The 110,173-nt window shown below is 39.2% G+C and overlaps 1 long non-coding RNA gene across 1 annotated transcript; it reads right to left on the bottom strand.

Moving 5' to 3' along the window:
* Nucleotides 1–25,145: 25,145 nt before the first annotated feature.
* LOC114012715 (uncharacterized) lies at nucleotides 25,146–107,471 on the bottom strand. Its single transcript, XR_003555367.2, has 6 exons — nucleotides 107,339–107,471; nucleotides 107,141–107,240; nucleotides 86,730–86,912; nucleotides 62,995–63,100; nucleotides 48,245–48,356; nucleotides 25,146–25,224 (listed from the first exon to the last, which is right to left on the bottom strand). It is a non-coding gene; the product is annotated as an uncharacterized LOC114012715 (long non-coding RNA).
* Nucleotides 107,472–110,173: the final 2,702 nt, after the last annotated feature.

Here is a 110,173-nt window from a genome sequence, read left to right as displayed (position 1 = left end):
CTTAAATAAAAATAGGACCTATGGGATTCCCCACCTGATTTTCAAATAGTCACTGCTGCAACACTATTTGTCAAGCTTGCAGGGTAGCTTTTTAACAGATGTAAGAGAGGCAGTACCAAATTCAGGTTAACTCCAGAAAGGAGAGTGTGTATGTGCCCACATGGGAATAATCTGCTCAGGAAGGACTGTAAAGACCAAGATTAGGTTGGAACCTCCCAGACCTTTGAGTGCTGCAAACTATGTTTTACTCTTAACATTCCACAGACAGTGAGATGTTTTCTTCACCGAAAGCGAGATGTTTGAAAGACCTGTCTTGTCATGTAAGGGAAGAATTAAGCTGCAATTTTCCACAAAAGTTAAATGCCAATTTACCTTATCAGGAATTACTTTATTTTCAGTTTAGATGTTCACATTGAGAAACATGTAAGAAAGGTATTTTTATTTGTGTTCTAAGTGTATCAAGTGTTTCTTGCTCTCTTCCAAGTGTTAATTAAAAACATATACTAATATGTAAACTGCTGCACACTTCCAGCTGATTGAGAGAACTTTTTAACACACATGCCTTTGTTTGCATTATAAAGTCTCACTTGGGCTCCTCAAGGATGGAAATATCATTGTTTACATTTGCATATGCAAGTTGGAGAGGGAAAATTTCAAGTAAGAGCCCCGGGCCCTGGCTGGAATACAAACATAAGCCACATCAGGGAACTTGGTTACAACTTGGTTGTCTCTTAACCTGGTTACTCATATGGTTTTGATTTGTGCTGGAGTCTAGGCATGAACTGTATTCCACAACCAGACAAAAGCCTTTATACCATCAAATGCTTAGCACGACTGGTAATCATTACTGTTAATTGTGAAACAATTAAAAGTGCCAAAGTGACTTAGGAACACAGAACTATTTGAAAATCAGTGAATATTTTGGCCTAGGTTTTTTGATTTCATTGTATTCCTCTGTTAAGCAGTGCTGGCACTGATTTCTTTTTTGGTGAGATCTCGGCATCCAAGTCACTGCATCCCAGATCCTCCTAGACATCTTCAAAGGCTCCCATCTCCCATAGCTTTTGTAATGGAAGCTTTAATACCTGGATACCTTCATGGATGGTTTTGAGCCACATGGATCAGAGCCATCCCAATACATCTTTCACATGTTTAACATGTCGTTCAAGTTTGGTGTGCTGCTTTTACAACTGGTTTAAGTTTTACCTTTTTCCCACTGATTCCACTTCTGCCATCTGCACTGCAGCAACAAAGATGTCTGCAGCTCAGCTGCTCACAGCTCTCCCAGTTCTGCAAAGCCCACGGTGCTGGAGGCTTTTCAGCAGGAACCCAGATTTGCTTCTCTGATGTTGCCTTGGTGAGATGCACAAGAACAACCCAGGCAGACATGACCGTGCACATCAGCATCACTGCAGGCAGGTATATCTATAAGCCTAGAATAAAGGAGCCCGGTTGTATTACAGCCCAAACCTGAACACAGCTTTGGGTTCAAGCACTCTGGGATACAGCCGAAGTTGTATTTAATCAGGGCTGGGCTACAGGCTGTGCTCGAAGGCTCTGGAGCACATCCTGGGTGGTCCTGGGGGAAATCCCTCTCTGCCAAGAAGAGGCATGTCCATCTTGATGTCAGTGCAACTGTACCAAAGGTCTGGCTGGGCTGGGGGCTCCAAGATAAGGGATATGAACAGACATAAGCTGATCTTTCATGTACTTAAATGGCCTTTATCACTGTGAGCTACATCCTTCCCTCCAAGTTGCACCTGTGTAAAATCAACAGCACCAGCAAGATTTCCTGGGTTCAGACAGATAGGCTGTTGCCTTCCTAGAGCTAACATCCTTGTGAAGTCTCTGAAACTCAAGAGCAAATTGTTTAGATTTTTTCCTGGTCAATTTTTGTAAAGTTGGCACCCTTCTTTTTGCTTCAAAAACCTTCCAAGCTTTAACAGCAAGTGGGGCACAGTTTGGTGCATCCTGTTACTGACTGGCCCCCATATGCGTCTAGGTGGGCTTCAGCTCTCGCCCTTCCATTAAGTGTATTAATTAGCGTAGCAACTCAGACCAACACAGAGCTACATGGGAGAAGCTCAGCAGAGCAAACACATCTCACACAGAGGGAGAGTTGAAGATGCAAACACTTTGTGGTGTCCAACTCTTGTAGCACTTTGACGTCACTCTGCTCCGCCTGCAGTGATGCAGCATCCGTGGGGAGCTGCTTCCCGCACTCCCACCATGCCAAAGCACTTGGTGGACTCCCAGCTGGACTGCTGCTGCCCACCTGCCTGCGTCTGGTGGAAAAGTCCGTTCAGTGCAAGAGGCAGCTTCTTCCTGCTTGGATGATTATTTGTTGGTATTCCTGGGGATTTTTTGCTAAGCGTATGTAGTTTTAACTGTGGAGTCCTGCTCAAATTCCAGTTTGTATAACCTCTGCTTTTACCAGTCCCTTTCTATACCCTCCCTTGCCACCTTCAATTTGCTGTTGCACTTCACGACAGAAATGACTATTTCATCAGTAATCCAGACAACCATTATTCCCCTAACCAGTGCACATTCATATTGTGAGAACCGCATGGCATTAGAAAAAAAAATCCTTGCAAGCCCCAGCAGGTTTTAGCTACACCATCTCTAGGTAACTGCTGTGCGCAGTCACATTCAGGGTAATTAGCAAAAGACTCAGACCTCCGATTCTCTGAATGGTCCATGTTGTTTTACCACAGATGACTTCTGCTAACATTTTGCTTTGTACTCATTTGTGTCCCAGTATGAGCACAGTCCTGGGACCAGGCCCTGCGTGGGGAGCCTTTCCAGGCACAAGGGAAGGCAGGCATTTTTTGCCTCCCCATGAGCACCAGGCTCTCTCTCTGCAACTGCAAGTGCCCCTCCTGTCGAGCAATACGCAGTGTGTCATGTTGAATCTGTACCAGCATGGACTGGCATGCCAGCTACAATCTTACTGCATTTTCGGATTCTCTCCCAGTAAAAAATCCCCCTTTATATTTTCCCTCTCAGCAGAGTGCCCAGGAACTACTTCTGCATTCAAGGTCTTTGCCCTCTAAAAGCAGCCATGGAGGAAGAGCCCCAGCAGCTGGCACTTTATGATACCTACACACATGCAATGCTGGATTGTCACAGGTGGGGCCAGTAGCACAGCCTGTTATTAGGATTGTCTAAAACCACTGACCTTTGCTTTAGTGTTTTGCCAAATTAAGTAAAAATTTTCATGCTGGGAATCTGGTTTTAGAGAATGTGGAGGTTTGCTGGCATTAAAAAAACCAACAAAAACATAACAGCTTTGAACAGGGGCATGGAAGAAGAGGTATAAAGAGGTATAGTGCTTCATGCATCCATGCAGCAGAGATCCAAAATTCAGCAACAGTGGCTTTCATGTCAGGGATCTGCCTGATGTCTTTTTTGTACCTTGTTTCAAAGCACCACGTACTTTCTCCAGAGCACAGAAGGGAAATTAGCGACTGAAACCCTGGCCTCACAAAATCCCACACCCACCAATTTTCATCTGGTCTGTTACAAGCAAACATACAGGCTTTGCTCCAGCAAGATGTATTAAGCTTCTGCTCATCGATTAATACTGCTGTCACACTAAAAGAAAAAGGTGTGTGCTTAAGCAGACACAGATTATGAAAGTGTATGTGATGGTATATACTTATCGTGTTATGCATACTCACAATTATGCTTTTTCCCCCCAACACCTAATGTGTGCAACACAACAGCACGTGACCCCACGAAGAAGCAATGCTGACCTGGGTTTTAAAAACAGCTTGTTTTTCATCATGATTCCAGCAGCCCAAGCTACTGCTTACATTCTAATACAAACATCTTCAGGATACAGTTCTGGAAAATACTTGGTACCACCGAGTCGTGCTTTAAAGTTTCTACTGGAGTTCCCATTAGCTGTAATGACACCTACTGCTAAGGACAGACCTGATTAAGTGCAGGTTTGCACACTGCTGAATATAGGCACATGTTTTTACATTTACTGTAAATCCTAGCGAAGAGAATGCTATGGGTTTTTTGGCCCTTTTGTTTTAATGGGATTGCCAGAATGACTAGAATCTGAAAACGCACAGCTCATTACCAAGACAAAATGCTGACCCAGGCAGAGCCAAAAGATTCTAAAATGACTTCAGAGACGAGATCTAACAGGCTGTTGTAGAATGCAGAGAGTGCTTTCCCTCTGTTCACCCTTCCCTCCCATCCAGAACATTTGCTATGTATATACTGAATGTAAGACCAAGCTAGAAATTTCCAGCCAATTTTGTATCCTGGAGAGGAGCAGGATGTTTTAAGCTACACACAATGCAATCACTACTCACACTCATGTAAGATGTTTACACTGCAGCTGTGAGTCTGCATTTTCAGCAGAAGAAAGAGAGTTCAGAATCTGCAATGCATGTCCCGCAGCCCTCGAACATGGCCAGCATGGTAAGTATCCTTGCAGCAGTTTTAAATTAAGTGATCCTCTTTAAACAGCAAGAAGAAAAGAGAAGATTAAAACCAGCCACAGTGTTGCCTATTCTCCTGTTTTTCAGACACACAGCAATTTTTCCTCTTGTACCAACTGCCTTTATGCCTCTCTATGAGCACAAGTCAAGTAACATTGCTAACCTTTCATCAAAGGTATTAATAAAAGGCCCTGTTTTGAGGTGTTGAATGACCTCAAATACCATCTGCGTCCAGATACTTGTGGTATTTTTGGACCACAGAAGCAATAAAATACCCAGTTCTGCTGTCAAATGTAACATCAGTTTTTTCATTTGCTCTCACCGTGGATGTCACAGCTTGCCTAACTACAGATCTGAAGGTAGTGCTTTTTAGGTGAGCAAGGCTTTCTTTTGTGTAGCATGTGAGACAGGGATAGAGGATTACAACTAACAAATTTTCACTCCAGTCTACAGTAACAAGATGCTGTATAATCAAAATATATACAGATGGTTATACATAACATCTGATGCCTCTGGTCTTAAGGTAACCTTAAGGTTTACAGGATTCCTATTTCTGGTGCATTTTGCATGTGGGAGAATGATTTCTAGGGCTACAACCAAAACCAACACCTTGTTGCTGTGTTGTTCCCTTTCTTCCACAGGTTTTTGGTGTAAGAGTCTATAGTTTGTATTCTCAAAATGTCTTTAATTGACCTAATATTTCTGTCCATGGTCTTCCAGATGCAGTTTGTGCCTTTTAAATTGCAAAGAATTCTCTTTTGGGGGCATTTAAATGTCATGAAATGAGACTGAGGGACCAAATCAATGTCTGGTTTTGTTTTTAAAAATCTGGTCCTTGATTTTCATTGTTACAGCTTTTTATTTGTAACACAAAGCTGACCTGCTGAAGAACCTTGTGTGACTTAATCTGGTATTATTTGTAAAACACTGGAAGATTCCTGAGGGCGAGGTAAGGTTGAACTAAACCTGTGCATTGCTAGTAAAATTTGTTGCACTCAGACTTAGATGTCAAGGAAATAAGGACATCTTGACTGCAAGTTCACAGCATTTTTTGAATCATTTCCCATGATAACTTCATTCCACTCTAAAGAACCAGAAATGAAACAGATCCAAGAGCAGACAAACTTTGAAATAAGCAAAACTTCTTTAATTCAAATTTTCATGATAAAGACTTAAAAAAAGATAATTATTTTTGAGGCAATTATTAAAAAAAATGTGACACTAAATGAGAGCTATTGGGGACAGGGTAACAATTACATCTAGACTTACTTTGCTGGTCTCAGAAGTATATTTTAGCTCTTGTTTTTCTGTGAATTAAGACACTGATGTCGTTATGCTGCTTATCAGGGAAGGCAGTAGGTTGTATAGTTATCTCCTGATTGGGGCAAAATCACTACCCTGAAACCACACAACCTACTACCTCATCCTGTTAAAGCATCAAGCGCATCTTCTGAAGGAAACTAACACTTCACCATTTGCAAGTAAGATTCCCTTAGCACTTTCTGGCCCACACATTCCTTAGCCTTAAAAAGACCATAATTATGTCCTGTTGACCCTTCCTCACAGTTCTACCTGAGAGTCAGTCGGAATTGGTGGGGTGACTCCAGACACCCAAGAACCACAGTGGCAAGCACTGTCCCTCCCAAATTAGCATTATGTAATAAAAAAGCAAGTTGAACCAGTGTATAAAAACTGATTAAAGAAACCTCTTTACTCAGGGCTCAAGCATTTACCAGTTCCAGGGCAGAACACGAGCAACTGGAAGACACCCTCTTTGTTTTTTGTCCAACTCATCACTTCCTGGCTTCTCAAACAGCATCTATGTAAAGTGGATGTAAATAGCTGCTGAATCAAAAGTGGCATTTTCCATTGAATATGAACACAAATGCCACAAAGTAATGGAGAAATGGGTCAGCTGTTTCCAAACGGCCACTGTCATGGCAGTCCAAGAACACTGAGCGAGAGCAAGTCCATTGTGGACCAGGTTGTACCTCTGTGCCCTGTCACTTAGACCCCACCTTCTCTGAGAAAACAACAAACAGGAAATTGCTTTTGAACATGAACGGGAAATAGAGGAATCTAGACACTGTACGGACATTTGTGTACTTTCATAACCCTACTACAAGAACCAAATCCAACACGTAGACAGAGCCAGAGAATGTTCCAGTTGAAAAATATTTGCTTTGTCTTCTGAAGACGCATCCAGCGATGATGTCACAGCCACTTCAGGAAAGACAGTAGATTGTATAGTTATCTGACAGGCAGGGCATAACCCTAAAACTATACAACCTACTACCTCACCCCAAAGGACAGTCAGACTGATCAGATGAAACACAAGCTGTATTCCCAGACAGCTGGATTGCTTGGTAACAACCTAGAAGACAAAAAACTCTGGAGACAAATATTAACAATTTTGAGTCTGAAACAGTTTGCTATATACCAGATGACATTTTGCTTAATGAGCTCTAGTTTCACGTTTGAAATGTTTAATAGATTTGCAACTTGTGAAGTCATGTCAGTGACAAGATACACGAGGGGAAAGAGGATACTGCATTCATTTTTAATAAATGCACTTTTGTACTTCCAGCGCTGACATGACTGCATCTTATCAAACCAGTTTTGTCACTTCAAGAAAGGCATCACTACAGCTTAAGAGAGTGGATGCTGACTTAGAGGGATTGTTTAACATTCTTCTAGATATTCCTCTATTATCCTAATGGGGAAGAGCTGAGTTTCTCTAACTGAATTTCCCAAGTTCTGCATGGGTAAATCCCTGACACTGAACAAAGAATTTATTAAGACTGTGAGGAAATGTTATGGCCTACTTAAACAATATGCTACTCCTCAATGAACAGTAACCCACCTCTGAATCAACGGCCAAACTAAACATATGCTACCGTACTGCACAGATCTTGGTTAATATGACTAGTAAAATTGCCACTATAGTATAACCTACTCTAACCGCACACTTCTGCTAGAGTTTGAGGGGGCTGTTATTGGCCACCACTTGGTTTGATGGACTGCAGCACATCTCATTCAGGGCAGAGCTAAAGAAGTGGAAATAACTGAAATACCAGTCCATGCTGTAATATAAATACTGCTTTAATAAATAAAAAAACTTTTAAAGCAAATAATCTACTTTGATCAGCTAACTTACTTTCTGTTAACAGTTAACTAAAGAAAATAATAAATGATACATACATCAGCCACACACAGATAAACTAGTGCAATGTTTCTCTGTAAAGCAGGTCTTACCCCAAAGGTGGCAGGTCACATTTCAGGGTAACTGAATTGATCTGCCACTGCTTTCAGCAGAATTGATATGGGGACCTAAAAAGAGAGGAGCAAGAGAAAACACATACATATCAATTTCATTTCACTGCACACTGAAACAATTACAAGGTGAGCAAGAGCATGTGCAAAAGCAGAGAGCAGCTTCTCCAGACATTTTCTGAAGGAGAACCATGCCCAGCACCACCTCTCTCACTCAGTTGTTACTACTGCAATTATACCATGGCCTGCGGGGACCCCCAATTTGAAAGAGACAGGCAAGATACAAAGTACAGTGAAAAAAAGAAAGGTATTTTTTCAGATTGACTCGAATGTTAAGACCATTGCAGAGACAGGCAGAGGAAGGTACCAGCTACTTCACCGTCAAGGAACAAACACACTTTCAAATGAAGCAGAGAAGGAAGGAGAATGCAGATGTCTGACCAAATCAAATAACAATGTACTAGTCTGTAAATGCCAATGTTATACCATCAACTTCAAAGATTATTTCACTGTAGTGGACTGAGACCACAGTCAGAAAGAGGTGACTGGTTGGTGTGAGCTGTACATGGCGCATATTTGTTGCACAAAACAGGAATGGTGCAACTCTGTCCATCCTGAGACCACTGTACTGGAGAAAATACGTACAACTGCAGATTTCACATCTTGTCATATCAATGCCCTTGTAGGCCAAAAAGGATATACATTAAAATGCTCTTCTCTTTGTATACTATACAGAAGGAGTAGCATGAAAGATTTCAACATCTCATCAATGTACACTGGTAAAAACTGGTAGCAGAAGTTGCTCTTTAACCACTATCGAAATCCATTTGGAAAGCGCTGCAGCAGAAAGCACAGTAGTTTTCTCTAGGTACTTCAGGGGTTTAGATAAATGCATTTTCTGAGTGCCAGCTTTTTTGCAAGGTCAACTCCTCTCCGAAAAAAACCCTACCCCATACCTCTGTTTTTTAGATAAAATACTTTAAAACAAACATCTTTTTCATGTCTGCAGTCAGAGATCTCAGTATTTTTCCTATGAGCCAAGAATTTGTATTGAGCTTTGACTAAATCCGGTGCAGACATCAGTGAATTTTAGCAATGCTGGGTGGGTACCTGTGCATTGTGCAGTCACTTCACAGAAAGTGCTTTTGGAGTGAAATAAACCCTGTGCTTATATAAATGTAACAGTGTTACATAACAGAACTGGAGGAAAGCTGTGCATTGTGTGATGTATTTCAAAGTGAGACTCTGGTATAAGCATTTGCTTTATAGTGGAGGAATAAAACCAATGTAACCTTTCACTGTAGCAACTCTTCATGCTCGATGGTCCAGTGAAAACAGTTCAATGGACCAGTCTGGCATTAAAAGGATGCATTCACACTAGTGAAAAGCCTAAACTACCCCACAAACCTGAATGCTTCCAACGACTGGAAATTCTGGATGAAGAACCTACAATTACAGCCGATCCTAGTGACTCTTAAGAGACCAAAGTGAAAATACAGATACAAACAATGGCAACATTGTGGAAAACCTGAATATGCTCTAGTGGTTTACACTGCCTGCCTATCTAATGTATCTTGACTTCACTTTCATTTTTAGGTGCAATGCTAGGTGGGAGATTGGAAAATGTTCACCTTTGTCGAAAAAATGGTGAGCTTTTATTAAACATTTCAAAAGGATTCTCCTATTTTCTACAATGATAACGATGTTAAGGATTCTTCTCTCTATGTGCATTCTGATACAAATGTTGACTTAATGTGTATTTTCCCACAAATAGAGTAGCTTGTTAATTCACAAAGAATTGAGACAATTATTTGTAAAGCATCATAAACTTTGTGCAATACTGTTTCCTATAAGGTCTGCTATTAAGAGTACCAGTAGTACTTATGCGCAGACAAAAATGGAAAAGAATGTGCTTTATCCAACACCTCAAATTAATCAGTCTTCTGTTCTCACAAGCTGCTCATAAACTTATTTTAAATAACTAGATCACCCAACAAGGACGAACTTTAAAATACTTAATGAAAGAAGAATGCATGTTCATTTTCCTTCTATGAAAAAGACATGCATACAAAATAACTATCTGGCAAGAGTTATGTTTCTGGTTTGACAACTGTTTAATACTAGGAAAAATGTGACATTTCCATATTCCAACTTTCACTGCTTACTGAAAAATGTCTTGGAACTGATGCTAATAAATACCTCAGCAGTCACTTTTAAAAAGGCACAGGGCCACATCTGCTATTGCTATGATGTAACAGGAAAGAGGACAGTTTTCACATAGGGTTGTTATGTAATTAAAAGGCTTACCAATTAACAGACTCTGGTGGAACACAAAACAAGTGTTTTGCGATTTCAGAGCACTTCCAACCAAACCCTCAGGATGATTTACAAACCAACACCTCACCGGGCTCCCAGGAGGAAGGCAAATGCCCAGGTGTGTGCCCTGGGTAGTGCAGCATGACTACACCAGGGAGAGATGGCTCGGAGGCTAGTGACAAGGCAGGGATGTTCCCCAGCAAGGCTGAGGGTCTGGATGCAGGCTAGGTTGGCAGTTCCCAGCATCTCTCCATATGATGATAATCTTCTGGCTTCCAAAGCAGTGTACAGTCACTGCTCTGCTCCTACAGACTATTTAATCACAACTGCAAATGTCACATTCGTTGGCAAGAGCGGTTGTGGGGTGATGGCCGAGGATCTGCTGTGGTGGATGCTGCTGCCAAGGGAAGCTTTCGAACTGCATTCAACAGGGCCTGGATCAGGCCCTGGGCAGGAAATTGAACCTCCGCATCGTTCTTCCAGAGCAGGGTTGTGACACGGCACTACCATGGCAGGTAACTTTCCTAGAGATTTCAGAAGTTATTTGGTGAAGGGAAGGATTCAGTTCGCTGGGATCTATGTATGACAAACTTCGCACACAGTATTTTAAGATATGTTTTAAATAAATATTATAAAACTGATGTACTGCCTTCATATAGCTTGTGTCCTTCAAGAAGTAAGAAGTATTCTACAAACACAGATTTTGTGACTTCTGTGAAGTACAGCATAGGCTTCATCTTACCCATTACTTAAATACAGCTGCTTCTAAAATAGCAAATGCCAGCTCTGTCCCCAGTTGTGAAACTTTACTGTAACTTAATAATACAGGACACGTTCTGCTGAACGGCAGGCAGGCATACTGGGAAATACTCACAGGACTGAGCGTCCACAGCTTCCTCCTGCATTCACTGGAGATGCACAGATTTTTCTAAAATTCAGTTCAGTCAGGCTCCTGCTCTAGACAGTTCTCTGTGCAAGTGTTTGTCTCTCTCAGCTGGCTGCAGAAGAACATCAGCCTGCATACACTAACGTTTTAGTAGCTTTAACTAAGCACTAATATAGCCAGGCTGTAACTAGGAAATATCATTCTGTACTTTTGTCATAAAGTCCAGATCGGTGACTGGCTTTGGTCGTGATGTTTGCTCATCAGAGAGGTTACTTGGCGCTATAACGTTGTTCAGGTGTGCTGTTCTAGTTTCTACAAATCCTACTCACAGTTCCGCATGGAAACAATTTTCTCAAAGTCATCAGGATACTTCTTTTAAGAAGGGGAGCAATTCACACACTTTTAAAATCAACAGTACACTTTTGCTCGGCCTCAGTGGCTTTGAAGAAGGTCCCAACGATGCAATACTGCACGAATTATGAGGCACAGAAGTTAAAAGCAACAGTTCTGGATCCTTAGCAAACTTATACATCAAAAAAGAATTTAGGAACCATTGACTACTTGCACTGAGCAGTAATTCTATTTAAATCAGTTATGTAATTTTTGTTCACCTTTGTCTTTCTTTATTACACAGAACATCATAGCTACTGTGACAAAGTTCTATTTGAGAAAATTTTATGTATTCACTGAAACCATTGCCATTACCTAACTGTTTGTAAATATTTAGGAAAAAGGAGCAGCTGTGAAATGAGTCAGAACTCTCTGGGTAAATGCTTCTGAGTTCTGCAATGATTTATGTATATTTCTAAATCTGAACATTCTACATATGGGGGGAAAAAAAGGCAACAGAATGTGAAAACAATCACATAAATTAGCTTAAGTAATTGCATCTCACATACTGTATAGCCTGACTACCAGCTCAGGCCTGCAGAGGAGCTTCCTTACTTGCACGTGGACCCATGCTAAAGTCAAGGAAATTCCTCCATAGAAATGACCGCTCACATAGTGTGGTTCTGAGAAGGTTTACAATGGTATCAAAAAATAGGATGTGCTTAATGACAGCTGCTTTGTCCTACTGAACGGGTGTATAAAGTTCTCACTAGCAGTAAAGGCAAGAAGCCAGGCCTGGGCATCAAAGATATTCTGCACCTTCACAGATATATTCTATACATGTATATATGTTAGGCATTTAATAGCCTTACTGCTGTAAAATGCCTAAGATGTTAAAAGATGCTTCAAAATGGAATGCATTAGGAAAAAAGACAGTTTTCCACCACACCACCTCATTTTTCTTGGATGTGGGATCATGTCTTCTGCTTATGCAAACTGCAGCACCTACATTGACAAATTTTTATTTTTGTATTTCATTTATTTCTGAGTTTTGCTTATGTAACACTCTGAATGCTAAAAAACCATAAAAGCTAGTATTCTACAGAATGATGAAAACACTCAGAATCTCTCCAATCTTCCACAAAACCAGAAATTAAACCAGGGCTAATCACTGTCTGCTCTGTATATTGCACTTTTTAAGTAAATAAATATTTAAGAAGAGACTTTTTTGAAAAATAGACTCCAAAAGGAATGCAGAACTGTTCAGTGTATTATGAGCTATTTGTTTTGTAGGACTTAAATATTTATCTTCTGTGTTTTCCTAGCATAATCTTTCCATCTGCTTACTTGCCAGCTGAGGAGTTCACCCCAATGGGCTTTCTGCCCAGGTCTAAGACGGCCGCCAGGTGTGATGAGGGTGGGCTGCAGGAACCACAGCGGCAGCGAGGGACCCATGCGGGGATGTATTTATGACTCTCCATGGCAGAAATGACAATTATTAACAGATCCTAATGCCCAGAAATCAGGGTGAGGTCAGTACCCAAGGGAGATGAAACCTGTGTGGAAATGGCAAAAGTACTGGGGGCAAGTGAGGTATGTGTTATGAAAAACAAATGTTTCAGGTATTCTTGGCATCTTACACCATATGTACAAGCAGAAACGTAAGGGCTGGATTATCTGGGAGATGAGTATCTACAGTAAGATGAAGTTGTGACAAATTAGAGATTGTTCCTCATTAAGAGCTAAGAAAATGTGTCAGTTTTCCTTTGTCAGAGATAGCAAGAATAAAAGGGGCATGTAACACATTTCTTACCGTAAGCATTTCCTAAACATTCTTAATTTATCTCCCTGATCTCATGCAGATTGTATTCATGCAGATGACACAAAAATGAAGTTTTAATGACACCCCCTGCAAAACAGAATCTGAACACCTCTGAACACAAAACCGACACTTGAGCACCCTTATCTTTGATGTGATAGGTGATGTCCAACTCCTCAAAACTGTATCTTTCCTGCTTCCCCTCAAGCCCCGTTAAAATAAAAACTAGGTGTAGTCACAGGTGCAGAGAACAGTCAGGATCACAGTCTGCCAGCCTCTCCAGCTAAATACTCAGCCATCCCACAAGCAATTATTTGGGTAATGCTTTTAAGCATTTTTGGATAGAAAAACTCTTTACTGCACAGATAATCTTAAATAACATATGACTATTAAGTCTAACAGATTTGGCTTTTCAGTATGTGCAGTTCACACAGTGCCACATCTAACTGATGTGACACCACTGACAGGAAGCATTATTTATTTCAGTTCCTTAAAAAAACTAGGAAAAGAACATTAAACAGAGTCACAAGATTGTGAAAACAGTATTAATGTGACATCATCTTAAAAACCACCATTCCCAATCTCAACCCACAAATTCCTTCTTGGGAAAACTGAATTTTCACTCTGAAATGGATTTAAATCCTTGGAAATTGTTTTCCTTTTTAAAAGACATGCAATAAACCAGTATGTGCAAGTCCTAACTTAATTAAGCACCAAGAGAGAATGTCTGTCGGGGTATGTAAGCCTCAATAAGAAACTAAAATTCATTTTGCAGAAATGTAGCTGTGCCAGTAATTCTATTTGGCAGAAAAGCATCTTCTTCCCCTTGCCCCATAAGGCTTTCATTTTAAATTTTAGCCTTTAGTGAGATGAAGCAGCTGACAAGTAGGAGTGAGGAAATCAGTGGTCTGGGAATCAGGGTCAGACCAAAGGTCTGAATAACCCAGTGTTACATGGATTTAGCTTAAAATTCTGTATTTACATCAGTGGACACTTACATTTGCCACTGCCGCAAACAGGATAAAGTTACTGGAGTGCTAATGAAGAATAAGCTTTGTATTACAGCAGACAAGCAAAATCCATCCTTTACAAATTCCATTTGTCATGATCACTTTAGACCTGTAGCATCCAAAATCGTGGACAGCATTATATGAAAAGCTGGCATAAAAAACCCCACCAATCTATGTAGTATGTTTGTTTTAAAGTATTGTTAAAACCTTAAAAATCATTCCCATTCCAGAACTGTGTTCTGAGGTCTGGACTGCATTTTGGCTCCAGCCACTGGGCTTGGTTCAATCTGAAAGTCAAGAAGCAGAAGCCTGGAAGTTCACATACATTAACACAGAGAAAATATTTGTACAAGCCTTACAAACCAAAACTGCAGCAGGCTATTTATTTGTGGGAGTTGTTGTTGGTATTTTCGGGGGGTGAGGATATAGACTTGATCAAAACCCCCAGTTGCAAGAGCAAATATTTTTGTTGACCCTTGTTTAGCATTTTTGTGTCCCTGTTAGGACATGGCATTGCCAGGCTGTGGCACACCAGCTGGCAATGAGAGGTCTGCAGCAGCCACAGGACACCCCTCAGTGCCTGCCTCTGGGGGTGCAGTGCCCCCCCTGCCCAGCGTCCCCCTCCTCTGCCGCCCTTCTGGAGCCCAAGCTGAGCCCTGCCTCTTGCACACCTCTCACTCCCAGGGACCTCCACGAATTTGCTGCTAACCACACTGCTAATTACTGAGATCCTTTTTCCTTTTATTGTTTTTCTTTGGTTACAGCAGATGATCTCTGTGCAGAGTAACAGCTTTTTTACCACCCTTTGATACTGTCTCAAGTTGTGTTATGATTAAAAAAATATACACATGTGCTTTTGTCACGATTGCTTTGCCTCTGCTTTCATCAGTTATTTTCCATTCGGAATACTCCGCGTGGCAGGCGCAACAAAGACTCCGAAAAGAAAGCTTATACACACTCGCTACACAGCTAATGAGATTACCAGCCTCATTAGCCATCCAACGCAAAGCCTGGTCTGAGACCCAGCCCAGGTTTACACAACCCAAGTCTTAAAAAAACCAAGAGGGAACCACTGAAAACTGCTGTTTTCACCACAGGGGCCCAATCTCACCACCTGCACCTGGACGCCGAGGGGGGCAAAGGCTGGAGTGCAGGGGCAAGCGGGCCAGTGACAGCGACACGGCTCCCTGCGCCAGCTCGTGCGCACCAGCACGGCCAGCGAGGAGCCCAGCGGCCGGGCACACAGCACTGACTCTTTCGGCTCCCTCTGTACAATGTTTTGTTTTCTCGGGTGACCTCTCAGGGGCTCTCTCTGGATTTACTCTAAAGTCTTTTTACCCCAGACTAAAGCTTTCACTGGTTAAACATTAATTAACAAACTTAAAGCGGGGCTTCAGGTGGTAGAGAGTGAGCAGATCTTTGCCAGAGCTCAACGGTGTGTTAGACTCTTTGTGTTCATTATTCATGATGCTGTTGCTACAGGCCCTAATTTTACATAAACAAAACTCACAAGAGAACTGTTAGGATGAGCAGCTAGGAAGAGCACAGGAAAAGAGCGCCTCGTCAGTCGGTATTAAAGACACAGTTTAGTATTACATGTTCTGATTCTGAAGCCTCTTGGGAGTCGGAATATGCAACACATTTTCTCTGAAGAGTGACAAGCTGAAACCTAAAATCTTGAAGACGGTCTTTACAATCAATTTCTTCATGTCCTCTGCACAACTCCATTCCAATTCCCCGCATATGCAAAATACATAACCTCTTATCTCCAAATTCAGGTGCCTTACAGTTCCTTTTAGCTCCTATTTAAAAACTAGTAAAATCTTACCTTAGCTATCATGTAAGCTATTGTTCTGTGCCTGCTCTGGGATGCAGGAAGATGTCACAATTTAAAATCTGTCGAGCAAGGAGTGTATTATACCTTCTCTGAAGATAGAAACGTTCATGCTAATAGTACCAACCCAGCAATTTAGCAAACAGACTTGGCGCAACAGAAATATTTAATTTCCCTCTCCTTATCAATATAAAACATAGAGTCATATAATAATACCTACTTTTCTATCTCACAGCATTTATAGCAAACATACTGGACAGTATTTTCAATATTTTCCTGCAGGAGAAATGACTGAAATAAGCTTCAGGCATAGAATCCATGACATGTAAATTAAGATATACTTCACAAGATATATCTTAGTTGTGAAAGTAGGTCATGCATTTAAGGCATTTCCAGACTCTGTCTCTTGATGTAAATATTCTGAAAATATTCTTGTGTGTACAGAATAATATTTTAATTATTTATCAGATTTCATTCTCTGAGAACAGTAAAGGAACGGGTATTTCTAAGAGTCCTCATAGGGTAATAAGTATAAGTATTTCTTTGTAACCTTCTATAACTTTATGTGGTATATACTCAGTCCCTAAGGGAACTGCATGTCTGAAGCACAGAAAAGTTGATACAGTAGAACCAGCTGATGTGTGATCACTCACCACACAGATAGGGATCCTGACTAAACAATATCATGAAATTTTCAAATGTTTACAACCTTGTATTATTTTGGGACTCTTGGAATTTCCTCAGGACTGGTGTTGGGTATTTGTTCACTTGGCTATGAGCAAATTATTCCATGAGCAAATTTAAAGAGGAAAAAAAAGGTGAGAGAGAGAAAGTAAAAAAGCAAGAAAATCTGTGTGTTTGTGATGTGACCTCAGTTTCCAGGCCAGAATTTCTACGAAGAGTATCTAAGAAACCCGAGCAAATTCAAATTGGTACTACTATCAATTTATCCACTAGGTGTCACAAAATAATCATGCAACCAGATGAAAAGCAATTATACGTAAAATGTGTCAGCGTACTACATCAATGAAGTGCTGCTTTGAAATGAAATCTGTTATAAGAGCAGATGCAGGAAAATGTCATGAATCTCATGAATATACATACTGTCAGGAGTGTATGGAAACCTGAGCCATGATACACAAAAGCTGTTGCTAACCATGATGTATGTCATGTAATGGATTCACATACAAGCATATAAATGTTCCATTAAAAAAAAATATCTTCCTAAATCCTAAAAGTGGTATTACCAGTTCTCAGATCACAGGTCTTATGTTTCTTGCTTTTTAATGCTCCAGCCACTGGACTAATGTATTATGTCAGATTCCCTACAAATATGTAAAAATCCCTCATGACTACAGGGAAAACACTGCAAAGAAAACAAGTTCTAAAGGCAAAAATATATGAAGAAAAGAAATAAAAATGTATTATTTAAATCACAACAAAAGCCAAACACTGGAACTGGCAATAACATGCTGATAGACACTCCTCAGATCCAGACTGTTCTTATGGAAAGGTATATCATGCAGGTTAGGGTAGAAAATTACCAAGTCATTCTGTAGCCATTATTCATAAGAAATTAACCTCTACATTAGAGTATTTTTGTTCTTAAATATTCCTGGACCATTCTAAATTCATAATTACATGTTCTCCTGCACTCATCCAAAACACTGACTGCATTAAACGGTCAAGGCTGGGCTGCTGAAACAGGCACTTTGGTTTCCAAAGAGGTTCTTTAATAACATTAACTTTTTCTGAGTTGCATAAATTTTTTACAGGCCAAGCAGACTCCAGTGTGAATTTATCATTATCTGTACTCACACATAACCCACACAATTAAAAATATTGTAAACAATAGTATATGCAACCTTATAAAGCAGAATAGGCTGGTTAGATAGGAGTAGGAAACATATATTGGATGTTTTTTACCATCTAAGTGCTAACAGTAACAGGGCTATACACGTTCTGCTGACAAGTGCCATTTCATAAAGCCAACCTAAGCAATGTTACAAACCCTTCCCCCTGTTCAGAAACACAGTGAAGGAACATATGCTCTAATACTGCACTGTATTATATGTTTATACTGGATTTTATATGCTTTATCATGGTTGTAAAACCCAAGCATTTTCCGTGTGTAATTAAGCTCATATGATAAGGTTCGGACTTTTTACACAGTCTGTCTTTCTAGGTGTGCTTTCTAAATGTCAGGGCTGGCCAACAGTTTCCAAAGCTTTGAAATACTTTCTAACTTAGGAATCACAGGAAGGAAGCTTTTATCCCCTCCAATTTTCCCCTCCTTTTTTGAGCAACTCAATTAAATACTTATCCTTACAGGAACACAGGTAAAAAGCTGAGAGAGAAATACTGGGGTTTTTGCTTCCAATACTAGCATAAGTTTATCTGTATCTCCTAAAGGAATCTGGTGGTTGTGAGATACACTTTCAGAAAAACTGAAAACTATTCTCTGAAGTTCTCCCCACGTTAAAACAATTATCTGTCTTTAAAGAATACTCCCTATGATCTTCATTCAAGCTGATGGAATACAGAGCCTCGTGAAGTCTATGAGAATTTTGTTATCTGACCTCAATGAAACTGTGATTTCACTTTAGGCAGAACTTACAGAAGAAATGCTGAGGTAACTATTCATTACATAAAATCCTGACTCTTTTGATGCCAGAAGCTGAACTGATCAGATGTGCAATATTATTAACTTTCAACTGATTTTCAACAAGTTGTTCCTTTTACATCTTCCAGTGGGGTCCAAGTCTGCAGTATTGTTCCTATTTTAGTCCTTGTTACGACAGAATCAAAGAATCACAGAATAACGCAGGTTGGAAAGGACCTCTGGAAGCATCTAGGCCAACCTCCTGCTCAAAGCAGGTCTAATTACATCAGGTTACTCAGGCATGTATCCAATTGAATCTTGGACACCTCAAGGATGGAGAACCCACAGCCTCTCTGGGCATCTGTCCCAGCGTGTGGCTGTTCTTTGGTAAAAAAGTTTTCTTTGTACCTGACCAGAATTTCTCATGTTCCAACTTGTGGCTGTTGGCCCTTGTTCTATTGCTGTACACCTCCAACAAAGAGTTGGGCTCCATTTTTTCCTTACTCTGCCTTCAGGTGATTGCAGACAGCAATAAGGTCTCCCCTTTGCCTTTCTGTTTCCAGTCTGCACAGACTCAGCAATCTCAGCTTCTCCTTGCTTACCATGTAGCTCCAGCCCTGACTAGACTTGTGGCCCTCCACTGGGCTCATGCCAGTATGGTGGTATCTTTCTTGTGTTAGGACGCAGTCTCCTAAGTGCTATAAAGAGGAGAGGATCACTTCTCTAGAGTGCTGGCTGTAGTTTTGCTAACGCAGCCCTGGATACAGTTAGTTCTTTGCTGGAAAGGCAGGTGGCTGGCTGACATCAGCTTGTGCACCAGGACCCCCAGATCCTTTTCTACAGAGCTGCTTCTTACACAGTTGGCCCCCAGCCTATATCATTATCATCTCACCAATGGCAGTATATACACCGTTTCTCAAATTATCAATATTAGAACTTTTTTTCTTCTTTTTAATATTTGGAAGCTCATCTATCCTAGGCCTCACTTGGCCTTGAAGTGCCATGAGTAAAACAGCTTAGGAATGTGAATGTACAGCAAATGTGCTTCCCATTAGCTCTTAATGCCATAAACCCCAAATCCTTGATACAACTGTTAAGAGTAGTGCTTCCAATCAAATCTTAAAGAAGCTTTAGACAAGATAGTAAGTCTCAACAGCAGCGTACAAGACACTTACTTTTGCATAGGACAGGCTTGTAAATGCATGTGATTCAAAGGTCCTGCCCTTGTGCATCAGTATTTCTCTTTCAATGGAATAATTTTAAATTACATTAAGAACTATAATCATATTCTACTATGATTTACTTTTTCATAACCACTGCCACTAGAAATAAACTTGAAGAAAGACATCCAGCCCCAAGTGCACTATTCTGGCAAAGTTTAGATTTAAACGAGAACATTTACACTCATAACTACACAATTTTTTTTTAAGCTTAATTCAGTATGAATAACTGGTTCAACTTTGTTTCTGCTCATTTGTGAGCAGTTGGAAATAACTGGTTAATCATTGTTTGCCATCTGCTTTGGAGAATCAACACTGTACAGAACTTTTCTGCAGCCAATGTAAAACCACAATGCACAAAGAGCAATAAAGGAAAATCTCGTTTTCAGATATGGGGTTTTTTTCAGTGCACACTAAAATGGTAAATATTTTGTGGTTAACCCCTTCTCACTCTTTGACAGCACTTCCCTCTGGACAGTGGTCTCTGTGGTACATACCACACCATTTAGCAGTCCCTATAAAGGTACAGCAATAGTGCTGTCGAGAAGCATTAGTGGTCTGCTCAATAACAACTTACTCATGGAGAGCCAACCTATCAAACCATACAAGATGCCACCTGTGGACTTCGCTGTAATTTATGCTGTTAGAACACAAACCTAGAGAAATATGAGCAACATTATTAGTTTTAGCTTTCCCCTCCCTGCCCCCCACCCTTCCCACCCCCACCGCCCCATATTTCTTCACATATGATCAGTAAACTGCTCCTGTGCACTCCCCATCAGATTTCCAGGTCAAAAATGAAGGCAGTCCCTTTAAGGTATTTGCAGTTCTCTCAGGAAGGCTTTGAATTCTCTAACCCTCCCCATACTGTTTTATTAAAACCAACTCTAAGTCCTTCTAAACATACAGGCCAGGACTTAAAATGCTGTATCGAATCAAAAAAAAAAAGTATTTGTCTCCTCACCGGAAAAGTAAAAATAGAAGAATAAAATTGTTGACTGTCTCTGCTACTTTCTGGTTCATTTTTCCCACCTGGTGGGACGCACAAGAACCGTGTCAGAATTAGGGAGAGAAGGAAGCTTCCATTTTTACATTAGTTTTGGAATCTAGGACCTTCCTCAAAAAATGCATTTTCTTCAAAATGAGGAAAAATACATGTGAATGATGTAAAAATGTTCCACTTAAACATAGAAAGATTGCTAGGAAAAGGCACCTCATAAACTGCGGTTTTATTAAAATATACATTGCTAACAAGTGGCAAAAACATCAGAAGAAATGCTGAGTGTGAGAAAATCAATACTGCTAGGCTCACTCTCCTATCAGAGATCTAGCACTGGGGGCCATAATTCAGGTTATTAAAGTCCTTTCAAAAGACTGATTAAAGTTAATTTTAGTAACATCAGCAGGGTACCCTGGCTCCAATGATCTTAATATTGCAAGTGCTAAAGACTGCAGTCTTCCAACAGAAAATAAAACTGTGTTCCTCTATGCCTTCTTGCAAATACCAAACTCACACTGTATTCCATCATTAGAAAGGCCTGTCAGTAAAAAATATTTTTCCTTTAAAAAAACTCATAAAAAGAACACTGAGAAATGCTCCTTCTGACAGCTTCTTGCTCAAGCCATAAACTTTAATCATCCTCCTTTTCTTTGCAGATTTCCTGGGATGTATTAACAACTGGGGAGACCTACTCTTGCAGATTGCCAAGACTGCCAATGGTTTGTAATTTGAGATAACTGGTACCAACAAAGAGGTCTTAAAAGGAGATCATCCAGTAAGCCTTTGGAGACGTCAGGGTTCAGGACCCAATATTGTCTAATGTGCACTACCAGACTTTCTGAGAGTACTGTTGAGAGTCCTCCTCTATTACAGCTTGCAGCAAGAGAAAGAAAAAATTAATGAGAACAGTTCACAGAAGAGCTGCACTGTCTTACAAAACTTCAGAAAAAGACATCTTTGGAACAGGGAAGAGAGTAAGGTAGGAGGGAGTAAGGTCCTTTGGGTTTGCAGAAATTTGAGAGAGCTGGATTCATTTCACAACTGTACCACATCCTTCATGATCTTGCGCAAATACTTGGGTCAGGTTTTAAAAAAAGTTCAGTTCTCCTGGCTTCTTTAGATGCCAAAATAACTAGTCAGACTTTCAAAGGCAAACTGCAACCTGGTTGTTGGTCTCCCTGAAAATGTTACAAGATGAGCTGACCCACGCTGAATGCTTTTAAACATCTGGCTGGCTGCAACTGTTGAAGCTATGCATCTTCATGTATTCACATCTGTGCTTCACTTCCACACCTGTAAAATGTTACGTTCCTACCTCTGTGAGCTGAAGAGAACAAATTTGCAATGTCCATGGACCAGCTTTGAGAAACTCCAGTGATAAGGTCATATAAGCACAGAGATTGATACAGGGAATCTGTTTCCTGGGGATCCATCTCCTTCTTCTGGCTCCGACAAGAAGGAAGCTGTGATTCTACAAACCCCAAACTCACGATCATGAGATGCCACAGATGCCAGGGTAAGTTGCTCTAAATCTGCAGCAAGTCTGGCCTTCAGGCTAATCACAGGAATGAGGAGGGCACTTTTCTCTCCTTTCTTTAACTGAAACAAGTGCCCCCTCTAACATGTGTCTGCACTGAGTTCAACTGTTTGCTGTGCAGGTTACTATTATACTGTATCTCATAATAAAGTAGAGAGATACTTAGATCAAGATCTGACTTCCCTTCCTAAATTTAGCAATGTTCTTTGACAGCAACAGGATACTTAACCAAACAATTCAGATCCTGGGTTTGAGAGACTATGTCAATACAGACATCTTAATGTATCTTCAAACTCCTAAAGGTGTCTTAAAATACACTGCATCTACCACAAAGGTCTCTAGCTTGCTTAAAATTTAACTAAAACTTTTGGACTTGGATGCATTCAGGTTAATGGACCCAACCTCAAACCAAATTCCTGGCATTCCACACCACCCTTGTAGCACCCCCTCAGAGGTAACACAGTGATTCTTGAACTTATTTTTCCAGAACAATTTCGAAGCACTTTAATTTGCTACTCATTAGGGTGAGACTGGCACAGGTAAAGACCTGAAATACCTGCAGAAGTTCTCTCTTCCATCCTGCAGCTGGGTCCAGCAGAAGCTGCAAATCAAAAGCCTTGCCAGCAAGAATTTCACACCAACCGATTCCACATTCTGCTGCCATTTTTTCTAAGAAATTGTTACATTTGATAAGTTTGATTTGAAAGATCCATCAGGAAGACGTATTAATAGTTTTCTGCAGGCATTAAGAGTAGAGGGAAAGCACATTATTAACACTAGAGTATCACTCTTAAGCTGGGCAGGAATCAGGCACAATAAAACATAACGTATGGGCAAATACATATAGTCTTTAGTTATATACATATATATATATATATATATATATAGCCAAGACACAGCTATTATAGGGCTGCACTCTTGTAGACAAAACCCAAGACAGACATAAGAAGTTTATACTCTGATTTTTTCCTGTGGATATATCCACAGGAATGTCTTTGGTTGAGGATCACGTATTTTTTATATACATTTTCCATAAAAATCAACAGCCTTTCTCTAGCATTCAAGTCATTATCCACACTCCCTACATTACCACATCAACATTTTATTTGAAGTATCAGTGATAGCATCCCATCAAAATTTAATAGCCACTTTCTATAATTGAAGCGTATTAACTCTTGGTTTCACCCATGGTAAGGTTTATCCTTCCTCTTTTAAAATTCTAATGATACTAAAAATAAAATACCTTTCTACAGCATGACTCAGAAATGCGTAATACTCCTTTCTTCAACTCATGGTAAAGGAAGCAGATACGAGCAAAGGCAGAAGAATTCTCTATTCCAGTCTACAGCTTTATACTAAATCTTGAGTGTCAAATGAACAGGGCTTTTAAGGAAAATGTCAACAACTGTAACAGTTACATAAGATACAGTTAGAAAAATATTTTGCAAGGAAAAAATGACAGTTTCTGTCATTTGAGAAGATGATTTATACTTCAGTTTTAGAATGCAAGCAGCCAAATGCAAGTGACCTGAGATTTATGAAAGGAAATCAAAGAGATTTCACAGCAAGATTACAAAAGGAAAACCATTAATGGTCCTATATCAGCAGTTCCTCTCTGCACTCCAGAGGCATCTGCATAGTCTTCCTCTCAACATGATGCAAAAAAAGAAAGAGAGGTCACAATAACAGATCTCCCTTTTGGCATTTTGTGCTAACTTGCTCGATTTACAAAGGCCATCTGGTGCTGTTTATGCTGGCCTTTTTGCATTGTGTCTCCTGTTGTTCTTCATGGATGAGCATGATTCGCAGTTCACATTAACTGTGTTTTAAGTTACTTTGCAAGAGTAACTTAACTATGCATAAAGAATGTGTAGCTGTTGATGTACACATTCCACACATGACAGAACACAGTGAAAAGGATACCAAACACAGGGATGTCCAAATAGGAAGAATGGCCGGTCAGGGGAGCTGGCTTTCATTGCTGGCTCTATTATGTACTTCCTGTATGACTTGAAATGATTATACGAGCCCTTTGGGGCTCAGTTTTATCACTTGTTAAATGGAGATCATAATGCCCTATCTCACAGTGATACTGTCAGCTTATTCATTAATGGGTTCAATTCAGTGCTGGGCAGATGGTCAATACAAATTTTATGCATCACTGAAGTAACATTTAACCTCAGAACCTAAGTGGCATATAGCCCTGTGCCAGTCTCTTAGCAGTCACTGTATAAATATTATAAATTGACATTGCTGAACATATTTGAGAGACATGATTTGTTAGTAGTGCTGATTTCACATTCCTCAAATTAGAAACCTACAGGATGACAAATGTGTAAGAACATGTTCTTTAAACATAGTGCAGAACAGGTACTAGCACATCTCCTTGTAATGGTTATAAATGACAAAGAAAAGGGAAAATGGTACAACCCCTCCATTGAGCGTACAGTGATTTAAATGAATCCCTGAAATGATTATTTTTAAGTCTTAAGAATGACCATTCCTCTTAAGAATAACCTCCAGATAGTATCTGGAGGGATTTCGGTTTGGTGTGGGGAGAAGGGTTGTTTTTACTGGCCTCTGCAAAAAAACTAATTTGTCAATGTGACTGCCATTTACCTGTAGAAATACAGCTACAATTCAGCAGAGTAATGAGTTTAAAGATGTATCTTAAAGATATTTATAAAGAAATAAGTACTTACTTTGCTTACTCTGGCAATCAAACAAAAGAAAAAAGTCCTTTTCAAAACATCTTTTTCAAGGTTTCTCAGGACTATTTTTAAACTTCATTGCCAGAAGTAATCTACCACAAAGACCTAAGCAACAGCAAGAAATGTATCTCCAGTGTGATTGCTATGCATACCTTGTCATTTCTCCTCATAGATGACCAATCTTCACTTCTGTCATCTTCTAACTTGGTTCCCCAGTAAATCATTCTTTCTGTTTCAGAAAAGAAGAAAAAGGAAAAAAGAGTAAAATGTATGTTATCATTATGAGGGGAAAAAAAGTGACAGACACACAGACAATAAAGGTAGGCCTTCCAAAGTCTTTTCTGCAGGTGCGGAATGTGCTTCTGTAGAAGACCAGTGTCCCACTTCAAGCTTACTTTGAAAGCCTTAATTCAGGGTAAGTGGGGCATGAATGGAACTTTTAGAGGGATGACTTTACCCTCAGGGAAGCACTATGACAAGGTTTCTGAGACTACTCAATTTAGCTGCCATAAACCTTGAACGCTTCAAGTAAAAAAGTCTCCTCTACTTCCACAACCAGGAAATTTTTAAGAAAAGTTACCAGATACAAGTATTTCAGCCTTTACTCCTGAATATCAATTTTGTTTTCAGTCCTTTAAAATTACTATAGCAATTGGTAGCAGAAAGTTTAACTGTGCTCAGACTAATCAACCAAGCATGGACATCAATACATCAAGTATACATTATTATTAAAATACAGCTTTCAGCAGTTTAGTCTCAGTAGCCAGTGATACTAACATGTTTTGATAATGCATTTGTGTCGGTAATACCTTTGCATATGCTTTGTAATCACAGTGAAATACAGAAACCACTGATTACATATAAAAATATATCCATTATGGTGAAATAACATTTTTTGTTTTCTTATATTGTGATAGTGATAGAACTATGGGGAACATGAAACAACACTCTAGATATATTATTCTGGGTCATCCCAAAGAAGTGATCCTATGACTGTTCTCTGCCTATTCATCAGACCACATGCTAAATCTATTCACTTCTTAACGTTTCTAGTTTTCTTCAGCTAATGCTGCTGCTGTTTTTTGAAGAGAGGTTACTCTTCTCCACAAGATCCTTAAAATTTGTATATAGGCAACAGCCCGTCAAATCTCCTTGAAATGTTGTCTTTCTCCAATGAAAGACGTCTCCCGTTTTGGCATTTCTCCATCTGTGACCACCATAATAAGCAACTGCTTCAAGACTTTGAATACTTTCTCACAACCTCGCAGTAGAAAAATTATTGCCTTCATTAACAGAACAGGAAGATAAAGAGACAGAGAGAGGACACAGCTCACTTTAACTGTCTAAGTTAAGATGACAGAATTATATATAGTGTCAGCAGATACAGGGACCTTCAGAGACAAACCTGTGGGACATATCTAACACAGGTACACTGAACCAACCCCTTAGGAGCCTCTCCCTTCTTCCCTCTGCATAGCAGCAGCTTAGGAATAACAATCACCTACACATGCACTTAAATTAAATCTACATGCAAGTGAATATTCTCTTCACTGCCAAGTCTAAGAGCAAAGCCTTGTAAAGATTTAAGCATCCTAAAGATGAGGTTTGGGTTACCCACTGTGAGAGTGAAATACAGTTAGGCACCAGAGTTCCCCACACAATCTACAAGAAGAGCTAGACTTCAGATTGGTATTCCCATGCTTGGATATCAGACAGGTCTTCATACCAATGCCTATTCACTACTCATTCCAATCTTCTCTTTCTGTGAAGATAGCAATCATGTTAATATTATGGTTTTGTAAGCTTTGTTTTTTCCCTTCCCCTTTTTTGCTTTAGGAACCAAACTGTTTTTCTTTCCCCTCCCCGCCACGTGTTTCAGTATTGCTCTTTTACCCCACAGTATATCTTTATACTTTTCTATCATTTTTCCTTCAGCAAGATTTTTCTCTTATGTTCCTGTTTCCATAGTTCACCTAAGTACTATAATAGTCTGGCTTATTTTTCTCAAAGCCACCTTCTTAGCACTGCTTTATTTTGCTTTAGTGTCAGAGATCAGCTCCTCTTCTTCTGCTCCTTTAGTGACATAATACTTTGCTCTCTATTTAACTTGCTCTGAAATGTGCCAGTACATCTGTGTACCATTCTGAACAGCTGAAAGAATTTATTTTAAATTGTCACTCAGTTTATTAATAAAGAAGAAAAATGCGTGTGTATATTTTCCTTTAAAACAGAATATAGGTACTGTACAAAAATGTACGGGAAAATAATCTTTAGCCTCAGTCAGACATGGGGCCAATGGGAACCCACAGGCAGAAAAAAGTCCAGACACAAGATGGGATAGAAATGCTACAGATAAAGAAACTCTTCAGACTTGACCGCCTTAAAACTGTATAAAGAGTATGTGTTGATACAGTGCCATATTGAGATTTTATAGACATGGTTTTCAGACTATTCCATTATTACAGTAGGCTACAATCCTGCAGATGTTTAGACATTAAGAAATTTACTCAGTCATGTCAGTGTTTCATGACTGGGTCTTAAATTCCTTCTCCAGTGAGTTAATAAGAAAACCCTCACTCCTGGATTTATCACAGAAGAGCAGCAGTTGCCATATAGATTTGTGTTGAAACATGAGAATGTACAAGAAGAAACACCATATTAAACTTGTGTTTTCTGAAATGAACTATGCCTATGCTTCAAGGGCTTCAAGGACTTAAATATGGAATTCAAATTAAAGATGTGTTTATGTGTTTAGCACCAAAAAAGGGTGCTAAAAGATAACCTCAAGGATTAATGGCTGACCGTGGACATCAATGTACCTGTTTTAGCTTAACCTGAATATGTATTTTTGAAGGCCAATGGGATAAGCTACTCTTTTACCACGGCAGGTTTTAATACAACAGGATTGTTATTTGAACTCTTGATTTTTAAATGTAATTCTTACACATAATGACAGTAGTGCAGTGCAAAATACCAAACATTGTATAACTGACACGTAATATCCACTAAAATGGAAACACCACAGTTCACTGCATAGCAATGCAAGTTGCTTACTTTATGGAAAGAAAGGACAAATCATCCTTCTAATTGATTAAAAAAACCCAAAACTTGACTGACTGGAACTCCATTATTGGGGTTTTTTTTTGACCACTTGACAATATCATGCAAGTGTTCTGTTTTGAAGACTCACCACCAAGAGCAGTAGGTTTGAATCTACATTACCTCTTAGCTGACTTTCAGAAAGTGGAACTCCATTGCCCCACTTCTACATGAGTTACTTCCTCCATGCAGTGAAAGATTAGTGAGCTGTAATTTACAGTGGGCCTTAACTAGACTATTTTTCCAATTTTCACAATTTTTACAGGTTCTCTTCCCCTCCTCCTCCTCCCTGTACTGTTCAGACTGCTGACTAATCTTTCTTCAGGGTTTTAACATTTTTTTCCTCTGATATTCAAAGATCCCAGGTGTATGCCACCTGCTTCATGGGCTGAAAGTATTTGCTTTTATTAATTGGAAAATCTGAGATCTGAAACTAGCAGCCAAATTCCTACAAAGAATTAAAAGCACCTGCTCTGAGTGGATCTCTTTAGGGAAATGTTTCCTTTCAGAAACATACAATACTAACATAGCTCATAGAAATTAAATTTCAATAATCTAATATATCATACAAAACTTTCAGAGTCACTTCCTTGCTGACTGTCTTCCCACAGAAAGTCTTGCTCCAGCTAACTGCTATTAAGAATACTAAAAAAAATTCCTTAACTTGCCCAACTAATAACACTCATGTAGAAGAATCAAATGCTCATTTCTGTTTCACATGGACCAAAGCATTTGTTCACTGAAACATACTGTTAAAAAGCAACCTAACCACAACTGAAGTACAGGTCTATGCTGGCCATCACGGAGATATCACCTCTACCATCATGACCAGGCTAGAGTTATTCCTTTAAAATGGTTAATTAATACTTGCTATCTTGAAATAGGAATCCAATTTAATAAAAACTGGTTTGAATTCTAAATGGTCCTGGAACAATCCAGTGCCTCAGTGTTAGCTTGCTGGGCCTGATACTGCTTTTTACTTTATGGAACTTTATTGAACTTTCAAGAAAAGAAGTATCTCCTAAATAAATCTTGGAAAACTGTAACTCATTTCTGCTTAATCTCTTCCAAGATAATCTTGGTGGAAGTAAAAGGACATATGAGAAGCATAAAATAGCATTTGTGTTCAAATGCAGATACATGACTGACATTTCAGAGGTAAACCCTACTAAAACTCAATGGATAAGGCTTAAGTAGGAGCTCCATGAAGTGGCACCACTAATCCCATTTTAGGAAAGTGTTGCTTATGACTATTTTTTTAAATTATTTTGTATTTGCCAAAAGACATCCTAGGTGTGATAACCACAGCTATTTCCTATGCTCATAAGCTCCACAGCCTGACTGTGCAACTTCACTAAAACACTTCTATACAAAATGCAAATTTTTGTGACGTGATGCCACTTCAACCAACAACAGAAAATTGCTTCTCAGAGTCCTCAAAACACCTGCAAAGACTAAAAGAATGGGGTTTATGCTGAAGCAATATGGAAACAATCAAGGCAAATCAAAGCCATTATGTAAAGAAGCAGGTTACTAAAAATTATTAAGAGCAAGCTAGTTACTGATTGTATTTGAACAATCTTGTATTCACTGTCATTGCAGATGAATGCTCATACAATTAGCTCATTTGCAAACGGCTGGAATGTGTGGACTTAACCCCTGTCTTACCTGGTGTTTGCCAAGATGCACTGTGCAGGCCTGTATGCTAAAATATGTTACTGTGAATCCAATCATACAAATTGCAGGGTTTAGCATAAGAATGCTCTGGCCTATGGCAACTATAGCCCAGGGTGATTTTCCACACACAGTGTGACTAACATGAACACCCACAGCACTTCTGCCTATTTATTCCGTATATGTACCACTTGTACTTTTTTTCATAACTACAGTCTACTAATCACTGCTGGAAATAAGACAGTAGGTGGGACAGACCCCTGGCCTGGTCCAGAATGTTAATTCTATAAGTTCTTATGATTTTTAACTGAGGGGACTGTGTTTCTCAAGGTTTTGTTTCATACACGTGCATATTGATATTGCCACATACTTCTCAGGCTGTAATTCACAATCAGTAAATGCTGTGCCACAGTACGAGCAGGAAGAACATCACTGCAGATGGAGAAGTGCTGAAACTGAAGTATATCTAATTTTTAGTTCCCCAGCATTTCTCTGATTCACTGCAGCACATTTCACAGTAGAACTTCTGGCTACTGTTAGCCATCAATATCTAGTGCTTCATACTTTACTGACAATTCCCATGGAAAAAGCTTTGGAAACAAAAAAACCCCACAGACATTATCAACTGTGCATTGTGAAAACAATTATGAAAACTGTGAATGCAATAGCAGATGTGCCTCCTCACAGAAATTTCACTCCACTCATGATATAACAGGAGCCACACAACTACCAGAAGGTTGTGTCCCCTGGGACCGAACTGTGTGCAGCTAAGAGTGTGTTGCGGGCTTCTGGGTGAGAACCTCAGAACATCACCGCTTTACAGCATCTTTGGACCTGCCTGGGGGAACAATATACTTTCCTTGTGAGCTATGTGAAACAAACGTACTGCTATTTTAAGCAAAATATGGCAAGGACCTAGAAGAAGTACTGACATGGAGGATTCCCAATGAATTGGTCAGGCAAACCAAGGTAGGTAGCCTGAAAGTGCACTTTTGCTCCTGTGCTGAATCAGCAGTTGCATCTGATACTGCTTTTGATCCTTTTTATATCTTTAATGAACAAGATATGTAACTTTTGAGGTAAACCCATATTCTGGAATGTGCTGAACAAATATTTCACAAAAGGGGAAAAGTTTATCTTCAAGTAATTCTGCTGTCAAATGATTTATTAGAACTCTGAGCCAAAACAGGTAAAAGCCCTAAGGAAGTGCTGTATCTTTTGAATTATTCAATTCTAAGAGGACTTAAACTCTATATACAAACAGTAGAGCTGGTGTTTGGGAGGAAGGTGAGGAGCAGAGTTTTATAAAAAAGTATAAATGAAGATTTCCAGTCAAATAAAGATTTCCCATACATATGTCAATGCAGTTCTCTGCATCAATACCTGAAAAAGGAGCCAGCATTAAAGAAATGTATACTTAATGACTTTGCTAATGAGGTTACTTCTGTATCACAAAGTCTGGATTAGCCAGTGAATCTTACAAACTATCTAATTTGAAAAATAGTGTTTGGCAAAGTCCGCTGACATCTGCCACAACTTTATTTAGCCTTCTACATTCCCTGGAGGTACTGCATATGAGTTGTTCTGCAGTACCACACTATAGCAACTGCAGACAGAAGGGAATGTAGACAGACATGCAAAGTGTTTAAAATAGGAAACACAGGCTCTGTGCTGGGGGCTAGTATAACAGGTGTATATATATTGGGAGCTTATATTAATGAGGCTTCTGTTACACACGTACAAGGCTGCCGGTAGCCTTTTCAGAAGTAGATGGGTATTTTGGTTAAAGTCAGACAGAGTAACCTCGTAGTAACCTCTAGTCTGGCTCACAGCCACTAGAGAGGACTCTGAAGGACTGTCCCTTGGTGCTGCATTGATTAGATTTCTTCCCATAATACATCCAGTGTTTTTACTCAGTAAACTTTACTAACAATTGAATCAAGAATAAAGAGTGAGAAGGGAAATAAAAGCTGTTCTCCATGTGAAAATGGACCATAAAATTAACAAGGTTCTCAACATCAAGTAATTCTGTCTGCTCTATTGTGGCCAGAAGATCAGAGCCTGTAAAATACATAAGCAACCAAGGAGAAAAAAACAAACAAAAAAAATTTCCAGAATTTATATAACATCAAAGTCAAATATTTAAACACACAACACCTAAGAAATCTAAAAGCTTAACTTTCCCCACTAACATTTAAATATTTCCTTGCCTAGATATTGTACCTGCCTCATTTTTTGGATACTAGTTATGTTGGCAAACACACATTTTTCACAATCTTTTACGACGCTGTGGAAATGTTAATATACAGGTTTCCTAATTTCCATGTCTTACTGTATCAAGAGTGCATAGAAAGCACATTTACAAAATCAAACAAAAAAGCCACACACTCTTAAATAAAATGCAGATGATAAACTGAGACATAACCAGTCTACAGTGGAGTAATTTTTCCTCTAAGAACATGAGCATCAATGTACTCTAATCTAGATCCTGTATAGTGAAAGTGCACTGTTGTCAGTTGGACTATATGGCTTTTCATATTTCAGTGAAGGCAGACTGAGCCTGTCCACTAAGAGACATTTTGAATGTATAATACTTTAATTACAACTGTAAACAAACTTTCACAGAAAATTTTCACGTGAATGAGAACTGAGAAATGCGAAGATTCACCACAAAAGTCTCTCAGACTTGCTGAATTCTTAATGACATTTAGGTCTTCAGTCTTTTGCAGCATGCTAATCTGCCTTATCCAAAATAGCTGGTACTGTTGATACAAAAGGTTGGGCTGGTAGAAAATCAGGAATCTGCAGAGTTTGGTGATGGATTACCAATTGTTTGCTAGAATGATCCTTAGCTGCTAAAAAAAGAGGCCAAATCATAGTCACCGGAAAGACAACTGTATCACTGAACGTTCCAAATAAACAGCCCATTCATTTAAGAAAGGAACGCAACTTTCTATCAATAATGAATCATCTAAGCTCTAAATAACAATTATAAAACTCACCTACTTGGTAATTCATATAAGAAAAACTATGATCTTTCTAATATACACATAACCTATTATGAAGTATTAAAGTAGAAAGGATGAATAAGGCTGTCATGACTTCAACTATCCACACTGCATGATAAATGATAAATTAAGTAAATTATTTTGCAGTATCTAGAATAAGATGGGAATATAATACATGGGATTTTTTTAATAAGGCATATGAGAATACACAAGTAATTAATTTGTATCTTCTCTAACAACACAAGTGCTCAGAATGGTCTGTTATCCAAAAATAATCAATATAGATAGGAAGACTAGATACCAGACTAGACCTTAAGTGTATCTACTCAAGCTACATGTTATCATACTGGGGCCTGATACAGTAGAAGCAAAAAAAGCTTCTTGCTACATGAAAACAGGTGTGTAATATCAAAGGGAAACAATGTTAATGACCTTTAAATACTGGCATTTCTTTGAAGTCTTCTCCCTGAGATCTTTTAAATGAATGACTTCAGTAAAGTAAGGTCAAGAAGCAATAATCAGACAAAAAATAGCCAAGTAAAAAGTCATCACCGCAAGAAGCCTAACACAGCTGATACTGAATGTTAGCAAGCCTTTTTGCTTCTAGAAACATGGCCACTGCAATTTTCACATTTTTGTGCAAAAACCTGATCTGATCATTTTTGACCCTTTGACACTAACTATGGGAGAGGAATGAAAGCTGGCCATTCACCTGGCACTAGCTTACATTCCCAGCCACTGCTGATCTGTGAAGTCCTTTTGAGTGTCCAAGCACTGTGCAAACTTACTTGCTTGCAAAAACTTGGGAGTCTACATTCAGAGGAGAAAGGTCTTATTTAAAAAAGAAAAGAATAGTTTTAAAATAAGCCTTAATATCTTCATGAAAGAAAATGGAAATGTGTTTTGGAGCTTAAACCAATTGTGTGGTAAATACATGATATATTTTGCACCACAAATATTCAAAGGCAACCTCAGTTTTTGAGTGTCATATCCTTCCTATAGCCAACATTTCCTTTTCAGAAAAGACTCAGGAATCAGACGCCTGATACACTCCACCATTATAGTCCGTCCTCTGGATTCAAACAAGCAACGCATGCAACTGTAGGGTGAATTCCAAAATATACACTATCAACATACCCTATGAAGAAGCCTATTAAGTCATTTACGCCATAGGCATTTAAGTATGATGAACTAAAAACATATGTACTTATAAATTTATCTGACGCATACATGTGCAAGAAGTAACAAAAGTATGAGTATCAACATCACTAAAAAGCAAGCTGCTTCTGCAAACCACAGAGAAAGGCCATTTCATACAGAAACAGACTGCAGAATTTTGCAGGGAATCTAGTTTTTTATCCTCTCTACTGCCCTAGCATTTAGGGAAACTCTAGGCCAGGGGTCCTCAAACTACAGCCCGCAGGCTGGATACGAGCCCCCAGGGTCCTCAGTCCAGCCCCCGGTACTTACAGAACCCACCCCCACCCCCCACCCCCCGCCGGGGGTTGGGGGGGAAACCCAGCAGCCGCAGATGACTGCCTGCCACTTCATCCGCGCGCCGGCCCCCTGGTTAAAAAGTTTGAGGACCCCTGGGCTAGGCCTTACCCCATCTTTGAGCAGAACAGTCAACGGCCCTTTTTACAGTTACTGGAAAGTTGAAGACCTCAGCTGAGGGATCCCAGAAGAGAGCTTTTAATCTATTCAGTTGTAGGATGCATTATCAATACGTGTGCTCTGCTGGTGGAGTACTTCATGTCTGCTATTTTAGAACAGGAGTATTTTGGCCAGCATTGTCCTGTAAAGTTCATTATATGCTCCCATGTGCTCTGAGGATAAAAGAAAGGACAGTGCAAGTCCCACTTTCAATTTGTCAGCTCTGAATACAGTTTGTGACATTACACTAATAGGACAGAGGCAGATTACAGAAGGTAGGTGCAGGTAACTCACCACCAAGCACTTTCACTACCACACAGGGAAGTCTTCCTTTCCTCTTGGAGCATCTGTCTACAAGCCACAATCTTGTGGCTCACACACAGTAATCCCATGTACAAGAGTTCAAGTAAAAATAGATGGCAATAAAGTTCTGCCAAAAGAGGTGTCTGCTCTGGATCGTTCCACCAGCAAATGGTGTTTCCAAAAACTATGTGTGGAACACTGTGTGGCTGCTTTCCAGATGTCAGCAATGCAGACACATCTCAAGGAAGCAGCGGAACATGCTTGCTGCCTATTAAAATGAAACATGTAATGGGAAGGGACCTAGCGGACCAGTCAAACACAAAACATAAGCCCTTGTTATTGCTACTTTAAAAAAAAATCTTTGAGGTATTGCCTAAGGTACGGCTTATCAAAGCAGTAAACGTTTTAAAGAAATCTTGGGATATGTTTGTATTCTGCTTGCTGAGGCAGCTGTCCCTAGGAAGGATGTATTTCTAGGTAAAAATCACAAAAATATGCTATTACAGTTATGAATGCATAAGGCTAGGAAGTACTATCATCAGCTGCTTGGTAGTTCCAAGGTGGTTATTTTGAATTAATGGAAAAACAATTATTAATCCCCCAAGAAACCTAGATTTCAGACACTGAGTAAAAACTGCTCTTCTATAAGAGGAAAGCAAACCTTATTAACTCCTAGTTACACCTTTAGAGAATTGACTGGAAATCTCAATGTCTTATCTCGTAACCTACGATCTGAGTCCAGATCACCTGTGCCTTTGTCTCCAGTTTCACCTCAGCTAAGCTTCCTTTGAGTTCAAGTATCTTTTGCTACTTAAGTACCTATTTGTGGAGACTACTGTTCAACTGAAATTGCAAATCTCTTTCAGAACTTCCACCTTTATTTACTGATGGGCCAACAAGAATGTGTGAAATTAATTCATAATTCGCGTGAGATGACTTTGGACATTTTTAGTCTAATGTAATGGTCCTGCCAGTTTGACAACTGAAACATCACTCTTTCTTGCTGATCCTTTAATAAAAGCAAAGTCTTTGATCAATACTGGTTGAGGGTCAGTCTCAGAAAATGAGTGACTCAAGAAAAAGCTTACTCATGAGTAAATCCATGTGGAAGTGAAAATACAGGTAATATACTTATAGAGGTATGCTTTCACTGCAGTTGGTTATTCACTGGGATATGATGCTGATACTTTTATATTCACACTGTGTGACAAACCCTCCCAGTTAATATACTGTTAACATGACTTAGTCACATAGTTGTCATTTTTATCACTAAAAACAGTGATAGGTATATTTGCAGCACATTGGATGAACTTCAAAGTAATTTATAAGCACTAATAAGGAAGCATTAACACTTATTTTCGTAGGTGAAGAACACACGTACAAGACACTTATGTGCTTTTGTATGAATCACTGAGGCACAGGCAGAAACTGAACTCGAATTACCTACAACCTCTATTACTCCTATATGAACAACTACCTGAAAGAGCATGGTGGATGTAGGAAGCTGTCCTGAGAAGAACACAGAAAGAAGCAATTTTCAGTGTAATCCTCTTAAAAGAAAGTCTAGCATCTGTATACAATTCCCACCTCAAAAGCCAAACCCAAACCCCAACAAAACCCAAGAACAAAAAAGCACACGCTGTATTTCTAGTGAGAACTGTAGGCAGGTGGGGTAATTTCTCTGTCCCTCCTTGCTCAGTCCATGACAGCAATCCCTACCTGTCAATCAGTCTTGTTTGGAGGATTTACTCCCTGTTACGCGATTCCCCATTTTTCTTGCAGCTTTGAGATTTTACTGTACGTGTATGGGTGAGAAAGAAAGGAAGAATGACTCTACAGAAGGAGTTTCAGATGCTTTATTTTTACTGCCATACACACCGTTTTCTGAGGTGTTTGGCACTAAGGGTGCAATGTATTAAAATGATTGATTGATTGCATTTTAAAAATAGAAATACTGTTCTGATACTGGGATTAACTATTATCATTAAGATATGGCAGAATTTTAAACAGCTTTGAAGCTGTACCCTACTGTGAATGTAAAGCGCCCTTCCCCATCCCCCCCTTGCCCACAATACACACACACAACAGTTTTTCGTACAGGAACCAAGTAAATGCCACTAACTTCACTCCTCACACAGTAAGTACTCTATCCATAGGACTACAGTAACAACTCCATTGTGTCCTTTTAATTCCCGTCGTGCATTTTCAGTTTGCTTTCAGCAAACTTGTAGCCTCCCCCTCTTTTTTTTCTGAACAACATAATGTGCTGCTCTATGGGAGAAGCTTAATCACTGCTAGTTTGAAGGTTCTTCTTTTTAAATATCCTATATATTCTAGATCAAATCTTGGTTTATCAAAGGGGCTGCAAAATAATATTCGGAATAACTGGTGTAATTTGGTGGCCCAGTACAGTATAAGCAGGTTCTGATTCAGAGCTGGATGAGTGACTGCAGCTACAGGGAGACCCTGCCAGCAGCACGTTCGTGCCAATAGAAAAGAACAGTTGATGGCATCTACCCAAGGTCAGCTCCTCAAATTCGGGAGCTGGTTTTCTTCCAGACACTGTAAAGTCGCTTGTTTAAATGCAGCCAGTCGGCAACAATTAAGCGTCTAAATAAAACATGCAGATTTTGTACTCCTTTTGAAATCTCCTCCATGCCACGCTGTTTATTTTCTATTTCTCACAGTCTTCATTATCCAACAATCAGGCTACAAAATGGCGGTCAGAGCGAGGCAGACATTTTGTAACTGTCTCATTAAAAGCCTAACAGAACAATGAAAATGCACTGAATGAAAAGAAGCAATCTGAGGAGCCAAAAGGAGCATGTAGCACTACGACGACCAAGCTTTTAAGCAAACGCTTTATCTTATTTTGTAGCAAAGTTAAAACAAAGCCGCACTGAGAAGCAACCTGACAGTATTTTAACCTTGTGCAGGCAAAATACAGTCTAGGGCAGCCCTTTTCAAAGACTTTCACTTCAGCAAGTACAGCTCGTCACCTATCTGAGCAAAGAGTCTTCTGTGCCCCTGTCTACTGTGTGCCATATGGACTCAAGACCACCCATTGACAGTGACTCAGTCACTATAATCTTAACCACATTCTTCCCTTGAAAGTCCAGACACTAATGTTTTCTATTACAGCTCCAGGAACTTTACAGTCTTCAGCACAGCTTTTAAAGCACTTGCAAGAAAATCACCAGACGAACATTTAAAGAATGGAGCCTACATCCATCTCTGCAGATAACTTTTCATTCAAATTTAACTCTCTAATGTGTAATAAGCTAGGGACAGCAAAAGCAGAACAAAGTAATACCATAGCTGATAAAAGCAAAAAGCCCCAAGAATGAATAAGCATGTTCCTTTTTTTCTAATTGTGTGCCCACCCAGGCTGCTCGTAGAAGTATTAGCAACTGACATATCCTAAGAAGCAAATATGCAAATCTTTAGGAAAAACTGCAAAACACATGCAGGTCATTAAAGATTTAGATACCTGCCAAATTTCAGGTTTTGGAGATTCAGACATTTTTATACTGTTCCCTGAGGAAACAACAACAACAAAACAAACAACAAAAACCCCACAAAAAAACCCCAAAACCAAAACAAAACCTACAATTACTTTTACACAAAAACCCTATGGTTTTGTCACACTCCTATAAATAAGAAATGGCTGAACAGATTTTGCTTACATTTTTAAATGATACTAAATGAGCAAAGCAGACAGGCTAATGTTATATTTTAAAAGAGAGGGATATAGGTTTGAAAAAAACCACCCTGTAATTTTATAATGAAAAAAGTAATCATTGTTGATTTTAACCCAGCTATCATTTTGAGGGACTTGCAATACAGAACTTAAACCAACAAAACAGGTAAGGAATATTACATAGGCATGCTGAAAACACAGGTATTTTACAACTGCACTGACATTAGAAGAGACTAAAGCAATGCATCTCTCTTCCCTCTTTTCTTAGGAAGGCTTGCACTCTGTGATGCTGCTACTTGATATTCAATGAACCATGTCATGAAAAAGGCAACTCAATGGGAAGAAATAGCTGGCCCCCAACAGCCAAAGTCAGGTAACCCTTCCCAGAGTACAGGTGGTACAGTGAACCAGCTACACGCAAAAACAGCTTGCAGAAGCTTATTTTGAAACTTTTGTCTCTTGGTAGTAAATGGAAGAAAGCTGGCGTGCGTGACTGCCTTGAAAGAAAACTACTTGGAGGCCCCAAAGAGAGCAGGGTAAAATGTTCTCAGAAAAGGGAAGAATTTACCCTGCCGTTTATATACAACTGACACATTTGCCAGTAACACTGTATCTCTCTGTGATTTTACATGTGAGAAATGTCTAAGCTACACACTGACCCTTCCCTTACAAGCCCCTAAGAGAGACTGCAAGCAAAAGAAAGGTGGTTTGTTTGGGCCACCTAGACCTGTAGTATATATAAAAGGACAGGAGGAGAATTATTACCACAGCTTGTACCCTCAGCAGAGACAGAGCTGCCCGGGGCAGGCACATGTGCAATGCTGTTAACATATGGTGGAGGTTCGAGTCCAGACTGTACTACAGCAAGCCCTGAAAGAGCCACGTCTGAAGAGTCCAGCTGCTAACCAACTCCCTCCAGCACTCACATGAAGGGCTGTCTCCTACAATACAATATAGCCTTGTGTTTTATGGGAGATGTTATTTCTCCGAGACACATTTTGCAGCGTCCCGTATCTTTGCAGTGGGGCTAGCAATCTGCCACACTGCTGTGACAACAGGTGGGGCAGCTCTTTCAAAACTTGAACAAACCTGCCAAAATCCAGATGACTGCCAAGCTTACTACACAGATGCTATGTTCAAAGGTTACAACACATCTCTAAAGCCACTGATTTAAAAGCATCGTTCATTACAGTTGCCCTTTGCTTTTGTTACAAACCCCCCAAATCATGGAAAGAATTCTGACTTTTGTTAGAAACATGAAGAGAGGCCAAAGTTGATGAAGAGGTTCCCTAAGGGTTGTGATCCTTGAGTTAAGCTAACTCCAATCTGAGCTGGGAGAAAAAAGCTCTGAGCTGACACAGGGTTTCACACTGAAAGTGTGGAAAACTGGTGGTTTGACAAGATTGCCTTGCAAAGCCAGGTGAAGTTCGGTGGTTTCTGTGATATTTCACAAAGAGTCACTGGGTGTCTTTGAACTTCAAACTTACAGCAGAATCCAGCAGCTGCAAACTTAAACATAGCAAAACAAAGATTAAGAAAAAAATGTCTGTGTGAGCTCCTGGGAGGAATATACTGAGTTTCACCTGATGACATTTGAAAAAGCAAAAGTCTACACACTCTGTTAACTTCAATTTCAATAAAACACCACGGAGGTACAGTAGAGGCACAGTTGCATTACACTTTTGACTTACCTAAGTGAGGTACTGCTGGGTGGACTGCAGATTCCCTCTTAACCTGGCTGCCCACTGCTGTTCTTACAACTACTCACACTGATTTCTACCAGTTACATGGTGCCATCCCCACAGGCTGCATCACAGCCCCTTTTCTAAAATCACCAAAGATACCAAGGCTTACTTTCAATGATCAGGAGGGAATGAAAGAGAAGTTGGTTCTAGCCCTTAATTTGGAGAACTGGAATTAAGAAGACCAAACAACCACATGGGTTTAAGGTTTGAAGCAGTATTTTTCTTCAAATAGCACTTTTCATGTCATCTCCTCTGCAACTGCAAGCTTTAAAGGCTGATGAAACAAATGGCTTGGATTCAATTCCTTGAGGGGTATTATATTAGTTCACAACAGTGTGAATCCCTGTGCTATTTGGTGTCTGTTAGCTAGCTGATGCAGAATATTTTAAGCATCCTCAGTCTTCTGGTCACAATGAAGAGCAGCTTGTAAGCAAGAGAGGGAAACCAATGTGGAATAATACCATTTGCATGGGCAGCAGTGGTCTACAGGCATATAACTGATCAGCTTTGGTTTGCTGTATGTTAGAATAGGAATAATTGTATCATGTAGGGAATACATAGTATTTTATATATTGGAAGGGCTTTTCTTAATAGCACTGAAAACAGAATCTAGCAGCGCATACAGTTGTAATGCAAAAAGTAAAAATTAATGCAGGCATGCAGGTAACAAAAGAAGAGTAAAGGACTGCAAGCAGAAAAAAGAGAAAGATAAAATAGGAAAGGAAAAGCAAGATGATGACAGACAAGAGTAATGATTAAAAAACAACTGACAAAAATTTAGTTTAGAAATCATACTGGAAATCAGGTAACAGATAAAAAGACTAAGCATGTTAATTATGGCACATTTCTTTGATGTGCATTTTTCTTAAGTGTAGTAAACTTTCTGAGCAGTAAAAAATATTACTGTTGTTTAATTTTGATTCTAATGTTAAATCACTAGAGAAAGAGGAAAAAAATCTTAAATTTTGCAAGCACAGTTTTGTTCTTTGTGGTTCCATGTCTTTGGTGAGCTATTCCTTAACCACTTGTAAATGCTGGAAATTACATATGCTGATCCTAGAATAATAACCCGTGCCCTCCCCAAGTCTCCTTTAACACAGGAAATTATCCTTTAACACAGTAAAGCTGTAAGAAAATTAACCATTTGTATTAAATGGTTAATCAGATCACCTCAGGGTCACTGCAGCATTCTCCCTAATGTTGTAGTTTCAGTCTATCTGGGTGAAGTATTGGAAAAGAAAAGCAGGAAAATATTTTGCAGAGAATCACAAAGTATCACATCTGGCTTTTTATCGTATAGTTCTGTGTCTGTTTTTACAAACCTATTTCCTAATGGAGGAGTGAATAGTTACACAGACAAGAGAGTGTCAAATTGATACAGCTGTGAGCATGCAAGTGCTGTGGTTTTGGATTGTGAACCTCAATAATACTTAAGTTGTAAAAATCATCTGGAATAAAATGAGCTAGAGCAACAACAAACCCCAGAGTGCTTTCTTGTTAGGTTAAAAAGTACTGGATTTACCATTATGACCTAATGTATCTCTTTATATACATTCCGCTTCTCTTCATCATTTATGTAAGACCAGTTGCCATGACAACTAAAAGAATTGTTTTAATAAAGCAATGTCCCCCTATATTTTAAGTACCGCAGGTTCCTGAGACAAAGAAATCCACCCCACAACTCCAAAGACACAAATCAATACAACACAAAAAGAAGCCAATGAAAGGAAAGGAGAACCCTGCACACAGAATGAATTTTGCATGGAAGCGGTATTTCTGGTCCACAACTCCAAGTACACGTTTACTGCTTATTATAAGCTTTATTACTGATACCTCCTACATCTGTTACTTCCACCTGTGTCCCCACGGCAAACTGATCAAAACCTCTGCCTCTTAATTGGATTCCAGTAAAGTAAGCATAACACAACGAACAATGCAAGTATTGCAAGGATACAGTCTTAAATGCTAAGAGCGCTGTACCTACTGAGACCAAGGCATCAGTTAAAATCTGATGTGAGGTAGTGATGAAAGGCTGACGAATTGCCAAGGGAGAGCAGATCCTGTACATCCAAGCAAACAATCTTCAAACAAGACTACACAGATGGCTCAAAGGAGGTATGTCTTTGCAGGATCAGGTCCTTGTAGCGTAAGTAGCAATCCTAAGGTTTACTCTTAATTACAGAGATATGGAAGTGTATTGGTCAGTACAAATAAGCGGGGCCTGGTGGGAAATGCTGGGAAGAAGAATGTGAACATCTTGGTTCACTGGAGTGAAATGCTAGCTCTAGCTCTCTAAATTCCCCCTGCATGTTGGCATTCTTCAGATAGGCACTTCTGTGTGCTTTGTGCTGGCTTGGATTGATTTCTACCTATTCCACAAAGTTATCCAGACCACTAACAGTTAACAGAAAATGTACAAAAGAGAACAATCACACATTGTCAAGGGAGATGAAATTAAATATCCCAACAGACATTCCTGTTCATATGACATTCTGGCCAACAGGCTTCCTCAGATACTACAGTGATAACAATAAAATTAGTCTCATTATTAATGCTAATTCAGTGGGAATTTAATGGAATAAATAGTTCAAATTAGCAATTTCTTTTAGGAATTCTGGGCTGGCAACAGTAGCATCTGTCTCTCTGTAAAAGCAACAACAGACAGCTTAAACTTTAGGTTTGACACCTCTGCAACATTAAGCATTACATTACTAACCCAGACCTAGGTAATCACTCTCCTGCCAACCTTAATGAGTTTTCAGCCAGCTAAGTGAGCTTCAAACTAATGAGCACAGGTAGTATTAGCAGCATCATGGTGTTCGCAAGGGACTGGTATATCTGCCTTAGAAGCTTATCTCTTGTACTGACACATCCAGACAGTGCCTGGGACCCAGACTAGCCAGCCAGAAGCTGGTTTGGGTACATTCTGCTAAAATGCGGTTCTGGCAAGGGCTTCAACCTAGTTCTTACTTGTGTGACAGTGAATACACTGAAAAACAGCGCTTGGACTACCAGGATGATTTGATTAGTGGCACAGCATGACTGGATTTGCAGCTGATGCACTGTGTTAACTCAAGTTTGAAGTCTCTTGCCACTTCTCTATTGCATTACCAATTTAAACATCAGTAGCACTTGTTCTTCAAAACAGGCTCCCGAAGGATCAGCTGACTCAAGTGAAAAGCACCACTCCACAAAACTAGAGGATTTTGTGAGTGAATGAAGTTAACGTCCCAGTAACACTTGAATTGGGTCTGTAGTTAACACACTCAGAGTTATATACAGCTTTTATGCTCTTCCCCCCACCCACCCCCCCCAAATTACTTATTTACTGAAATACTTTTAGAACTGTGTAATTAATGCCATGTTTCTGATTTTACACAGGAGGCTCCTTTTTAAAGGTATTTTGAAGAATAAATACTTCACGAACTATTCCATGTAAATTTTTTACTTTTAAAAGCTTCCATCTACCACATTACATATTTCTGGGTGGGAATCACAGATTATCTAGTTTAGAATTGTTGTTTACACGAGTTTTACATTCAAAGTTTCCATCTTCTATTTCTTCGCAACTGTGAGAGAGTTAATCTCACATCTTAATGGTAGTTTGCCCTTAATAAGAAAGCATTAAAGCAAGCCAACAATAATAAGCTAAATGAAGGCCATTCTTTTGCCTTTTGTCAATATTTTCATAGTGACAAACAGATCAAACACAGATATTTTTAAGGCTTTTATTTTTTCCCTCTTTTTAAATCATAAACCCTTTGGTATATTTAATTTCAAAATGAGTTCCCTGTGGATTAGGCTAACACGACCAATTAATGAAACCTTCCCAAATTCTGCTGCATCTTAGGTGGAAAAGTACACAGAATGTTCTTCTGCTGTCTCTCCCTGCTCATTTTCTAGCTGTTCCTCTTTCTCCTACACCTAAACGCCAAACCATCCATGTTAATCAAAAAAGTTTCATAGTCCTATTCCGAGACTTCAAAACACTAACACATTTTTCTAAATGAATGAAGGATTTTAGACTATATTCAGAGGAAAATACTCAAGTACCCAAATATTTGCTACACCACACAGATATAGTTGGCATATTCATGTGGGAAGTCCCCCCTGCAACATGAACTCAGCCCTTGAAAAGCAGAGGGAATACCTGCATTTTGTGACAGTCTGTGCAGGTACTACTTGGTGTCTGGTTGTAGAAGAAGGGTTTAAAATTTTTGAAGACTCAATGGACTGTTATTCTCAAATCTGTACCAGTTTTACAACTTCCTAAGCAAGGTCACAAGACACTTCTGCCTGTTGAGAAGTTTTTGTAGGACCTAACTAACTTTTGCGTACAAGGGCATTGGCCAGACTCTGAAAATACTCCTCCTTCTGCAATATTTGCTTGTCAGAGGGGATTTAATTTGCAGACTTGAATGTCCTTTCTCCTGTCCTTCGGTCCCTATGGTTATATATGACCAAGGTCTCCTCAATGAAATGTAAGTACAGCTGTGAACAACTGCTTTAACATATGGACACAAGCCTTCCATTAATGTAGTAAGTTGGGGCTTGGTTCCCCACCCCCATTAAATCTGTTTGATGGTTCCTTTTCCTGGAAAAACTTTCATACAAACTGCAGACTCTGGTCCACCTGCAGATGGACATGAAAGCAGCAGTGGCAGTCACGGCAATGAGACAGCCTATGGATGGGGACATACCATGGCTTCAATGCAGAGGGGAGGTCCAGGCTGGACCGCCCTCCTCCTTCACGCAGCTGAATCAGAGAACAGAGCCTTAATACTAGAAGCAAAAGTGAGAGAAAAAGCTTTCTCTTCCATAAATCACTAACTCTTCCAGCTGGCCACAGGCAGCTGTCATGTCTACCAGCACAAAAAGAGCCCATCAGGAAAATGCCATGAAAACAGCCTGGGATCACCATTTCCTTAGGTGTTCAGTGCCCTGCCTGGCCCTTGTCCACAGTGAAAGTGTCCCCTCTAAAAATTTTGCAAGACTGTAAAAGCATTGACAAATTACTTACAAATGGCATCCTAAGTTTTAACAAATTTCCTTTGAGAAAGAGGCAGGCATGCAGCGTGAACACAAAATAATGAATGCTAACTCTCAGAGAAACAAAAGTCCCAGTTGCAGCTCCAAAAGATTATGAATTTCAGCTTTAGCACGGACGCAGTTTGGGTTACTGACCATGTATTTGAAACAACTGAAATGTTGTTTTTTTCTGTGTTTATTTTGCAGCTGGCTATTTTTAAGGTCACAGTCCCTGCTAAGGGAGGAAACCATGTCTCTAGGGTATTGGGAGTTAAACAGAGGAAAGAAAAAGGCACAGAGAAAGTAGCAGCCTTACAGAGAGAACTCAAATGTTTTGTTCCCTTCCTTGTTCAGTCTGTAGTCAAAAAAGAACTTTACAGTAAACATTAGCTCTTTTTTTTTAAAAAAAGCAACAAATATAATTCTGAATTTCACAGGAATTCTTTTTTAACTTTTTCCCTCCTGGAATCCCTTCTGATAAACCGCAATACAAAAGGACCTTACCACTTGTCAATCAGCTTTTACAGCTTGAGAGGTTAGGCTTACCACCCTCCTGTCTGCAGTGACTTATGGCACCTACATCAAACCAAGTATTTTGTGCAGGCAGCGTTCTGACTTGGAGATATGAATAAGGAGGTGCGGGGAAGGCAGCAAATGTTTCGAGAGGCTCGGAAAAGCAATCAGGACAGGAATCAGCTACTGCAGAGGGCACACACCGTGCTGAGGCCACGGACTTCTGTGCCAGGAACCAGAGGAAAGTAGCACTGAAGGAATCGTGTGGGAAAGGACAGAAGGAAGTGAGCAGAGAGGCTGCGAAGGCAGCCAAGGCAATTCCACCACAGGGAAGTGCAGAACCTACTGCTATCAGCCAGCAGTCTGCTCTGTCCCTTCTTGAGGAGGTCACACAAGATGTCACCACAGCAAAGCTATACTCTGTGTCTGACAAAATTAATTCACTCTGGAGTCTTAGGTGTAACATAATGCAAAGAAGGATCCAAGTCAGCAGCTATTGAAAAAGAGGCTTCTTTCATAACTTAATTGCTCATTTGCAAAATACCAATGTTATTTATTTAAGCAACTATGACCTTTTTTGATGCACTGCTAATGTAAATGCCTATGTGGGTGTCAGAAGAACATCATGATAATAAAATACTAATAACTTAGATCAGGAGCTGCCCAATTTACTTTGCTGGGATAGCATTCCTATAGAAATAGAGCTGTACTGTACCTCACTGAGGCAGGGGTTACAGCTGTTTCCAATTCTGTCCCAGGCTCTGCATTTGCAGAAGAGAAATGCATTTGGATGCATTTTTCACATATCTTTTTCTCATGTACGTACCATAAGAAATACATCAAGATTTCTGGAATCCCTCCTTCAGCTAGCCTCTGCTCTTCTTGTCATATCCCAGATTATAGTAGATGTCAGGTATGTTCCTCCAACTCTACTGCCAAGAAGCATTATTTTTAGGTGCAGAAGATGCCTTCCATGGCTTTAATTAAACAGATAAAGCATGTACAGGCAGGGAACAGCATATGCGCACCAGCCCAGAGGACACGTAATGTCAACTAGAACTGGTTAGGGAACAGTGTGATTAGAACATCAAGAAGGCTAGGAAGTGAAGGAAGACACTCCCATGCCTTAAGAGTGGTACAACACTAGGCATCATCTGTTCCTTTACTTGCAAAGATGTCAGCAATAAGATAAAATTATTAAGGGAAAGTCTCTAGCCTCTACATATTACTTAGGCCCAACTGGGATAACGAACACCAAGGAAGTGCAGTAGTTACTGAAACAGCTGATTATAAGAAACTCTGGGGAAAAAAGGCAGGGGATGGGGGCAAGCAGATAAGAGAGTTCTAAAGAGTGGAAAAATAAGGAAGCATTTATCCAAATTATTCTATTCTTTTGCCTCAAAAAGGGCACACTGTCTCAGGCCCAGGCATTACAGTAAGCAACTATCATTTTTTTCAGCTAGGATTCTCAAATTTGGGACATTAATAAAAATAGGACAGGAGCCCATGACAATACAAAATAATTTTCTCTTCAGAAATTTTCTTGTAGCTGTATATGCAATTTACCTTTAGGTGATACCAATGTGTTCATACACATCCTGACCTGAATACGGGTACATACCTGTACCCTACTTTGCAGTGACAGAAAAGAACTACACAGCTTTTTCTTTTAATCACCTGCATAGATATTCTATAATATACATTAATGTAGGTATGTGAAAATACAGACCAGAACTGACTGCTGCTGGTGTGAGGGGAAACTGTGACCTCTCAATCCCATTTAAACACATTAGAAGGCTTTAATAAAGTCAAGCAATATTGTTAGCTATATTAGCACGACTAAACAGTCCTTGAGGTATAAAAGAACTGTGCATGCTAGAATGAGTACCAGTAAATTGAAGAACTAATAGTATTATAGCCATATGGTTACCACATTAAAAACCTAGCTTTTAAGAGTTCAAGAGGGAGATTAAAAGCCTGCAAAGCATATTTAGATAGTGAATACACAAGAATGTGTTTCGGGACTTGTTTTATTTAAATTCTGCTGTAATCAATACACATTTTAGAAGGCAGTGATAAACTCCTCAAGCAGATTATGTTATTCCATGGAGTTTGAGTATGAGAATATTCCTTCTGACATGCTGAGGGAACGTAGCCTTACCAAGAAAGATGTTCTAACAGAAACATGTGAATAATTAACATTCTGAAAGAATGTGGAAGCTGCACAAATAGGAAGAGCACTGTGTTACACTTGACCAAAAACAGAACGCAATGCTGAGGGACTGCAAAGTTTTCCAGAAGTTTAGACTGTGGCAGGATGTTCTAACTAAGCATACTTTGCAGGAAGGTATTTGTTTTGATTTGCTAGCCTTCTGAAAGAATAAACATTTTTCAAAATTTGAACAGCCTACTGTGTTTTTAGCAATATTTCTTGAAAGCATACTTTTAACTACAAAGGAGCAGGAAAAAAATATGTTCAAGTGAAAGATCATCTTCTCAACTTCTTAATGCACATTAATGACTTACCAAAATACTTCTTTTTTGAGTCACACTACTTCTAAGTCTCCCTTCTTGCTCTGACATCGTATCTGGAACAGACAACGGTAAGCAGACTCTGGTTTGCATGTTATCAGTGAACCTGAAATAAAGAAAATAATTTTTTTCAGAATTACTTTCGTTCTCCATGCCTCAAGGAATACAAGCACTGTCAGACTTGAGTACTGACATCTGAAAATCCCACTGAGCTGTCAAAGACAATATCCCCAACTCATCAGAAGCCAGTACCAAATGATTCCGCACAAGATGGATCTAAGTGAAGGCAATTTTAAAATGAGGTCTCATCTACAAAAGCTTCTTACCCCTAACACTTATCATTCAACTGATGTCCAAGAGTAAGTCTGAAGCTCACTTAATTTCTTGTTAGGTCTGTTTTCAGTGGCATGCTGTTGAAAATATGAGCATTGCTTAAACAAACTGGAAAATTTTCTGAGCCTCAGATTTTCACTGCAACCATTTCAAAAACTCTCCCTCATGAAAGAAGGCCACATTTGTATTTATGAACAGCATGGCTCATGCACTTGCATACTGACTGGAATACTTTAATAAAAGCTAAAAGCTTTAGTTTTTTGTAGCTAAATCTCATGAGCATGCAATGTCAACAACCCAAAGTATCAATCTAATTAAGCTCCACAGCCTTGATTTTATGCATTAATAATCTGATCACTATTTTTATAAAAATCAATAAAGAGTCTATAGGAGTTGACAATGGAATACTGGATCTCCATCACTGCATGGCAACGCCTGACTGTATAAAAAGAATACAGTATTTTGATGATCTCTGCAACAGTTATGTAACTTATACCTTCTGGTTTTCATCACTAACTGTTTTCTCAGTTGCCATAAGATCCAGCAAAAGTATGTGAAGCAAAGAAATCCTGTTGCATTGAATGTGAGAAACTAACTGGTAGAAAAAAAACCTTCTACCATTTACACTGTGCTTTGTTACCCAGGAACAATCCCAAATTGCCCCTCAGGACTGTTCTGGTTGTACCAAAGCTATTCAGTGCATTTGACATTACCTCACCAAGCTGCAAAACCAATCATGGAGATAATAATGTCTGCTATGTTTGTAATTACTGCAAGCATCCTGGAACCAAAAGCAAAAATACATCATGTTCCTCTGTTAGAAACTTGTTGAGAAGGTAGTTTTAGCCTCAAGAAACTAGGATCCCTCTTGTTATTCAGGAGTCAGTACAATTATGGACTTTTCTGTCATCCTCAGGTCTGTAAACCTGCTAAGAAAAAAACATCCAGAAACCTTGCTTTAAGGAAGACCTGGTGCCAAAATTCTAACCATCTTCTGTACAGATTAAGTTACATTCAGGACACAATACCTTCCCTTTTCAGTGGCTGAACTCTCACTTCAGAGTCATTATGCAGAAATGGTTTCCTCATTCTTCCTGTGTGAGAACTATGCAAAAATCTGCTGCTGACACAAGCAGCAGCATATCCAACAGTGAAAAAGCTGGTAAATGTCATTGGCAAAATATCTTTTCACCAAGAAGGAAAGTGCACCCATGATGGAATATGATTTGTGTTTTACTGCTTTTAAAATTTCACAACTTACTAATTCCAAGTAGTGATGTGCCTGCCATTTTGGTAAGGAAGTACCAGCTTTTTAACGTATCATCAGCCAGTGGTAGCTGCTGATTCTTTCACCTTTCCCAAGGTATAGCTCAATAAAAAGAAGTTTTGATAGGGTTTGCTATCTTGGAGAAAAACATTTAAATAAACTACAGCAACAAAATATAACTTCTTTCATATTTCTGCTTTCCTAAAGACATGAAGTAATATCAACAAAATACTCTGCCATAATCATTCACCAAAACACCACAAAAAAAAAAGTTCTGATACAGCTTAAAATGTATTAAAAGCATTCACCATTAGCCTGGTTGTGTCCTTCAAGTCAAAGGGAGCAAACTGGGAAGCTGAGTTCTAAGGCATAATTCACGATACCGTTTTCATTATGCACCTGCTGCTGCAGGTACTGAATAGGCACAACATTCGTTATTCCTCAAAGCGCTGCACTGAAAATGCACATATGCATTAAAGAATCATACAAAGTTGTGTGTGTGCCTAACTAGGCTTGCCCTCATGCAGAGAGAGATTAGTATATTCCTCGCCTGGACTCTGACAGTTGCCTATAAACAGTTACAGTTCGGCTAGAAAGAGCAAAACTCTCTGTAGGGTGCTTTACTGTGATTTTATTTTTAAGGGAGGAGCAGTAATTTGTCTTGCTAATGACATTTTCCAGAAACTGCTTCAGATACATTCTTTCCCTCCCCAAAATTATTTTTATGATCATCAGTACCAATTAGGCTCCCAAGAACAGACTGTCTTCTTACACATACAATGTCAAAGTGATCAAAATCTAATCTATTTTCTTCATATTTTTTTTCTACAATGAGTATATACATATTTGTGTAAATCTGTGTTCCAAACATCATTTTAAATAATAAATACTATTTTTTAAAGATAATGTAGAATAAAGTAAAAACTTCTTAAATTATAAATAATAAATTAAAGAGAAAACCAATACTCAGCTTCCACCATCAAACCTATAACTTCAAACTGCTCTGCTTCTATAAGGAAATGAAAGTTTTATGCACTAGTATTGAGAATCCAATATGAGCCTGATCCTTTGCACATAAACCACCTTGCTTTTGGTTCAAACTCTCAAAGCCAGCTACGTTCTAGTTATCTCCTTCACATGACATATGTGTCCCACAGCACATTAAGTACCACAACTTCTTGCCTCCCTGAGAAAAGGCGGTGCCAGCCGTATTTTGCATGCCTACCCACAGCAAGTGCTAATTTCACAGATTAAACAAGGTTTTCTCTAACTGTAACCACAATCTATGTATTGCAATGCCACTAGAGATTTCTTTCTGCTTTACTCAGTCCAGAGCTTTACTATATTGCTATCCATTATAACTGTTGTACATTTAACTATGCACATATATATCCATAGAAAAGATCATATGTTCTACATTTTTATCCTCTGAAACATGAATTAAGGAACTGTCTTTGGTGACAGTCTGCTCTTTTTGTCTGTGCATTACCAGCAAAAAACCAACAGTGCTCAATGGATTTCAATCAAGAATTAACAAGAGCAATGAAAAATAGTTTATGCAGTTCCCTTTCTTCATATGCACAACTAAATCAGGCATGTCTTCTCAGTATTTGTGCAGATAGACACTGTTTTCATACAGTTATAAATATCACTGAGATTACAATCACAGAAAGAAGTTAGTGGGGAACAAACACATAAAAAGCTTTTCTGTTTTTGTTTATTTATACACTGTATTTCACAGCACTTTTTCCTATCGTAAGTCATCCAGTTAGATGTTGCTGTAAGAAACCCTGTCCTACAACAGCAGGAAAAGAATCGAAGCTTTGGAACTATTTCCTCAAAGAAACTAAAAGCAAACCAAAACAGAGCACAATATTCAAACGACATTATGTTAGAAACGATGTACCAGATTTTACCAGCTGGAGGAAAAATGGCAAGCTAAGCATATCCCTTCAGCTCTCCCATTTTGTTAATTCTTCACTAGTGCATGTGCCTACAAAAGACTTCAGCTGAATTCCAGTTTAATCTCTCCCTAGACTATCCTGGAGACATTCTATTTAAATATGTTCTCATTTTCTTCATGTCATGTTATGTGTTTCTTCCCTGGAAGTGCAGTGTGTTTTCCTGAGAGGGTAATACAGGTAACATTCAATATATAATTGTAAAAGAATAGTAGCATTTATCAACTCTGAATTCCACCGGCACTATTAATTCTCACAGAATATACCCACATAACTGAGACTACAAGCTCTGGGACTTCAAAATGCTGCAAACCATTTTTAGCTCCAGCAGCAGGGAAGGAGGAAAGTCAAGAGAAGTCACAAAGACCAAGTCTCTGTCCTGGTTCTGACAGTTGCCCTTTAGAACTTTCTCTCGTTCTCCCCAAAATAACAGTGTTTGTGTAATCACAAGGAAGCAAGAAAAAAGAACTCCATAAAACATACCTGAGTTTTCCTTTCAATAGCATCTAACTTTGCAGTTGCAGTTTTGCACCAAGCATTCATTAATTCAATAGCAAAACAGTGGATGAACCACAAAGTTTGAGGAAATCTTTAATTTCAATTTTTTCTAATTGCTGATAAAAACATCTTCAGAACAGACATTTACTTGACACTAACAGACGCATATCTCCAATGATGCAGATGAAATATGTGAACTAAATGATGCACTGACTAGCATGTACCACTAATGCAGGTATAACCTTCAAAAACAGAAATTCTATCTAAAACCCAGGAAAAGTCAGTTTACAAAAAGATCACCATCTCTGCTTTTTATAATCTAGTGGTATACGCTACTTTCACCTGAAATATTGCTGTATTTTCCAGAATCCTGCATTGAATTAAGTGGCTGCTTTACCACATGCACTTGAACCAGTATCATTTTAGCAAGTGTCACTGCAGTAGCACAATGCAGATAAAACTTGTATTCTCATCTCTACTTCTAAATTGTACTCCTGCCCTGAAGAAGCGTAATGTGTGTGACAAATGCAATGCACTTTGTACTTTTCACCAGTAACACAATTTGGGAAAGACCTGAAAAGGTCTGGCATATGACTAAAATTATGCGTGTGAGCAGTTCTCCACATCTCGGAGAAGCCTATGCTGACCAGTTACCAAAAAAACACGAAAGCCTAGTTAAGGGAACAACAAATGTCCTTGCAATAACTGTATTTGTTGCCCAAATCCAGTTTCCACTTCTACCACCAAGAAAAGCTAGCTGTGGTGGCCTACGTGCTGGTCTGTATGTATGAGCCTAGAAAACCACATTCCTCCTCGCCTCTGTTTCTCTCAAAGGCTGCAGATGCTCAGCACTCCACTTCAAAAGCTGGGTGGCTTGAGATCAGCAGCTCACAACCTGCGCTGGGTGGCCCAAGGAGGGCACAGAAATGAACTCTATGGCAGGGGGCTCAGAGAGCAAGTCCATACATGCTGGACAGAAGCCCAATCTTTCTAAAGCCCTAAGCAGATCTAAATATCCACTCTTCTTTTGGAATTTGTTTCGCAATCACAAACGTATAAAATCTGAAAACTGCTCCTTTACACAAAAGCCAACCCACTGGCAAGTGCGATAGGACACTCAGGATTGTTGACTTCGTATTCCCAGGTTAAGCAACTTACTTCTGCCTTGATGCCCAACAAAAAGACTTAAGGAAGCCTTCCTACAGTTGGATGCATATTTTCTTCCAATATTAACATGTTACTCCAGAACAGTGCAACATGTATGAACATCTGAAAACGGTATGGCTATGTGAAAACAGTATGCCTGCATTTTGAACATTGATTTTTTTTTTCCCAAGGCAGAAAGAAGTTTAAGCAATGAAGGTACTAGAACTTGGAAGCTTGCTTATCTAACTAAAGAAAAATCAGCAAACTGAAAAATAACTGAAAAATATTTCCAGTAATCGAAATGAAGTAACTGACACTAAGTAGGGAAGGGAAATCTGTGTTTTGTTTTAATATGCAATTTTAATATAACACCTACTTAGGATATCATTTGAGATTTCACATAAATATTTTAACATTTTAAATTGCATCTTTACTGAACTGTACATAATCACATCTATTATTGTATTTTTCACTGAAACAGAAACCTATTAAACATACATTTAATTTCAGTACCTTAAAGCAGTAACAGAGCTGTCTGTACCTTTGCCTGTACTCTATGTCCATCTTCACTGTGCCCAGGACTATTTTCAACTGCAAATGATTCCTTAAGCTATAAACGCACAGTAAGATACATAACTGGCTGCGTGATTGAAAAGGCTTCCGGAAGGAGGATGCAAAATCTGAACTGTCACCTCCAACTTTGTTTCTCAGTGACACAGAGGCAGAGTTCCACAAATAGCTGGGAAGTTATATTAAGAGGTTGTGTGATGTCCTGCCAGGGTCTTTACTAGCCTTCTAGAGTACAAAGGTCATAAATTATGTATTTATAGAGAAGAAGGATACTGTACAAACCATATGAGGTTTTAGGAAGCTTGTACTTCCAACCTAAATGATCCTGTGATTCTGTGAAATAATGCGATGTACATCACATTTTGAGAAATGGCATTAAAGTACACCTATAATTGAAAGGTGTCCTCTTTAACTAATACATGGTCTTGATTCAAGAAGAAAATGAAGACGCATGCTTAAATCTTGCTCAGCTGAGACACAGCTTACCTTGTTTTACTGTTTAAAAGAAATGTACAGGAGACTTCTGCCTCTTTTAGATAGACTGAGTAGCACCGAGATGAGGATTCCCCTTATTGTGTGCTTGTAGAGCATTTAGCACAGTTGTATCTTTTTTCTCTACACATAAAATGCCACTCTATTCTGCATTTGCGTAGCACACTGCATGAGATGTTGTTAGGTATAACCACTACGAGTCCATCCTCCCCAGCCACAACATACATCACTTTATCATAAAAGGGTTGGTTAAGACTTGATTCTCACCCCAGTTCTGCCATCTAGTAACTGCAACCGCTTGGCCAAAGTAAGCCTGCCTTGCCTCTGCTCTGCTGGGACCAGGTAGTAGAGCACTGTTTGCCAGACAGCTGTTCTGTGGCTTAATTACCTCCACAAAGGAAAACAGAATTACTGCAAATTGTTGTTCAAGGACTTGAAATGCATGCCATGTCTGTCAATAATATCAGCAAATCAATCAGTATTTTGAGTACATACAAACACATGCTGTTCTCTAAAAAAATAAAAGCCTTTTTCCACTTTTTAGTTAAAGAAGGAACCTAAAGTAGCCTTCAGTCTTGTAGCAAACACTGCCTTCCCTCCTACTCTTCACTTATTAACAGGCTGGAAAACCTAAGCATATTGTGCCTTTCTCTCTAGCCACTGTTTTTATTCTAACGTTACTGATTTTCAAACTTGACAGACCCTTTAATAAGACATAATAGAGAAGCTGAGTGTTAGTCCCAAGAGTCAGAAAAACACTCCATTTTAACCTGTCTGAAATGCAGCAAACAGCTTCAAAAGAAAATGAACAGACAGAATTCTAAGTTAAGATACTTCTATTGTATCAGTACAAACCTTGAGTATACATGAGACATATTACCCCCTCTGGAAGGTGTATAAAGTCACTGATTGTAAAAGTTTACACTTGAGATTTTTTGCTTAGGCTGCATTTATTTTGATTATAAATAGTATTCTGCCAATTTGATTTAGAAATAAACTTATTTCCTACCTTACCTGAAAAATACAGCTATTAGCAGTCTTCCTAACATAACAAAGCCAGTCACTGCTGACCCACACCGATCCCATAATGGTGGGTTTCACAGTGTCCTTTTGTGATGTCTTGATGGGCAGTACCCATCAATATCCAACGCATTACATTTCTGATTGTACTGGGCCTCACAGTTTCTTCTGATTTCTGCTCAACTGGAACACACTGTGGGAAAAATAATTCCTGTTTTTTACCCCTTCTGGCATCTCAGATCTGACATTTCTTTTGAAGGGTTCCATCTTTCACTGCCAGCAATGTACTGTCCATGGCATTTTCTTACCTACACCTTCTCTCCTGTTGTCTTTATTCCTCTCCAGTGTAATGACGGCTTTTTATTCCTTCTGTTTTTTTCCCCTTTACTGTCTGTCTCTTAAAAAAACCTACCAAACCCCAGAAACTTGTTTTGTTTAAAACACTGGATTAAACATGAGCAGCCAGATTTATTTCCTGCACCAAAATGGATTTTCAAAACAGCTTCTCTATTTTCCAGCTCTAAAAGCCCACCACTGATGTCACATTCTCAAGTCAGTTCAGCATCAGCTAGTTCCTGCTTCAATTCTTACGATCAGATATTTGCAATAGCCCAGGGTCAATAGAGCTGAGACTTCTGTTTTGCTACCTAAACAGGACTTCACAATTTTTGACATTCTGGCTTTAATCTTTCAGTGTCCCAGGATGTCACATGAAAAGAAAGAAAGAAAGAAACAAAAAAAAAAAAAAGGTACTTTTCCCAAACTTTATCTTTGCATAAAAGGGATTTAGGATGTATATGATCAAATATTGTACTATACACAGCTTTTCTTTAGTTTTAACCTGGAACTCCACTGTAAGATTAATTTAAGAATACCACTGTTACATAATATAATGTCATATATTATATTTACCATAGTATTTTGCCAAAAAGATCTTACATTTAAGACAGCTCAGTTTCAGTGGATTAAAACGTGCAAAGTCTGTTTGCGTTAAGAAACCTTCTCAAAGTGGAATCTAGTAAGGAAAAACTCCCACAGGCAGCAAGATGGTACAGTGATTCAGTTAAAGTCATTCTCTCAATATCATGATTTTGTATGTTCGGCTGGTCATTTGCTTTTGCAGGGGTAACCTTAGCAGTCTGCAAAACTTGGTGAGTTAATAGTAATTTTAATATTTTGCTCTTTCTATTGCTTTCCATTTGAAGCTCTTAATGTGTTTTACAAAGACAGCAGAAGGCTCTTCTTTTTGTTTAACATAAGATGCTACAAAGGGGTGACCGTGTCTGAGGACAAAGAGCAGCTCAGGCAGTTGCAACTTGCTCATTTCTAACTCTGCACTACGCCCATCCTGAAGGATCAATAAATCTGCTCACTCTTTTCATTCCATAACCTGAGAGTTCGGTGATGGGCAGAGGCTACATGGGACCTGTAATACATCCTTTGTGTTCTATTGTTATGCCCAGAAAAGTTCAAGAATTCTAATCTTAAGCACACCTTGTGACTTCTGGCAAATGTCCTAACTCATCAACCACAGGTGTGTTTATAAAACACTGGTTCTACCACGAAAGAAAAGGTACCATCAAACTCTCCAAAGGCGGAAAGTTTGACAATTTAACTCTTAAAGTCTTTCTGATCTCCTTTGTCTATTTAAGTGGTGTTTAAGCATTTATTAGCCCATTCTAAGGAGATCTTGTGTCTCACTGTATAACTGATGAATTCTGTACTTCCTACATTCTTTAAACAGCAGGGCTCCTCGTGCACCTTTGCTCTCCTCTTCCCACTCCTCTCTACCATTCGCCTCAGTAAGATTCCAGTTAGGAGAAGTGCTCTACATAAAATGAAGGACATCTAACACGTCACATGATAGTGAAGTCAAAAGCATATGGTGTTTATCAAGCAATTATTTTTTTTTTTTAATAAATATACATGTTCCAGCAGCATTAAATTTTGGAACTAGAGAGGTACCTCAAGAATAACACCCCAATTTGGTATCGCATATACTTAGTCTGAAGCACAGAAGTGGAGTTAAACATATGCTTAAATGCTTCCTTTAATTGGAGCCTATGATGAGGTTTTCTGCTGTTACCAAATACCACACGGCTGCGAAGACAGTATTTCTCCTGAAGCGCAGACCTTTTAGGTTAGTAGTTTTTTCATTTACAATGATACCCTGTCCTGGATTACCTGAGTGGGTTCTACTCACCACACTAACTTGTAAAAATGAATCATATTTCAAAAGTATAATCTCAATAATCCTTTACCAGCTTTGCTGTCAGATTCCATAAAGCATCCTTCCATCTCGAACTAGCAGGAGGCAGTTTCAAAACAAACAAAAAGGAAGTCACTCTTCATAACACGTGTGTTAAGCTATGGGACTCTGCTACTGAGTAACGCGGTTTGCAGGAGTCGGAGGGAGATCACACAAGTATACAGAACAGAAATCTGCTCCAGTTACTAAACAGAAAGAAACTATGCCTGGCTGCATATATCTCTGGGATGGCTGAACACCAAGAGATTACTTAGTTGGAATATGATATACAATTTCCTTGTTCTTACACACTTCCTTAGGCATTTGGTTTTGGCCAGTGCTGAGGACAGGTGACAGTCCGAGCGGCTGGACAATCCACCCGCTGCTGGACGAGTCCCGGCACTAAGCTCACGTGCTCATTCTTATGCTCATATGTTCCAGCCCTTCCTAAACAGAACTCCTTTTCCTTTTGCACACTGTTATTGAGTGAATGATCAGCAATACTTAAACAAAATGTAAAATATTACAGACTGAGGCTTCACCAAATCCTGTTTCAGCCTACTGGCTGGAATTATGCAAAAATGTTTCAGTATTTTTTAATGTTCTTGTTTTAAGGAAAAAAACCTACCCATTTTTTTCAGTTCCACCCAAAATTAATAGCTCCAGATACAGTTTTAGAATAATAGAACTTTCATGAATTTTTAATGTAGTTCACTTTCATAGTCAAAATTAAATTTCAAACAAAAAGTTAATGACACGCAACAAAATCAAACCTGCTTTACTGATTACCTCAAGTTCTACCCATCAGTTACCAAATTTAATGACTTAATTCAATCTCACCAGCAGCACAGATGTCCCCTACTATTCTTAGCTAAGACAAGGAGCAAAAATGATTTAATCTGTGAGAAACACTCTTTTGCCTCTTCCCAATTCATATCTATTCCTATCAGAATCAGATGTAAGAAGAAATTCCACCAGAAAAGTTTTTCTCATGAGACTGCCAACTGATTCTGCAGATTCAGCTAAATAACAGACTTCTGTGCACTTCTCTGAACAGATCCTCCTAATCACTCTTTACAGGATATGAAAACAAAATTAGAAAAGGGGCGGGGGGCACAACCAAAGTAACACAGAAACTTCACAGATCTCTATGTGCCACTTAATACTTTGTGAGCAGCCAAGTATTTATTTTAATCTTTTAGGTGGAAATTTTAAGATGCTGAATCTTGAAATGGATTATAATTGTGCCAACTGAAATTTCATTCAAACAGACTTGGCAATCAATTCCACCACTCTACAATCCATAAGAAATGCTTTGGCTGCAGTGTACCACAAAGGACATAGTTACTTGGAAACATGCTTTCAGTTTCAGGAATGAAAGGCAAATTTCAACATTTTAAGAAAACTACCGCATTGTTTAGATTGAAGGTGAGAATTTTGCCTCCAGTCTTTATTTTAAGCAATGCAACAGTTTCTTTACTGAAAATTGCCTTGCATTACCAAAATTGAAAGCATGTTTACGTGATTTTAGCTAGGTGTGATTACCATCGAGATACATGGTCTTCACATACAGCTGGAGGCTCAGGGTCATCCGAACTGTTGGTTCTTGTTTTTTGAAGTGTAGTGAGACAAAGGTGCTCTGAGGTTTGGGATCTAACCCATCTTTGTATCATTTTGAATACTAATTTTCCTTTGGCTTAAATCAATCCTCCCACTATCTGCAAGAGGCTACTGGGATCTGTCCTGTGAACCCCCTCCTTTTCCCCTGGCATACTTCTTCATGATGATCTCATTCTCCACTTACATATCTTCACATTCCATCTGTAGGCCAATAACTCATAAATCTGCCCCTTCTTTCATGGCTTGTCTCATTTAATCTCATCCTGTCTCATGTCTCTTCTTGGGTGTTTTGTTGTCAGTTATGAGTCATTATAACTCAGGCTTAATTCACATCTGAAACCCTCTTCCCTCCCCACATTACTGTTCAATACATGGTACTTAGGTCCAATACATGCCCTGCCTCCAGAAAAAAAAAAGAAAGAAAAAAGTCAGTTCATGTTTTTGAACGTTATCAAGGGAACCAAACTTTCAGACCACAAGTTCAGGAACTTCCAACACACACAAAGGCTGCCAACTAAATAATCATTTTGTCTTAATTTTTAATTTTCTTCCTTCTCAAGTGTCTTCATTGCATTTAGATGTTACAGCTGACATTGAACTAACCACTGCTACCTAGCCTTCATTTTGCAGTAGGAGCTGTTCACGTCTTGGTTGCCCAATAGCTGCAAAGCTTTAATTTTGAAACAAAGGCATCCAAACATCACCATCGGCCTAACAGCACCCAGACATCACTGTTACCACTCAATGCAGAATCAATATTCAAAAAAAGTAACTGAAACTCCTGCACTTTCTAAAACCATTGCCTTGGTTACAAAATGCAGCAAACAGGAATAAAAGAAGTAGTTAACACCATTAATTGGAATAATCCTGTATCACATTCTCTATTAGTATCTTGATACTAATTCCTCCTGTACTCAATACAGAGTGTTTTGGAATGAGCAGAGTAGGATTTTGAAGAGTTTTGCAAAGCTTTCCAGTTAGGAAAAGTTCCTTTTAAAATGCCATCATCCTCTAGAAATACTGACTGTGATAATATACTGATCTCAAGTTTTTCAAGTCCTAAAATTATGCAAAATTTGTGGAATAGAAGTACTCCTGTGAAAACCAAAACAAATTAAAATCTGCATCTCTCGAATACAGCAACACTTGTAAGTAGCTTTGTTATACTGTAATTGTCATTTGTTTAGGAAAATAGTGTACTGGGGTTGTGGTATGAACATGAAAGTTTTGCAATGAGTATTAAGTGTAACCTTTTCCCCAAAGAAGGAATCTTCCTTTCTAAAGTAGCTTGTTACTCATAGTTATTCAAACCATAGTTTGAAATGTCTAAGAAGAAAATCTGACTTTCAGATTTTATTTATTTTGAATTAGAAGTATTGGAACCATCACAACCTGAAATTCGAAGTTAAGCCTATTGTACCCATGAGTTTTTAGAACATTAAGCAAGGCCAGTAATTCACATCTAAACTACTGGATGTTTGATTTGACCATCACCTTTGGGTACAGAATTACTGCTTAATTTCAGGTTCTAGTATGTTCTCAGGCACCACTGTTCCTATTGTCAATAAAATTTCTGTAAGGCTCATTTCTCCTGTCTCAATAATGTTAACTCTTCTGAACAAACTGCATAACTATGTAGTTAAACACTTTTTAATCTCAAACGTACTTATTTTCAAAAGGTTTAATAGTAAAAATTATTTAGATAAAATTAATTTTCTTATAGGAAAATATCACTCTGCAAAGTTGAAGCGAAACTTTCCTAAACCTACGTTAGGGGATTCTGACAGCAGTTTCCTGTTCTTACAGAGAAAAATGTAGCTTCAAAGAGAGACTGAGGACGTTTCTGAAGGCCAATGACATGACTCAAGGTTCAAAAACACCTGGAAGAAAACCAAGAGTTTTCACCGCTGACTTTACATTTTGCGATGCTGCTGCTAGCAACTACATGCATTGGAGAACTGATGTTAAAAAAAAACAGCCAGTGAAGATGAAATACTGAAATTAAAAGTACTAATAATGCTACAAGATCATCCACCAGTCCCATGTGTTATATCTGTATTATATGTAGTAAAACCTGGTGCTCTGGGATTTGATACCAATTTTGCAGATAAGTTATCTGAGGTTCACTTAGATCAAGCAAATTGCACTAAGTCAAAGAAGCAGTTTGGTAGCAAAATCCAAAAATAGTACATCAATACTGTCTAAGATCACACTGACAAAACCACAGGAATGCACACATAATGAAATATGAACTTGAAGAAATACCTGGAAGCTGATATACCATGTAGTTCATGAATTAAAATAATATTCAGAGTGACTTTGCTGTTTCCTTCTATTTGCTTTTCAGACAGTCACATGTGGTATAACACTTAACAAGAGTGATTTTTCACATATTAGTGACATAGCCATTAAATATATACTCTTAGGAGATACCTCTGATTTTTTGGTTTTGTTTAAAATACTTAATTATGAAGAAGAGTTTGCAATGTCAATTACAACAATTTAATCATTGTAAAAAGATAACATAAGATTGTAATGACTATGCAAGTCAGATGTTTTCTCTGAACCCACTTTGTATAGACGCATTCTGCAAACACAACTCTTACCTTTACACCTGTTAGCAATCCCAGTTGCTTCACTGAATTAATCATCTATAAAGGGACCTAGGTGTGTATAGTCAGTATCTCTACACTATTATCATAATACAAAAATGTATGCAATTACTTGTTGTTATTAAGTTATCAGCTTGCACATCTATACCATGCCTGTCATCACCTGCTCACATGGAGCTTTGAAAAGGAATCACACAATTGTCCTCCTTGCTTCAGAGACATATAACACAGACTAAACAGACCTGTACTACCTTTCCCTATTTATACTCTCAAAACAAAAATCTGTTCTCCTCTAATCTAGACATTTACAACCTTTCTCTAGACTGCCCTTGCTATCCAGCTAGAAAGTCCCATTTCTGCAGTGGGAAGAACTGCAAACACCTTATTTCCTTTCAACTGTATACAGAACATAACACTACTTAAATCTCAATAAAATCCTTGAGGCCTAGCAAGAGATACACAGCACCTTCTGTCACCTCTGCAAACCAAAATGAATTTCACCTTCACTGTAGGCCTACCTAACCCAGGGCTTACACAGTTCCCAGGATTTAATTCCTGAGGTGACTGGGAGTTTTATAATGCCGTACCCCATGTCCATTTTGCTCCAGAGAATGTCAGAAAAGAATCCACTTTCTCCACCGTTCTTCACATGGCCATCAGTGCTCTGAGTAGTAACAGGTGGTAAAATCTGACTTAGCTAAGGGATGTGACAGAACATCCAGAAGCATCAATGTGTGTTGAACATGAAGCTACAACTCTAACAGACCAAATTTTCAACCCTAGCTTCACCTTTAAGTTGCATGATGGCATTCTGACTAAACAGCCTTAACCCTTCTTTTCACTTTTTCATTTGGTTTATGTAATTTTCTCACCGCTTCATGTGAGTTAACAAGAACATTTTTCCTTAAAGGGCATGAACTGCAGAGTACTCCACGCCATGCACCAATTACTGATATATGTAACAGAAGCACAAATACCTGAACACCTTGCAGGTTAGTCTAGAACGTCTTCTCTTTGTGTGTTTTGAGTTCATTTTGCCACATTCCTGCTTCATCTTTTTAGGGGCAGCCTGAGACAGATATGCTGTAACAGCAGAAGAAAAAGCTATCTGAGTACGAATTTTGTCAGAAAATGCAGAATAAACACAGCAAAAGCCAAAACATCATAAAAGAAACATTTAAGTACTGTTACCCCCTACAGTCTGTTTTACTGATAAATGTGACATACCATGCAGAGCACATAAACAAGGAACAGTACAACAAACCATGTCATTTCATAGAAAAGGATGGAAAATATTTGCACTGCTCCTTTAAGCCATGGTTTTGAACTTTTTTGAACTGAGCCGCCCTCAAGACTATTGTCAGAGCTCAATGCTTTGCTGGATTTAGTGGCTGCTTAGCCAACCCCTCTCATTCTCCCCTTCTTCTGTTGAACCAGAAAAGTGTATTAGCTCAAGTACATCATTTCCATTATGACACACAGACACCTCACTGGCTTGGGACTACTCACCCAGAGTATACACATTATAGAAAAACTATGCTCAAAAGCTAATGAAAACTTTCCCTCTGTTGGTTACTCAGGAATTGTGAGAATGAGAAACAAACCATTTGTTGTACACTGGGGCCAAGTTATCTGCCACATAAACTGGCATAAGCTTGCACTGAGTAAAGCGATGCTGTGCCAGTTCATACAAGCAGAGAATTTGGTTGCTGCATGTGTAAACAACTCTGTGAAATACCTTTAAATTCATCAGAATAAACACCAGAGACCACTTTTCTCTCCAGACCAGTAAGAAAATGTTTGTTCTATTTTTGTGAAAGAGTCAGTTCACTGACATTAACATGAAGATAAATCAACATACACACACAAATATTACAACTTCACATAGAGCTGGATGAGAATGAAAATGTTACAGAATGTCCAGAGTATACCTCAGTTCTTCTTCTGTATTTAGCCTTTCTCTGGCTGAAGCAACTTAGATATGGCTTCCTCAAAACAGAATTCTGAACATCAAATAAAATGCGCTCTTCTTCTCACTGTTTCTTCCAAATCCCACTAGTCTGTGGTACGGAGCACATGGTAGACACACCTGGTGCAGGAATGGAAGACTCTAAGTCACTGGAGGTCATCTGGCTAGTCCAGTTATCACTTGTGTATCGTAACTACTTCTAGTCTGGTTGCATCAATTTACCTCCATCAGCAGTAAGTGCTGACATGCTGTCTCAATTTAAGGTTCGCGTTTATTTTAAAAAATAACGATCAGTGTGATCTAAGTTTTAACACTCCTTATCTTGTATCTACTGCAAGTGATTGCATAGTTAAAAAAATACATATTCTGAATTACAATTAGTAGTTGTGTACAATATGTAGTTTCTTCTACCTTCAGAAAAACATGTGAATGAAAGTTAGTGGTCATCGATGAAAAGCAGCCCTACCACCCAGACACCATCATGGGCTTGTAACAGGCCCAAGTCCAAGTCTTCACTTCCTCCTGCTTCTTCAGGTCTCTGCCTCTCCTTATCATTAGATACTGACTGCAGCACATGGTAGGCTGATGTGTTATGTGGTCAAAGGTCACCCAGCATCATACAGGTCCAATTCAAATCCAGTTCAGGTAGCAGAAGATTGACATGTTAGTTCCCAGTTTCAAATGTTTGCTAAGTTTTGCCTTTCTAGTAACATCAGAATCTACACATACATTTCAAATGGATTCTTAAATGCATCTACTGTGCATGTAAAGTACTTTCCATAAAGGTATTCTTTCATTAAGTGTCACTGAGCTTGGATCTCTCATGAATACTGATGCAAGCCTGAAATTTTCAAAACCTGGGGCAATGTGATTTTAGAAGACACAATTCTTCCCTAACAGCAATTACTGAAGATTTTGGGTCCCTTTGAAGATTCCTGAAGCTGACCACCCAAAACCACTAATTATTTTCCAATCTTAAGGCAAAGTATACTGTGAAAAGTGATGGAGCAGCCACTATTTGGATGAGATCAGGTGATGTACACATCAGTAACACCCCATGGAGTTCAAAACCATATCCCTTCCTGGTAGCCAAATTCTGCCATTAGCAGCAAGTACATAATCTCACTAAAGTAAACTGTAAGGCTAGAGTGGAAAAGGATAGATAAAGAAAACTCTGTGCACTGAGTAACTGCAGGGAGTCTAAAGCTGAAGATCTAATAATTAGTCTTATCTCTATCAAGGTGCAACAGAATAAGCTGAGGAGTGCAAGAATGCCTGACAAGGCCCTAGGGCTCTTCACAGCTGCAGAGAAGCCTCGTTGTTCTGGAGAATTTTAAGGATGATCTCATGTGGAGAGAACATGAGAAATTTATTTTTCCTGCCATGCTGCTCATGGGGGTATCTGGAAGGTACATTTATCTACACACTCTTCCCTTCATACAAGCCACTGCGATGCCGAAGGTTCACTGTTGGGTTGCCCTTTACAAGGCTGCTCAGGCACGGTGAGCTGGAGGTGCACAAAGAACAGCCTCTGGGGCAGCCAAACTTGTGCAGTCCTATGGTGGGGAAGCCCCAGGGGAAACTCACTTTAAAGACAGAAATGTCTTCCTTGAAGTTCTTAAATTTTGATCTCTGCTTTGCAACAACACTTATTCGGGACACTTTAGTTCACTAATGCAAATATTTAGATGTAGAGATTTACTGGTGATTATTACACATTCAAAGAGTAGCTGACGCTTCACCTTCCAAATGGAAGGAAACACCCAGGAAAAGAAGGTGGTCCCTCCTTCCCTGTGCTCTAATACCAACTCAAACAAAATACTAGCAGGTAGGAATGCTGTCACACACTTCATGTCTTTCTCTGAATGATGTGCAGGTGCCTGAGTAACAGGTTTACTTCTCCAAAACCAGAGCAGTTTCTCTCTGAAATGTCCAAATGAAATGGCACCAAATCTACAGGGACCATATATCTCTATATGTAAAATTTAAGTTTTATTGTCCTTCTATTTTAAGACACAGTGGTAACTAGAATAGACATTATATGATTACTTCTTTCAAATGTTCACAGTTGCTCCCCTTTTCCATCAATGTTTTGCTGAACAAGCAGGGCAAATGATTTAACAGTGAGTCCCGACTGCAATGTCCTTTGCAGCCATTAGGCTAGTTTTCTACAGACAGCAAGTCCTTGTTTTACAGGCCATCCCTTTGACTGTCTGGAGGAATAGGGATGTTTCAGTAATCCTTGTTACAGCTATTTTCTGTGTCCAACCACCTCCATACTCTCTGAAGAAAATAATTAAAGAATTAGTTATACCAAAACGAGAAGGGAATGTATGAATTTTACATTTGCATGGTACTACGGACGCATAGCTTGCTTCTACTCTGACAGCAACTGCATCATGGGTCTTTTGCAAATTCCCATTGAAAGCAAATGGAATTTTGCCACTGGCTTGAAGGAGAGCTGGAACAGCTTTCATGTTATTTTAAAGTGCAGGAAACAATATCCTTTTCCTTGGGCAGCATAAAATACTGCACTCGGGATATAAAAATTTGTTTGACTATGAAAAAGGACCCAAAGCTTCTATTTTTAATGCCCCAGCCCCTTCAGTGCCTACAGCCCTCCAGTCAGCTGCACTGCTTCAACAGAACAGCGGTGGAAGAGAAACTGGAAAAAACACTGTAGCCGAAATATAAGCAAATGCCCTAATCTACAACATGGATCTGAGCAAGCCTGATTCCACTTGCCCGTGAAGTCCAAGGCAAGTTTCATCTTCAAAGAAAGCAGCAGAAGATCTTTACTCAGTAGAATAAAGCATGAGCAGTTTGCAACTTCATATAGTTAAAACATGTTGACCACAGCTGGATCAAGTGAGTAGTTATGCCACATGATTCTTCTAAAGTTTCCTAATGCTCTCACAAGATCCAGAGCCCTTTTTTTGTGTTTTCTGAGACAAAAAAGAAACAGAGTCAGAGGGAAAGTAAACTGTGTGTTTGGGTTACCCTACAACTTTCTTTCTCAAGCAGATAAGAAATTTTATCATTCATACTTCATGATTAACTTTTATTACCTGGGATATTGTTGAGGCTTTCAAATCTAACTGAATTCACCCCAACATCAACTGACAAAGCAACATCAGAACTTTATTTACATAGCCTGCAAAAAAGTATTATTGGCAGGCTGAGGTACACAGATGAAAGCAAATACCTTTATTTGTTTCACAGTTTGTACAAACACACCCTTTGCAGCCTCTACGGCACACCTAGCAATTCTGAAAATCCACCAGCTGCACGGTACCACTGATACTTACACTGGACTGGGTGATGAAATCCACAAGGAATACCAACTTAAATAGAAATTCTGACCCGTGAAGTGACTATCATACTCCACAGATCTATTCTTTGCCAAATGCAACTGGTCCAAGTCTGCCATCACATGTCCCATCTGCCTTTCCAGTGATCCTGTACCGGCAACCTCATGCAGATAAATCACCCAAGGAGCTTGTTCCAGGAAGGGCCTCTGACACTGCATGCTGAGAGGGCAGATGGGATTTGCAGCAAGCCACAGCTTGATCATCCTGAGAAAATGCCACTCCTTAGCCAGCCTCTTGCCTGTAATACAACACATATAAGGGACCTAACCACAGTCGCTTGTCTCCAGTCCATAAACAGAACAACAGTACTGCTCTACTCACAGGGTATTTTCAATGGTTGATATGTGTGAAGCTTTAAAGGCAGTGAAAAACTCAAATGCTACATGAATAATACCCAAGAGCCACAGGCACAGTCTTTATTAGTGCTGAATGTAATTACGATGATGAAAAAGCCGAACTTAACATTTAGAATCCGACTGAAGGGATTTGGACCTGACTGGAGAGTTTAAGTTAGATGATGTACCTTACAATAACCCAACGTAGTTCAATAAAACTGTCTATATCAAATCTGTATTGCTCTTTTTATTTCTGCAGTGGAACTGCACTACCAAAAACGTTGACTTGAGACAGCCACAATGAAAACATGCTAGTAAAAATTATTCAGAAACAATTTTAGCCACGTAAAATGCCTATGCTGCTCTGGTATGTTCCATTAAGAAATAGTTCACAAGATTCTGCCTTGAAGGTTACACTTATTACTCACATGTACAGAAAACAGGAGTCAGGACAAACTGTCTGTATTTTAAATACAGGGGACTGAGGCACGGAAGAAGAATAAAGTTCAACCTCTCCTATGAAATAGTGCAAAAGACTATACAAAGTAAATAAATAATTTGTGAACTATTATGCATAGGATTATATATTTTTTTCAGTTAAACATTTCTTTCCTAATCCTTTTAGGACTAAAATATCATTAGTCTAATTCAAGACTATGTGCCTTATTTCCTCCTTCCCCCTCAGAACAAGGCCATACCAACCAGTGTGTGTTAATCTTGCAAATCAGTTTCTCTGAACGGCTTGCTTTTCTCAGCAGCTGTTTGCTGGCTTCATCACGGAGCTGAAGTCGGCTGCTCTGGTACTTGCCACGAAAATGCAGAATGTCAATCATTTACACTACTCATGAGAATTAGCACAACACAAGTCTAATTAGAAACTAAACACTGTTATCTGCAATGATTTGGAGATGGTGTGAGTTGATGCATGTTTTAGGAACCCTTCTTGCTGCACAGTAGTTCATGATAACACCCACCTCACAGCTCATTAGCAAATCAAAATATTATACTGTATAAATACTACTTTGCTCTTTTACATTTTACAGAAGCCCTAGGTCTCAGAAGCCTCCATTACAGAGTATATGTGATTTAGTTATATTGGAACATTGTAGGAAATGGAAAGTAGCCCTGAGTGTCCAAAAACAGCAAAATGGAAGCCAATATACTGTATATTTTGGTCCTCTCTCTATAGAAATAGTCCCAACCAGCTTCAAGACATTTTAAACTGAAATATATATTGGCAGAACACAAAGAAACTATATACTGTATGACGCTGTACATGAATTCTCAGTACTTCTGCACTGGATTTATTTCTTTCTCTCGCTCTTTTCTGCAGAAAACAATGTAGCCCACTATAAATCTAGACGGCTTCAACCAGAAATCCAAATGCAAGGAGGGGGAAACCTGGCAAAGAACTAAAATCAAAGATGTAAATGTTTAACAGCAAAAGAAGGACATGAAAGGATATGCAGCTGTTTTGCTGCATGGTTTCTCAAAATGGGAATCAGAGAGCACAAATGTAGACCACGTTCTCACTTCTAGTTGAGATAAACATTTACAAGCTATTCATTTTAAACAGGAAGACATACCATTAGGACACGACCTTTAATTTCACTGAGTCTGTGAAGGCAATCCACCACAGCTCTACTGCAATGCAGTTAAACATCCAGGATGAGATGCATACTATTCCACTGCTTTGTTATTACAGGTGTACTTGATTTTAGATTCAATGAGGAAGGTGCAATTTTATGGGCGTGTGGAAAAAATCTTTAAAATGCTTGCGGGTGGATGTCTAATGATGCCAGACTGGTGTTGCAAAACAGAATATGAAGATAAAGCATTGAACAAATTGTCTATGTACCAATGAACGAGCATTTAGGTAAATAATACATGCACAGATTTGGTGTCATTGTGTATCCTCCTTTTGTTCTTTTAAAAGGGTGCAATTCTGATGTGTTACCATTAGCTTTCTAGCTGGAAGCTGATAGAACTTGAAAGACACCAACAAAAGATAGGGGAAGATTAATTTACAGGGAAAATCTGCAGATTTTGAAAAGCCACAGTCTACTTGTAGCTTGAAAGACATTTCTTGTTTGTGTAATGTTCCCCATGTTTCCCATACAGAAACATGCACAACTTTTTACTGAAGGAAGCTATTAAATATATAAGACATCACTTTGTATTAACAGGCAAGTATATATTTATAGCAGGTCAAAGGCTGAAAGGGGACAAGTTTGGACTTTAATATCCCAACCTGCGACACTTTATAGGTGGATCTCCTGCGCAGAATTGAAACCTCTGGAAGGGGTATCAGCAAGGTCTTAAGTTTGGTTCTCCAGCACTGACATATCCGGAATTACTAGTAATTTTTAAACCTTGGCTCATAATCTAAAAAAAAAAAAAAAAAGAAAAAATGTTTTGTAATATCTGTACAATCCACGATAGAACCTGGTAATGCTGTAGGGAAAAAAATATTGCACGCTTATATTAAGGGCAAAATTCTTCCCTATTATATAACTTGCTTTTTATCATTGAAGGCCTTAAATAGACCCTCTGCTTTAGCTTACTATTACTTTTCATTACATCTTCCAGAGAAGACTGAGAATCCCTTCAAGAGGTTTAATTCAGGCTTACAAAACAGTTAGTTCCAGGACAGGCTGCAACAGAGTACCAAAACTCTGGAACATGCAATTCCAAAAGCTGGAGAAATGTTTTTTGTAAAGAAGCACTAAACACAACCATGACTCCAAAATACAAATTAACTGTACAGACCTAGAAAAAGTCTTTTGCATTATTTAATAACCTGGAAAAATGCCAATGCTATGTTTTATTTTTAAAAATTATAAATACTCTTTATTGAAAGGCGAGTATACTATTTCCTATGAAACATACACACAGTGCTTTGTGAGGTTTTATAATTTTCAGAGAGGTCACTTGTGTAAGCATGACTTTTACTAGGAAGTTTTTTTCCATTTTAGAATACTTTTATCGCCATTTAGTTTTCCTCAATAATAACATATGCAAAACAAGCATTTCCTGTGACTTTAGAACTGTTTTGGACATTGAGACTGGGATTGCAATCCACATCCATAACACACTGGACCAAAATCTCAGATCCTAAAACATACAAGAAAACTTGATGAAAATCAAAACTAGTGCTACTACCTCATGAGAGAAAATGCAAACAGTCTTCTTGCAGATGACTGCTCAATGCACTGCAGGCAGCAAAGAATATTTAGGAATGGTATTTTGTATTTCCATCACCTTCCACCTGAAACACCTGCATGCTCAACACACATTAACAAAGAGACCTTTCACGAGGTAGCAGAGTCTTATGTGATGGTGAAAGGAAGGTACAGGGAGGTAAGTGACCTAGCGAGGCCATGCAGGAAGGCTGCGGCACAGCTGAGAGCAGAGCCCGCACCGCCTCAGCCCCAGCCCTAGCCCTCTGCTTTAAGCACGAGGTCAGTTTCCCTGGATGGAGAAGCATGTAGGAGGTGTGACAGACAAGTCTTCTACTCCACCTTTTAGAAGGACAAGTGTTTGAAATCTTATGAAGAACACATTCAGCTGTTACCAGGTTTGGTTGCCAATCTAAAACTTGACAAGCCAGTTGAGAATTAAGAGCATGTTTTAGAGTACCAGGACAGCACCTCATTGAAACCTGGGGTACCGATTTCTGATTTGAAATAAAACTCCGTTTTACACAGTTCTAAGTAGGCACAGGAATTACCTGAAAGCTTCTGCTAATTTTCAATTGACTTCCAACTGAGAACATGCAATAATTGAAACTACCTAGCTTGCCATATCCTAACTATGAACATTTGAAGAGAGTGTGTTTCTTTGACCCTGATCTACTAAGGGACAAAAATGAGGACAAGAATCCAAATTTAAAGCAACACTCAAGTGCTGCAAACCTGTCTGTAAGCATTATGACAGCAAATATATCAGCATTAATTTACGATCAAAAATTCTGGACAAAGTAAGGTGAAAAGAAGGAGAAAAAAGACTTTGCGAAACACATAAAAGTCACCAAGTTTGCCTTACTCTAATTAAAATGCGGGCCTGGCTGGCATTTCCAGGCTCTGTAATGGCACTGGCATGTCAGATCTTGCTGCAAAATTCTGATTATTTTTTTTGTTTCATGAAATTTACCATCCTTGGTTAAAAGTGTTTTTTTTCATAAGAGATTCACCTATTTATATGCAGATGAAAACAATCTAACTTGAGGTGGATTAGTCTTATGAATAGGGCCCAGAAACATTTAAAAAAGGGGGGGAGTCCTGTTTTTTGCAGAGAAACTAATACAGTCCATTTGCAGTTTAACAAAACACTAGCCTCTTGTTGCAAGGTGTACAAACCTATACGTTCTTCCTTTAGTTCTATGACTGCTTTCAGGTTATAAATATTATGAGCTAGTTTTTTTCTGAAAAGTAATTGCTATAGAACCAGGCCAGCTGGTCAGCTGAAAAGCAGCACAGGGCAAGGCTGAATAATGAGAATTTCAGTTAAGCCTCGAAACACATTAATCAAGGCAACATTTAAAAACTATGTACATACATAATGTATGTATGTTTGAGATAGTTCTGTATTACTGGTAATAACTGTGGTTATTGCACAGAGAAAGGTAACTTGTCCAAACCAATCCATAAATAATTAAGGCCAGGATTTCAAAATCGGATCTGTGTGGGTGGATTTTTGCACCCCCGCGGATTCAATGGCAGGATCAAAGATAAGGAAAGCCAGAAATACACTCAGAATCTGAATATTGCTGAAGTACAGCACCTGGCATTTCCAGTGCGGGGAAGGGTCTGTTTTCACTGCCATCCTCCCACCCGAATGCCTGACGAACAAACACTTTCAAAGCAGCAAACAAATGTATTCTTGTTCCACCCTCCCCACAGTAACCAATTCCTACAGCATCCATTTCTTTGAGTTATGAGTTAGAGCTAAGGAAACAACAAGAGCTGGCATGTTGAGTTTTACTTTTCCTTACTATTCTAATTAAAATAAGTTTAGCCTAAACCTTTCTTCCCAAGCTACCAATCAGTATTTTTACTGAGGGTTTTTTTCAGATTTTCTAAAAAATACAGTGTTTATTTTTTGTTTCAGCTGTACTGAAAGTCATCAGAGAAAAACTACACCCATTACTAGCGGTGACAGCACAGACCAGAGGCAGATCTGCTGGCTCTTGCTGAGAAAGTTGTTGACAGCTGTCACTCAAGAAGTCATTTGATGCTGACAACTGGACAACTGCCCACAGACTGAACTTCTACTTCTGGACAAAATTACTCAGAATGCCAACAAGTTCAAGCATATGAACAGAGTAGCTCTATTTGCCCAAACTGATGAAAGGACAGACACGGAGAGGTCACAGTACTCTGTGGTACCCTCCCGAGAACTTGCAATGGTCATGTATTAAGTGATTGCAGCATATCTAATTGCTTTTAACACTGGTCCTCAGGAGACACTGCAGGCAGTGTCCTCTCCTCTAGAAATCTTAAGAGTTGCCGACTTGCTTTTTCTTTTCTAGAAATCTGGCAAAAAAACCAAACTGCTATCCTCTGACAAGTTTGGGCCACATGTTGCTTTTCCTCTTGCTCAGCATGTCTGGAAGGTAACGAGGGAGGTTTATGTCCATCAGGCACTTATGTGGATGACGCTCAGCCCCTTTCAACTCAAACATGTCTGTCAAATACCTCAGTAATAACTGGAAGAGAAACAGGCCATGAATGAAGGTTCTACAGCTGCAACTCAACATCACTAAAAATAAGGTAGATTAGCTGTAGAAACTTAAAAAGTAATCGTGACTATGACTGCAGCTGTCCCTGGGGGGTTTTTTGAGCATTGTATGTTGCCAGGATGTCAAGCACATGTGTACATGCCATACTGTTTTGGGGGTTTTTTATTATTTTTGGTAAATTTGTGTTTCTCTTGATACAAGAGAATTTGTAATAACGGTAATATTTGGGAATCTTGACTTAAATCATCACTGGAATACAGTTCCCATTTATATGGGATAAAAGGGAAAATACTATGGCCAACATTATGGACAAAATCAGCCTAGATGATGTCCCCCCAGTTGCCTTGATTTGTGGGAGAAATTCAAAGCTCATCAACAATTCAGCTGATTTCCATGGAAACACCATTTCAACTCGTGAATCAAAATCGCGTGAGGGCCAAAAATGCCAAACACAGATTATAAAAATATTTTTCCACATCGGGATTCTCAAAATAAAAGACAAGTAGTTAAGCAGAATAGGAATAATAAATTCACAAGGGACTTGTTTCCCATCATCGACACTATCTTTGTTTCATATAGTGCATCTACCTTGCATCTACACACTTACATTCTTTGAGTATTTCATCAAATGCCCTAAATATCAACACATTGTCATGGTTGTAATTAATAACTTAAATAATTAATAAAACATTAATAACTTAAAAGCAGAAAGTGCCTAAATGTGATGAAGATACATCAGCATTTAGTTTAGCGCCTCACCACAGGCCACCTCAAGATCTGGACTTAAACTTTGCTTCAATTTTGTTTAGCATACCAGCTAAATAAATTTTTACTGCATTTCCCAGTGGAAGCATTATCAATAGTGTTCTCTGCTTCATAATTATCACTTCTCTTGAACACCCACAAAAAATATATCATCATTCCTCTGGAACACATTTAGAGTGTATGTAAACAGGGCTCACTGTTATACTTTTCTCTCAGTAGTAACTGAGGCTCTTGTAATAAATACTTGCAGTAACGCTTAACATTGGCAGTGACAAAGCTATGTAATTGTATTATTTTGTAATTTTCAGTATTTCACTGAAGGAGGTTTTATAGTCCTCTTTCAGTTTACATCGTTTCTCACAATCTACAGAATAAAACCAAATCTGGAAATATCCAGTTCAGCTCCAAGGATTCAGAACAGCATGTGGCATTCTGCATTATACCAAAACTGCTTAATTTGTTAACATCTTACTGTCTAGAAAGAACTTTTTCAGATCATGTAACTTAAGAGAAATTTTAAAACCTCTATAAAGATTGTGTAGTCTTACAGACATGACATTGCTCAGATTTTAAATATATGAAAAGATGAAAAGTTTATCAGCTTTGTTTTTCAGATCTTAAAATACTGAACAGATCCCCTTTCAAATTGAAAAGTAGAAAAAAAAATAAAATTAATTCAATACTGGGAGTCCTTCCATTCTATTCAATGAAAATTTTGTCTGGCACATAGCTGGTGGTTTGTTCACTTGGTTTTTTCTTGCAAATATCTTTATTATTTGGTTAGATCTTTAAGATGGGTGAATATTTTTCCATTATTTTTTCAGGGGGGTGCCCAATTTTCTTTTTGAATAAACCACATGTACTGCAGATATATAAAATACCTAGCAGAAAAATTCATAACTGTATTTGTTCTCCTATGGTTCAGTTGTTCTTTCTACATATTCCTGGGTTTAAGAATCCTTCAAAGCAGTACCCAAAATAAAACAGCAATGTTACATACAACTTTTTAACTCAAGGAATCAGGGTTTCCTAAAGACAGCGTCTAATGAAAGTCGGGGGTTTGGTTTTTAACACCAACTTTACTGATGCAATTATATTTAATTACTGTTAACAGTCAAGATTTTTAGCTGCTAGATGAAGAATACTGTATTAGCTTAATAACCATATCTTTCTCAGACATTTTAAAACCTGTTTTTCTGTTCTATTGGAGCAGAAAGCTAAGGCATTGGAAACTACCAGGGATTCTTTTGTAGACAGAAGTAGTTTAACTATGTCTACTCATATAAGACGACAACTCTAATTCTCACGAGTCAAGAAGGAGAACAAACAAAAACTACATTACCCTTCTACATTAGCCAGAAGCACATATTCTCAGAAATGAAACAGGACAGAAAACATTAGCTGCTGTACCAAAAATATACAGGCGTAAAATAAAATCATAGAATTGTAATTCAGGAAATTTGAGACCCTAATCTCTTCAAAGTTTTATGAGAAAGAAAGCCTGTGCATTTAGAGCTAAACTGGATGAATCCATCACTTCACTCAATACCCCAAAGAAACTGTAGCACACAGTATATTAAGTTAATAAAAAACAAACAAATGTACAGCTAATAAGTCTGAAAATTCAAACCTTAAGTTCCTCATTATAAAAGCCACAAGTGATTTTCTAAGCAGAACTAACCAAACCACTATGCTCTGTCCCTTGGGACAATCAGTTTTCCTTCTCATCTTCTTTGCTGCTTTTGTACCAATGTATAAAAGTTTAGTTGTCTGGGGCCCAACCATTTTCAGGCAGCTTTGAGCAGTCACCAGTCTAGTGATGAGATGATCATATGTGATGAAAGAATAAGGTTAACTCACAATTTCTGAGCTAGCATTAGTGTTTCATGTACCACATGATGAATAACAACATGAGAGGCCCCTATTCTTCTAAAATATAATTGGCTTTTCTTTACAGAACGGTGTACAGAAACAGAAAAAATGGGGGTAACATTCAGGTCATGCTCAGATAGATTAACTTCCTGGTGCCTCTTTCAAACATTATCTTCCTACTTCTCTCTCTGAACTGCAGACGGGTCACCACAACTTTTCTTTTGACAGCTGTTGTGCTTTTCATGCAAACATTTGGTGACTAACTAGCGGCTGCTAACTCAAAGACACCAAAAGGCTGGCCTTCTCCACCAGCCCACTTGGGCCAGCGTTGTTTCGTATTCCTTCATACATGCTGAGCTCCAGAACAGCCTCTTGTTTCCTGTTCTGCTGAAACAGAACTTGCTTTCGCCTTGCTGCAACACCATCATACTGCCTGTTGGTTTCCTTCTGCCTGCTTTTCTCTGGCGAAGGACAGGAGAGCCCACGAAGCATCAGCCAGACGCACAGTCCCACTGCTCACTGCAGAATTACACCCTTGTGATTCTGTTCCTACCAGCCTCTAATGTTACTTTGCTTTTGTGCATTGCTCACAGTCTTCATGTCACCAGCACTCCTAGCTGGCTGCCTCCACATACCTTGGTTGCACTTGTCCTGCCCTCTGCTTCCCAGCAGTGCCTTGCTGTCCCTTGCCACAGCCATGCTGCTGGCTGGCTCCATGTTCCCACTGCCAGCGGAGTGGCTGCTGGATCCATCAGTGTAGCACAAATACAGTTACTGCAATCACTAGCTGAAAACATAAGTAGCGACCACTTTCTGCAGTGGGCACGTGCTACAAGATGTTGAATTTGCTTTAAGTCTTGCTGCAAGTTTCCCCCCATACCTTGGAAATTTCTCCACAACTTTAAGCTTTTTCACAAAAGAGGCTGCATGCAGCACTGAGACCTCAGTAATGATGATTTCCACACCCCTTCCAGCATGTGTTCGGAAGAGCATACCAGCACACTGCCACAGCAGCGTCCTTCACGACCCTGTCTCTACCCCATTTCCTGAACTCACTTTAAGCATAGCCTGCATATTGCGAGAGCGGCCATCATTTTGCTCCTTTTCCCTGGACAGTTCAGCTGCTCTTGTTCTTTGATTCATTCCTTTAGGGTTAGATGTCTTTTTCTCCACAATTCCTCCTATAAACTGGAATCACATGTCCCACAAATGATCCTGTCTCTAATTAGGAGACCTTTTATGTTTCTAAAGTACATGTGCATGCCAGAATCCTCAGCAACACGATGCAAGCATCTATCCTCTTCTCTGCTTCTTGCTTTTGGGATTTAGAGAAAAGTACCCCTCTGCTACCTCGTGTATATTTTCCTCAAATGTTTTCCTCAGCTGTTCCAGGGTATTCATTTGTGTATTCATTCCTGGCAATTTTTTTTCACTCTTTCATTTTGTGCTGTGAAAATGCAAAAAAGCTGTACCTTCATTTTGTCATTTTTATTCCCTTTGTCAGTTCACGTACAGATACAATTCTTCCACATACACATGGAATCTTGTTGGCTCGGAAGTTCTGCATTCCTAGCAGTCTGATTCCTTGCAGGGGATTAATTTGCCCATTTCTAGGTGTTGTTAATCAGATTTTTTTCTCTCTGCAGGTCTCTCTCTGTCTGCCTGATGCTAACCATGCACAATATGCTAGGTAAATAACATGAGGGCTCCATATTTTTGCAGCTAACTTTAATACAGATATTCAGAGAGCTTTCCTACATATAATACTTGGATATTTCAGTCAGGTACAACAAGAACAAAATACCTAGTTTTTCAAACTGGCAAACTATGCTCCTCTTTCCAAGTTCCCGTTGGGTTGCCACAGCCATTGCAACAGGAGGTTGTTCTGATGAGCTTGGCAGACGCCTCCAAATCTTCTGAAGTATTCTCCTTCACCTGCCTCCTGCCTAAGTATTAAATTTCTTCTCCTAGACTTCTCACAGTCATGTTTAAGAAAACTACAACCTTTTCTAGTGGGAGAGCTTCCTAAGAAGAAGTGATGGTGTCAGTCTCAAGTGCAGATAAAGACTCTTGCTCGAAAATTTCTGGAAGCATTGCTTGAACTTAACAAATCACCTAGTAGAATGACTTTTCTCTTCTGCAGCACAGCTCCTCCACTCTGTAGCAGACACAACCTGTCTCCCCATTAATTCATGCCTCTAAGAGCTTCTTGGCTCCAGAAGCTGAAGGGAAATCATGTTTTAATCAAGTACATAAGCTCTGAAAAACAGGCAGAGGCTCTGCTCTAGAAAGATGCTAAAATCTGTAGAAACAAAGCTCCCCTTCAGTCCCTCCTGCTGGGCTGAGTTGCTTTGCAGGGGCAGAGTGCCTTGTTGCCTCAGGTTGAGAAGCTCCATTGAGTCACCACCAAGGGTGCACCCACCTGAGGCATGGCATCAAAGTGTTCTCTGACCATGCACCCTCGATTTGTAGGTGGAGGTGGCCATGAACATTCACATGACAGCCAGCACTTCAAAATGGGTCACACACAACCGCCCCCAGAGGGGGTAAAACAGACACAGCATCCTCAGGTCAAGTACACGAGCCAAACAATGCTATGCTTCAAAGTGGTAAAAACACTGTTTAATGTACTTAGCAAGTGAAAATACTGAAAAGATGTGAAAATTGAAATAGCTTGTGAGGTTACTGTATGCTTAATTTGATTCAGTCATAGAGAAATATTGTCAAGCCACACCACCAAAGAGCACCTCACATCCAGCTGGTCTTCTCTCAGAACAAAGGTGCTGGAATTCCATCTTCTGGTGCCCCGCTTGGAAGCATAAGTGACAGCAAACTTTAAGGGCTAAGGTTTGGGCTTGGTGCAAACCTTTCTTTTCACAAATGTGAGTTGATTTTAAGGTTCAATGTAATTGTCACTAAAAATAAAGTTATAGAAGAGTTCCAATCTTGCACTATAATGAACTGCAGGGTCAATTGTTTGAAGAAGTAAAATTGCATTGATGAGACCAGATCCAAAACAATAAATAAATAAATAAATAAATAAATAAATAAATCAGGTATCTCCTCTTGAGGGTAAACATTTTAGGAGGGTCAAGCTTTTTCAAGCAGCCCTTACTGCAGTTTTAAGGCAGAGAGATCTCAGAGTCAGATTTAATCTTATTATCAAAACAACAATCAAAAAAAGAAGTGGGCACATGGAAACGCCATTGTCAGAAAACGGTCAAAGAAAACCAAATGTAGCAGTTGCTGTTACTAAGTGGAATATGCAACCAATCTTGCTTTGTTTTAGAAATCAGCTGCAACACAGGCAACAGAATGGCATTAGTAACAGCTACAACTGTCTACCATCCCCAGGCAGTAAACGTCCTGGAAAACTACAGAGGGACCACCATTTTTAATTCCTTGCCAACATACACTTGTCGTGATTGTTGGGATGCCAACCATTTCATGACAGAATTCAAACGGCAGAATTTTTAATCCAGGGAATACTCAGAACAACTCATGTCAGTCCCGGCACCTCATTCCAGAGTCTGAGAATAATATATCACACAGCTGTTACAATTACATCTAATATACACTTAAATTCTTTCATGCTTATTAATTGTTTATTGCTGCCAGTTTACTAAACCTGAATTTTGTGGACGCACAATTTAATTGTCCAATAATACTCAAGAGAACTGAGATTAAAGAAAACATCAGAAAGGCCAGATAATTGCTTGAACCCAGGTTGTACAAAACCAGTTTTATAGATGTACCTTCTGATTACGCCAACCATCGTAGCAGCCCTAGACTTGCTTGTGATTTGTGGAGCTCTTCTACAGGGAGCTGAGTGGTCAAATGGCATTAATTAATTTCAGGTCTAGCTGCTAAACTGTATCTAAAAAATGAGAAAAGGGCAGACTACACTTTCTTTACAATATTATCCTATAATCAGTATTTGTAGTCAGAGCAGTAGTGCTGCATGAACCTATGAATTTAGACCAGTCTGTGCGCCCGTGACCAGCAGTTCCACATTTACATTAAAAATAACATGCCCTTAAATTTACTTTTCAACAACAGCATGCACACTGGAGTTTTCTTATAGCAGAAGCAGTTCTCTTCCTTAAAAGAAGAATTCATTTTTAAAAAGCCCAACAAAACAGAAGAATCATATCCTGAATATCACATGCTTAGATTTAATCAAATACCAGATATACCTGTGAAAGGGCTCCAGTATCTTCAACATACCACCACCTCTTATTCTGTTACCAATCTCAAGGATTGCTACAGTCCCCTGATAGGCACATAAGGCTGGAACTACCTAAAGTCTATAAACACATGAGACGAGAGATAATGACCTCAAAACTGGTAGGGTTCTGCTCAGCATCTAAACCTGGTTTCTTAAAAGCATACCCAAAATGTCCCTCCTCTCAGGCTACCTGAAGATCTTCTTCACTCAAGGTCCAATGTTAAAGGCAACATTAAAGACTGTCCTCTAAGCAGTTTTTACGAGTCAGATTGTCTGAAGCAAGTGTCACTTACTGACTGGTAAATCGGAGCAAAGGTAAAGTTCCTAATCAAATGTCTCCGTGGCTGTGTTACAGGCTGTCTGGATCCTACAGCCACACACTGACCAACCTGTGGGCTGCTCTGAGTGCTAAGGGACTCGGAGAGCACTACTTCAGAACTCCAGGAAGCAGCAAAATTCAATGAGGAGTTTTAAATCAGCTTTAATAGTTCAACTGATCTGTGCTCTGCAGCAGTAATGCCAACGCTGGGATCTGGTTTCATAACCGTCACTTGTTCACAGAAAAGAAAACTTGCCGTATCACCCAGCCATCTCACTGAGCATGCCTGTAAATTGCTGGAGCATGGGTAGAGAAAACATTGGGAGTCACAAGAATCATTAGACAAGGAGACTAAACCGTTAATGAAAGTTGTCCAGTCCATTCCACTGGACATACCTGAAGCCTGTTTAGCACTAATGCAGTACTATGTCTCAGGTACACCAAGGCAGAAGTCACTTGGAGATGGAAGACGGCACACCCCACAGCACGTCAAATACCTAACCGAGGAATTCTCTCCACGGAGCTAAGTCCAGAATGATGGTATTTAAAATTGTGGGTACTTCTTAGGGGAGAAGGCAGCAGGTACCTTTAAGATCCATTTATTGTGACGTGCCTTTAATTTGCTAAAAAGAGGCATGCTTCTTAAATATATTTCCCTGAAAGTATCAAAACCACACAGAATATACAATAAAAAGACAGAATTGTATTAACAGATTCATCTGTCTCTGATGAACTGCGATGTCATACTAACATTTCAAATGAGAATACTGACACCTTTGTCACATCCCCTTTCTACCCTGATTTTGACCACTCTCTTTCAAAGAAATAAATACACAAACACATATACATGAAAAACGATGATGTTCAGAAATTACAGTACTTCCTAAAAAGAGACAATTTAAAGAAAAAAAAAATTGCAACAGCAGTCAATCTGCCATCCTGCTATTTCAAGACCTGCTCCAACAGGAATAAGCTGAAATACCAATGTGTCTAATTTAGAAATAACATACATGTCCATGGTGAAAGAGCTTTAGGTCCCAAAACACAAGAATGACTCTATGCTTTGGACTTACACAGCTCGGTCACTAGTTGGTTGAGGATGCTTTGCCATCAATTGCATACACAGGTACAAAACATTATTAGCAATCACCCAACTCATCTGATCTCCAGTGTGGCATCTGTCAGAAACAGCTACACATTGCTAATGCTCTTCTGAACTGTAGTGATTGGGCTGCTGGTGCAAATAAAAATACAAAGCTTCAACACCAAGACGCTTCAAAATTCAGCACTAAATAATGTATCTGGAGTATATGATAACTTTATTTTATTTCCTCCAATGTCAACATTTTTAGTAAAACCTCACTTGTAAGATTTAATTTTTGTTTTCTGCTTGCATATATTTAACAGTTTTTAATAACTAGGCCATTCTTATTTCTGACAGTGAAATGAAGAAACTTCTTTTTATTAGGAAGAATAATTCCTAATGCATTTTGAAAGCAAGAACACAGAAGACACTTATGCTTATGGAAGAGGTGTCCTGAGTTCTGCCGTTAAAAGCAGCAAACCTCTTCCCAGTCAATTTAACAGCCACTGGTTCCAGTCTCAAGTGCTATGGCTATGCAGGTCACATCCTGTGACTTCAACCTGCTAGACAGTGGGTGCCCAGAAGCAGGCACCCACCATATCTGATGGAGAGGACACAGGCACTTACAGAAACAACACTTTCATCCAGAACAGGTTTTTGAAGTAGGTGGGAAAAAATCACCCAATCTCATTTCATCACTTCCACAGAAATTACACTCCTAATGCTTTAAACATAGGAACTATCAACTCTTCTGATGACTACCTGTCTCAGATTTTGTTTAAGCTGGGTATGTAGCTTCCGACAATGAGAATTCATGTATGCTAATCACTGTTTGTTTAAAAATTCAGTTTCATTGATTACTAATATAAGCAAGTTATTGGAAGTACTCAAGTAATATTATGAGACTATGAAAATATTTGGTAACCTGTTTGGTAATTTGTAAAAATATAATATCTATGGAAAATAAAGAATATGACATATCAAAATAATAGAAAGATTAAGACTTACCCAAAATACTCTAAAAGTAACACAACTGCCTACCTTTCTCCTGGTTACCCAGGGAATTCAATTACCTTCTCATGCTATTCCTTGCAAGCTCCTTTTGTTCCTTAAATCTTCAAAATAAAATTTCTTTTTACAATGTTAGCTAGAGCTAAGCCACTCTTTCTTATAGGGCCTTTTGCACAGGTATTATGTACACAGAAAAAAGAGCTACACACTTAAGACCACCACCATATTTATTTAAGCCTGCAGACATTTTTTTAGAACCTACCAGAAAAATGTCTGAATTATAATGGACATATACTCATCTTGCAATCACTTTTCAGCTGGAGGTTCAATCAGCCAACTGAGTATATGAACAACGAATTGTATTTAGAGAACCGAATAGAAAAAGGTTTCAGTTAAACAAGCATAAAGTCCCCAAAATTTAGAAAATACCGAAGTGTTAAAGCTGCTCTTTTTGCAGAAAAAGCTGTTTTGACTGAAGTTGCCCTATCACAGTAAGTCTGAAAAAAATATGCTCAGCACTGGAAGTTCATCCCAAATATTTTTAAGTTTGGCGGTATTCTAAGGAACTGATAGCAATGCAAGTATGAGGCAAGCAGCCTCTCCTACAATTAACTTTCCCGGCTTTATTACTATCATCTTAGTTGGAAGAGAAAGTCAATACCTTTCCAATGAATTAACTAACTTGAGGATATGTTTTAATCTTTATGTTACCTACTGTATTTCTATTTCAGTACATTCCTTCTCTGGGGAATAAAAAAAAGAAAAGGAAAAACAAAAAAAAAAAAGGATTATCAGTCATTTCCCGTGGACTGGGAAGAAATCTAGACTTGAAAGGTTTGCAAGAGCAATTTAATATTGGAGCAACTGTACTGTCCATTTTCTGTATTCATTTCTCACCAGTCAAGTTAAGATCTCTTGTGTACAAGACAATCTGCTTTTCACAGGTGGGTTTAAAGCTTTTGGTAGGAGAAGTCCAAATTACTCTATTTCTTGTGGAATTACAAAGAAAACTGCAGCTGAGGAAAAAAAAAAAAAACCAACCACACAACCAAACCTCTTTTCTTCACCTGAATACACGTAAATTAACTTTCAAGAAATGTAACGAGCACTGGGTCAGCCTTTCCCCCCTGCTGGTCTGAGGATTTGAGAACACCACACTCCCTGGGCCAGAAACTGAGAAATTAGAAATAAGCAAACCAAATTTGAATCTGTTTGCATCTGTTTTCAGAATGCCTCATTTCTCACTTTGCAACAGGTAAGACAAGATCAGATTTACTGATTTATCTTTCTATTTGTACCTGAAACAATGCAGCATCAGCTGACAGGGTCAGCTACACATATCCAGGGCATGGGAAGCATGGGAGAACAGCTTCTCCTCCCTCTGAGAGTACTCAAAACAAGCTTATTTGAAGGAAGGTTTATTGAGCATTTTAAGGCATGTTAAACAAAACACCCTTCTATGAATACCTAAGTGAGAATCAACAGAATGAGAAAATGCTAAGAGTATTGAGTATTAGTTAGCACAAGACACGAAGGTTAGTTTTTTGCAAAATAAACTAAATTATTTCTGTGAAAATTATGAAACAATGTAATAGTAAAAAGAGAGGCTAGTATTTATTGTATACATTGCTGTGAAAATTATGAAACAATGTAATAGTAAAAAGAGAGGCTAGTATTTATTGTATACATTGAAGACGTTCTAACTACAAATTTATTTTAATTATTTGTGACAATATCATTGGGAATTACCTGCTTTTATTGTTAGCTGGGTTTCTTACTCAATAAATGAACTTCAGTCTGCAGAGACTTTAACCTTAACAAGACTTCATACATTAAGAGTTCTTGCAATAGATCACTTCCTTAAAAATACATGAGGATCGAGTGTTAGAAGATTTTAATTTAGTCTCTGATCTCGCAATTTATTCTGAGGTCTAGTTCTAAAGAGACTTATGTATATCAGAGGCAGCAATAGTAACTCGCTGTTTTCTTAATAAGAACCACTAGCTTTTAACCAGACTGATATTTTTTTTTCTCTTTCTCTCTCTCCATTTTTTACAAGAAGATTCTTATGGTTAGCTATTTATGTTTTAAATTACGTGTAAAATATATGGACATCCAAATCTCAGCTTTTTAACACCACTGGCACATAATTAAAGACATAAACCAAGACAAAAATCAGCAAATTGGTAACATTTCATCAGTGGAAGTCATTACTCTATATAATTATTTTAAGGCCTTGAAACTCACAACCCCCCAGAACCTTCCAGCAGGTATGCACAGCCCCAGACAAATGTCCCTAGTTGTTGCAGAGACGAATGGGCTTCATAGCCAACAATACACACTAATTTGGACCAAGCTGAGAGAGGAATCAAATCATAGATTCAGAGGGCCCTTAAGAGAAACTGTGGTGCTGGCAACTCTCCTACATACCAGTGACCCTCCAGGACTGATACTTCAGCTGACCTCAACTGTCTCAGAACTGACACAGAAGATGCACAATCCCTTAAATTAAAAGGTCCATCACATACTGGGCTTTGTTCTCAGACACAGTAAATCCAAAACACTTTATATATTTATACACATGTATGCATGAATGCACATATATTCACCCACACACGTCTCCTATGCAAAACAAAATACTATTATCCTATGCCAGGATTCCTGTTCAGCTTTATCATGTTCTTCATTTAATCCATAGTTGGACCACGCAGGCTACAGATTAGTGCAATGGATTCATCAGAAAAAGGGCAATTTACACTAGTCATTTCTAGAAATAGGATATTGATACAATGGTTATATAGTCTCTGTACATTTTCATTCATATCTCTGGTGGTCTGGGATGCACACAGAATGTGGTACCAGTGTATAGCTATCATTTTTATCTACGGCATTTGGAATAATAACAAAAAAAAAAGTATGCATGCTTTTCCTTTATTGCAGATACACAGATGATAGGAGGATAGGGGATAACCAGACTTTAAAAATAAAAAAAATTTAAAGATCTGCATCCTCTTGATTCTCCCACATTTATTACCGACTGCTATGTCTTCTACCACAAATATTCTCTTTGATGTTAACAAGAAAGATGAGCTGCAAAGCTGCAAGAATGTTTACGCCCGTTACTGTCTTAATTATAAACTTGTCTGATTATAAACAAATGAAAAATAAATTGTTTGTATGTCCTGGCCAAATTCCTAAGGCTAGAAAGTAAGCATTCCATTATTTCTCATAAGAAGCATTTTATATTGCCATGAATGTAAACACCTGCAATATTAAGAACTGTACCCAAAACACATTTAGACAACAAGGCCTTTAGCATGAATTTTAGTCACACATATGACCTGAAACAGAAGCAGGCGAAAAGATCCATTTATACAAGAAAGTACTGATATCCCTTGGAAAATGCTCTTTATGTGAAATACTATGACTACAGCTACAGAGAAGGTATACTGATGACACCACAACTACCCATACTAAATCGATATAGCAAAAAGGAAATAAAACTGGAGGACTTTAATTCACCAAATATAAGACAATAGATACCACTCCTGAACACGAAACAGAAACACTTCAGAACAAGGCAATGACATTAACTATACCCAGTGCAAATACTTCAGCTCTCAGGAGCTAAGCAAGCCAAAATATATTGTACTACTCAGCAATTCATAATTTCCATATTTAGACTGAAACTTATTTTTCGTAATTAAACATATCTGTACTTTGATATATATTACCAAAAGAATAAAGAAAACATAACATATGCTTTCATTTTTAAACAGTAGTCCATTTCTTCAAATATATATACATATAATCCTGGCTTATTTAAGCTTATTGTTGTTTCTTTTTCCATTATTTGAACAAATACTGCACTGAAATTTTCTTACATGGAATTGCTCCTATAGATGTTTCAGCATAAAGGTCAATGCGCAAACAGTATCTTCTCAGCCCTAGAACTATACTTTCACACTTTGTATCAGCTTCTACTTTACAACTAAGTTGTCCTTTTTTTTAATCTTACCCCAGGTTTCCGAAGAATGTTCTGGGAATCCTCCAGACAATGTGATAGAAAACTTCTATTTGGCTACTTTCATCCTGCATTTTGAATGATGGTTCAGATGAGGAAGAGCTTTTTCAGTGCTAAACTGTACTTCTGCTGCAAATTTTACACTCCGTACCGGGAGACTACATCCAGGCTGATACACTGAAAGAAAAAAAAGAAAAAAAATCTTTCACCATGCAGAAACATGTTAAATATGTATCAACTGAAGGCAGTAAATGTCTGTTAGGGTGTTCTTCTTTCTGCTTTTGTAACTCTTGGGCAGGATCATCAATATTAGGTGTAAAAGAAAGGCTGCCTGAACATTTCATTTAGCACTCAAAACATACAAAGAAGTATGTACAGAAGTGAGTTTAAATCAATTTTACAGAAACATCCATTTTCAAAAATTGGGTCCTGTACCACAGTGTAGGCAGGGAAGAACAAGACATTTTTAGTGCATAAATTTTAACTTCGCAAAGGCGGCAATTCCCAAACAATTCCCCATACAACAATTTTATTCCTTTTGTGTCCTTTTTATCAACACGCTGCTAGATACTTCTCTATCTTAATCCATTAGCTTCGTGATCGCACTGCACAGAACGACAGTCTTTGTCAGGACTGCACTGTACCATGAAGAAAAAGCAACAGATCAAGCAGTGAGCACATGTACTTCCAACTGCTCTCTATACAGTGAGACAGACTGTAAAAGAAAAGAAGGTATCTGCATTGTAAAGCAGGACAGCAGTATTGTTTTGAACTGTACGCTGCATGCATTTCAGTGATGTGAAAAGGACAGACACCTGCTTTTTGACTTACAAGTCACGTAGTCTGTAAAATAACAGAGTAAACTTGATCTGATGAATTGTCCAGTATAGGAGTAACATTAACGGTTTCTCAAATGTCTTGCAGATTATTTATTACAAAGGTTTTCTAGTATGAAGAGTAACCATGTTACAAGACAGTGGCACTACCTCACAGCCTGCAGATTCACACTGGAGATTTCTCAAGGACACTGTGCAGCCTTCAGGAAAGCAGAGACGGAATAAACGTCGCAAGCTTAAATCTAAGATAAAACTAATTAATGGCTGAAGAATTATCACGCTTTTTAACTGGAGAAGGGCTTCCTCCACAAAGCTCGTCTCTCGGCAAAAATCCATTCTGCAGTTGGCAAGAGAGGGGCCAAGCCTGGTGTGCTGTGAGAGACTCATCCCCATCTGCAGTATGTATGTGGAAACTAGTCATCTTGGATGATTCAAATCTTGCAGAGACAGGAATTCCTGTTGCCCTGCTCACACAGATGCTTGTGGACAGCTCGAAGGCTCCTTGAGCGGTATTCTAGCATTCTGACAATTTAATTTTTAGTGGTTAATACAGTGCAGGAGTTACCTTTAAAAATACTTGTCCCAGACAGGTTAAATATGTAATTAGAACCCTATGTATATTTAATAAAATTAAATGTGTTGTTTATATTGAAACTATTTGTAATAAAATTAAATATGTGAAATACTACGTGTAACTGTACCCATGTAAAATACACAAACATACAACTTTCTATAGCAACATATATGTTGTTGTACTCAGCAAGCAATTTATATAGTCGCAGCGTGATTAATTTCAATCCATACTTTTAAATGCATGTCTTAAGAGCATTAGTGTATACTTTAATTACTGTGCCAAGCAGATGAGCACACAATAGCAGCTATCATTTCTGAACTTTACAGACATGGTTCACTATTTGAAAAAGCCCTTCTCAGAGGAACATTTGCTTTACAAAAGCAATAGACTCTTGATCTGATCAGTGTTGCTTAATTTTAAAATCAAATCACAAATTTCATGACATTTAGCATTGTTCTTCAAGCTTTGGCTCCTGCAGTTATGCAATTACAAAGCACTTATCAATCTTTAAGACTAAGTATATCTCTAACGCTCATGTTTTTTGCTTACAGCATGTATCCCAGCAGCTCAAAAACCACCCAGCTCAGTAAAACTCTACAGCATTCTAACATCTTACAGCATTTAAACTACATCATATACTGAATCCAGGCTGATATTTTTCTGAATTAATACCTGAAATTAGTAATGCAACACTACTAACCTGGAACCTGTTGTAAAGGCCAAGGCTAGGCCAGCCAACAGCATCAGCTCAGGGCAATGCCTCTAGCTGAGCGTCAGCAAGAACACCCGCATGCCTCAGGCGGCTTGGAGGGAGCAGCCACGAAGCCTGTCCTGGCTACCACCATCTCGTGGATCTGCGTGTGACCGCCCCAGCCAGCCAGGCCTTCTGTGTCACCCCTCAGCTGGCTGAGTGCCACCAAGGCAGGTGAAGGTGGAGGCCCTGCGGGGCAGCGCAGGGGCTGGGGCATGAGCCCTGTGAGAGGGGGCTGAGGGGACTGCGCCCACCCAGCCTGGAGAAGGGGAGGCTCTGGCCGACAGCCTTTTGTACCTCAGGGGAGGTTACTGAGAAGTCAGAGCCAGGTTGTTCACAGTGGGGTGTGGTGGGAGAACAAGACACAACAGACAGAAGTTGAAATATGAGAAGTTCAGTCTGGAAATAAGGAAAAATTTTCTGCCGTGAGGTCAGTCAAGCAGGCTGCACAGAGAGGCTGCACAGCCTCCATGGCGGGAGGCCACCATGACCCAGCTGGATGAAACTTTCATCAACCCGGCCTGATGTCACAGCTGACCCTGCCTGGAGCAGGAGGTTGGACTAGATGCCTCCTGAGGTCCTCTCCAACTGGAGATATGAGCCTATGATCATTCTGTGTTGTTGATGTGGCATGCTTTCTGGAGCTAGGCTTTTCTCACGAAGCTTGGTTTGCTCTGTTCACTCCTTGGAGCCCTCACCATGACACTCTTCAGACCTCACAAGGGTCTTATCTAACACTAATGTTGTTTTTTTCTTGAAGAGCCATCAGTTTCAGGCACTGGAAAGCCGAAGTATATTAGCAGATACTCTGAAAGCCATGAGTTGATTTTGAACTGTAATTGTTACTATCTAATGAGTAACCCTCCTATGGTAACATCATGCAAAACAGAGAAGGAACAAAAAAATACCTTGTAAATTTTTTCCCTCATCATGAACAAAATTAAACTCAGGACATTTTCCCCTCATCTTTTCAAAAAATACAACTCCATATCTGACCTTGACATATCCTTTCTCATGGGGGCAAATCAGCTGCTAAAACTGCTGGTGTAAATGTATTTCCATTATTTTTCTCCTGCGTATCTTCCACATTTTGAGATCCGAAAGCACACCATGGGTATCAAGAACAGCCCTATACAGGCAGGCAGCTTCCACACCTAACACAAAATCAAAGCACATGCACAGCAAGACCCATGAAACTGATCTCCACACATGTACCTGTTTTTGTAACTACTGTAACACAGAGCATAACAACATAGATTCAACAATATATGAAGGAACTGAGAAGTAAGTGTTGAGCTACCTAGAACTTCAACAATCTGACATTTTTTTCACATGTTCATCATCTGGCTGTTACATGAGGTCCTGGGTATATTTTGGTACACCGATTGTATTATTCAAGTCTGAAAACAGTGCAGAGTGAACTCACTGAAAAAAAATTTACTAGGAGTAGTAAGAAATACAGTTATAACAGGCCAGCCCAAAGCACTTCTAAAACACTGTTAGTACAACGCTGCTACACTTTTATTTGAAGACCACCTTCCTAAAGCAACTGATTTCCATCAGTTCTTGGAGTGCTTTTGCTCAATTTCTTTTCCTTGTCCAGCTGTGCCCTAACTTCACTTTACTAATGTATATAATTTTCTTCAAGAAAAAAATCAAGTCAGGTTCCTGCTTCTGGCACCAAGATATTACTGAGCTCCATGAGCTATTAAGGGGTTCCAAACTATGGCAAACAAGTCCCCCAAGGCTCACTTTGGAAAAAATATAAAAACACAGGTCTAAGCTTGCCAGAGCGTCTGCCTCTTACATTCATAGAAACTTGCTGCAGAAGGAAAAAAAAATATCTTTATTATGTATGAGGTACAGACCATCTGCGGTGGGCTCCAAGAGCCAACTTGGGGGGGGGGGGGGGGGGGGGCACTGTTCCCAGCTGCACCACAGTCAGCAAAGAGCTTAAGACTTGGAGAAGCTGTTTGTATGTATGAAAGAGATGATGGATTAGGATGAAGAAGGATATACAAGACATGTCATTTAAAGGATGGAAAAAAACTTACTACGTACGTACTGTGTGTAGGGGTATACAGAGAAGAGCAACAAGAACAAAGAAAACCTGGTGAAGACAGAAAGATTGGCCCACACAAAAAAGTTTTCTAGGAGTGCTCTCTCCCTGTCACTGTAGTGGAAGGAAGAAGCATACAGAAGGTAAGAAGGGATGGTAACATTATTACTCTGGTTGTAATATGGACCACTGACTCCTCACGACATGGGAAATAAGAATGGCAACTGCAGTAAACTGGTAGCAAGGAAGAATTTGGGGAAGCTTTCTTTCTCACTCTTTTCTTTTAAAGAATTGAACACTTCTTTCAATATTAGTCTTATAAATTTTCTTAATTCTCGACACCTCTTTTCACTACTACCATTACACATATCCATATTAGTTATTTACTATTATGCATGCCATAAAGCTCAATAGTGTTTCATTTCTGAAAAAGCAAAAAACAACTTTGTTTTTTAACTTTAAACACTGAAACTTGAACTACATTTAACCTCCCACCAGAAAAAAAAAATCCCACGAGAACATTTTCTAACTTCTAGCAGCTCGCTATGCATTTATGTGTTTGCAGTTCAATAAACAGAAGAGAGTTAGAAGAGAGTTACATTAGCTATAAATGAACTGTGACTAGGTAAATATGAGTAAACCTTTCGAAGTGACTGTCGCTGATTCCGTCAGGAAGCAAATCTACATCTCTACTCAAACCAAAATCATCAGAAGTCTTTGTCCTGTTCTGCTAAAATTTGCTGGCTTTTTAAACACTACAGTTAAACTCCTGATTTCATTGATACCCCTGGCTAAAACTCCGCTCACCTCTCCGGGGCCAGGATTTCACCTGGAATTTGAATCTATATATGGGTTGATCCTGTACGTACTTACCCATGATGGAAGGGACAGTGACATTTGAGCTCTGGTGAATGTTGCCCTCAGACACTGAAGTCACTTTTCTCAGTGGTCTGCTCCACCTAGCTGCTGGAGATTACGACTCTCCATGCTGAATCAGCAAATGTAGACCTAAGGTACGCTGCAGCAGCTTAGCAGAAACTGATGCATTTTGGAGGGTTTGAGCTGAACCTGTGGGTTTGCAATGAAGCAGCTAAAGTGTGGGTACACGTTCCCTTCCGCAGATTCTACTGAGGAATCGGTAATCCCCAGTGAAAGGGTGGAGCAGGGAGTTTGGGGCAGTAGCAACTCAAACCACTTCAAGGAGGTTTGCCAGAGCTTGTCTGTCAGCACTGGGGCTTCACTCCTGTAAAGCATCCTATCGACTTCAAAGGGACAGCATACACTGGTGCAATTAGTGACATCCTCGCTTGCAGAGGAGACTGAAGCCTCATTAAAATACGTATTTTTTAAATGTGCATGATGACATCACTTTCACTTTGCTAAAGTACTACAAATAGTAGGAGAAATAGTGCAAGATTATTGTGCTTAAATTTGCTTATTTCTTTAAAATAAGGTAAATTTTGCCTACATATGCCAATATCCATAGAAAACTTACTAACTGTATACCCCTGCAAATCTATGCTAATCTGTTTACACTAGCATAAATTAAGAAGAGCCCTAGCTATAAAAATGCCTTTTTATCCAAGTATCTAGGAATATGCTTATGCCTAAACAGGGAATTTTAAGTTGTTTCCCAGACTGTTCCTGTATCCAACTGCAACCTGTTTATTTTGACCTCAGTTCTTAGAAACTGTTGATGCCACGGTAGAAATATGCTGTGTGTTCCAACAGGCAACAAACAGTCCTAATGACAGAATACTCCATCTGTGCTGCCAGAGCATACAGCCTCAGTCTATAGCTCGTATATGCTCTAGCTGAGCACAAACCCTCACAACACGGAGACAGCAAGAATGTAACCTGCGCTGCAGCTCACACTGCAAGGTACGTTCTGACATGACAAAACTACCCGAAACAGGCCTTCACAGAGAGTCTAAAGTCAGCCAGTTTACACCAGTACCATGCAAACACACCAGCAGCACTTTCATTCTACCCGCCCTGATCTGGTTTTATTCAGTACAGGCTTTCAGGTTTTTTTAAATGTTTCAAAACTACAAAGTAAAGAAAGCTGACTTAAAAACTGTCCAGTGCTATCAAAAGGTAAGAGTTAAAGTGTGCGGAACATATGGCACTATTTACAGCAGGCTAACACACTGAATTCAAGGGAATTTTCCATCAGCTTCATACTCTGGAAAAGGTATATTACAGAAAAATGCATGTGGGGATCCTTTAATTTTTCTTGCATCTTCTCTTCTTATATGATGCAGCTGTGGAGCAACACCCACTGGTATTGGTAGCATGAAACGGCAATCCTTTTCTTTTACCAAGGTCTGGTACCAATTATCATGGATTTAGAGGCACTATATAAAAGACAGTGCTGATTTGTTTCTAAATTTGTATCTTGATTAAACTGTCAGACTACAGCACAAAAGCAAAGCTCACCTGACTTTAAAATGTTACTACAATAAATTATCCAAGAAGTGCAGTACAATTTGAAAATGCTTATAAATGGATCAACACAACACTTTATGTTTAAATTTTAAATTTTGGTGATGCCAAATCAAATGGGAGTAGACGCAGCATTTTATATTCAAATTGTAAACTCAGTCTGTCCAAAATAAAAACTGTATGTGAGGAGAGACTGTGAAGAAGCAGGATTTTAAAAATCTACAAATTAGACAAGAAAATAACAACTGCATTATTATTTTCAAGATTATTTTAAACTGTATTGTGGTACACAGAAAAACAAACATGAAAGACCAAAACTCATTCTCAGGAACACAGATGTAAACCTCCATGGGTCAGAATAGCACTTTTCAGCATTTACCCCTGTAAACAGAGCAGAATTTGGTCTCGCTCCAATTAAAGCGAAGTCATTTCCCTCAGGATAGCTTCAATGACACTGAATATATTTTAACTATCTAGAATTTCAACATCTAGGATTAGTGCTGTAAACATACATCTCAACTGCACTCTTAAGGAAAGAAAGAGTCAACATAAACATGGTGAAGCAAAAGCAAGATCAGCCATGCAGAACTTCCAAAAAGTAGTTTAGGAATTAAACTACTGTTATTAAAGTTACTGTTATTAAACTAGGGTTATTAAAACTTTAACAATATACTGAACCATTTTGTATAATGCAAATATTATGAAAAAAAAGATTAATTTTCAATCATGATTACAAGCCATCACTTTTCCTAAAGCCTCTGCTTTTTTTACCAGTGTTCTTGCATGTCCTAACACAATTTTTCTACTTTTACATGGTATCCATCTAAGAAAAAACCTATTCTAAATTAATTAATTAGCATGCACCCTTCCAGAGAGGGAATATATGATAAAATTATTACATAGTGAAGTTCAGGCATATTTTTATACCCTCAAAAGAGGGTAATTGATCCTCCCCTCTCCCCAGTTTCAAATGTGGAACTTGGCTGCTATGGCTTCTTTCCCACACAAATCAAGCCTTAGCTCTTTTGAATTGAAACAATATGGGATGATTATTGTGGGAAATTTTTTACTGTTACTGTAATTTAAAACTTTCTGTACCCAATTTTGCATTTTCTATAAATCAAAAACCCATTTCACTTAGGGCTACAATTAAACAGAGGAAATCAAAGACTAACTTCTAAGGAACTCTTGCTATTAATCATAGGATGAACTAGTAGTACAACTACTTTTACTGCAGTTTCTTTCTGCCTGAGAACTACATTTTAATCTAAAGCTTGAGCTCTTGAAGAGACTGTGTCACTGATGAGACAAATTAAATAAAGGTATACTAAATGGTATAGCATTTAAGATGGAAGAAAAAACCCAAAGCACACCGACTTCTGTAGTAACTCCAAAAAAATCACTAGCAACAATACAATCAATCATTTATTTATAGCAGCTTCTCTCACCTTTTAAGACAACAGAAGCCTGCTAAAAACTACAGTGCTGGCAACATCTGCACCATCGCAATGCTACTATAAAGACAACTACTCAGGGTCTGATGCTGCAATTACAGAAGCTATTGCACCTTTTCTTTCACCAGAAGCAGCCATGGAATCATGTCTTTTACTTTATGTAAAATGTAATGCACTGAAATACAGGTTTTTCTCCTTTTTAAAGAATAATTTACAAAAGCAATTGATTTCAACATCAAAATTTAAAATTTAAAATATGACATACAAACACAAAATTAATATAGTAGTGAAAAATGAAAGCTTGCAGAATATGCAAACTTAAGGCTTCTGCTTTTTCAAACCAGAAGTCAAAACGATGCATTTTTAGTTCCTAAAAAGAAAAATGCACCTTAATTACTAGAAAAAATAAAATATAAACTCTTAAAATCAAAAGAAAGACATGTTTCACCCAGCTGTCTTTATTTTTCCCCTGTCTCTGTTTCTCAAAAAAAATATTTTTTTTTATGTCATTACTGTTTTCCAGTGCCCAGATACTTTTAGGGAGAGGTTTAACGCCTCATGGCGTTACTCTTAGCAAAACTGTCACAGAGGTACAAGTGACCACATTATTTGCAGCAGAAGATCCACAGTAAGAAAAAGAATAAAATAAAATATATACTCAAAAATTGGCTTCCATTTAAAACAAGGTCTGTAACATGTATATTCCATACTAAAGATGAACCTTTTGCTGATTGCAAGGTAGCATTAAAATGTATCTTTTTAAAATTCCTCCCCCCTCCCCCCCCTTTTTTTTTTTAATCAGACACAAAGGAAAAAAAAGCTGTTTAGAGTTTTGTTACTGGAAGGGCTTCTTACAAAAATCTTTGCAACAATGACTTACTATTCAAATACTGTCTTTCAATAAAACCAACAGAAAAAAAGTTTTCAGGCTGGAGAAGAGTTAGATTTAAAGAAATGACTTACTGAGACTACAGACTGAAACATTGTTTTACTATTGATTTTATTGCTAACCAAGATTTCCAGCAGACTTGCAGATCTCATCATCTCTGACAAACTCCCAGGGCAATCAACACCCATTTTCAAAAAGCGCATTCAAAACATGTCAGTTTGTCTGTGACACAACGAGTTCCCAGGTCTTTGCTTCAGTTTGCTGTAACTTGCTCATCATTTTGAGCATACCATCTGCCAAGCTGAAGGAAAGGGGGACTTCTCATTTTGTCTTCTCTGATCTGAGCATCAGCCAAAACCAGGTACTGACTACAGAGGAGAGGCACAAGCCAAAACAATTCCTACTACCATAGCCTTGCCTACCAGTAATTTTGGAGACTGGATGGGCACTGACCTGAAGAATAAATAAGGAGTGGTGAAAACCCAAAAATAAAACAGAAGTTTTGAAATCTTGTGCAAACCGCATGAAAAAACTGCAGCATATACTCCATTTAGGTAGTTACAAACCCTGCTCAACTTAACTGTCCAAACTAGAACCTTTGTCCCTTCTCTTTTAATCCTCAGGTTGATCACACTAGTTTCTCCCATTTAATCTCAAATGATACTGTAAACTGAAGAGGGAAACTGCCTACCCTGGCCAGCTTACACTCCTTGGTGCTCAGGATGCCTACATACAGCTTGGACTGGAAGTGTTCTCATACTGCGGGTAACTAGAATATAAGATGACTGGTTACCAGAAGCACTCACAAACCAGCTGGAGACACCTAAACACATGCACTAGAATATACATGGAGCCCAGCAGCACTCACCCGAAGATTTTCAGCACCATTAATAACCAGGCTATAAAGCTCCTAAATTGGGCAGAGGATTACTAGGAAACATTTCAGAAATCTCTGGCTGTAGGACTCCTGTTATTTTCACTTCTGGTTCAAAGCACTGTTTTTCACACAGCCCTTACCAGCTGCAGGTAAGAGGAGAGGGGAAGCAGGAGGAGGGTGGAGAGGACATGGAAGCTACACAGTCTGGAACTACCAGTGGGTGGCTGCAAAAGTAAGCCCTATGCATAAGAATCTGCATGATTTGATTCTCACAGGTACGCTTATTAAAAATTTGGGAGGGGGGGACACGACACACCCACCCAAACAGTTTTTACAGTACCCATTAAAACACAGCCTTCTGCAGTAACTGAAGCAGTCAGTACAGCTTTTAGCTGGCTTGAAGCTGTCCACATGGTGGAACCAGTGTGGCTCTCTGCACTCGGTCAAATCCTCGTCTGCTTCCCAACTCTGTGCATCACGTGTGTGTCTGGGGCACTCTCCAGTGTAGCTGTGCCCTTGATGAGAACGAAAATTATAGACAGGGCGACGGAGAAAGCCTGCTCACTTGAGCTGACTGTAATTTGCTACACAATGCCAATGCTGCACGAGCCAGGCACACTTGCGTGTCTTGTAGAAGCTAAACTCTTAATACAGAGGATCAGTTGCTGTAAAAAGAAATAAACTGCAAACTCACCTACATTCAGGCAATCAGGAGGATAAAAAGAATGGAATAATCAGACAAAAAAAGAGTCAGCAAACAGAAGATCTAAAACATATCAGTGTCTTTATTTTAAAAAGTTCCCTCCCCGTTTTCTATCCTGCAAGGAGCACATAAAATTTTATGATCTGTAAGTTTTAGTTACCATGGTCATTGTTTAGTATTCTATAAAGGCTTGAGGGGTTCGGTTTTGGTGGGGTTTTTTTGTTTTTTAGTCAATGATCTAATTAACTTCCCCACACAATCTTAAGATACTATCAACATACTGGATTTTAATTATTTGTACAGCAGAATCCTAAACTGGAAGGGCAACAGACCAGGCAATTTCACAGCATCTTTCTGTTGAGCTGTTCTGATCAGACTTAGACTTCGATTTGGGTTATATCCATGCAGGTGCTGTGTGTGGTGCAATCTCTGCTATTACTTATGAATGCATAAAACAGAGCGACTAATTTACAAGATGGTGGTGATGAAACATACCTCATGGCAGGTAAGCAAGAGAGCACATAACCTTCCACTTCGGTAAAGAATGCTACCGAATCTTGCAAGGCAGAGGAGTTGCCTCCTAAAGCTATGAGTGAAAGTCTCCATTCAAAGGAAGTCAAAGACTTGGAATAGCAGCTGCAACACAGATCCAGACTATGAGATGCGGTCTTGCACAAAGCAGTATTTAACCCCTCAAATTCTGTAGGCATTGCATTTCAAAACAGTCCACAACTTTTCCCTTCTCAGCTCAGTGTTCTCCACATGTATGTTATACGTGGTTTATTCAGACAATAACTGTTTCTCACAGAAGAAATCCCACGAGCAACGTCAGGGTTACCTCCAACTCACAAGGGGAGGTGCTGAGGCAGAGATGGAAGAGGAAACTGGAAGAGGCTCTTACTGTTACACCCAAGGCTGAGTGTAAAAGAATCTCCCAACTTCTTAACTCATTTTTCCAGACAAGAGCACCACCACTCCCACATATCAATACTTCATCAAGGTCTAATTTCTAGACAACAGCATGTCTAAGATGCATATTTTACGGATTAAAGGATATTATGTTAAAGGATAGAAAAGTGACTAGATAAAACTCTCAGGACTGCAGACTATTTTGATCAGAAAGAGTTAACCCCAGTGATTTCAATGGCACAATAAAAATTATTCTTTGTACCCCGTATTTCTCCCAGTGGCTTCTACAGTAGTAGTACCTCCTGGTACATAAAGGACAGAAAAAAGCTGTATCGTTTGAGTGGGACTTAAACTCTATGTAGGCCTTGAATTAGTCATCTGCAAAGAGATGAAATTCACTCTGTGAAGAATGGCTTTATTTTTTTAATTGCCATTAGAAGTAATGCCCACTAGACAGTAATGTGAAACATAGCTATTGATCACCTGGATAAACCTTTTCATTGGAAGTGTTTTTCAAAAATGCTCACACAGAGCTGTAACACAGTCTGAAAGTGCACTAGCAAAGTAATTTTTCAGCTTGATTTCTTGATGTTAAGTGAATTGCAAGACTTTTCTATTTGTTCTCCCACTATTTGCGACCTTAAAACTAATTTACACAGTTAAGACATAGGCCAGGTTTTTCACAGATTCATCTTCATGAAAGCTTGTTAGCTCTTCCTGCTGAACATTCAGTAAATCTGTATTTTAGGTTACATTGTAACTCAGGCGGAACATACTGATGACAAGGAAAGTTTCAAAATTCGGGGATTTGATACTGGCTCACTCACCCTCCTTTTCCACCTGAAGTTCAATCCACCACCAAGCAAGTGTATACTTTCATGTATTCAGCTCGGCAGGCATCAAAAGTTGAAAGGCTTGCCGCAATTATTTTAACAATAATGGAATTATAGTGCTTCTGCGTCCAACCCAGAACCTTATATGGGTGCAAAACAGCCATATCCAACTGACAGTGTAAAGAAATCTATTTTGGGAAGAGAATTACACTCATACTTTAAGTTCCTTCGAACTCACTAAAACTGATGGCAAGATGTGGACTGCAGCGTTACAGGCTGAAGAAATATTCACCAGCAAGTACATACAGATGTGTATATACGGTACCTTCCATAAGCGTGAAAGTATCCTCAGAAAGTTATAACCATACTGTTGTCACTTCTGACTGCCACACTGGCCTGCTCTTTACAACAGGTACAACCACCTTGCAGCTTGCTTCCCTCTCACTGATCAATCCCCTATTTCTAGAAAGTGTAGACCACCTTGTTCCCAGCTGGCTGTATCTGCCGCCAAGCACTTCCCTAGCTGTTTGCCTTAAGTTTAAGTTTTGACTCCTGAAAACATTTTGGAGCAAAAAATACAAGCGCCTGATGGTTACCCATTTTTATCCTGTTCACCACCACCACCCCCTGAGAGCATTTTGTGTTACAGAGAAGAAAGTAATTGCCACTCTAAACAAAGTACTAAATAGCATCTTAAATGTGTGCACGTGAATATTACATGTTTAACCTCATTTTTATTTACACCAAATAGGAATGCATCCATACAAAAAATACGCTTACCTCATATGTGAAACATACATATATGTATCTAGTAGAGTGGGTTATACTTTAAATGAAATAATTTTATAGAGACATTCAGAAGGCACCAAGGAGACAGTAGAAATAATTGGTTTAGTATAATTTAAAATGTAAATGTCATGTAATATGTAATTTAAATGTAAATCTGCACCTTAAACCTTCAATCCATCAATGTAAATCTCCATTTAAGAAACAAAATTTCCATGTGATCATGTTAATTCCTCCTTCTATAATAATTATAGAATGAGAAATGTATAACCTTCAATTAAAACCTGGTAACTATCTTCATAACAGACTGAGTTGGAAAACTATTTTAAAAAAAATGGTTACTAATAAAAATAGATTTTAAAATGTAAATGATTTATTCACGTAATAACTAAGCAACCAAAAAATCTCTATACTTCACACTGCATTAAAAACAAAACCAAACCCCATGATGAACCCCTGCAGCAAAATTTATACATGCATACCCTTTGGGCCTGTAACAGAGTTTCCATCCATTTTGGGATCAATTCCCTCCCACACACCCTGCAATTCATAAATGCATGCTGGAGTATGAAGAATACCAGTGCTGTGTCCCTTAAAACAAGAAAGTAAGACTGTCAACACTCCTTGGTTTAAAGTAGACAAAGTAAGGAGGTAAAAAGCTAACTTCGTAAGTCCATAAGGTCTGCTACACACAGAGTGCAGCGTTCTTTCAATACACTTTAAGAGTTCAGGCTTCCTATATAAGGTTTTTCATTTAGCGGTACTTTGGCTTGAGAGTATAATCCCAAACTCTCTGATACCTGTGGGAGACCTTCCACTGTCTCAGGACTGGATATACTATTTTGTTTCCTATAGACAAGTAAGGCAATACATCTCATCTGCCAAAGGTAGCAAAAAATATAATGAGAACTCTCCTTTTAAAAAAAAGAATCTGCAACCAGAGAGAAAAATAAAAATAAAAAAAAAGAGAGAGAAAAAAGAATGATATATCAAAGACCAAAATCTTTTGAAAATAATACTTGCTGTATATACAAATGTAGAAGTAAATATACCACAGCTCTTTGTGTATGGGTAGCAAAACAAATAAAGTGATCAAAATCTCTTGAATGCAATCAAATAGCTTCCATACCCTTTTGCACAGCGAGTTCCAATAAAAAGGAAGACTAATTCTGAAAAGATCACCGATGCATTTAAAAGTCGATGTCAAAGCTTTCTGTTCACCAGCACAGTACTTCCTAAACTGAAACAAGTAACAACACTGTAAACATGTCTAACTTCTTCCTAGTTATCACATTTTGCAGATGAAAATGTAAATTAATTCTTCTACAGCTTTATCTTCTGGCCAGAACAAAGTCTTTTCTATCACCTGTCTACTGCAGTTCTGTAAGACCAGTTACTGTGAACAACGTATTAGAAAGAATAATATAACTTCTGTTGAAAAATCAGTATTAAGTGTATCACCTTTACAGAAACCCCAAACTGACCTCTCTCTCTGATGAATTAACTTCAGTGTGAAGTATCTTGGCCTACTATGGTTGTAAAACACAAAAACGCTATCACGTATTTAAGCTACTCAGTGCCACTGCCTGCCCCCTCTAGCATTAAAATAAATAGACTTGATGGTGCTGCTTCTTGTTTTCTAGCTCCTGAGATCAACTATTTCCAGTGTATTTTCTATTTTTGAAATTACCTAAGACAAGAAAAAAAAAAAAAAAAACCCACCAGAGGACAATAAAGGAAACAAGACCACTTTCAAACAATGCTATTTTTTCTAATTTGGTATTCTAAAAATATTTGTGTCTGTAGTTATAAAACCACGTGTTCTCTTCCATTATTAAAACTGAAGCTGCCTTCGCCTTCTGGAAATGTCTGCTTTCATTGACAAAAGAATTTCAGGAGCTGAATGAATGCCACAGTAAACATATCTGTATTCAGGTATCTGAATACAAGGGCAATATGCTAAGTGTACCTTCAGATTTTAAGTGTTACAAAATATCAGTCAGCAATTCAAACACAATCCATCAAAGGCTACAGAAAATTACTACTTAATTAATATTTAATGAAGGTATATTGGTTATTATAGTAATAAAATAATTTTTCCTCAGCTCTTCTTCCTTCCTCTTTGCAAAATTTTCATCCAAATAAGTTTACTTTTCTGTTTGTGTTTTAACAAGTTTAAAAAGAGCAAATCAGTTTGAAACTCCAGAGAGACTGGACAGGAGCTAAATGTTTTCTTTGGCAGATAACAGGATACAACAGTTGAGGTTAATTTAAACTTATGTGTGTAAAAATAAATAAGCAGTACACTGCCATCTTAAATCTATAGACTCTTTCCAAAAATACTGCCCTAATTTAAATAAAGAATGCATAAGGTAATGCACCAACTACATAGCAAATATGGAACCAGCGTTCACTCTTTATTTTAGTTCATAAAACTCTCATATGGAGCATCAGTGAGATGAAGCTCTTTGGAGGTGCCCCCCCCCCCCTTTTTTTTTTAATAAAACATGACCAATGCTTAGACATGTCTTTCAAAGTACCATTCCTGGACAATTTTTATAAGAGTTTTGAAAAGTTTTGTGGAAGACCCTGAAAGCCACTATAACAGTCAGATCGTTATTGCAAATTATTATGTATATAGGCTTAATCCAAATCCCATTTGAAGTCGATGGAAAAACCCCCGTCGCCTTCAGAGGCCTTTGGATCAGATCCTTTGTTTCCAGAGGTACGGCATAGCAAATTTCAAATGTATGCAAGAAGGAAGAGCGTACAACTACTAAGCAAGTGGTAACACTAATCTTCTGTGAAAAAAAGACTGTTTTTACAAAGGGCAACTCAGAATGATGAGATCATACATTTGACGGTGTATTTTTTTTTTTTTTTTTTTGGAAAGACAGGCTGCAAAAGGCCTGATTCTGGGCACTTTATTCCTGCATATCCACTTACAAATCAAGGCATCTTGAACAGAATTATGTTCTATTCTGGAGACAGTAAGTCCATTTTTAATGAAATCCTACTAGTACTGGGGTCACTAGGACATTTGAAATATTCTATGTGAGCACAGAAATACCTGTGGACAAATTTCTGCATTGTTCCTAAGAAAATCACGAACAGGTTTGCTCATTAGTGAGAAGTTATAGGCCAGATTTATTAGTGATTCCACAAATGTACATACATACTACGTTACTGAATATCCGGGTAGAGGGGGATTGTTCCAAAGCCCATCAAACTCAACAGAATTCATCCTACTGTGGATCAGGCGTGGAGTTAAATGCATAAACAAGTACAGATTGCACAGCGAGTACAGTTTACACTAGTATAAACTTATGACTTGCAAAAGTGCCTGTGCACTTGAAAACATCTACCCCACCATTTTATATCTACTGGAATCACTCTGCTTATGAATGTCGATTGAGCTGGCTACAGATTTCAACTTTTTGTCTCCTGGCTGCAACTGTAAGTCTAGCTAGCTGCATGCACACTGAATAAATGAATGCCTATCTTTGTGAAAATCAAATGCATTGTACAAGCATGCATGCTGTATGAACACGTATGTAGCTACGAAGAAACATGTTCTACAGTATGTCTTATTTGAGAAACAAAGTCATGCAAACATATCTCTAAAATATTTTTTTTTCCTTCTCAGACAGGCACAGGTGCCATAAATCAAAATTAAAACTGTATGGCAGTATTGCTTTGTTATATATATTAGACCTCCACGACACTTGCCATTGCGGGGGGAAGAGGAGGCAGGGCTGACTACCTGCACCTGTTTCAAGCTAAGAGCAACTGATACAGTTAGTAGGAAAAATGCCTAATTAGAATGTATTTCCATTTTCTTGAGGGAAGGTGTCACAATCACAAGCCTGCCCATGCCCTGAGCGCCCATGTGCACAGGAGACTTTGAACGCTGCTGTAGGAGGTACAAGGCCCTGCCGAGGTTTATCACACCACAGGAATACTGTGGCACATGGACAAGGGCTGATTACAGTGAAATCATTCTGCCTGCAAGGGAGCTGCTGAAACCCTGAGCGGCTGTGAATTACACCACAGACACCCCAAATTTTTATTCTTTTTTTTTCTTCCCTCAAAAGAAAACTCGATGACACAAGGCATTCCTTCCAGTCCTCCTTGTATTCATCCTTAGTGGATACAAAATGTTTATGAACACTTGGCACGTACTAGGAGAAGGCAGTGCTGTACCAATACAACCATACAAAATATAATCCAGCCTTACAGTCTTACGTTATCTTCTATATTCAACAAAGAGAGAACTCCGGACTGCACCCACATCGAAAACTCCTGCTTCATTCCCTTTCTCCTCTCCACCTCCTCCCTTTTCCCTCTTCTTTACCCACAATAAAATCTCCCTTAACCTGATCCAAATCCAGCAATGTTCATCCAGGCAAAATTCCAGTTAATTTAAAAAAGTTTAGCCTGAATAAGGACGTCGCACATCCCATTTACTATCCCTGAAAGTAACCATCACATCGTAACCCACCTATCCATGTAAAATGCTGCGCTCTACGCTCCCCTTGTTTCAGTGCAAGCTGCTCCCTGCCTTGCACGTAGCAGTGCTCTCTGATGAGCACTCTGTATTACTCACAGGCCTAGAACGTATGTACCTTTCCCTCACGTTCCCCACTTTCGCTGTGTTAGTACCATTCAGTAAAAGCCATATTTTTAGTCAAGATAGGTGGGAGTTTAAGAATAATAGACTGTTCATTTATCAGCAACACCTTAAATATCCTTTTGGAGGATAAAAATCCATTTGGAGGATGAGGGTGAGGGAGAAAGGCTGAGTTTGGAGCAAAACCAGTGCATCTTATGATTATTTTCACTGTGTTTCACTCGGTTATTATCTGAAAATATGCAAAACTTCATGCTAGCTAGCTATAAAAAAAATCTTTTAATTCAGCAAAGTATTGTCTATGCTTTTAATTTCTCATTCCATGCACCAAACATTTTGTATGAGAATCTTGGTAGACCGACACAAAATACTTTCAAAATGTAAATGCTGTAGCTCATGTGCATAATTCCTGAAGGCATTCATCTGAGGAGCTGAGTATTTCTATCAGCAGCTGTATTTCGAGTTACAGGCTAAAAAAAATTTTAAGTTTAAAACCTGACATTCACCAATCTAATGAACAGATTTTAATTCTCTTCAGTTAACGTACGCATGATCTTTATGCACTATGTTCACTTCAGCATGCTTATAGGAAATCCTCACTGTGAAATAAACCAGTAATAAGGCAATTCTGCTTCTTTTACTTTCACAGCAATCGTCTCTAGCAAGCCACTACAAAATAATGAACTAATACACCAGAAGCAATCTTATATTCCTTTAAGTGCTAGACCACCGCAACAAAACAACCCCAACAAGTATTGCAACCTAAGGAAAAAAAAAGAAAAAAAAAAATCCTCAGATATACAGCGTCACTAGGAGCAACATCACCGAGTGCTCTGAAATTTCTCAGTGAAGACTGTTTAGCAGTTTGTGCTTTTATAACAACTACAAGTTAAACCCCCAACTAACATTTTCCTTGCATTGTACTGTGCAGCTACTACAGGCCTCTAAAAAGTACTTCGAAGAAATTAATTTTAGCTATCACCAAGCCATACGTTCCTAAAATCCTTTCTTAATCTACACAGTTCAAGCTCAAAGTAAGCAGAGAATGTTACAGTGATCGGCCAATAAATACTGCTTTACTACTTAAAGTTATGAGTTGTGTTTCAGTTTATGTTGCCATAAAACAGTTCAAATGCAATGCCAATACAGAGATGGTTGTGATACAATGCTGTCAATGGCCTGCATTTAGAACTATTTTTGTACAAGGGACTAGGTATTTTCTAATTATTTTGGGGGGGGGGGGGGGGGTGTAGAGAAAAAAGCCCCGAAGTTATTTAGATTTGTTATTTACTTTAATTCCTGGACATAAATTAAATTAAAGGGAAAAGATTAAAATATTCTACATAAACATTCCATTTTTTTCAGTGTCGAGGAAAGCATTTGTTCTACAAATATATATGAAAGAACTACTTTTCTCATAAAGTGTCTTTAAAATATATTTATTTCCAAATACTTTAATTTGCACATGCACTTGTATATATAGAGAATACAAAGTAAGTATTATAATAGGTCTGGCAATTTCATAGTAGTAATAAATCTTAAGTGTATAACCATCTGCCAAATTGTGCCTAACTCAGTGCATCTACATCCACATGCTACTTTGAACTATAAACGGCATTACTCTAACATTTAAGTATTATACTTAAAATAAATTCCTTCATTAACACCCAAAGAGCAAGAGAAAGAGAGTGGGAGTGTGCACGAGCATGTGCCCGTACGCGCACGTAAGATAAAGAAGAAAATACACTTATGGCACTTACGGACCTTTAAAGGCCATGAAAAATAGTATTTTAAAAATATAAGATAAAAATGGTAATTGTAAACTAATCCTGAACAATTCCAGGCATTCTAAAATTTAAAGACAAACCCTGAAAATATTTATGTCCAAATTCACATTGCTAAGACAATCAGGAAACGTAATTGTAATGAGATACAATTCCTGAAGATCATCACACAGTTACCTTAAAAAATTCTAGTTGAGAAATGCAAACACGTACCCTCCTGTGTAACACACACAAATGGCATAAAACCCTACATACTTGTAGGCATCTGTGTTAGAACTGCTCTGCACAGGGATGTTTAATAATGTTTCAAATGTAATGAAATATTCAATAAATATAAAACTTGCACCACCCAACTTTGTTTCTTTTCTTGAGCTTCTTCCTATTTTTTTTTTTAACTGGAAGGGGGAATGCCATTCAAGAAAGAAGCTATATTGTAATCAATGAAGGCAAGACTGGCACAAGTCCTAGAACATTTGCATTCAGAAATAAAAGCTGTGATCGACCTTTGTCTGCTAAGAAAATGAAGCTTGCTGCTTTTAAACAGACTAGCGAAGGGAGGGGCAGACTTCATAGAGAGGGAGAAGAGAACCTAAAAACCAGCAACAATAGCAAATATTAGTATATCACATCCCTAATAGCTAGCAAGCAATCATCCTGAATGAGCCTAAACCTCGCCGGGCTGATAACTGGTACTACTGGTTAATAATAAATTAATAGGCAGACGCCAGCCAATTTGCCAATACCCACGTAGTTTCTGAAACTTAATTTTCCTACTTGGTAATTACTCGCCGCTCACGCCATCGTAGCGGTACACAAACGCGAAATGCTGGTGCACGTCAAGGGGGAGCGGGGAAGGCGGTGGGGGAGCAGCTTACCCTGCGCAGGGTGGGAAGCCAGCCTCGGGGAGCCGCCGATGTGGTGGTGCTGGTGGTGGTGGTGGTGGTGGTGGTGTTCACCTTGCAGCTCTGCAGTCTCCTGGAAAAGCAGGCAGAAGGCACTGAGCTAGCTCTGTGGCATTTCTCGCCCTTGCAAGTGCACGCAGGCCTGGGAGAGGAGGGGAAGGCGGTCCTTACCTAGCAACCGGCGCCGGCTCCTCCGCCGCCCGCTCCCCTGCCACAACTGCCCCCGGCTGCCAGCGCCCGGCAGCAACAATGGGCGGCTGCGAGGGGTGGCATGAAAGGGAGGGAAGGGAAGGGAAGGGAAAAGCGAGAGGAGGGAGGGAGGGAAGGAGGGAGGGAAGGGGGGGGGGGGGGGGGAGAGACGGAGGGAGAGAGGAGAGGAGGGGAGGGGAAAAAGAGAAGCGTGTTAAGCTTGTCTGGTAGTTAACAAGTCTTGAATGAAGAATGTTAGCAAACAGACAAACAGCATGTCTGATGCATGCTAATAGTCCTGGCTTCACCATTGACACTATGAATAATTCAGTAGAAAGGAGGGAAAAAGCGGGGGGGGGGAGGCGGGGGGGGAGGAGGGGGGGGAGGCACCCTCCACCCTCCCTTCACGCTTTCAAACGTCTGCAGAGAAGACGAGAATAAAAAGTATGCCGCAACTTTCTGCTTTCCACCCATCGCTAAGAAAATACTCGGCAAAAAGGGCAGTTAGGCACCATCGCGTTCGCCAGTGCTGCCTCTCGGAGATGTTCGATTCCTATTTTTGTTGGCTATTAATTCCACCATCCCACCCACCCCCCCACACCCCCCCTTTACCGCCTATTTTACTTCTTTTGTCTAGGAGCTGGCACCTGTCCCAGAGACGGCATTTTACTGCACATCCCCTTTTCCCTCCTCAGCAGAGAAAAGCAGGGGGAGAGGTTTGCAAGGACGAAACAGCCTGTGCACCCCCTACCCCAATCCAGCCCCCTGCCCTCCCCACCCCCCCCCAATATTTCCATTTCAGCCATGGTCAAATTACAGGGGGTTTGGAGGGATATCATCCGCCCTATTTCACATGGCGCAGATACCTAAAGCCCTTAAAAATACATTTCTATTAAAGAGAAAGCCAGCAAGAGCGAGGAGCTTGCTCCATAAGCAGCACTGTGCACTGATACTTGGGGGAGAGAAATGACAAATAAAAGCCTTCATTCTCACAGCATACAAACTAGCAAAGGCCGATTCATCGCTTAGTCAAGGAAATCTATTTCTTTAACGGAGGGGAAAAAAAAGCCAGGGAGGAAAAAGAAAAAAAAGGATCAGCGGAGGGGAAAACACTTGGAGCCTTAACCTCAACATTGTGATATACAGTACAGCCGAGCACAGCGCAGGAGAGACGGAAAACGAGCCCCGCTCTTAGACGGTGGAAGAGGGGGGTTAAATAAAGCAGAGGAAAAAAGAAGATCCTATTTGCAGCATTTTTAAAAGTTCTGCTCTGGCAAAGGCCGTCTGAAGGGGAGGCCCTTGCAGCAGGAATGCGAGCAGCAGCAGCAGCAGCCGCCTTTTTTTCCTGAGTCCAGCCTCCCCCTTGTGAGCGACTGGAGCAATCTGGCTAAGAGGAGGAGGAGGAGGAGGACGTGAGCTAGCGAAACGCAGAGGGCTAGAGCTGATGATGAAAGAGAGGCACGGCCCTGCGTGAGCAGGCTCGTTTCCACCGTACGCAGCGGCGCGGAGAGGCACGGCCCGCACCCCGCACCGCGCCCGGCGCCCTGCCAGGCGGCGACACCCGCCCCGGGGGCTGCGGGCGGCCCGGGGGGTGGGGACGGGGGCGGCCCTGCCGAGAGGGGACATGGGGAGAAAAAGAGCAGCGGGGAGGAAAGGCGCTGCGCTGGAATGCGAACGCACCCACGCTATGGCAATGTGCTGTGCAGTGCAGGGCGGCTGGTGAAGGCTTGGGGGGGGGGTGGGTGGGGGTGGCGGGGGACACGACGACGTCCTACGGGAATATCTTCCGGGATTAAAAGGGAGAAGAGGGCTCCTCTTCGTATTTACACATAGCTAAGCGCCCCTCTGAAGCAAAGCAGTCCACAAGCACCACCAAACTGCAGCGCGCACACACACACCCCAACCCCGCCGAGCTGAAAATGGGCATTTGAAAAAGTAAATACTGCATGCGACACGAAAACTTGGTGATTTTGTTTTCTCATGCCCTTACTTCTAAACCAGCTGCACAGCCAAGCTCAGGCTGCTTGGCCCTTATAACTATCTTGGCACCGAGTCAAAAGCTGATAAGCATTTGGGCGAGACAGCTCAACTGCTGTGCTGGAAGAAAAACAGCTGCCATGATTGCTGTTTGATTGAGAGCGCTTACACACACTCGCAAAAAAACATATCGGACTGCAAAGACGGGCCACAAATGCCTGAGGATGCAGCTTCAGAGGATCAACACACATTTCCTTTAAAAAAAAAAGAAGTTTCATATAGTTTCTCCTCCGTTCCCCCTCCCCTTTTTTTAAAGAAAACGTACTGCGTGGACTTGCTTTTCTTCTTCCCATCCCCCCCTCCATAACCTCAAGCAAACTCAAGGAATTGTGCCAAAAGTCCCGTTGCTAGTTACCAAGTGCATTTTTTTTAAACGTCCCTTTGATACTTCTTTCCCTCGTGCTTGCCATGGAATATGCAAGTCAGATAATCTTTCCATTACTTCTCAGAAGTAATTAAAAGAGAAAAAGAACTTCTAGCTCAACGTTCCTTCCTCTTTTTCTCTCTTAAGGGGCAAAAGGAGGGAGACGAGGGGGAGAAGGATGTTTTTTCTCTTTGCCGAGTCCAACATTTGGCTTTTTCCATTTGTGGCAGATCACTGTAACGCTATTGTAAAACAACTTCCTGCCCCTTTTGGCTCACGTTCCAGAAGCTGCTAGGCTAAGTTCATAGCACAAACTTTTTTCCCCCTTGCCGAAGAAGAGAGACAAAAAAAAAAATTTCCTGCAAATCATTTTCCCCCTTTCCTGGCTAATCGACTCACAAGGTGAATTTATTGCA

Source organism: Falco peregrinus, chromosome 6 (genome assembly GCF_023634155.1).
Source record: "Falco peregrinus isolate bFalPer1 chromosome 6, bFalPer1.pri, whole genome shotgun sequence".
In the NCBI taxonomy this organism is placed as follows: domain Eukaryota; kingdom Metazoa; phylum Chordata; class Aves; order Falconiformes; family Falconidae; genus Falco; species Falco peregrinus.
This window is presented reverse-complemented; position numbering and strand designations above follow the sequence as displayed.